Source organism: Neolamprologus brichardi, chromosome 5 (genome assembly GCF_056152115.1).
Source record: "Neolamprologus brichardi isolate AB-2024 chromosome 5, ASM5615211v1, whole genome shotgun sequence".
Lineage (NCBI taxonomy): Eukaryota > Metazoa > Chordata > Actinopteri > Cichliformes > Cichlidae > Neolamprologus > Neolamprologus brichardi.
Window position 1 is genome coordinate 29449930 of NC_142108.1, and position 135107 is coordinate 29585036.

General features: G+C 39.3%; 5 protein-coding genes across 7 annotated transcripts; 2 read left to right on the forward strand and 3 right to left on the reverse strand.

The window, feature by feature from the left end:
- Window positions 1–8925: 8925 nt before the first annotated feature.
- znfx1 (zinc finger, NFX1-type containing 1) lies at window positions 8926–25119 on the reverse strand. The gene is made up of 19 exons (XM_006782769.3): window positions 24900–25119; window positions 24038–24124; window positions 23104–23933; window positions 22434–22668; window positions 21909–22261; window positions 21556–21735; window positions 21312–21418; window positions 20242–20480; window positions 19990–20121; window positions 19590–19738; window positions 19196–19339; window positions 18985–19102; window positions 16966–17192; window positions 15541–15680; window positions 14884–15016; window positions 14163–14330; window positions 12427–12537; window positions 12171–12266; window positions 8926–11962 (listed from the first exon to the last, which is right to left on the reverse strand). The coding sequence occupies exons 2-19, from the start codon at window positions 24081–24083 to the stop codon at window positions 9509–9511; spliced, it is 5862 nt and encodes a 1953-aa protein (XP_006782832.2). The 5' UTR covers window positions 24084–24124; window positions 24900–25119; the 3' UTR covers window positions 8926–9508.
- Window positions 25120–25715: 596 nt separating this feature from the next.
- tbc1d20 (TBC1 domain family, member 20) lies at window positions 25716–30921 on the forward strand. The gene is made up of 8 exons (XM_087840994.1): window positions 25716–26143; window positions 26261–26446; window positions 26569–26649; window positions 28295–28481; window positions 28646–28747; window positions 29377–29518; window positions 30028–30206; window positions 30365–30921. Exons 1-8 carry the CDS (start codon window positions 26092–26094, stop codon window positions 30627–30629), a joined length of 1194 nt encoding a protein of 397 aa, XP_087697120.1. The 5' UTR covers window positions 25716–26091; the 3' UTR covers window positions 30630–30921.
- Window positions 30922–32720: 1799 nt separating this feature from the next.
- rbck1 (RanBP-type and C3HC4-type zinc finger containing 1) lies at window positions 32721–40974 on the reverse strand. The gene is made up of 12 exons (XM_087840995.1): window positions 40695–40974; window positions 40178–40322; window positions 39638–39734; window positions 37931–38129; window positions 37642–37784; window positions 37354–37527; window positions 36718–36878; window positions 35244–35340; window positions 34873–35052; window positions 34683–34781; window positions 33909–34052; window positions 32721–33797 (listed from the first exon to the last, which is right to left on the reverse strand). Exons 1-12 carry the CDS (start codon window positions 40732–40734, stop codon window positions 33717–33719), a joined length of 1560 nt encoding a protein of 519 aa, XP_087697121.1. The 5' UTR covers window positions 40735–40974; the 3' UTR covers window positions 32721–33716.
- Window positions 40975–41634: 660 nt separating this feature from the next.
- necab3 (N-terminal EF-hand calcium binding protein 3) lies at window positions 41635–81758 on the forward strand. Its single transcript, XM_087840996.1, has 13 exons — window positions 41635–41905; window positions 46348–46372; window positions 55338–55446; window positions 57025–57050; window positions 58472–58569; window positions 62108–62244; window positions 65421–65542; window positions 68667–68746; window positions 72705–72758; window positions 75424–75536; window positions 75910–75987; window positions 76513–76604; window positions 80669–81758. The coding sequence occupies exons 1-13, from the start codon at window positions 41783–41785 to the stop codon at window positions 80695–80697; spliced, it is 1086 nt and encodes a 361-aa protein (XP_087697122.1). The 5' UTR covers window positions 41635–41782; the 3' UTR covers window positions 80698–81758.
- A 6661-nt stretch (window positions 81759–88419) lies between these two features.
- cbfa2t2 (CBFA2/RUNX1 partner transcriptional co-repressor 2) lies at window positions 88420–126397 on the reverse strand. 3 transcript variants are annotated; one of them, XM_006782764.3, is made up of 11 exons: window positions 126080–126397; window positions 98555–98713; window positions 98130–98371; window positions 97948–98037; window positions 95629–95813; window positions 95282–95535; window positions 93627–93712; window positions 92651–92843; window positions 91213–91281; window positions 90856–91046; window positions 88420–90299 (listed from the first exon to the last, which is right to left on the reverse strand). In XM_006782764.3, the coding sequence occupies exons 1-11, from the start codon at window positions 126105–126107 to the stop codon at window positions 89958–89960; spliced, it is 1839 nt and encodes a 612-aa protein (XP_006782827.2). In that variant the 5' UTR covers window positions 126108–126397; the 3' UTR covers window positions 88420–89957. The 3 variants fall into 3 exon arrangements, with proteins under 3 accessions (XP_006782827.2, XP_006782829.2, XP_006782828.2); XM_006782766.3 differs by lacking the exon at window positions 126080–126397 and adding an exon at window positions 108729–108857; XM_006782765.3 differs by lacking the exon at window positions 126080–126397 and adding an exon at window positions 108476–108857.
- Window positions 126398–135107: the final 8710 nt, after the last annotated feature.

Genomic DNA, 135107 nt, shown 5'->3' on the forward strand with positions numbered 1-135107 from the left:
CTCACACAAAGCTCAAAGCCTAAAACATTTCTTCTCAGTTTTTTTCTACGACATGGAAAGAAAGACACCATAGAATCGTCAAGGTCTATAGCTGAAGTACCAAACCAGAGCCATGGACTTAAATAATTTACTGCTGTAGGCCTCCAAAACATTAGCCACGCCATTCTTCCACTACAAGGTATGAAAGTAAAGGGAGTTCTGAAACAAATTTTATTCCCCATTTGAGGCTTTGCCTCCATATAAATGTATTCAAATTGAAGCAACCATTTATCGGTTCACAACTCCTTTACTCCAGTTAATGTCTTCCATATTTTAGACAACTACAGTTAAATCCATTTCACCCTGTGTCTCTACAAACTTTTAAAGCAGATCTGAGTCGTGCATATAACAGTGTCTTTCATCACTCTTATATTTCAAAACTGCATATTTCTTTCAAACGTCCTTCGACCTGCAACATTTTCAAAAACTTCAGTTTGGTTCAGATGCCTATAGAGAACGGCTTTTCTACAAGGTTACAAATATGTTCAAAATATGAAAACATCAAAGTTTTCATCAGGATACAGTTTTCAACATTTTTATTACAGAGGTACATATTAGGTAGTTGAAACAATGCAGATGAATGCTTTAAATGACCATGAATAGCTACGGACATTTAACTGGAGGCTTTCGTTAGTTTTCCCAGCTCAGTATCTTGAATTCACAGAGGGTGGGAATGACACCATTGCCACTGTGAATTATTCACGAATGCAACTTTTTTACTTTTGAGCTACAATTTTCGACACATATCTTGTTTAATTAGGTAAAGTTAACCTGTAAATGTTGTGTTACATAGTATCTAACATTTATTACAATAAGCCCCTCACTGAATAAGGATGGCACAGCAGTACAAACACATCAATGAACCCAGCAAAGCATAAAAGTGTGAACAAGATAATTGTGAACCTTCCCTGCTGGGAAAGGAGCAGAGAGACAGACTGACGCTTACTGAACGCTGTCAGAAGTAGTCATGTCTGGATCCAAGGGGTTGTAGTTCACATAAACCCAACAAAACCTGCTCATGAATTAGAACGTGCAAATATAGTCGGAGTTTTTTCTAATGTGTGCTTTATTTGCTTCCTAAGAAGAAGAGCCTGACCTTATTTTTTTAAAGCACGAGGATCATTAAGTAGTGTGAAAATGAATTCAACTGAATCAGAGTTCTTTAAACCTAGTAGATATCCACCTATTATTTATTTATATATTATCTCATACAAGGCTCATTAATTTGCCAATGCAGAGTTCAGTCTGACACTCATTACTTAAACGTATATTACATCTGTATCTGTCATATATTTGACATGTTGCAGTAACAGTTGGTAGACGTACCTAGTTTGCCAAGTACCAAAAGTCTGAATAAAAAATAAAAAGTTTATAATCATAAATTACTCATGAGTTATAAATGAAAGATTAGCTGGGAGGGTGCCACTCCAAAATTAATGTTTCATGTTGAGCTATAGGTATGCCATATAGCTGCAATTGTTTGTTTTTTTTAAAATGGAGAAAAAAAAAACACTGACCACTCTGATTACAGGTTCTTACATCACAAAGGATCATTGACAGAGAACAGACAGTGTGTGCAGAGAGCACATTAACCACACAGCAGACCAGTTTACTACCTGCCTGTTATCCACCCACTCATGGAATTACCTTTAATTAGCACAAGTTGATTTGATCTGCTCCTGGCAATATTTGTCATTTTAAGCAATGAAAGTGGCAGTCCTCACTAGCTAAAGAGGAAAAGCTATTAACCTGAATGTTTGTATGTTGCTCATTTCTAAGGATAATTAAAGTCAAAGCTTTTGCCAGCCTCAGTATTTGAAGTCATTGTGATTCATTGCTGTGTCCAAATAATTTGTAACATTCACACACAGTGTAAGAAAAATCTCACATTGAATTCTGTGAAGACCCAACTCAGAGAAAGAGGAGTCACAGGCATCAGAAAATCCTGATAGCTTTAAACTTTTGAATTAATTAATTAAAATATATTAAATTATTTTTAAGTCTTGATTTTCTAAAGAAATTATTTTGTTACTTTTCATTGAGGACACAGACTTGGCGCCTTGAATTGATGCATCAAAATGTTATATATTCCTACTACTGTTGTTCATGCCATTCGTGATTGATTTATTTCTTTTTTTTCTTGAAGTATCATGTGTTACTAGTGTCTCTGTCGATGACACTCTTTCACGTACAGATTAACATTTGGTTAGTACTAGCCAAGTGAGTCAGCCTACACTGACTTACTTAGCACTTTACTTAGTTCCTCCTACGCCGGGCGGCGCATCGGGCAGCTAGTGATCTCCATCGATGTCGGTCAGCAGCAACTGCTTCAGCTTCGTCCCAGGCAATGTCGACAGTTCTCAGATCGTCCATGAATGTTCGACGCCATGTGGTCTTTGGAAAGCCTTGCTTTCGCTTGCCAGAGCGTGGACGCCATGTCATGGCAATCTTAGCTGGGCGATGAGGGGGTAGGCGTAAAATATGGCCCGCAAAGCGGAAGCGCCTTTCTGCAACAACGTCGGCTAATGGGCGGGTGCCTGCTCTTTGTAGGACCTCCTCATTTGTTATTCGGTCCCGGTAGGAACCGAATAACAATAACTTTGCCATTGCCGGTCCCAAGCCCGGATGAGAAAGGAGGAGGGTTGGGCGTGGGGCTAGCAACCCCACCCTGTAAAAACTCCAACTGCTACAGAAACAGCAGCGTAGACTGAATGAGGCCACAATCCCATGCTATGGTGCTGTAAAATCTTTAGGCTTACTCCGCTTTGTTAATCCATCCATCTAGCTAGCTAGCAGAAACGACTCTTTCCTTCAGCCCCAATACTAAATTACCATGTCATTTAATCTCAGTGAACCAATATTTGCAAGGGCCAAGATTTTTGGTGCTGGCAATTGTTTGTTTTTTATTTTGTAGTCCGGTTGTACTGCACAGGTTTTTCTGCGTGCAAGTAAACCGTTAGTATGGATGGAAAAAGACATTACTGCATTTTTTAAAATGCAATGTTAAAGCCACCAGCGATTATCCAATGATAATTTCAGGTAAAACTTCCAGATTAGCATGCTTTTTCGTGTGTGTGTTCAAAATTGCATGTTACAGGATCATCATTTTGCGAGTCTCAATGGGAGGAGTCAACAATGATACAGTATATGTTTTTCCAGGTGAGACAAAGACAACTTTGAGGAGATAATTACCTTGTTATTGGGCCTAAAATCTTATTATTTATTTATTATCTTATTTTTTCCCACTGTAACCTTTTTACAAGAACACTGTTAAGCATTAATGCATGATCTAAAATCAAATCAAAATTTCCTATGTTTTTAACATGTATTGTGAGGTTTTTATCATTTGGTGTTTATTTAATACAGTAAAACATTGTGAGTTAACTTTACTAAATTTAAGAGAAGCGAACTGAAGAGAAGGGGTTCAACAATTTCATCAGATCCAGAAGTCATTAGCTTAGAACAAGCGTTGAAGAAAAAGAGTGGTTACCTTGGCTTAATGAACAACCTGGGAAATGTCTTCTGGGATCACCAAGCTATCTTGTTTCAGTGTTGTGTTTTCTTAGCAAGGTGCAATAAGGAGCATGTGGTTTGGTCAGGGTTAAGGGGTGAGCAAATCCCTCATTGTGCAGACAGGACTTTTTGATTGCTGCTGGATGCATCCACTAGAATTATGCTGAACATTAACGGCCTTCATTTCCCCATGCTCTACATTGTCTCTCTATTTCCACTGTGATACAGACTTAGTTTGAAATAAGAACCCAAGCGATGCAACACATTTAATTCCATGCGTATGCATAAAATACTATTTGTAGCATTTCTGACATTAACTCAGTGTCAGAAACGCTGACATTGAGTTAATGTCAGCGTTTCTCATCGTCAGCAGGATGGAGCCTACACCAACTTTCATGGGGTGAGAGGCGGAGTACACCCTGGACAGGTCACTAGTCTAACACAGACAGACAGATAATCATCTGCACTCACATTCACACCAATTTAGAATCACCAAATAATCTAACAAGCATATCTTTATATCATAAACGACACGGGACAAATGGCCAGAAACTACACTGCCTGTGTGTTGGAGTGAACGCACATGCTGATGCTATTAGGATGACTACAGTGTTAAAATATGGACGATATGTGCATTCTGGGGTAAAACTAACAGCTATAAGGTTTATTGTTCTGTTAATGTCCATTCAGTTTAATGTTTCATTCATCCTGACATAAAGAGATGTACTGACAACCACGTTAATCCATGACACTAAAAACGAGGAGCTTGCCAACAGTTGTTCTGTACACAAGTGGATCAATGAGATTGGGAGTTCACAAATCATGCAAATACACTTTTCCATTAAGTTCTCAGGCAGATTCAGTCATACCGGGGTGCCGAGGGGGATGTGCATCTTTGCTTAATGTTTTCCCTCGATGGTGCAGAAACATAGTTTGTTTTAGTCCTGTCATGGCCTGTTGGGATTTTGCTGGATGGTGAGATTCCCTAATACATATTGATAATAATACACTGATGGTAATGGTAATAAACCACCTTTGTCACAGCACTCAGGCATAGGAGAGTAGAATGGATTAGCCTGGGTTTTATTTTCACTTTCTTGGCCATATTTCACTGCTGCTCTGTGAAACACTAAGCCAAGCTCATTGCATATTCTGCAAAGCACATATGGTCTTGTATTAAAAATTTTGGAGGTAAATCCGGAGTTATGAAGCAGCTGGAACAACACTTGGAGGCCCAATGCAGCAAAACAACTTAATGTCAGTCGCTAATCTAGTTGCAGGTGTTCAGAAGAGCAGAGCTCAATTAAACCAAATTGGCTTTCATACAGTTATTCAAATTAGTTTAGAATCAAACCCCCACAAACTAAATATGCTTACCTGGGCAGAATTGTCCTCTTCCCTTTAAGTCTCTACTTTCCTCCCATAGCAAGACACTGTCAAGATGGCAGGAGCTGAAATAAAAATAAATTTACATTTAAATCAGCCTGGAAGGTGCACAAAAATGTGATCAGGGTCTGCGCTTTTCCCACTGCCTTAATCAAAGTTTTGATGTAATGACACACACACCCATGTGGAGTAGCCTGCCTAGTATCTCAAGAGAGGACCATGGTAATAACTTATTAATGTACTGCCCACGCTGCAATTAAGCATCAATTAAAACCACAGGTTGTGTTTCTGACACATTACTGGGCTCAAAAGCTTTTAAACCTCTCCCAGACTTCTCATTCAGTTCTGAATCGGAGAAAGTCATTTCGTTTCCTGGTTATGGTGCAGAAAATTGAATGGTAGCCATGCCTAGGATTCAAAAAAACTATTAAATAGTACATACAATGACATATTCAAGGTTAAAAAACAACAAGATTTTAACAGGATAATACAGCTGCTTGGAACATTTTAGCGTTTTACTTGTGTGAAGTGCATTAATCATTTCTTGTAAGATAACAAGTAAACTGGACAAGAATACAGTATTAATATTTGCTGCTGTATTGCCATGCAGCAACACATATTTTGGTATCTGGCAGATTATCACGTTTGTGAATGATACATAAAATTCTGCTGAATTAGACCCACTGCTTTAAGGCTTTCTGCATTTTTTGTTAGCTGACATTCTTCTGGAATAGAAGCAGGTCTTCACTGCAAGTATGATCCTTTTTCTGGTAAGAAAATAATCTGTCTCCTTTGTGGATAACTTTGCAAAATGCTAAGCAAGCCCGTGCATCTCGAAACCCAACATCTGCTTTGTAAATTTTAGTTGCAAGATTTATAATTTTCTCTCAAACTTAATAGAAATTAAGCATGCTGTAGCTCGTTGGTTTAAATGAATCATAATCATAAAGAGCTGCATTTAGATTTGCCGTAACTGATGAGGTGCTTGGGCGGAAATCTGAATTTAAATGACTTGGCTTTTGCAGCTCTGTATATGTTTCCACAATGAAAATGTACTTCCTGATGGTTTTACATTTAAGAGCCTTACGTCAAGACTGGCAAAGTATAAAGATAGCTTGTCAATCTAACGCTAAAACAGAAACATTTATTCATATTTTCTATCCCTTCACCATGTATCCTCGTTTTTTTGGTTCCTTTTGTTTATTTTTTCTATTCCTTTCTGTCTGCCTAAATATCTTTCTCCCAATCACATTCGCTGGACCAGTGGAGTGGAGGATCACTCAGAAATAGTCAGCTTCCTTCTTATCAAATCATGCCTATTCCCCCTCCATATCCCCCCGCTTTCTCTCTCTCTCATTTGTGCTCTCTGTCTTCTTCCCTATATCAGCAGAGTCTCTGGTGGACTGGAAGCAGATCAGTCAATCAGTCCAGTACATCCCCTTCCCATCTAATATCACATTATTCCTTTTGATTTTTATCTTCATCTGTGTTTCTAATGTCTGTATGAATGTTTATGTAACTTAGTTTCTCTCTTTGTGTGGCTTACTCTTTGGACGTAGATGGATATCATTGTTAACAGAGCCAAAAGACTAAGTCTGTCTACCACTGTAAACTAGAGAAAAAAAGGTCTTGTAATCTCTTACTTTTGGTTGCAGACAAATGTTGAAGAAATTGGAGCCAGTGGAAGTGTAGAGGCAAGAAAGGTAAGGCGATATTTAATAAAGTTGTGACTACTGTCCTTTATTTTGCAACAACTTCTAAGGGACGGAGGCCAGATGGACTCTGCGGATTATGACCTTCTGCACAAGTCAGAAATAAATTAAATGGAACGTTATTGGACAGAAATCAAAGTGCAGCACTTTTCAAAAAACAATATACAGTGTTACAGAAAACTGCAATTATTTAAAGAAAATGTCTGAGTAATTCCCCGGCTTTGTAAGATATGTGTAATAATTTCCATGAAGAAATATGTCGCAATTATGCAGTGCATTAGCAAAATTAAAAGACAACTTCTTTGGAGGACAAGCATGTAAACAACCGCTCATTTATTATTTAACACAGAGACATGGTTCACAGCAGATAGAAAAGCTTGGAGGTTAATGCATGACACCAAAGACCAGCATTTTAGTAAATTTGCTTTAGATCTTTAACCAAAGGACTACGTTCGTTGTATACTCTATCTATGACACTTCATCACACTATTTCTGTCTGGTGGGAACTTTGGACCACAACCTGCTTTACTTATGAAATGCCTGCAAGGGAACATTAATGAGCAATTTTCTGATAATACAAACCCATTACCCCTAGCCAGCATAATACCAACAGTTCATTCTGTGAACATAAACCTTGTTGCATTTTCTCAGAAGTAGATTAATACCGAGTTTTTTTTTTTTCCTCTCTGTTTGCATTTTTAATGCAAGGAGGTAAAAACGTATACTCACAAGCCAGCCATTTATTTAAAAATAAATATTTATATTTTGTTGAGTTAAGACAAAGGTTGCATATGGAATACAAATACCAGATTCATTTATTCACTTTCTTTACTCTGTTTTTTTAACCATTTATCCAATTCAGGCTGGTGGGGTTTGGGGAGCTGAAGTCTATCCAAGCTGTCATGAAAAATGTATCATAGAAAATAATCCAACACAGAAAATAAATAAACTAAAATTACTAAATAAATGAAAAATGATTTATTTAAAAAGCTGCCGAATGTTTCATATAACATTAAGACTATACAAATGTAATATTATCTTAGGAGAACTTTTCCTTATTTCTCACATGGACTCTTAATTTTTAACTGCTCTTACAAAGACTTCAGACACTCTTTATCTGTGGCCTTGGGGATTCTTTGAAAACCAATATTTAAAATAGCCTTTCTGTATTGGATTTTTCTTGTCATTCAATATACATTTTTCATTTAGGCTCTTGTTAAAATACACCATGTCAATCACTAACCTTTTACAATGTATTCAACAGTTAATTTTGACCAGATGCTGTGGTCACATCCTTGTCACTGATTTCTTCTGTGTCTAGTTCACATGTTCACAAGTGGCTTTCCAGGTTATTCAGGCATTAAAAAAGATGCTATGTCAGTGCCGTCAATCTTGACCCATTCAAGTGCTCAAATTCAAGGCTTTACATGAACTGACACATTATCATTCGTGGCACCTTTTGTGGCTGCTTTACCAAGTCGTTAAACTCTGCAGTTTTTTTTCTCTTCTCAGTGATCAAACCACAAATTGTATGTTGGAAGGAGTGGTAGGGAACTCGATAGTGTCTATTGCATGGGCAGACTACCTGGAACTCTGACAATAACATATTTTAAGGCCACCTGAAATGATAGATGATGCCGTCCACCCTGTAGGATATTACCATTTTTCTCAGGTGCTGCCTTGCCATCCAGCTCTCTCTCATCCTGATGCTTGAATACTATAAATACGGAAAGAGTGGCAAGCTTTTAAAGTTTGCTCAATTTTAACACTTGTCTTGACAGCAGATTTTTGTTGGTTTTTTCCCCCTGCAGACAGCACAGTTTGCATTGGAGCTGTTTTTGTGACAAGGACGCATTCATCATGTAATAAAGTGATGCAAGCTGTTACAAAACGTCAAATTGAAACTCAGCAACTGTGAGTCTTGTATAGTAGTGAAAAGGAATTGCAGCTATTTCAGGGTTGTTTTTATCACCTTCGCTGCCAATGATGTCCCGTTATAGACGCGAATGTTTAACGCTTGTATGTTTGTTTTAATGATGAGGAGAAACGTTTTGTTGTTTTCCTTTCATGCATCAGTTAGGTAAGAGTTAAATAATATTTTTGCAGGATGGCAACTGAAAGTGACTAAGAACTTTTTTTTTCATATATTTTTATGTGAATGTGTCTTTTTATGTAGCATAACAAGTAGACTTGTTAATCACATTTGCTGAGCTTATTTCTCTGAGCCTATGGAGACCTATATAAAAATAAAGACAACAAGAACACGCTTGCATTTACAGACATTTTAATCTCATATGAACAAGCATTAACCATAATAACTATCAAGTCACTATTCACTGTTATTTTACAGTGTTTTACTGCCACCTGTTGTTAAGCCATAATGCAACTGGTACTTAATGGAGTCCTGAGCAACCAAAGACTCACCAAGTTTAACATTATGAACAATCATCTATTATTTAATCTGTAATTTACAAAGCATTTAAAAATAAACTACTACTCATCATGTTTAGAATAGCAATACTGCATGATATCTGTTCATAACAGAAGGTGGCAAGACGCATGTTGACATACAAGCATAAAATCTACATTTTCAAGAAAAACATTTCAAAAGTACAGTTCATGCAAGAAAAATATGGTCTTATTAAAAGCTCTCTGCCTAATCCATCTCGTAGGCGCCATAAAGTAAAACAGTAAAAAGTAAAGTTATGCTATTTTCCTTTGCCAAGTTATTTACACTGAGTACACTGACTTTTCTTGAGGCCCTTGTTTAAGTAAATCCACAAACTTTTGTCACTCATACATGTTCCAGCTAAGAGTCAAGGGTGGAAAGAAAGCAACAGGCTTTTCTAAAATGGCTTTTAGAAGTCAAGTGGATTAAAGTTGAGAAGGTTATTGGCGTCAGACCAAGCAGGGTGCTGTGCCCCATCCATCTCTGAGGCAACTTGGTTGTCACTTGCAAGTATATGGCTTTGCCCACCAATAGTAGCATTACAATCAGGACAATGTCTGCTCTCCATAGCCCCTCCACACTCTGTGATAAGATAGACATGGCCATTTGGACATTTGTACCAGTGTCCAGGTCGCATTTTCATGGCTGAGACAATCATCTTTCTTTCCTCGTCACTGATCCCCAAGCCACTGAGTGGAAACTTCTCATCTAGTTTCTTCATGGCTTCCTTCACTTTTTGCTCATCTTGCTCAGTGAATTGACCCCACGTTTCCAAAATATCTCTTATTTTTTGTACGTCTGATTGAATTTGATCCGTTTGTCTCCTCTTATTTGCCAAATGGCAACGAACATTCAGTTCAGCCAGGAGATTGAGTCTCTGTAGCTCTCTCTGCAAATCAAAGACCTGCTGGTCTGTGAATTTTTGGTGGTAGCTATTGAGCCAACACACAAACTCTGCAACGTTCCTCAAGAACTTGTCGCGATCCATGTCCAACATGTCTTTCTTCTCAATCTTCAGAAGCTTCTGAACTCTTATTAAGAAATCCATCTTGTTTTCCACTACCCATAGATCATTTGCTGTGAGGTAGGGTTTTTCCAGACTTTCTTCGATAAGCATATATTCCTTTTGGTCATCCATTTCATAGGTTTGAAGGTTTTCACACCACTGAGTTTGAAGTGCTTCCTTCTTTTTTTCAATATCTGACTGCTGTCCATTTATCTTCTCCTTTACCATCTCTATCTCTTCCAGACTGCGGTTGATCTGAGATCCGTAGCGCAGATTATTTCTGATCGGAGTGCGACACTTGGGGCATTCCTTTAGTTTTATGGCCACCTGCTCTACTTCATTTGCCTGGTTGTTATCATCCATACCCATGTATATGTCCATAGCTGTGTACTCAATGATGTGTTTACAATCCTCCAGCTGAATAAAGTAAGCGTCTGGCTCATTTTCAGTGCCAAAGAAAATCTCTGTGACGTCATCGTGGTGACAGATGCGGCATTTACTTGGGCATTTGTCTCCGCACAGTCCAATGCACGGGTGGCCACAATCTAGGGTCTTGTTGCAGGGTTCAGTGCATGGTGGGCGATCACATGGCTCATAGCAAAGCTTATTGCAGCGATGGTGAGCACACTGCCATTCACAGGGCTCTCTACAAGGAGCACATGGCTGCCCACATGGCTTCATGCACTTACTGTGGACACAGCAATTCTCACAAGGTCTCTGACAAGGAGGACAATCACCAGTGCAAGGTTCCTTGCACTGGTGAGAGCAGATGAGGAGACGTTCACATTTGTGAGAACAGGAAAAGTGGAAGCGTCCCTGAAAACATTTGCCGCAGGTACCACGGCAAGCATGTCCACATTTTAGCTGGTGCTCACATGGGGCCTTACATTCAGCCTTATCGATGCAATCTTTGTAAAAGCATGCATCTTCCTGGGTGTGTCCACACCTAAGTTTTAAGATGACCTTCACCTTGCACTTACTGGTGCATGGTAACCCGCAGACTGACTTACATGGATGTTCACAGCTGAGCAACTTCTGGCAAGGCTCCTGGCATGTAAATGTGTTTGGGTCCTGGTGACAAGGAATCATTTGTGTGTGTTGACACTTGGGTATGATCTTCTCAACCTTTACTGGACAGTTCTTTGGGCATTCTTTGTGGCATAGAAGTGTGCATTTGTGTCCCAGATCACATAAAATCTTCTCACACTTTTTGACACACTTATACTTCTTGTGCTCTGGGTCATATGGATGACAGACCCTAGCACAAACGTGGCCACAGTCTAAACGGAACTGGCAAGGCTGGGTGCAGCCTCCCTCGGGTGCTTGTCTGAAATCGTCAGCATTTGATACTTTTACCTCTCGATCTGGATGATTCTGACAGCACAGAGTCAGAGCCTTTCCAACCTGATCCTTCTCTCTCAAGGTGTGGAAGATTTTGCTCCACAGTTTGACTTGGTCCAGCATCACTCTGTTGCCAATACAGTAGAGACCTTTCTTGGCACGTGACAACGCTACACAGACACGATTGGAAATGTTCAAGAAGCCAACTTTAGACTGTCGGTTGCTACGGACAAGTGACAACAATACAATGTCATTCTCTTCTCCCTGGTACTTGTCTACTACATGCACTTTGACACCTGCAAACTCCTTGGCTGGCATATGTTTACGCAGACAGTGGAGTTGGCCAGTATAGGTCGTGAGGATGGTAATTTGCTCTGGTTTGTAGTCTTGATAGAGAAAGTAGCGACAAAGAGCTACAACAAACATTGCCTCATGACGGTTCTGATGGCTTTTTCCATCTCTGATTTCTTCTTCTAGTTCGTTGTGGTCCACAAAGTACAAATTGGTCTTTAGGCCCTGTAAATAAACATTTAATAAACACATTCCACATTATTCTTTTATATTCATCGTATTATATTTTTTATCCTGTATTCTAGATATTGAATGCACAGCCTAAATTAGATTTGAGACTTTAGATGCATTTGAAAGTCTAGAGTAGCAAAGTTTAAAAAAAAAAATCCTTGCATGCAGGAGGCACTGCAGGAGAGCAAACAAAAACATGTACCTTGATGTTTTCGTACTCCAACACAGAAGGATGGTTTTCTAACTCTTTGTAGATGTGTGGGGTCAGAAGACGGGCAATTTCTGGCCTCATACGATGCTTAAGAACAAACAAAAATAAGGACCATAGATGAACAAATCGCATAGAGATACTTAGATATATATCTTACTGTCTTTAACAGCATCATCTAAAGATGTCTACAATTTAATGACTGATCCTGCAAGAAGATGAGAGCGCTAATATATGCAGAAAAACAAACCTGGTAGTTCAGTCTGACAAAAGGCAGTCCCATGTTCACTAATCTCTCAAACATGGACATCTCCAGGTTGAAGTTCTTAGCGAGTTCATATACTGTGGCACTAGGGCGCAGCTAAAGGAGAGGGGGAAAAAAACACTTGTTTATCATATGCTTTGAAAGGTAAGTTAACATTAGAAATCAGATAATGCCCATATTTACATGAAACCTGTTAAATACCTGCTTATTTCAAGGCATTGCTTTCTGTTATTCCAAAAATAACAGTACGACTTCTTTTTCTAGACTTTAAATGCAATGCACAGAGCAACATCATGCAATCTAAGTGAAGAAAAGAGCACTGAGTTTCCTAGCCCTAGGACTAGGAGCATCAGACATAATTACTAATGAACAGCTATTAAATAGTTCCTAGCCATTTGTAAGCACCATAAATACAAATATGGGAAACCATGAATGAGTAAAATAAATATTCTTATATGGGTGTGTATTTGGATGGGAGTATAGAATGCATGCAAATGCACTCTAACTTTCTTTTGCTGTCGTTTTAGTTTTGCTTGTATGTATGTACTTGTGTATGTGTGCGTGCACGTATGTGTGCGCGTGTGCAAACCTAATTTAGCTAGAGGACAGAGCGTGATTGTGCATGTATGTGGGAGTGGTGTGGGGGAGGCAAGACAAATTCTAGTATAAATGTGAAGCATTGTGTTCTGCTCGATTCAACACCAAACCTGCGATTAATGACCAGCACAACAATGCCAGGCCTTATTTTACTTGGACAGTGTGATCCATCTACCTTCTCTAAATGCACAGATTCAAGTTTATGTTCCACAAAAATAATGCTTTAATACTTGCCTCTAGACTAAAAATAACTGCTATCGACTAACACTAATATGTGCCACCAGGATACCTTATCTGGTTTGTTCATTTGTTCTTTTTCACCACTTACTTAAATTGGTAAATTACAATATGAATAAACTAGAAAATATAACTATACTATAACTACACAAATAATTTTATCCATATACTGTAGCACATTAAATACTATTTAATGTGCTACACATGAGGTTCCATACTATTATGTTAATCTGATGTACATGATATAAAGAAGTATAATAATAAGGTGTAAAAACTGCCATTTATTTCCAACTCTGGGTTGCAAGAAGGTCACTCTTTAAGTCAACTTCATTTAAATTCCATTACTAAACTTTTAGCACAACTGCATGGAGCACACGCTTGTTAGTATAGTCAAATGTATACCCTATGTATGCAGATTCATAAATAAACATGAATAAACAGGGACACTAAGCAAATGTTAGTTTTTGATAGTTGTTGCACAGCAAGAATATACCAGAGCTGAATATTGAGATGTGTGATAGAGTTTTGTGTAGCTGTGATCACATGCTGCAGATTGGTAGACAGGCTGCCTAGCCATATGTCCTTGGCAGGCCCCGACAAGTTGTTGTATAATAGCCTCCTGATGTCCAGGATATCACTGTGTACTCTTCTCTATCTCTTGTAATAGCTAGTATTTTTTTCTTTTGCTACCTTCAAGGCAACACACATAAAGATATAGAAAAGCACAGAGCATCTCATAATATGTTGTCTTTAAATTTTCATGTTACAACTGTGCCTTGTTAAAAACACATACAGCGATCCAAAAATAGTCAAGCAGAGTTAATAAACCTTGCAAGTCTCCTAAGTGCTCAGGAAACATCGCCTTGTTTGTCTGTATCAGGTCTTACCTGTTGGTGGTCTCCAATCAGAATAAGATGTTGGCATGCTCTGCTCAATGTGGTGATGGTGTGGGCTTCAAGAACCTCTGCAGCCTCTTCTACAATCACCAGACGTGGACGCACTTCCTGCAGGGTTTGACGAAACTTTGCTGCCCCTGTTGTTGTCATGCCAACAACCTGGTGGACAGGATATTTGTTTTTTTTAAAGACAAGTGGACCTGAATTTGCTATTTATTTTTGTGGACTGTTAGAGCACAAGGTAGATATCAATCCTATACAAATGCGTCTGTTGGATTGACATAAAGACTGGAAACAGTGGGAAGCAGCTTGTCTGTTTCTGTAGTTGTTTAACACTTGGATTCTTTATCGCTTGTAGCCTCAGTCTGTTCATATGGCCACAGGTGCAATTGGGAAAAGTTTTAAAACTTTGTAACAAACCAATAGGTTACATTACTGTAACATTACTGTCACTTCTTGGATTACCAGGAGCAATTCTGCTCTCTTCTACTATTTTTAAATGGAGGCACAGAAGAAAAAACTCTTTTAATTTGGATAATATACAGTTTTTTTCTCTTGCACAAACATGCTCGCCACAAAATCTGGGCAAATGAAACCAAAAATAATCTATCTGTTAATGTTAGTTAAAATAATTTATAATAAATCTGATCAATTCTATATAATTTATGGTTAGGATTTTTAAAAGGAATATGCTAATTAATATATTCTGTACCGTGGCTTTTTTGAGGAGACAGAGACTTTCATGCCGTTTTACATCAGCCAATCTGTCCACTGCATTCTGGTAGGCTTGTTCAGATAGCAGGGCTTTTTCGCGAAGCTCCGTCCTGTAGCGTGACACCCACAGCCTGAAAACACAAAGCCAATATGAAATAGTAAAACACTGAACTGACTGAAAGAGCCATGCAGAAGCCCTAAAATTATTATTGTTTTAATCTGAAATAACATGGAGCAAGAGCAAAAATATATAGTATGATTGACTAATACCTCTTCATTATTAATACACATAAACAATTAAACAATTTAAACAATACATTGTTTTTGTCTTCCCTGTTTGTTTGTTTAAATGAGAAATAAAACCGTGTACACAGTTCTTTCAGTCCTGATTTTACAGTAATAGAAGACTAGATTTACATCTTGGCTTGGCTGCTGTGATAAAATCCTAAGAGATACATTTTCTTAGTGATTACTTGACTTAATTATACACAGTGGGAATATACGAAGGTAGGTCAGGGAATAAAACGAGTGTAGAATAAAAAGGCGAATTAAGAAAGAAGGAAAGAGGACAGAACTGTACAGAGAATGCAACAGAAGGGAAGAGCCAGAAAAAAAAGGTACATAGTAATAAAAGAAAACACAGATGCAGACATACCGATAGAGCTTCCATCTGTCTTGCTGACTAAGGGTCCAAACATCAAACACGTTATCTTCCTCTCTTTCAGTCATAGCTGAGGTCTTCCTAATTTCGTTTCGGATTTTTTTCTTCATCTTTTTCCTCTGGTCTGGTTGGAACTGTATGGATCAGGATGGTAAAAAACATTATAACCTTCTGAACCTCAGTTAACTAAGTGATGAATTCATATTATAAAGTAGATATTGTATTATTTTTTTGTTGTTTTCTTTTTTCTTTTTGTAATAAGTTGTCATAGTGTGCACTAGATACTGGATACTGGAGTTAGAGACATGGTTACATTGACTGACAGATGTTTTGACACAAGCATCTGGAGCTGATTGTTATCTTTTAGACCTCACCTCTTCTAACTACAATCACTGAACTAGATTTCTACACTTAGTTTATGCAGTTGATTGTTCTTGGAGCATTTTAATGCAAGTCTCTGACTAATATAATGGTTTGATGTTGAGCCTCAGTCTGTTCATATGGCCACAGGTGCTATTGGGAAAGGTTTTAAAACTTTGTAACTAACCAATAGGTTACATTACTGTAACATTACTGTCACTTCTTGGATTACTACAATTAGATTTCTACACTTAGTTTATGCAGTTGATTGTTCTTGGAGCATTTTAATGCAAGTCTCTGACTAATATTATGGTTTTTAATGCAAGTCTCTGACTAATATTATAGTTTTTAATGCAAGTCTCTGACTAATATTATAGTTTTTAATGCAAGTCTCTGACTAATATTATGGTTTGATGTTGAGCCTCAGTCTGTTCATATGTTGAGGGCAAACCATCTAAGAAGTTTGTGCTTCAATTTTGGTGAGTGAAATTCTAATGCTTCATTAGTCTGTTGAGCACTAATTAGCTGATGTGCCTGAGCATTGCACATAGGAAATTTAAACTTCCTAGCATTAGGCGATAATTAAGTACTCTACCCTTTCACCTAAACATGGTAACTTCTGCCTCTCCAGAATAACAGCATGCGGGAGACAAAAACACTACCACTGAATCTTGTAAATGCAAGACTGTAAACCAAAAGCCCAAACTGCTGGGTGACTTATAGTAACTATGTCCATCTTTTACAATGCCTGAGAAATCTTTCTCCTCAAGCTTTTGGTTATTACACTTACAGAGTTTTCACAGTAACATGCAAAGTCCTATACTTATCATCAACAAAGGGAAAACTGAAACTGCCATCTACCAAACATGGATGTAAATAACATATTGTATGCTGTGGACTTAAGATGTAAATATACTTCCATTGGTCAGATGTTGATTTAATGTAAGCATATCCTTACATCAGACTCCACTCAGTCTGCGATGGTTCTACATCAATGTGCTCTTAGAGAAATGATAAACTCATTACGATCACTGCACTAAACCCTTCAATTAAATTTACCTTGAATCCTTCTTCACTCTGCTCAGCCTGTATTTTAGCTTTATCCAGGTTCATAGCAAGCATGAGATCCTCGACTTCTCTGACAGCATCCTGCATTTCTTCCTTCTTTCTGGCATCTCTAATGCCTCTGGGACCAAAGTTGTCTTCAATAATCCGCTCTGCCTGGATCAGATCTGCCTCCTCAGCGATTTCAATGAGGTCCTCTTCTTCATCCACCTCCATTGATACTGTTCAGAGCGACAGAATGGGTCAGAATGACAATTCTTTCAAACACCACAACAAATGCACATATTTCTTTTTTTTATTGACACCTCATACAGTGAAATAATTCTACTTTCAGCATGCTCAGCATATGGTATTTATGCTATTCAACATACTGTATGTGTCATGGTCCCCGTGCCTGCCCAGCCAGCCTCACAAGGCTACACTTGTGTTTTTGCTTTCTCTCTCTCTCTCCCTTACCTCTCTGCCTGGGCGGAGCTCACTGCTGGCTCCCACCCTTGGCTCACACACCTGTTGGCGATCAGCTGATTTCCCGACTACTATTTGAGGCTGGGCCACAGATCTTCTCATTGCTGGATGATTGTGCTACTAACGTTAGTCTCTCTTCCCAGCTCCCGTGGTCTTGTACCTTTGCGCCCTACCTTCGTGACTTGTGAGTGATTTTTCCCTTTCATGTTCCAGTTTACCTTCCCGGACCTGTGACCTCCCAGCTGTACGAACGTGTGTGAGTTGGATGTGAGGACGTGAGAGAGCGTGAGAGAGAGAGCCTTCCCCTAATCCCTTGGAACCCTGGATTTTCCCCGTCACTGTATATATTATCGCACTGGTGTGTAAATAAACGGTGCTCTGAGACGTCAACCTGTTCTGCGCTTGAGTCCCTGCTTTCAGATTGTGACAGTATGTGCATGATAAAATGTTTATAGTCTTCACTGACAGCAATTGCTGATCTGAAATGACTGTGACAGCAGTTTTAAGTTTAGATTTAACGCTCATGTTGGTGTTTTGGAACCTTAAGTGTTTACATTAGATGAAAGTCAGTCATTAACCCTTTAAAACCGGTCGGAGCAGACATGCTCCATTTTGCGTAACTATTTTTAAATCCCGGTAGCACTGCAAACACGTAAGCTAGCGCAATAATTTTTTTTGCATATGAAACCTGAGGAGTTGTACTTACATCTTATGCCATCAGCTTGTCCTCGGTCACAGTTTCCTTCCACATATAGCTTTGCAAAAACTGCATAAAAAGCACTTGCAGCAACAAAAACATAATATTCCAGAAACACGATTTGCCGATCCGATCAGCTGTTTGTAACACTTCCTACATTGGATAAGACGTCAGCACAAACTATCGCATGTCCGCCATGACCTGCCCGAAACCGGAAGTGACGTCATTTTCGCGGAAATGTAGTTTTTTACCATCCGGGCCTCAATGAGCCTATACTGGTGTTTTTAAAAGTTATGTTTGACTTTATGACTTTCTGTGTCGTTTCTGGGATGCTTAGGACTCATATTGCACTGCTGGAAATAGTTTATTTTGATTCATATGCTGCTTTTTTGCAAATTTGCATTATAATATTTATTTTTGTTTTTCCTGCAGTATATAAAAATTGTTGTATTTCAAAAATAAAACTATGAAGATACTCAAAATAAATTTCCTGTGGTGGGAAACTATTTTGTGCAACTTTTTTGTATTTACAGTTTTGAGGGATAAGCCTCTTAAATTTCTCTAACTAGAAATATATGTTAAAAAAACAAAACGATTTTCAATTTTTTTGTAGTTTATTGCACTTTTTTGCAATGTATATAAGTACTATGCACTTAATGCAGACATATTATTAAAATTTAGGCTGTAATGGTTGTATTGATGTATAGCAACTTGAAATGCTCCCAAAAATGGCTCCACAGCATGTATTTATATAATATGAGCTCTGGCGGACTTGGTTCTATGGTAGGTCTTAAAGGGTTAAATAATCTTTCACTTGTTCAGTTGAGCACCGCTTAGAGTAAAAGTCTTACCATCATTTCCATTCGCATTCTCTGTCTCCCTCTGGAGGAAGACAGTGGAACCCAAACCCAACCACTCCATCATCAGGTTGGGCTTCTTCTCATTCCAGGTCTGAAATTCATCCATTGCCTACAAATCATTTCAAACTCATGAGTTTGGACTCATTCTGTCAAGCTCATTTCACATGCATAAAATGTGAATTTCTTATTCAGAATGACTCACAGGGGGGCGATGCAGGCTGTCCCAGTGTCGGCGCAAGATGAACTTGTGTAAGAAGCTTTCCCTCAACACACCTTTCAAAGAACATTCCAACATTATACTCTGTTCCTCGATCTCCTTCTCCTCTTCACACAGCTGCCTGTAAACCTGTTAAGCAGGTGAGCAAGCCACACAATGCAAAAAGAATGATTGTGTGATCATTGACAAAAAAAAACGCAATAGAAAACCTATTAGATAAACAAAAGATGTTTAACAGGAAACAAAAGGCATTTATTTAAACCTGTTTCATCTTTTTATATATTCTGAGTCTTTTCTTCATCTTTTCTGTGAACAAAAGGAATACACGAGGAGCATTTTAAAATAAGATTCAAACTGCAGTTCACCTGCAAGAGCTCACCTGATTATATGCATTACGCAGATGACCGGGCAGTGTTCGTCTGAAGTTAGGTGAATGGGTCAGCTCCCTCAGATTGAAACGCTTCAGGATCTCACTGTTGCTGCGACCTCCAACTCTCACTATGCCATCTTTTAAAAATTTATGAATACCTGAGATACAGAGTTAAAATAAATGCATGTCACATCCCAGAACACTGAAAGCTTTTTTTGCATTGTCCATTCCAGGAAACAGACCAGAAGGATAAATAATTAAATATAACCTGAAGTAGAGGTCTGTGGCCTTTTAGTGAATGTAAATACACTTGACACATAAGATTCTTTGTACCTGAAATTGAAACATCCTCTTCCGTGACAAGTGAGCAAACCAAGCGTGTTATTACGAAGCAGCTGTCGGTGCTTACCCTCAAGGAACTGATCCAGGGCGTGGTTGGTGTAACACACAACCAGCATCGGAGCCATGTCAGGTTGATCTCTCCAGAGTTCCTGGTTGGTCAAGAGTGCCTGAGCAATCTTTAGACCAACGTAGGTTTTTCCTGAGGCCAAAAAACATGTTGATTTTTGCTAGAGAAAACTTAACTTTGCACTTCTTAAAATTCTGTCATTCAACAAATAAAAACGAAAAACTCACTAACAATGGTCTTTCAATTTCTTACCTGTGCCTGGAGGTCCTTGTATGATAGACAGTTCTTTTGTGAGGGCCAGCTGGAAGGCTTTCATCTGAGACTCATCCAGACCCAACTCCTCCATCCTTGGCCAGGCCTCTGTCTTCAGACTGTGAAAGGGCCGTATTCTGGCCTTGTAGTCGGGGTCAGCAACAGATGACAAGTCATAATTATCATTTCTTCGAAGATAAGCTGGCGGTTGGACATCTGTCTTGCATTCCACGATGTACCTGAAAGAATTAAAGATCCTTAGTAATATATTCCTTTAAAGAAAATCTCTCCCTAAAGAATAAATCAGTGTTTCAATATCGCAAGGACTTTTGCTTAACTACAGAAACTGTGCTGTTAAAATCAGGTTTCAACGGTCAATGGGAACTTTCAGTTGTCAACGGTAACTTTATTGTCCCCAATGGGAAATTGATTTGCAGTCTGTCCATACACAGAGAGACAAAAATAAACAAAAAACACCCCAAAAAAGCCCAGACAGAACAGCCCAGATTTTATCATCAACAAAGTGCAGTGTGCAATGGCAACAACCCTTATGGTTTAGTGGTATTAACCATGATAATAGCAGCAGCAAAAGACACCCTATGTCTCTTGGTCTTTGCTGCAGGCACTTACATGAGTTTTCCTAGTTTACTTGTCAAACTAGTCAAGTGTGGCCTTGACACCCTTTTTTATGTTGTAGTTCTGAGAGAAAAGGTTTAATGGAGTTTCATTTAGAGATACTGCTAGGCAACAAATATAAAACAATATTTTTCAGTATTTGTTAAGGGTACTGAAGGTGATTGCAATATTTGAAGTATTGAAAAGATCCATATGTAAACGTTTTTGGGGAATTGTGAGATGATATGATAAATTAAAGTGAATGCTGAACTTACTTTGACACTTTTACTCCAAAAAACGCTGTCAAACCCTTCTTGCTACTATTTTCTCACTCAAAACTCTTTTAAAAATATTTGTGGTGTTAATTGTTTTGAAATAACTTTTGGATTTTATTAAAGAAAAACTTGACAGTAAAATCTGAAAGTCCAGGGCAGCACATTGACACACATCCTTACCTTTGAAAGGGCAAATCATCCTCCCTCTGCTCCTGTAAGCCCTCTAGAACATACCGATAAGCCTCAAAGTAGGCAGTGGTCTCGACCATCAGAAACACTCGATCTTTCTGTGATTTAAAAAAAAACACATTTTGTTCTTTGTATTTCTGTTTCAAATGATCACAGATATTTCTTACATTTATGCAAAGAAACTGAATGCATCATGCCCATTTTAACATATGGTGCAAACAATGTATTACTCTACCTCAATCCTTGCCAGCTTTAACCTGCTCTCCTCTGTAAATGTAATCTGGACCAGTCCTTCCTGCAGATGTTCAGGGTCTCGATCTGACACTGTGGCAAACAGGAAGCTCTCGAAGTTATCACTTGACAGGCATACCAGGGAGCCATAAAGCAATCTCTTGGAGTTCTGCCAGCGTACAAACTGTGGGAAAAATGGACAACCTGTTAGTAATATACATGTTTATATATGTCTTTACATTTGCCATTTAAATAGTGAATGACCAGTGTATGTATTAACACATCAGTGACACAGAATATACTTTACTGCATCATTCAAATGCCATTTTACAAAGACATCAACAACCAGAAGCTAACCTTAAGTGGCTGTGCGTCAAACTGGACAATGTAGGCAATGCCAGTGTGTGTGCATTTGGGCACCACTAGCTGTGCGTCAAAATATATTCTGATATCATCAAAGCGCTTTGTCTTTAGTGGGCTGTTGGTCCTTCCGATATCTTTTTGGTTCTGGAGCAATTGCTGAATCCCCTCACGCAGTGGTCGCACAAAGTCCTCTCTGAGCAGCCGGAAGTGTGTATCAAGGTAGAGGTGGGTGTTTGTGTAGCTCTGGGAGGTAATGTTAGGTCTAAGGAAAGGCCTATGCTCCTGTCGGAACTCCTGTGGAGTTGGGTAGATTGGTATGGTCCTGAAATCCTGTTGATCTTCATCATCTAGGTTAGAAATAGTGGAAGTATTAATAACTGTCCGATCTATACTAACATTTCAAAACCTTACAAAAAGATTTTTTTTCTGGCCAACTGCATGGTATTTGCTTCAGGACAATCTATCCAAATATGTAAAAACAAACTGATTTCAGTAGAAATATCTCTAAGAGCCAGTTACCTGGGTTACCACCACCAGAGGGCAGGAATGCATATGTGTCTCTGTCTGAGCGCAGGGTACCCTCTCTTGCTCTATTCTGGAGGTGTGTGATCAGGTCCTGAAGTTGCTCCACACTTTCCTCAATTTGAGGCTGAAAGTCCACACCTGATGCCCTCAGGCTGTTAATGGAGGCTTGGAGCAGTGTCAGTAACAAACTCACTGTATGAACCGAACTAGCAGGGAAGATGTTAAGCACCTAATAAACATAACAAGGAAAAAAGAATTGAGCTACTTTAAAACTGTTAATAAAAAGCACAGGAAATAAAAACAGAAATGCCTAAATAAGGTTTGTTTACATCTATGTAATCTGATTTTCTCAATAACTGTATCTTTCATTATGCCTTTTTCTCTTTGCACACAGGAAAAATAAAAATAAATGTGATTTATATATTACACTATCATTCCCACTGCACTGTATGTACATGTAAAAAAAATCTCACTGGTCTGTATTTTAGTGTATGAAGTACATTACAGTATACACACTGTTTGTACATAGTAGAATTCCCCTTGTACTTTATTGCTTCATCTATTGAGCAATTTCCTCATATGGTTTTCAGATATAAAATCAATTATCCTTCAGCTGAATTTCCTATGTTTTGTCAGGTTTTCTATGTTTCATCAGTTTATTTACCTGTGAGAGAATCACCAGGATATTTTCCAGATGCTGTGGGTATTGTGCTCTGCGAGCAGGTTTGCTATCTGACACCATCCCCACAAGATAGTGGGGTAGAGAGGTGCAGAAGAACCCTGAATCTTTTATAATGCCAGCCAGGTGCTGCTGAGTGCCTCTGTCTGTCCTTGATTTAAAGGCTTTACTCAGCACCAAGCAAATGAGTTCGATAAGATCCTGCCTTATTTTGGTCTCACTGAGGAGATCTTTCACAGAAGGATGTGAGGACATGGTAATGGCCACTACAGATGGGTCTTTTAGAGAGAGTTCTTCCAGGGCTTTAAAGCCCAGTCCTCGGCCCTGTGGTGGCCTAGCTGTGCTGGCAGAATTTGATCTCCTTCCATTTCTATCTTGCCTGTCTCCCTCAACATCTCTTCTCTCACCCCTCCAACCTTCTCTTCTGTCTCCACGTTCTTCTCTCCCTGCCATCCCCATTCTCGCTCCTAGTCTAACAACCGGACCTGCTTCTGGGTTTCTTCCTACTTCTGATCTCCATCTCTCTGCACCTTCCCATTCATTTCTATCTCTTCCAGCACCTCTTTGTCTGCCTCCCCTTTCTGTATTGCGGCCCACCTCTATTGCTCCTCTTCTTCTACCTCTCTCTGCACCTCCTCCTGCTCCACCACCTCTTCCCCTTCCTCTCCCACGGAGCGCTTCACTGTCTCTTTTCCTTTCCTCCCTTTCACCTTGACTACTCCCATGACTTTGTGCTCTTTCTCTGTCTCCTTGTGCTCCCCTTCGTCTTCTCCTTCCACCTCGACGAGCATTCTCACTTTGGACAGTATCAGTATCTAGGGGAAAAATAACATTTATGTAATGAGACTAAAGTAACAAATTTTAGTTGACAGATTTTCTCAGTTTATTATGTGACTGCCATCACATACTGTATAATTACCATTATTAGGTCCGCTTCTCCCAGTCATTAAAATCAAGCTTTCCATGGTTGTGCATGTGGTAGATGATGAACTTAAGACCAGTAACACTGATGATTTAATAGTGAGAGGAAGGAGAAGAACTACATTAAAGCACAATGCAACAATACAATGATTTAGAAATTTCGTCAGGAGTCTATTAAAATAGAAAACACAACACAGCACTGATTGAGGAACAGTGATTACTTTCACTCTCCATCACTGGGTCATAACTTGTAGTGAGTCAGCGTCAGATAGAAAGGATGTTCTCATTGATTACATCAGTAAAATCTGGGGGAATCAAAGCTAATAGAGTTCATGGATGAATGGATATGTGTGTGTGTGTGTGTCTGTGTGTGTCAATGACTATATTTTGACTATATTTCAATGTCCATCGTTGTAGGTTTGTTGGTGGGCGCTATAAACGAAACGTGCCATATTTGTTTTATTCTAATGTTGTCCATTGCACTGAATTCTTATGAAATGCAAAGTCTTCCCTCTGCTGGATATTGCCCGACAGGTTTCCTTTTTCAAGAAATGATTCAGAGGTTTACACCGCAAGTCTTAGTCACGGATGTGCCAATAATAACACTCCACAGGCTGGCTGCCCTCCAAACAAGCTATACCATTCATATTGCCTTTTATGTGTCTGTCTGTCTGTCTGTCTGTCAATGACTTTACATGTCGTGTGCTATATGACTTGCAATTTTAGCTATCAGTTCGCATCACTGTTCTCAGTGTACACGCTATTATTATTTACTAAATAAGAAAATACAATAAGACAAATAACTCTGTATCCTAAACACTTCCTATATGAGCGATAGCCTAAGAAAAGAACGAACTTACCAAGCGTGACATCCGACCAACATGAATATTTTCCTGGTCAAACTTTGTCTAGCCGTCTCTCATTCGGTCTGTGCGCAAGCTCATCGCAGCCTCTTCTCCGGCTGTCGACTTCAGCAACCTGCTATTTAAGTGCTTTGTCATTTTCGTTTTCGTTTCTCCAGAACTAACACCCCACCTAGAAGACAGAATGGATTTGTCCTTTTATCCTTGACTAAAGATAGAGAGAGCATTAAATTAATTGAAAAGCATGACTATCTAGGACCATGTAAAATTTAGGTTTATTTTAATGTGATATTGGGCACACATGTTATTATTTTTAAATAAATGAAACAGGAAGCACTGTATTGCATAACTATGGAAGTCTAGTCTAGTTAATAATAATAACATCCTAAGTAATAAGTAGCAAGAATAGACTGCGGGTTTTTATAGCATTGTATTTTTTTCATCTTTGATCACATTTAATAATTATATTTGTTATAAACGCATTTTTGCTTCCGCTAATTTCCAAATTAGGCCTGCTTAAGTTTATCATTTACTTAAAAAAAGATTTTAGACAGCACCACAATCTCTCAGAATTGTTTATCATTTTTATTATTATCATTATAAATTGTTAAGTCATAATTTTATATCAAGGAAAATACTGTTCCACACAGTTTGCAGACAGTTCTAGTTTATGTATTATATAAACCCGGTAGATAAGTATTGCCTGATGGGTTTTTTTGTTAGTGTTTTCCTGTTTCTAAAGTTTCGTTTCTTTACAGTAAAAATTGGGTCGACCCCTCCTCCTCTTCCTGTTTTTTTTTTCCTGTCACGTCATCACTCCGTACGAGCGGCTAGGCTAACTGTATCAGCTGTATACTTGGTTGCTTCCGCCAATGTAAACATGTAGCCGGTTTTTCGATTTAATCCAAGTGCTGGTAGGCGGTTGTTAACCTGTTTGTCAGTGGTCCCAGCAATGATGGCTGTGTTCCTAAAAATAGCCGTTATGGAACCAGGGCAGTGTAGCACGAGCTTAGTAAATAGCTAACACTGAATAGCTAGTTATCTACCAGGCCGTGTTTTCATGGGGCTAGCATTGCTAATTAAACAGTTTTCATTGACAGCCACGCAAGGCTAAATCGGAGTTAGCAAAAACTAGGGAGAATGGAAAGTAGTGCTATCTAACGAGGACGCATCAAGACGTACAGACACCATGAAGAAGTCTAGAAATGTTGGAGCATCGTCGCCAGTGAATGGAAAGCAAGGTAACGGTCGCTAACTGTGTCATGTCAACTGTTTGAGTACACTTCGGGGCGCTTTGCTAACAAATAAATAAACAAATGTGGGAGCATAGCTTCTAACAGTGAAACGATGTTGTCTAGACTGGGACACCAGACGGAAGAGGAAAATAGCGGATATCACACAGGCACTGAGTGTGAGTCCAGTAGACGTAGCAGCTCTGAGGAGGATGGCTATCAGTGAAGGAGGACTGCTGACCGATGAGATACGGTGCCAGGTCTGGCCTAAGCTCCTCAACGTCCCCCTTGATGTCTTGAATCAAGAGCCAGGTATTATAATTGTTGACGATATGCAGTTGCGCGTCTCGCCTCTTTTTCACCTCCTAATACAAAGGCTAGCAGTCAATGCACCATACACTAATTGCTAGTGGCAACATTTTCATTTTTTTCAGACACTGTAGACCGAGAAAATAACAAAGACTACAACCAGGTGTTGCTGGATGTCCAGCGTTCACTACGGAGGTTCCCACCTGGTGAGTGACCAATCTATGCCAATTGTGTCTACATGCACACACTGTAGACATTATATAGAGTGACTGTGTCATCATTTCTAATACAACTATAAATTCCTCCAGTTTCTTCACTGCTTTTCCAATTCATGGATTGGGGGAGCTGAAGCATATCCCAGATGTTATGGGAAAACTGAACTGGGTTGGCAAATTCTACTTGCAAATCTTGTATATTTTTAACCTTTGCTGACATGGACACAGGGTCACCATCATTCTTTATATATTATTGGCCTTGTAGTGGGTTATGGTGTAATTGGCTAGAAGTTTTGTTGAGAAATGTTTTAATGTTTTGCCCATACATTGTTGACAAAACACTGTTTCTTCCATTGTAACCTTTTAAATTCGATAGTTATTCACCTGAAAAATAATCTGCATTTAATATTGTAATTATCAATGCAATGTGAAAATGGCTTTGCTGCTACTAGCTGATATAGTGGCTTTTGCTGGTAGCCACTTGGCTTCGTTACAGCTATATCTATTACTCTCCACTGCAGGAATCTGTCGTGGTATTTTCTGTAAAAAAAGAATGTCTGCAACATGGTCAGAGTTGTGGTCGAGCTATTTTATTACTGCATGAAGGAGAGCCAACACACATCACAGTTCACAGTCATTCCAGCTCTGACCTTGGGACATCTCAGCTCCTCTTTTATACCCTCACACACAACTCTGTGTATCTTTTAGTTACAGCAGGTTTCTGTCCCATGGGATGTTACTGGGGAGAGGGCAACTCCCACTATCTTTTCCCAGGAAGCTCCTGACACTGGTCAGCTAGGGAGTTTCGTCCTTCTACACCCCAACAGTTAGCAGATAACATAGTGAAACATTGTTAAGCAAAGCAAAGCAGTTTTTCACCATGTCATCCTGACACATATTCATACTTCGGCTAAGCCTACAAAGGCTATACAAAAATCATACAGTGAAATTCTAACCACCTACATCTAAATGTAATAATAATAATAATGGATTGCATTTATATAGCGCTTTTCTAGGCATCCAAAACGCTTTACAATTCCACTATTCATTCACTCTCATTCACACACTGGTGGAGGCTACAGTTGTAGCCACAGCTGCCCTGGGGCAGACTGACAGAAGCAAGGCTGCCATATCGCGCCATCAGCCCCTCTGGTCATCACCAGTAGGCGGTAGGTGAAGTGTCTTGCCCAGGGACACAACGACCGAGACTGTCCGAGCTGGGGCTCGAACCGGCAACCTTCCGATTACAAGACGAACTGCCAACTCTTGAGCCACGATAGCCCCAATAAATGTGAGGATTAACTAGATTTTTCCCATTACAAATCAAATTCTCAAACCAAGACAATTGAGAATTCAGTGAAATTGCTTTTCCATCTTTTTCAGCTAAATAAACTTGAGTTGAAAGAGCTACTATGGTGGTTAGCCCAACTCCAAATTTGAATTACATAGTTATTATTTTTTTTAGTTGTGGAGACATTTTGAATGCCAATGTAAGCTAACAGCTGTATTTTATTTGAAAAATGCTGAACGGGCTGGTCTGTTTCATTTTGAGCACTCAATGCACTTTCGATAACAAGTCTCATCCATCCAATCACACAAACATTCATACAGCGCTATTTTGGCTATGCATGCATAGGTATGCCAGATGAGCAGAGAGAGGGTCTCCAGGAAGAGTTAATCGACATCATCCTCAGAGTTCTGCAACGTAATCCCCAGCTGCACTACTACCAAGGATACCATGACATTGTCGTGACCTTTTTATTAGTTGTGGGAGAGCGTCTTGCAACTGCTCTAGTGGAGAAGCTCTCCACACATCACCTCAGGTACTTATTACAGACACAAATGAATCTACAGCAGGTTATTTTCTCTGCTACTTAATCTTCCACTTTTTTTTGTATGCACAGTCTGTCCTTATTGCTTTGTGCTTCAATAAAAAATCATACGGTGAGGTATTAAAAAATGCTGTCTGTCTTATTCTCTTTCTCAGGGACTTCATGGATCCCACTATGGACAACACAAAACACATTCTTAACTATCTGATGCCCATCATTGAAAGGGTCAACCCTGAGGTGCATGACTTCATGCAACAGTAAGATTCACTACTATTCTAGTGAAAGTAGACCCAATGGCTTTTGTTCTGCATTAGGATACAAGAGGATGTTAAACCTTGCATTTTTATTTTTTAGTGTGTTAAATGACAAGCCTGAGATTAGCTTCTTAAATTTACAGTAAAGAATTGTGCATGCAATAGTAATTTTTTTTGCTTTAGACAGAAAATCTTTTAGCGTCTGTTGTAATGACAGTACTAATGATGATCATTAGTATGACCCTTTACTACTTTGGCATATCTACAGCGGTGTCTCCTTTAAACAGCTAAGGTTAATGTTAAAACAGGTACAACTATAAAATGAAAGCTGTTTTAAGTGAAGGAATGAAGTGTGACTGCTCTTACATCACACTGATCCAATTATGATTGCTCAAGTTTCAGTTGTAAGGCATCCACGTCATTAAGGCTGCAACCAAAGGTTACCATTACAGTTGGCCTTCATGTTTGATTTTCAGTTCCTGATTATATCATAAATATATAAAGTATATAAAGTGCAAGTTGTAGAAATTTCTGGTTGTAGGTGCTATATAGAGTACTTTAAGTGGAACAGTTGGCAAACTAAATAGTTCAGTGTGTCATTGTAAGCTGATCTCATCACTTGTCATTTTAAGGGCTGAGGTGGGTACAGTCTTTGCTCTCAGTTGGCTCATCACATGGTTTGGCCATGTCCTGTCAGACTTCCGCCATGTTGTACGGTTGTATGACTTCTTCCTGGCCTGCCATCCATTGATGCCAATCTACTTTGCTGCTGTGGTGAGTTTCCTGTTTCCTGGTTTGTCTCTAAGAGACACTCACCAAACATCAAGTTACATTAAACACTACATGAATTACATATTCTAAATCAGTGTAAGAATAAACCATTTATATAATCTCCATTTGTGCATATGTAAAGCTCACATTTTTTCACTCTGCAAAGGCCATTGTGACAGCTGAAGATATGGATAATGTTGTATTCATGAGGGTTGTGGAAACCAATTTGGTAATGGTTGAGCATTTATTGACATTATCTGTGGCTAATCAATCAATCCCTTTATTAGTAGTATTATTATTATTATTAGATCAATGCAGTGATGTCAGATCAGTTCTTGTTTTTAAGTTGCCCCTATTTAGTTTAATTTAGTCGGGTGTGTTATTTTAAATGATTACATCTCTAATGGGAATGGCTTCTTATTTCTGTATGAATGTATCATTGTTTTCCTTGACAAATATGCTGTTTACATCTCTATGTTTATATTGGTATGCAAACTGTATTTATGTTGTAGATCGTGCTGTACAGAGAGGAGGAGGTATTGGAGTGTGAATGTGATATGGCCATGGTTCATCACCTGCTATCCCAGATTCCCCAGGATCTACCCTATGAGACGCTCATCAGCCGAGCAGGAGACCTCTTTGTACAGTTTCCCCCCTCTGAACTGGCTAGAGAGGCTGCTTCACATGAAAGGTAAGTTCTTACAGTTATTTTAGTGGTATGAAACTGTCATCACTGATTTTTCTTATATACTAATACTCACATTTTAGTTTCTTCTACTTCAAAAACTGCAGTTACTCACTTTCAATAAAACCTTTTTCTGTCTCTCTACATGTATCTGTCTCTTTAAGCATGGCAAGCTCTACCTTTAAGGACTTTGAACTTGCATCTGCGCAGCAACGACCAGACTCAGTTCTCCGTCGCAGACGCAGACAAAAGCAGGCTGCACTGGAGAGCTCAGGAGTGAGCTCTGTAGTTGCAGTGGCCCGACCTTCAGCAGCACGGCGGTTTGTTCGACTTGCAGTCATGGGTCTCACGGTGGCTTTAGGGGCAGCAGCTCTTGCTGTGGTCAATACTGCTCTTGAGTGGGCCCCCAAGCTAGACTTATTTCCTTGAACTGCTTTTCTTTTACACCAACACTCCATGTATTCTGTCCTCTACTAAATCAAGCTGGTGGGTCTGCTATCAAGAACCCTTTAATGGTTTAAACCACAAACCGCAGAGTCGGCAACACTGTCTGGGTGCACTCTCTAAAGTCAGTCTCTTTCGTCTTCGAGGATGTCTTTCTACTCTGTGTAGGGTTTGTCAGGCCTTTTTGCTTTGTAATTCCCGAATAGGCACCAATGTAAATGCTGCTGTTGTTCTGAAATGAAGAATATAATGAAGAGACTATGTATAAGAACCATTATTGATGGTCATCACGAAAGCTTATTTATATTTAGTATTAGGATAATCTGAAGGCATTATCCTCACAGGGATTTGCAGAAAACTTGGCAGACTCACTACATTTGAAACTGCTGCCAATTACGAGCGCCTGAGTGAATGTGTGTGTAGTTGAGTGTGTGCGCAGTCACAAACCGTTTGTTATCTATTTGATACCTGGACCAAATAGGGAATTCCTGAATTCTCGCTTTGTAAAATTTACTGTTTGTTAATTTTAAGGTAAGTAACTGTATAGAAACATGACACGCAGGCACTTTAAGGGTCACCATTTCATTATTTAGTATTTCATTAGTTATGTTTAACCCTTTCAGTAAGCGTATAAAGGTATCTTCTCTTAAGGACCGAGTATCTTTAACACATCAGCAGCTGTTACCCATGACTTGCTTAAATGAAACTGGTCTTACAGAAGTAAATACATTGTAGCTTACTTGAAGTTTTTGTTTGCCTAAACATATATTTGAGAATATGCCCTCGCAATAGAATATAGCTTTCATCGCCCAGGAAAATAGTATAAGAGTAGCTGAGTGATAACGTTTAAGTTATTTAATGCTTGCACACACACACACCTGAAAATGAGTTTGTGTTTTGTGTACCCAAATAACTAGTTCATGTAAAAAAAAAAAAAATTGTAGAGAAGATTGTCATATCCTAATAGTTCCCACAATATGGTCATTCACCAAATGCCTAGTAACAGTAAATATCAGAGGTGGAATAAGTAAAATGAAGTGGATATTGTTGTCTTCTTATTAGCAGTATAGCAGACCTGGCTTGTACTGACTGCATTAGTTTTGTAAAATCACTTTGATTTGATAGTTGCTTTTATTCAGTTTGTTTGGAAGGGTGCTCCTTTTAGAGAAGTGCCTGGGCCTTCATATTAATTCTGTCTAATATTTTAGATTTATACGTGATTTTTGCTTGATTTGAGCAGATCCTCCTTTGTAAAGTGATTGAGTGTAGAATTAGTCCAGGGTACCAGATTGGTCCAGTCATTGGCATTAAAATCACATCCTTAAATAGGAGATTTTATTTTAATAGGGTTTCGTTTATTGTCAGTCATTTGAAAACCCACAGTTCTTGTTTCAAATATCAGCCTTGAGTTCTTGCCCCCTACCGGGACACAGAACTGGTAGTCCTCTAAAAACTTCTTAATTGGGTGAAACTCATCAAAGTGATTTTATTTGATGCTTTTTTTTTTTCTATGTGAAGCTGAAGGCTTGATGCTCCAGTGCTGTGCTGTGTTTGATTGGTTTATTGGCCTTGTATTGAGCCTCTCATTCAGCTGGTAAGGGATCTGCAAGCTGACTGAAATGAAGGTGACCTGGCACATGTCCGAGGATGCTCTTATGCTCCTACGAGCTTAGTTGTTGAGCATTGTAATGCAGCACGTATCTGCACTCAGCGGTGTTCATTTATTTTCATTGCACTAAATGATTTATCTGCCTTTTATGTTTATTTTTGTTACTATTCGACTGTCTACTAATGTAAAGTTGTACAACAGAATGCTAATAAACTAGAGTGAAAATGTTTTATGCATTTGGATTCAGGCTTACGTTTTTATTCAGAATATTTTTTATGACTATATAGTGTGTTTTTTCAGGATTTCTCAAATTCAGGTTTTAGCTGCCCTGCTAGACCACATTAGCCTCAATTGTCCTTTGTGACTTCAGTTCTTTAGGCTTCTTAACATATTTAGATTAGTGCTATGGTTCTAATAAGAAATAATAATAAAGGATACAGAAGATGACAAAGTTGAACATCGTCAGATGCTTGAGCTGATCTTAAGCTCATTTTTTAATCTGTTTAAATATACAGTTACATCATAATGTCCCTATTTAAAATACATGGTGCTTCATGACTCAAGACAAAGAATGTAAAGCCTAATAACAAGCTTTAATGCAACATCAAATATAATTTATTTGTAGTAATTTAGTTCCTGTAATTCTTTAGGAATTAATACAGGAATTAGTTGCAGAAAAATACATTATACACATGACACTTTATAGCCATTAAGTGCATTAGAGCAATCTGTTTTTCATTATGAGTACATTCATTCAGTGTAAACAAAAATAAGTCTGATTTGTCGACTGAACAATCCCATAACCAGCCATTTATTTTAATAGCATATCAAACAAAAACAGTAACTTTAAAAAGAAAGTGCTGACAATTTGTATTGGGAAGACCGTAATAGTACTTATAACCACAACTGCCCTGGTGTTTGATAGATAAAATTCTTAGTTGTAAAAAAAATGAATGAAAAATATTGCTATTTATCATCAGACTTTACAGACAAAATAAACAAGAAAGCCCTTATCATGCATCGTTATCGTTGGAGTGCTAATATTATATACTGTATAAGCACAAGGTCTTTTGCATCTTTGTTCAGAAAAGTAAAATGTTACCTCAGTATGCGTGCTCTGATAAATTCTGAGTCGAATCCAAACTCAAGTAAACAACATCACAATTGGCTCATTGAACTAGAAGAAAGCAATAGCGAGAGATAAGAAGGTATTGTGGCAAAAAAACCTCCAAGTATAACTGTTTTCCCCCTCACACTGTACTGACAACAGCTTTTAATACACCTGGATGCATTGCAAGCAAGATAGATGATGAGTTTTGCCCATATACCAGTGAAAGAGAGGGTGAAATAAATCAAACTAACATTAAATCAGAGATGTGAGCACGAGATGTGGTTTGAATTTATCCAGACAGTGTAATCGCTTTCACTGGAGCTTCTAATATGAGTTCATTAGTGTTCTTCCCTCAGTGACAGTTTTGGCAGTTAGGATGACAGGACTGATTATTGACTCGACATCTACATCCACCAGTTATGTCACCGTTGCCCTGTAAAAAAGAAAAGAAAGAAATGAGAACCATGTCTCAGACACACAATACAGAAACCTTTCTGAATATGTTTATCTATCTTAATGCATATATATATATATATATATTTACATTTGGGCCCCATCGAGCTTGTTTAGTGACCCAACAGATTTCTGTTCTGCACATCAAGCAGCAGATCCAGTCACATCCATCTTTTTTCTGGACAATGATGTCACACCGTGGGCATTTCATGGCTTCCCCATTCTGCAGCAGGCTCTGTAGTTGAATACAGTGAAACAGTGTGAAGTAGCCATAGAGGAAAATGCCTGAGAGGGTGATTTTAAAAAGTACAGAAAAACATCAACATAATACAATTTATCCACTCGACTCAAAATCTGAATATAATATGATGATCTAACTTTGCTGTATTCCATAAAGTAAAGCCAACGCCTAAATCCTTGCCATAGCCTGCATATAAAAGATGGACCTAGCCACTGCATGCAACTAAACAGAACAGATACATTTACAGCATGTGGTGAATACCACAAGGTTATTAGACAGGTGTTAAGAGGGCAACAGATCACCACAGATGCTGACTGGAAATTTCTACTCTGAATTTCAGCCTCATTAAGCAGCCATTAATGAAAGAACATTTAATTGTAAAAAAAATAAATGACTGATTGTTCTATGATTTATTTTACAGGGTTAAGATTCTACAAAATTGCCTATTTGGTTTATTTCACTCTGGATAAGAGAAAAATTATAGTCCTTGATAAGAGACAATGTATTATTTTGTTTGTAATGTCATTTGTGTTCTGCTTCTTGATCCACATTGCTTTGCTTTGCCAGCATTCATAGATTTTCACTGTTCAGGGTAATTAACAAAGCACTTTAAAGTTGACTTACCTCCAGCATCTGTTTAGTTTTCTGAGCTGCTTCATCATTCTCTGCTCTTACACGCAGGTCATCCTGGTAGTCCTTGCAATTCATGTCTTTGTGGATGGCCTGAAAAAATATACGTCCTTTACATCTGGTGCCCTCTCTATTACACGAAATGAAACTTTGTTCAGTTAAGGTATTAAAGTAACACAGGTACCCTGCAGAGAATGCAGTTGGTTTCGTCGCAGAGTTCACAGTGAAATTCATTGACTTCATCCTCATAGATGCACCACCCACGACAGTTGGGAGTCTGACAGTGGAAGCTGTGCTCTGAGCGGCTCTCTGCAATGCTCAGACGCAACTCCAGAAACCGCTGGTGTTCCTCTTCCGTGAGCAGCTGGACCCAGGATTATACCATAAACAATAACAGAGACATATGAAGAGTAAGAGATTACATGCTGTATGGCTGTCAACATATTTGCTTCTCTTAAAGTTATTGTCTGTCTTATTTTTTGGGAAAGGTGATGTATGACTGTCAAACACAGACCATGTGAAGGTTAAGGTTGTGTCCCCGTGGCTTCCACTCACCTCTTTGATCTCTCGGTCCAGTAATTTGCTGTCACAGTTGTCAGGACAGGACACCTCAGCATCTTGACTGTTTACTATTGTCCCTTTTAGACACTCCCTGAGTAATCACATACACTTCATTATATACATAAAATATTAAGCACAAAGCACATTTTGCATACACTGACTCTTATTATTCAAAACGAGCATACATTTAATCCCATATGAAACACTGCATATGCATAAAGTTGATATACGCAAAAAAAATGACACATATAGTTAAAATTATAGGAGAAGAAGCTGAAGAAGAAGACATGGCTCAAAAAGATGCTTGAGGGGTACGGAATAAATTAGCTAAAGATTTAAATCCCACTGAAATGTTGTGAGTGAGCCAGGCAGTACATGCAAGAAAACTCACCACCTTAGCCCATCTTGCCGAGCTGGCAGCCCATATGAGAAAGACTATCGCAGGGGCCTAGTTTTCCCCCAGACCATTTCCTGCATATTTCCCCTCTGACTCATACTACTAAAATGCCAAATCTTTTCTGTTTTGTTTTTTAAATAAAGGCTCTTTTTCAAAAGTCAGTTGTAAGTCAAGTGTGTCATGTAACTCCACTGTACAGTTAGTAGTAACAGTAGTAAATGCAATGGCTAGTAGGGGTGGGGGAAAAATTGATACTGTGTAGTATCGTGATATTTTGTTTGCTAATAATGTATCGATACAGGGACAGCAGAAATCGATATTTTGTTACAAAAAAGGTTTTTGTGCTCTGACTTCAGAGCATGTTGATCCTTTTTCTGAGCAAGAATCCTGACATTCCTTCACTGTCCAAACTTTTTTTTGGCAGCAATAAACATGACAGTTTACTTATTTTAATTTAAGACATGTTTTATTTTAATTAAGTTTAAAACTTTTTTATTTAATGTAAAATTATATTTTGTTTTAATTTACTTTCAAATTCTTCAGTTGCTGAAGGGGCTGCATAGTTTTCATAAACTGCATAGTTCAGAATAGCTATAATTGTACCAGATGGTTGCGTTCAGTTAAGTTGGACTAGACTGTAATACAAACCGTTCAGTTTGTCAACAATAAAACTGAAATGAGAGAAAGACTGAGTGTGAGACTTTGATATTAGATAAAATGAATATTGATAAAGTTTACCTTTATGTACAGAATCTGAATATTGCAAAATATTTTTAAAAATTGCAATAATATCGTATCATGTGTTAAGTATTGTGATAATATCGTATCGTGGGATGTATGGTGATTCCCACCTCTAATGGCTAGATTTGTACTGTGAATACAGGCATCAAATTGATGATGACATTAGATGCACTTTGGTAAAGGACGTTCTTGCGAAGGTCTAGCAGCAGGGAAGTTGGGATATGGTATGGGTGGTGTAAAGGTCAATGTTAGCTAATCAGAAAGTGACCAAGAAAGCAGACAGAATTTGATCATTTTTCTGTCATATTACAAAGCTATTTTCTGTCATACCTGCAGAAAGTATGGAGACACTCTCTGAGCACGATGCCCTCTCCTGGCTGCAGATTACAGAAGCAAATTGGACAATCTGCCTCGTTGGCATATGGGATAAGGTTCTGTTCTTCTGTTGCCAACAAGTGCAAATAGTTCTCTTCTCGTTCCTGCCGCTGAGCCTTTATCACAGAGTAGCATGCACAGCAGAGGTTCAGATAAACTGCATGACTCATAAACATAGTAATTTAGCTTTTCCCAAAGATAGAAAATGAAAGCTGAGAAGTTTTATTGTGTCCCTAAAGTCAGCTCTCATTATTCTTTATTGGTAATGTGTGGCAAATCATCTAGGAACAATGTGTAGTTTAAAATGTGGAATTTAAACAAAAAGGTGACACAAAAACAAGATTTAATGAGTTAATTAAACTGATGGTTTTTCTCTTTCTTTCTGTCTGTTTCTTTTATAACAAATATACCGATGTTTTAATATAAACATTACATTTTTCTTTAAAACTTGTCAAGCACAAATCTTATTTCCTATAATATTTCAGGTTTTCCCATGACCCCAGGTGATTAGGGTTATTTCACACATAAATGTGAGACCGTGTTAAAAGGATTTAATTTTAGCTGGGGTTTTTTAACAAGCAGCACTTTTACCTGTTCGTACTGCATCATGGCAAGTGTTTCCTGCTGAATCCTCTTAATCTCCTCCTCATCTGGCTGGTAGATGTCAGGCACAGTGTATTCTGCTGGCCGTTCCCCTCCGCACATCTCACAGCCGGGACGTGTTGGCTTGTTCAGATACGTACACACTGAACAGGCCCATCCCAACTGCATGCACAAAGACATACAATATGTTTACACATCTCTAACACATGCACTACTGTATTTAAACAATTATATGTGCAGGCCCATTGCTAAAGCAGGGTCTAGTTGTGTTCTGACCTGAGGTTTAGGAGCCACAGGAGGCTTGGGTACAGTAGCAGTTCGGTCTCTAGGAGGAAGAGGAGGAGGAACTATCTTCTCACCACCACCTCCTTCCAGACCTCTGGGAAGCAGCTGCAGTGATTGCATCGACTCCATGATACCTAATAATAGATTTTAATTGTATAAAACTTCAGTGCTATTAAACATCAATACGGCATACTTTGCTGATAAAAATCTGTCTGTATTTATCATAGCCAAAGCACTTCTTCTTATCGTTCAAAAGGTAAGACAACTGTTTACTACTTACCATCTATACGTTGTTGCTCCTGGTCCAGGTTGTGCTGATGCCGTGTGAGATGAGCAGCATGGGCAGACCTGATAAACAGGAAAGCCTGGTCTCCACTATTTCGAATCCCATGGCTATATAATGTTTCCTGGTCCTGAGCTAGCCGCTTCCCAATCACCCAGCGCTGCAACAGTGGGTGGAACCCAAGATCTTGGCTGATCTTTGAATATAAAAGAAAAGAAAAAGTAACTCTTCCACTGGAATTTCAATGTGGCTTAACAAAATGCAGTGAAAGTTTAAAGACAATAACATAAGCCAGCTGGTGTACTACCACTTCCTAAAGAGTAATAAACACTTTAATGCATAGAAGACATCAATCTGTATGAATCGGTGCACAACTTTGCTACTGTGTGTATGTGGTAAGGTTACTATAGATCACTAACACCAAACTGAAAACTAAAACTAGATGTGAAAAAACTTTTACTTAACTAACATTAAAAAAAAACATACTAGACTTTGGAAAAATAAAACCAACTGAAATGATTTTGTGAACTCGGAACATAAACTCAAATGAAATAAAAAATAGAAAAGAGGAAACATCCTTAGTTTTAGTATTTATTCGTTTAGTAAAAATGTCACGGCCAGGCGGATCAGCTCTCTCTCTCTCGCCGGGGCGGAACTCACTGTGGATTCACGCCCTCGACAGATGAGACACCTGGGTCTCATTAAGACGATCAGCATTTAAACCAGGAGGCGACTGCTGTTCATCGCTGGATCGTTGTCTACCACGCGTTAGTGAAGCCAAGCTACAGCAAGTCTAGTTAAGAGTATTTTCCTTTGTGCGTCGTACTTAACCCCGTCTCCCTGCCTACAGAGCTTCCTGGATTTTTCCCCGTGTGATTCCCGTGTGGCAGTGTCAGAGTGTGAGCCTGTGATCGTGTGTGTGGATGAGTGCGTGCTTCCCCCCTGGACTTCCCTGGAGACCCCTTCTTCCCTCACTCAGCTGTATATAGCCCCCCCACACCTTCTTGTATATACAACTGGTGAATTGTAAATAAATCCTTCTTGTGAGCATTAGAACCGGAGTCCTGCGCTTGAGTCCTCCTCCAAACCGTAACAAAAACTTTGTTATCACAGCTTGGCTGAGGAGACTTTGATGAAGATGTTTATTAAGACTTTGAATATCTACAAGAATGAGTCAACTGTTTGAAAAACGTTTTGTGTTTTTAAGGTAATAGGATACTTACAATCTTTATAATACTTATAATGACTTTCCTAACTTTTGCCTTTAGCGTATACGTGCTAGACAATAAAACAGTAAAACTAACAGTGAAACTTCTAAAAACATGACTAAAACTGAAATGAGCAAACCCACTCTGGACACTAAGTCTGAAACAAATCTGAATTTAAAATAAAAATAGAAAATAGAAAAGACTGCTCGCTGATAAACATTGATATAAACAATACCGAATTGCATTTAGGGGCAAGGCTTTACTGACAAATAGGTCCATGATACGCTCACTGCATTATTATGAGTGGTGCATAAACATTTTTGGTTATAAGAAAACTTCACAAGTAGCCTTTAATAGATCATAGCTCAGCTTCATTTTAGGTTTTATATGTATAATGTATCATAGGTTGGTAAGAAAATAATGAAGTAAAAAATAATAATAATAAAAGAACAGAAGAAAATTGCCTCTTGTGCTGCGTGTGCTTTCACATCAGTACCTTGTCTTTTAATTGTGCGATTGTCATGCCAGTAGCAACGTCAAGAATCACAGGGATATTGTCTTCTGATTGTCCATCCTCCACTCCAACCTTCAACCTGTAGAACAGGAACAGCAGAACATGTCAGCCCTCTACTATTTTCACTTGAACATTCATGTCCATTCATTCGTGTTCTTATTTTGGTATTTCAAGCATGTAACCACAGACAAACAGTCATATATACCAGTGTGTGAAAGTGTGTGTGAATGGGTGGATGACTGAATGTGTAAAGCGCTTTGGGGTCCTTAGGGACTAGTAAAGCGCTATACAAATACAGCCCATTTACCATTTACCATATATGCATATGTTTTATTTTTTTGGCACTTGGCCTTAATTCTTGTTTACATTGCATGCTTCCAAATTAAAACAGACCCCATCTAAAAATAAAAAGGGGAACTCTTCCCCCATAAACAGCAACGTCTGTGGTATTACTGTCATGGAGGCATTTTAATAAACAGAGAAGTACACACAGGCATATCCCCACACACTGCTGTGTCCCACCTTATGGATTCCTGGGGGTAGATCTGACTGCTGATGGTGACTGACACCGGGACGGAGAGCTGAGTCAGCCTCTGGCACAGTTTAGCTGCTTCTTCAGAGTCCCCGCTGCTGAGGGCTTCAGTCAGAGACCGGGCAAGCTCCTCCGCTTCAGCGCGAGCAAAGAAAGAGGGACGTCACGTGACTTATTGTCAGCATAACTCGTTTTTCTTTAATTCTTCGTATTCTCAATTGATTTCTTTCTATCCTCCATGCCAACATACACGTACGTAGCAATGGTAAATGAACATTACGAAATTGATAGTGGCTTGTCTGTTGATTTGACAATATAAAGCGTTGAGTCTTACCAAAACAACAGTAACACTTTCACAATCTCTACACTAAGAAATCGATAGCAAGCAGTGACTCACACAAAACGCTTTCTGTTTTACTAGGACAGCTCTGAGATCGTATAAAACGCAGTTGTCAAGAAGTATTTGGAGTCTTCATAACAAAATCGAAAGTTAATTGAGCTGCTTACCCTCAGTCGGATCGACCCTCGGTGCCACCTCTGAAGCCATTACTACACGGGAGGTAATAAAATTATTAAGCTGCTTGGCAGCTGTAACGAAACAGAGCTGCCTTTAAAACTATTTCAGGCACTACTTCCTCAGTCCTCATCCGACAGAGCCTTTCCAAGTTCGGCTTAAGGTTAAGAAAGGCAGCTATAGGCCCGAGAAGAGGGCCAAAGAGAGCCAAGTAGAAGTCAGAAGTACTACACTAGCGCTCCCGCTGCGTCGCTTTCTCACTTCTCAGTCCCTGTCAAGTAGAACGGAAAGTGAAACTGACTCAAGCCCAGGAAGAGATATTTTTAAAGGATCGCTTTGGAATTTCTTTCGCTCCACCCCTCGTTGACACTTTTTTGTTCCTCTCTAAATCAGTTAAATGCATTATTTTAAAACTAAAAACCACACGAATAAGTCCAAAAATAAATGAAATCTAATTATAAATTCACCCCCTTTAAAAAACAACAACAACAAAAAAAACCCCATCTGAAATAGTGACTTCTCGCATCCAGCAGATGGCAGTGTATGTCAAACGCTGAACTGTTAGGGTGTTTAAAAAAGCTCATTTTAACATTCAGGTTTTACAACTTTGGACCTAATATTTAATTCAGATTAATTACATTCGCTGTATATTTAACTTAAGAACAATGGAAGCCCTTTAAAATAAGCCCTTTTTATCAGTATTAACAACTCTGGCGATGAACGAGCACTCCGAGGGCAAGTTGGAGTCAGCTCTAGTTTTAATACTGTGTCTTTGCGTTCAAACCGAAAAAATAAAAAGATATACAAAGGGTTATGGGAAGATAAGAAGCTTTAGTGATGATCAGTTTAATCCAGATGCTGATAAACGAGCCAATCACAGCGGCTCCAGCAGGAGGGGCTGGAGGGGCTGTTCAGCTGCGCACCACAAAGTTGCAGAGCGTCCCCGAGTCCCCGCCTGCCTGCTTGCACTTGTCATCTCTCGCACCTGGAGCCCTAATCTCGTCCATACCAACATCTTCATTTCACTTTAGCCTCCTAGACTTCAACAGTTTGATTTAGACGTGTTTGGTTGCGGTCGAAGATGCTGGCTTGTACAGAGATGATCACTATGTGCCTGCAGTCGGCCAAACAGAAGCATCTTCGGGCTCAGCAGCAACAGCAGCCGCCGCACAATGCCGGACAGGGGCTTACTATTTTTCATGATGTGAGTGGATCCGCTCTCTTACTCATGTATTAGTGTTAGTGATGCAACACATTGTTGACGCTTTTGCTTTTCATTAATTTTCTTGTATTTCTATATTAACTGTAAATCTAAATATATTCATTGTTCAAATAATATTAGATTGAATGAAAAAAAAGAAAAAAGAAAAGATCTGGTCTCAGCTGATATAGTGCTGCAAATTTAAATGTGTTTTCTCTCTCCCTCTTATTTACTTATTACTTTCTAGAGAATTTAGTGGAAATGAAAACTGCGTCGTTACAGTATTGTTTATCAGATGTTGTGTGGTGTGCGCCTCGCCATGTACGCGCAGGAAAGTAGGAAAAGCTGCAGCTGCAGCTGCTGTCGCTGCATGATAAAATAAGCTCCCAGTCTGACAGGTTTAGGGACTGCTGGGGGTTCTCCTCTTTTTGTTACGCACAGATGCAAACACAGATGGGCTTTCAGAGGCAATACGTGCATAACAGTGAACCCATTCAATATATATGTATTAAACAAACAAACTAACTAAGTGATCAGATAAAACTTAACTCAAAGATGGTGCTAATGATTTATAATGCGCAGCTTGCCCTAAGTTGTGCTCAAAACAGTAACAGCCTTATTAACCTGCAATGCTGCCATAGAAACCACCATCCAGCTTGTCATCTTGTTAGAGGTTAGCAGACCAGTGATGTTTCCAAATCTGAGCTCTCACTAGCTTGAAGCTTTCCATTTCCCTTTGACTACAGCCTTGTGTAGACAAGGACATTACTTTTGCAGAAATGTCTATTTAAAAGTGTGCACTGTCCCTGAATGGGGTATGTGATTGAAGTGCTTCTCATATTCAGTCTTCGGCCTTGAGCTTTTCTGTTGACTGAGCACTAACACACAAAAAAGACCATTCAGCTTGACGGTTCTATGCTCAAAATATAATTATGCTTAAATTGTTTAAAACACTGTGCGTAGGAGACAGTACTGAATACACTAATAATCAGTCTCAGTCAGAAACGGACATGCTGTCTTGAATTTAAGTGCCATGTTGCTCTGTGCATTGCATTTTTCTCCTCGTTCTTTCTTTTTATTGCTTTCCACCTTTATTTGGTGCAGAAGCACCATGTTCCAAGACTGGAAGCATTCGTAGCTGTAGATTGACCAAATATTCCCCTGGGACAGCTGAGAGATTTTAAGAATTTTAATCTTTTGTGTTGGTTTGACATTTCCATTAGTACAGGTTTAAATCTGCATAAAGATTCTGTGTTCCTAAAGTAAAAGCGAGTAATGTGACTCCTTTGTTATTGCAGTGCTACCTACTGATTTTCAAGTGGTTACGAGACGTACACAACAGAATGACAGGGGACTAATGACTAAATGTGATGGGACTGCTAATTGATTCAGAACATTTTGTAATTGTTTGTAACAATTAAACCGATTTATTATAAAAGCACGTTGCTTGGTTTTCCATGCAACGTATAAGCTTTAATTTGCAGACAGATCTGCACATCAGTGCATCAATGGCAGGATACTGAGCCAGTCACTAACGTTAGAGATGCAAAGATTGCAACAAATCAAAGAAAAAGCAATCCTTTAAAAGTGACTGATTGTGCTAGGGTTGTATGAGGCTGTTTCATCATTGTTGGCTACTCTTCTTAACGTCTTTGTTTTGTGAATGCAGCAGGCCTGCTTTTCTTAGGCTTTCTTGATTCCTGGCACTTATTTCTGCTTCTTCTCTTCTTTTGCTGCTGCTGAGAAAGAAACATATAATATTTTGGATTTTCACAGAAAGTAAATCATCTGGCATTTACTAACAACAAAGCATATTTATTAGGTTTTTTTTTTGTGATGTTATGTTTTTTTTTATTAAGTATTGCACCAAGTGGTGTGAAAGCAGAGCCTGAGATAACCCACCGTCTTAATACCCTCCACCATGACATCAGAACAGCAACACAATGGGAAGCAGGTCTGACCTTTCCTGGGCTTGCTGTAAATGATGCATTATCGTCTCCTGACACCGGAGAGTCAAAAGACACAGCCAAACAACAAACACATTTAACGCTATACCTGATCTCCCTGGAATAGAGGAGGAGTGGAAAATGTTGGCTAGATGGGTCACAGTGCCAAAGTGAAGAAGAACAAGCTGCTGACTGAGATTGTGCAGTGACAGAACCCTAAAGCCGGTACAACATCAAATGTGTATTCATGTAAGATAAGTAGAGTGTTCTGATTGTCCTTTCTACGTGCAATCCAAGTGCAATGTTGCTTTTAATAGGATGAGGAATCAAAAATAGAGCAGCCAGTGTTTCGTGAAGTGAGTCGTTATGACCCGGCTCTTGTTATAAGTCAGGATTGAAGCAGTGGAGAGACAGACAGACACACCGAGGGCACAAGTGCAAACCTTGAGCTTGTTGACCTATAACAAATTAAAACGAGGACCAGATTCTGCAGGATTAATAAACTGTAGGTCAAAACCAATGAGCACGGCAGTTGTGCTGCTTAGCACTGGACATAAATGTCTCAGGGAGTGAAAGAGAATCAATAAAAGAGAACAAATTACAAATCTGTTGTTTTCATTGCAGATCTTGCATTCAAACTCGCTTAATGAAGCTATTGTTTTCTGCTCACCTGAATGACAACCAAGCTGCATACAGCTACAAACGCACACATATGTTTGTTTGTGTGGCTGCATTAATATTTGTGAAATTCTTATTATAGTGCACAGATGAAACTGAAATTGGTTTAAAAATCTAACTTTCATGTTCATATTTTCAAGACACACATCTCAGTGCACAGTAGACTTGAGTTTTATTTGATTTTGTATTCAAACGCTTTGAAAAATATATTTAGCCTTCACAATAGTTACTTTAGTCGCTGTGTTGTGGCTGTGATCTTTCTTTAAATCTAGATCTAAGACCCTGTTTTAACGCTGTTATTTATTGATGGTGTGTTGGTATAGCTTTCTGTTTTGCTTCTATTATATGTTGTTTGGTGAAGCCAAACAGTCCACTTTCTATTTCCTGGACAATAATGTTTTCACTGAGCTAAAGAAAAAAAAAAGAAACGAGTAGATTTTTACATGTTGACCAAAAAGCAACTCCTTTTCTTAAAGCAGCCGCACAGACTTTGCAGGATCAACCCTGAGCTTTATCCTGTTGTGTGGACATTTGTCTTTTGCGTGTCAGAAAACAAATGGCTTTCATCAGTTTTAGTGATTTTTCTACCTTTAGTGAATAATCTATACTGTTGATTTTATCTGATGGGTGTTTTTTTCAGCTTGAGAAGTGGGCTTTGTATAAGTTGCCATTACTGGTGGTTCAAAACTCAGCTAAAAACAAGAAGATTCCATCTTTTTTTAAACTCCATAACAATTACAACAGTAACTACTATCAAACACAGACCAGTTATATATATATATATATATATAAAACAAAATCTGTATTTGTTTTGGGTTTTTTTTTGCTGCAGCTGAGTGATGTGGTGTGTGCAGTCATAGTTTTGTCTTCGTATACTCATCATTGGTGTATTAAATAATACAACTGATGTAAGTGCTCCATCCGCTGCTGTTAATTCAAGCCAGTTTTGTACACGAGAGTCCCCCACGGGGAACAGAATGGAGGAAGCCAAATCTATTAAGATTACACAGCATTGTTTATATACAGCGCAGCATCGTTGTGATTAGACTGATAATCCATGAAATGGCTTCAAACGAACATTTTTACCGCGTTATAAAACTGATACGATGGCTATGTTGAAGTAAGCAAAACAGTAAACTAATGCAGGAGCAGAGCTTTGTTTCTGCTTTTCCTGCTGTCAAATGTTCAGATGCTCATAGTGAAAAATGATTTAGTGAAAGGTGGACTTCTGTGTTGTTTGCAGACAAAGCTGCATGCCAGAGAAAATAAGCTGCAACTGAATCAGATAGTATCTTGTGTTTGGAGTCCCCATTATTTGTGACTTACTGTTACTCTTGCATATTATTGCATACTGTATATTTAACAAAATTGTGTATAATACATATAGCAAATGATTATCCTTCTTACTACCTACCATATTGGCCCTCCTAAGAAATTAATGAAAAAGCATCAGTGAGTCAAACAAATAGAAGATAAACATAGTGTGGCGTTACCGTACAATTATCACTTCTGAAGTAAATGACTGTTTACTTTAGAATGATAATCGTTCAACCTATTTTAGAACTGACACTATCAATTTGCTTTCAACCTAACATGACTCACTCATGCAGAGTATAACAGCCTTCGTAAATGTCCTTCTTCTTGTCATCTTTCTAGTCTGTGCAGCAGGATAAACGAACCGCAGGCGTTAAACATCCTATTGTGTTTTTGACAAACTGCCATGTTTCTTAATAATTTACACCTGCTTATTGCAAGAATCCCTTCAGTGATGCTATGCTAGAAATAAAAAACATCCTCTCCCCCCCTCTTTTTGTTTTCCAGATTTTCCGCAGAGCAGACAAAAACGGTAGGTAAACAGTACATAATAAGCTTGGTGATGAATAATTTGTCACAATGCATGCTTGTTATTTCTCCACATCTTTCCACTTGTTATTATGCCCCAAACAATCTGGATGGAGAAAAAAAAAGGGGGGGGGGGGGGGGGGGGGGAATTTGCATGAATGACTCTTCGAGTGAATCTTCTTTCCTCTGCATGCTTGAATAAGTTTTTCCACCCAATTAAAATGATTCTGAGATTCTGGATTGTAGCCCAAACTTGGAAGAACATGCCACACAAAATAAAGCTTCTTCCTGTCAAACTGCATTGTTTGGGTGCTGCGGGTGCTGTTTACAAATCATTATGAGTCATGTTAACACAGCCGCAGCCAAGATATTTTTTCTAGCAACAAATTTATTGCCGAATGCGTACAGGATAGACTTCGTATTTCAAGATGTTCGTCATAGTTGGACATCTGCACACATACATGCTACCTATGTCTGTGTCATAATCAGTTGTTTGTTTTACTCATTTTACCTCATGGTAATGGCACATTATACCAAGGACTGTGCTACTTCACAATGATACTGTAGCTCCATACTCACTGTCGGTTAGCCGGATCAGTTTGGTCTGAATGCACAGTGAATGCCCCTGTAGATGCCTCCTATGTCACACTGTATAGGGCTCTTAAGGGCACCTTGGGTTTGTAAAATTTGGCAGTGAGAAGATATAAGCATTGCAAGCGCTTACTGTAGTTGTTATTTGTGCCAGTAGCCCCGGGAGACTCCAGCATTAATACATCAATATTATTGGTGCGTGATGTTTAATGCATTCAGCTAATTTTAATGGAATTACTTGTTGTTGTACAGACTTCCCCCTCGGATTGGTTCATTATAGTTTACATGAGCAATTTTCAGGAAATTAGATTGAAGTGAAGCTGTAGCTTATGCAGTATTTGCTCTGGGATTATTAATAAATTAAGCAAACAGACAAAGATGACTGCAAAAGCGGCTGCCGTGTCTCTTGTATGTGTGTACGTCTCTTGTATTACACCAGAGACTTGTTTTGTTGAGAAAAAAATATTTTGTGATTTTGCTAAACTGATATGTGTCATTGTTTCAGATGCAATTTTTCTTTTTTTCATTGAGGCACAAAATGATCCATTTTTATTTTGTGATTGCTTTTGACAGTGCAACAGAAGGCACGCATTTCTTAGTGTGCAAAGAGAGAGCGCTTTTAGATTTAAGATTTATTTACAGAAGAAAATACGTAAAAAGACTGGCTCACATCAACATCTACCATACTGGGATGCATATTGGCATGTATTAAGTGCACAATCGATAATTTTAGGAAAGGCAAAGATGGGTCAGCATTTACATTTTTTAGGCCCTAAAAGTGAAAACATAAATGACAATAACAACAACAACAACAACAACAACAACAATAATAATAATAATAATAATAATGATAACTGTCCTCTTTTTTCTGCTCCAACAAAGCTTTATTTATTTTTGTTAAATCATCTTTGTGTTTTTAAATAAACAGAACATTGAGACCAATGGAGTAATCTCAGTAATATATATTTTGTAAATCAGGTCAATCTAGTTATTTTGTAATCCTTTCTTAAGCTACTCCCTGATTATTGCCCAATAATCAGGGAGTAGCTTAGAGTTTGGAGTCCAAGCTCTAAATAAATTTGTCATGGATGTTGAGGTAATTTGATGCAGGACCTCCAACAGTCAGCCTTGGTAGAGAAATTAGATAAATATTAAATGACTAATTTCCAGCTAAAGATTCTCCTCGAGAGTAAGCATGCTGTTAACCACTGTATCTCATTTCTCTTGTGTTATTATGAAAGGACCTTTGGCTTCCTATCTTACTTTAATTTTCATGCTTTGCTTTTCAGTTTTTAAAGAGCTCTTTAAAAATTATCCTGAATTTCTATCTCAATTGTGACTGAAATGCATTTGTTGTAATTTATCTCCTGAAAACCATCTACTTTATGTAGTTTTTTTTACATTTAATTTTTTCAAGGGAGTTACTTATTCAAACATTTTTGTTATCAGAAATATGTCTACTTACTAAATGGTTTTAAACATTAAGGACTGCACATTTAGTCTGACCTATAATCAGGTAATCAAAAAGTAAACTTTTGCTTGTCTGTTAACATCTCATACTTGGTTTTCTTTTTCTTTACCTCAATTCCAAATATCTTCTTCTGTTTTTGAAATGACATCAATTGAATAGTCTTGGGTATATATTCATTTTTATTGAATGTATTTTATTGTTTTCAATATAGTACAGTATAGCATAGGATAGGATAGGCTAGGATAGGATAATTCCATCCATAATGTAAAATAATACCATTCATCTAACAGAATCAAATGCTTTTTGGCATATAGATTGTCACCAGAGCCCTATGATTAAGAAAAAAAAACATGTACAGCAGGTTCAGCACCCTTATATATTTATTTCTAACATCAGATGAAATAACATGCCAAAGCAAATCAAGAAGAAGTGCACATCAGTAGGACATTATTGCGTATACAGGGTCTACCTCCACACAACAATTACTTCTCAACAGCTCTTAACAATCTCCTGTGGCAGGAATTTTACATTATGAATTGTTCTGTTGCTTCCAGCCAAATGTATTCTCTGTTTCGTTATAATGACAGAAAAACACAAAGAAAATATTCTCTCCTACAACTCCTGCTAGTTATTTTTCATTAGTAATTGAAATATAAATCCCACTGGAATTAGGTGGAGAATATAATATGATGACACCATCAGAATGCACTGAATAATAGAAACGTGGTAGTTACGAAGCACGTCCTGTCTTGGTAAAACTTATAAAGTGTTACTATGGTTACAGTAACAATGATGGATAATAAACTTGAGTAAATAGTTATTAGAATGTCTCTGTGTAAATATCTAAAAAATATTAGCAATATTATAATTCATGTTTAGTTTTGTCTTGGATGTATAATAAATGTACAATATTATTCAATAACTTATATATGGTGTCTTGTGTCATAGCTCATATGGGATAACAATTGTATTTCGATCACACCTGCTGATACAACCTTTTATATAGTATATTTTTATATACTATGCGTTATGTATTTGTTTATAGTTGAGGTGTATTTTAACCCACACCATGATCTTTCCTGGACGTTAAAAACTAGTTTCTGTGCATATGAAGTGAATAATAGAAAATGAGAATAAATGGTTAAAAAAAAGCTAAAATGAGACCGAATATTGGGCACGTTTTGGTTAGACAGAAACCAGATTTAATGAAAAACAAAATCCGAAAGTAGCTCAAGCAGTTACACCTAGTTAAACAGTATGCTGTAAAGACTTTGAAGATAGATATATATATATATATATATATATATATATATATATATATATATATATATAAATAAAACGTTCTCTCCATTACTACTCCGGAAAAGAATAATTTATGGACCTTAATTTGGAATAGCTGTCTAATATAAGAGAAAAAAATCTTATATTTTTTAACTTAAGTTAAAATCATGATTCAAAAGTTTTATACTGCAACTACATCCTGCTTTTAATGACTACTCTGAGACCAATGTGCATGAAATCCTAAGAATAATTTAAATAACCCCAACTTTTCTTATGGAAAAATGTTATTCCTCCATATTCAGCAGATCACACTTGCAGTGTTATGACTGAAGATGAAACCTCATCTTTCTTCTAACATCTGCTCTGCGGTGGATAAGACCTGTCAGCGTTATGCTATTATTGAAGTGGAGAATCAATAGGTTGTTTGTTCTAAAAGCAACTTAAGTTGGAATATGGAAAATATAGAGCAGCTTTAGACTTTCTCACAGGTGGCCAGGTGGAACACATCCTAAGTAGAGCATTTGTGCTAAGAATACCACAATCTGTAATGATGCGGGCATTTTAGTGCATAGAAGTTTACCAAAAGGAATCAAGACCCATCTTTCTTCGTCATGCTTGTTGCTATTGAAGTGATGCATTCATGGGGAATTTATAAACCTCTTAGGAGAGTCTGCAATGTGACTAACCTTTGGAAAGATATGAATGTGCCCTACTTTGTGCCCTACTTTACAGGACGTACTCACTTTCATGTTCTTGTTTACTCTTGTCTTGTGAACACTTTGTTATAGTAATCTGACTTTTATAAACTTAAGTAAAGGAGAAAATGTTATATATGATCAGGCCGTGTCCCATTAGCTTTTTTTTTTTTTTAAAAAGCAGCACTTCTTTCTTTGGAAACATGTTTTTTTACATCTTGAAACTCCTAAGTGATTTTTTTTCTAATGAAGAACAATATATGCATATTGCTTTTGCCCCAACCGTCAGCATGATTTAAAGCCGCTTCCTTTTATAATGGAATTTTCTCCACGACGGAGTGCTAAATGGAGGCTTTAGCTATTTAAATTCTGGTTCACTTTAAAGGGTTGTTTTACACGCTCAGCTTAGAATATTCCCCTCCACATCTCTGTTCAACACATTTGTTGTTTTCAAATGAAACAGCTGCACTGACAACTGCTTCAGTGATAAATGGTTAGAGTGTGTGTTCGGGTCGTGTAATGCACATTCTTTTTACGATTCTCCCTCGTCAGCAAGTTGTAATCCTTGCATAGTTTCCGTGTAGTCTTTTTGTCCTTACTTTCTGAACAGAAATGTCTTATTTTAAAAACACCCTGACTACACGAATAAAAAGTTAAAAGTATCATGCCTCATGTAAAATGCATCGAAGGTATTTTGTCTGTTTCAGGCAGCTCGTGTGTTCTTTAAAACCAGGTCAAAAAACACGCAGACAGTGATTCATTTTGCAGACTGTGGTTTCAATTATTCAACATCAAAGTCATTGTTTGTTCTCTCAAAGTTTGTTCTCTGAAAGCGTTTCTGGACTGGCTGCTGTAAAATCGCATTAACTTCACATTATCTGGAAACATGACCATTACAAAGGCTCAGAAGTCGTGTTTTTTAGGAAGGGAGATCTGCTTAGACACCGTATATGCCAGTGGGCCATGCGTGATTTATTAATTTAAGGACATCAGCTGATACTCGGCTTGTGAATGTTTAGTAGCTAGAGACTGTAGCTGATCTAGGAACAACCTCCTTCTAAACGTCAGTAAGACAAAGGAGTTGATAGTGGACTTCAGCACTAAGCAGGAGAGGAACTACCAGACCCCTGTCATCAACGAGTGCCCAGTGGAGAACGTGGACAGCTTCAAATACCTCGGAGTTCACATCACGCAGGACTTGTCATGGTCCTGTCACATCAACACTGTGGGGAAAAAGGCCCGACAGCGTCTCTACCACCTCAGACGCTTGAGAGACTTCCGACTGAACTCCAAGGTGCTCAGGAACTTTTACTTGTGCACCATAGAGAGCATCCTGACGGGAAACATCTCAACCTGGTTTGGGAACAGCACCATGCAGGACAGACGTGCTCTATAGAGGGTTGTGCGATCAGCTGAGCGCACCATCCGCTCCGAGCTCCCTGACCTGCACTCAATCTACAGCAGGCGGTGCTGGACCAAGGCCAGGAAGATCGTGAAGGATGTCAGCCATCCCAACAACGGACTGTTCTCTCTGTTGAGGTCAGGGAAGCGATTCTGCTCCCTGAAGACCAACACAGAGAGACTGAGGAGGAGCTTCTTCCCGCAGGCGATACGGTCTCTCAATCACACCACCACACAGTACTGACCCACACATATGGTTCTTACACACACACTGGACATTCTGGACTTTGTTTACACTAATTCGATTAGATGGGTGGTCATCTAATCGAATCACTTCATCACTAAATCACTTTAAGCATATTTGCACTGCACAAGACACTTACAAATGTGGATAGCACAAAACTGGACATTATATTTCTTCATTTCCATTTAATACTTGTACAGCTGCTCTTATTGTATATATATATTTATATTTCTTCATACATTCTTATATATTTCTATACTGTTTATTTGTGTATTGTGTTTGTTGTACAGTTATTTTATTTTCAACTTTAATTTATATATTTTATCTTATTCTTTCCCAGTTAAATTTACCTTTCATTCTACTTTGTTGTTGTACAGTTATTTCATGTTTAACGTTAATTTTTATATTTTATTTTATTCCTTTCTAGTTAAATTTACCCTTTTTAATTTTCATATTTATCTTATTCATAGCCTTTTCTGTTTTTTCTTTAGGTCACGAGCAGTTGTGTAAGCATTTCACTGCATATCGTACTGTGCATGACTGTGTATGTGACAAATAAAATTTGAATTTAATTTGATTTGATCTAATAGGACTGTAGAGGATGAAAAGAGCAAATGGTCAGTGGCATTTTAGTGCACCCCTTTCTGTTATATAAAACTCAACACTGATTAATGGCTGGAGGACTTCATTCATTTTAGTGGAATGTGAGAAAGATGCTAATTTAAACTAGGTTATACTGTATGTACTCATGTAAAATGCAGTTCACATAGTTTATTCTCCCATGAGGAGGGGAAGAGAAGACATTTCCTTCAATACTTCCTGCTCTTTAAGTGCTCTCAAGGCAAACAATGCAACTGTATAATGTATCATAAAGGATCAACATCATTTTAGAGTAACACTTGACTGTACAAGAATTTCCCATTTTACAAATAAGTGCTCCAGCATCCACTGTTCTCATCTTTACATCCATCAGAGGAGATGGATGTGTCAGATATGAGGATGGAACCAGATGTTTCCTGACGCTTAGACATATTTTTTAATCTTTTGATGTCTTCTGTCAGGATTATTACTGATTTTTTAATTAATTTAATGCTGCAAATATAGCTGTAATCTAAAGATGCAAATCTGCATGTTTTTACAACTTATACTCTCATGTCTCCTAAGACAGGTCAAAAAGTCAAGGTAGTGCTGTGCCCTGGGTCAGGATGTCATTGACGTCAACTCAAAGCCTTTGAAAAATAATGATGTTCAGGCTTGTGTATTTGTCTGGGTTTTTTCTTTTATGATAGAGACATTTAACCCAGAAATGTCAAAATGAACAGAGGAGACTGCTTCTTGCTGTCAATTGGCAATCAAATGGAGAAGTGTTGCTGCTGATCCTTGTTGCTGTGTGTCTTGTTTGGCACTCAATGAAGAGGAATCTTTCCGAGTACAGCACTGTGACATGTGGCAGGATCTACAGTCTCTGAGTCAACATACTAATCACAGACGGCATCAAATTATAAGTAAATTGCATAAAGTATATATAAGTGGAACAGCATATATGTCTATTAAAATCTATTAAAAGAAGGCCGGCTTTTAATATGTCATGCTTTTTTTCTAACCAAGAAAACATCAATCACTGTTTCAACATGCACATCAACTAAAATGTGGTTTTTAATATGAATTAAAAATTGTCCAAGATACTAGTACATGTGTGGTGATCCAAATGATTTATAGTACGTAAGAGTTCTTTGTATTTTGACAGAGAAAACAAAGGCAGTGAAAGAGACTGGAAAAAACAAAAGACACTTTTTGTGTGACAAAGAAGATTGGATTTTGATTTGAAAAAAAAATTTGGGCCAAAGCAGCGAGGGCAGCTTGTTGTCTGGACCAACACATTACACATTCTGGTCAGAGGTAATGTCGAACAGTGTCAGTATGGGTCCACTTGAACAGATGGTCTTCCAGCTTGCCCTTGAATTGCCAGCTTTGCTGAGCCAACCAAGTGGAACTCCATGGCATATTAAACCACTCTCCTTTTGCCTTGTCTTTGCATAGACAGGGTTTGATTACTCAGGGGGTTAGAAGCCAAATTTTAAAAGTGTGAAAGTGTGAGTTTCTTAGCTGCCCTGATTTTGCCCTGATATGACTTATCCATATCCATACTTATTTGTGCATATAACTGTCTTAGCTGTATTTCATCATTCTTTATTGTAATGTTACTCAGTTGCATTGATTAACTACGTCTCCAACTCCTTCGAGTGTACTTTTGCTTCCCTTTTTAGATAAATATGCCCAGTCTGTTTATTCAGCTGCACTTAAAAACATCTAGCAGCTTCTTTCTGGCAGTCTAACTGCTGACTGATCTGTGTAATCTGTGCTTGCAGACTGATTTATAAAAGGCTCACAAAGGAACACTTCTTCACAGATGACAACCAAGCTATTTATCATCTGCTATTGATTTTCCTGTGCATTGTCACAAAACTCAGAATGAGCAGAATGAGAAAAAATTCAATGTGCTCACCATCTGTAGTGCTTTTACATTTCTATTTTGTGGAATACTTATGCATAGTATTAGAATTAAATTTTTATCTGTTAGAACATTCATAGTTGCTTTTTTTCCCGCTTTTTACAGACACGCGTCATATTTACATGTTTAAATAAGTGACAATTGTTTTCAAATATGACTTATTACTTTATCAACAATTCAAACCATAATATATATATCTATATATATATGTATATATATATATATATAGATAGATAGATAGATAGATAGATAGATAGATAGATAGATAGATAGATATTGAAATATTTTGTCAGTTCATTCCAAGAAAATAAGATGTTTTATTACTTTTTAGTCATTCAGTTCATTTTTTTGTTTTCTTTATGCATATTATCATTAATATGAAAGGTTGCAGCTGTGGTAGTTACAAAACAATACTGACTTTCCAGCATTACAGCAGGAAAGGTGGTAAAACAATGGAACAAGCAGAAAAGGGCTACAGAAGCTCTTGAGCCTTTACACTGAGATTAAAAGGGGATTAAATGGAATAGTTTCCAGAACTAAGTACCACATGTGTAATGAGTTATGTAAAAAGTCCAAGCTAAGATAGGTGGTAGTGTCTTATCCAGCATGTAAACACATCCATGGGAAGTACGATGCAATCAGGTGGCTCAATTTTCTCTTTAATGTTAGGCAAGATGTTTCTCCTGAGTTTAGTATTACTGAAACTAAGATTTGGTAGAAGCAAGAGGACAGTCGACTGTCGACCTTGTGCAGTAAACTTTCTTTCTGTTTCAGATGATGGCAAGTTGTCATTTGAAGAGTTTAATACTTACTTTGCTGATGGGATCCTGACTACTGAGGAGCTACAGGAGCTTTTCTATTCCATAGATGGCCAACAGAATAAGTGAGTTTTTGACCTAGTGTTATATTTAATAGATTCTCTCTCGTAAACTTTGTGCTTTTACTGTTTAAAGAGGGCAAAATAAAACCCTGCTTAAAGGCAGTGTTAATGTGTTCTTTTCAAGTCACCAGCCACAGATTAAATGTCTCACAGCTGGAGGGAGGTCCTCGGTAAACTCAACTCAAGCAGAATTGATGTTTACCCCCTCCTTTGGACATAAAATACTGTGGACTAAACCAGCTACTTCAAAACCTAGACTACTTCCCTGAAATTACTATGAAGGAAATCAGCCTCAGGGTAGCTGCTGAAATCACCGCACTGCAGTGAACGCTTAACTCTTTTAGCCACAGAGAAAAAGACCATGTCTCCCCTGTCATGTTGTATTTAATGTATCTAAGTCTGATCCTTACCTAAAGCCAGTGTGTTTTATTGCCTTTGGCAGATCAGGTATTTGTATTCATGAGGCATTTTGCAACTTTTCTTCTGTGCCAACACTGAGGCTTAACACGGTTTCAAAATCTCAGGTGATATAACAAATTAACCATGATTGGTAAATCACTGAAATGCATCAGTAGGCCCAGTCTCACACACAAAAACAGACGGGAATAGATGCATATGTGTTTTTTGGGTTTTTTTTTCCTTTTTTGCATCTAACTAGTTAGAGTGAATACAGTGTTTGGCTACAGTAACCACTCTGTATTTATTTTTGTTGTGGTGCCAGTTCTTCCATCACTGTGTGATAAATTGCTTTTGAACATGCTGCTAGGCTAGTATTGCCGCTGTGATGAGAAACAATAGCCTCGAGACCTCTCTAACCACCCTCCAAGCTTTGAGGCAGTTGGCATGAACTGTGCTTTGATGTCTAATTAAAGGTTTTTCTTATTCTCAATGTAACAATACAGTTAATGGAGTGGTGATAGGAATACCTGTATATGCTTGATAATGCTTAAAGTTATACAGAAAATGCTGGAACTGAAAGCAAAGGGAAAAGAATGATCACATTAGCTATATCTTGATAGCCTAAAAGAGAGATATGTGGGAGCTTATTGTCACCATCCAAATGCAGATTTGTAACAGCGACTGCCAAAAAGATATTTGTTTTTGTTGTCTGCAGGAGCTGTGTGAGCATTATAATAATGCAGCTATTTACCAGCTTCACTTCCAGTTTGATTCAGTCTTTAAAATGTCATTAAAACAACAGGGGAATTTTTCACATAGTAATGGTCTTTATCAAAGAGAATAACTTCTCATTAAATGTAAATCCTTCTGCTACGAAAAGTAAACAAAGACGTATTTATTTCAATGTTTTTGCCACTGTGGGAGAAGTAAAAAAGATAATGGTCTAAGCTTTTAAATAATGATAAAATGCAGAAGACATCATTTCTAAAGAGAATAAACATTTCAGGTTGTTTCATGTGTGATTTATATGGTTTTAATGGTTGTGTGTGTCTATCATATTAACTATATTCACACAAAGTCACACCAAACCCCTCAAGCAGAAATGAAGAGCTACGTAACTTTGAATTTTCCTAATTAACTCTCAGTATTTTCCCTGCTTCTCTCTTATGTTCTGCTCCGCAGCAATCTGGACACTGACAAGCTATCAGGTTGGTTGGAGTGTGCTTAATCTGATTTCTGTATAACTCCTATCATAAAAGTTACTGACAAGTGCTTGTGTTACCCTATCCTTAGATTCTTTTTTTAATTATTATTAGTTTTCATGAGTAACTTCATAGCAACAGTTTAAAAACTCTGGGAAATTTGCATTATCCAATGAAAGCATTGTATAAAGTTAGAGGCAGCAGGTTTTGCTGTGTTTTCTGCGCACGCCAAACAAGCAACACAACTAAATTATATATATCAAAAGCATTTGTGATTTAGTTTGATTTGAATGTGTCGTCGGACATGTTTAGGTACTGCTGAGCAAAATCTGGTAAACAGTCATGTTTCCTTATTAGTAGACCTTCTTGTGTGGAAAGTCAACCAGGTGCTGGTATCCTAAAATTTACAGACATACAGTAAGAGTAATATCGATATTGTTATATAGTACATAGTAGTAGTGATATATATAGTAGTGATCTATTGGCCTATTTTTTAAATCACTTTAAAAATACATGTGTGTCAGATGACCTGAATAAAGTTAAGAACTAGGACAGAGACCGGTAAATACGACTTGTACCCAGAATAAAACTTCTGCATAATTTATTGAATGGGAATGGCATCTTTTGCATCTGACATCAACAGAAGTTGACTGTTTTTCCATAACAGAATGCTTCTTTTATCTCATATGTAGTTCAGTGAACATCTGTCAGCCACCGCTCTATGTTCTTTAGACCAAATTGTTTCTGATTAATGGTTTAAAATCCAGTAATGCAACATAAATGAATGTAACTGAGGGGAATGTAAAGGCTGCCACCAATCCATTCACCTTGGATCACATTGTTAACTGTGTGTCATATCACTCGTACTCTCAGCTAGTGTAAAATCAAGTTTTTAATTAAGAATCAAGAGCTAATTACTATTGAGCTTTTTCTTTGCTTTACTCTTGCTCTATCATATATAATTTGGTGAACCTTCCTCGCGCAGCCTTTTTACCGTGACACTTTAAATACGCCTCGGTATTTAAAGCTTTTGCAGTTACGTGAGCTCATTTGTGACATAAACATTAAAATGTGTAGGAGTTTTGTTATAGCAGCCGGTGCTGTCTGGTATGAAACGAATCTTCACGCTTGCTATCATTAACACTACAGGAGTGAACGAGATATCTTATAACACTGTCTTATTAAAATTAGTAAAGAAAAAAAAACTCAATTTCATGGAATGGGGAGCGCTAAGTGTTGCTGACGTATTGTGCATTCATTATATTCTCACTCCTGTAGTCATCGTCGTCTCTTAATTGGAGTCTGTCATGGCAACATATTAGAGCTTGTCTCCAACTTTTAAACGTTAAAATTAATGTTTGATGACTATTCGTGTTCATATTCCGTGCTGTAATGACACTGACAGTTTTTTTGCTATTCCCTGTTAGACTATTTTTCTCAGCACCTTGGAGAGTATCTTAATGTCCTTTCAGCTCTGGAGAGCCTGAATATTGCCATCTTAAAGGCAATGGATAAAACTAAAGAGGTAAGAATTCACCAAAGCATGTGAAGCTATGTTATGAACCATTTAGTTTTATGTGAATCTGTCTTAATTTTGGCAGACCACATGGCCACCACTCGCTAGCTCTGAATTCAACAGATTATTGAAATGACTGCACTATTCTCACATTGGAAGTTGGGCTTCACACAGACTTTGTACTTAAGAGCTGGCAGGTTGGATGTAGTCTCAAATGTAATACATGCACCATGCAGGTAATAGCAAGAAAAACTCAGGGCTGAAAGCAATTAGTTTTTACCAATTCAGATGATTCACACTGACTTACATTACCTGTGGTCTCGTTATCCTTGGTCCCACTTTGGAAAATACCGCCAAACCCCGAAACACAAAAATGTTGAATGAGTCGGTGAACGGATATTTACCAAATTTTATGTAACAAGGTTAGGACACTTTGACGGGGTTTATTCTATCTCCTATTAAAACCTCAAACTGAGTCTTCACCTTATAATATACTGATTTGCATTAAGGGGACATTTCTTTACCTTAAAGGAGGTGGGCCTACATAACGTGAGTATCCAAACCAATCCCCACCAGTGTAAGTAATACAAGTAGACACAGACACGCTCACCAAGTTAGGTTTTTTTGTGCTATAAATCTCCTGTGTTTAGTTTTGTGCTGATTCTTGTCTATTAGAGGAAGCCCCCGTGTACACAGATGGAGCTACTGCTGCACTAAGTCTCCCAGAAGTGATGAATTAACAAAAGAGGGATAAAAAAAATATTTCAGGCAGGGATGGGCTGGGAAATAAATCAGATGGGGAGTTTGACCCAAGAATAGCTTAATACGTTCTGCACAAAACACAGCAGTGTTGTCTCAATATCCTAACTATAAATGAGTCACAGATATCCTATATAACACAATAATCTACCCGATACTTTGGACACAACTGTGATGCTGTTTCTGTTTATTAACTTTGCATGTCAAAGCTATAGCGTGTACTGCACCAGCATTAACATGTAACTAAAATCGTTGACTTGACTTCCCCTTGTTACTGCTTGCCCTTTTTTTACTCCAGGGAACTTCTTAACATTTCTGTTCCTGTCCAGCAGCACAGCACTTTTGGTCCTTTTTGCTGCAGCAATTACTGCTCCCAATGCTATAGTACTGCTTAAATACTGATTAGTATTTAAGCCAGCAGTCTGCCCACCTATGTTCTGCGGGTCCCATGGGCCTTGATTGTGTTCAGTCCAAGCAGAAGAATCCATCTACATAATCAGTCTTATTTTTAACAATTATAGTATGCTTGATTTTAAGAAAGTAGCTTCCTATAGTCAGTGTTGGGAAGGTTACTTTTAAAATGTATTCCATTACAGATTACAGAATACATGTCCCAAAATGTATTCTGTAACGTATTCCGTTACGTTACTCAATGAGAATAACGTATTCTGAATACTTTGGATTACTTAATATATTATCATGCTGTTTACAACTACATGAATGTACTATTGCTGTGATTTATTACTGTTACTGAAGGTCCGCGGCTCCGAACCGTAGTAAAGGGACCTCTGGCTAATACGTCGGGCTCGTAGCCGAAAAATAGCTTTACTTTGTTGTCTGGGTCAACTTTGCTAGCGAGAGACAGAGAGAGGCGTTGAAAGGCTGCTCCAACGGAACTTATTGTTTTTGGAGGAAAACACGAACACGGTGTACAGTCGAGTCTTATTAGCTTACTTACAACTGGGCTCGTCAGGCACTCTCCTTGGCTGCAGTGGTTATTATTATATTTACATGCTTCCAGCTCCCGTTTTTGCTCGATGACAGCTCGTACTTTTCCTTTTTCTCCCTCCCTCGCTCACAGACACATAACGTGTATGGCAGTCCATTCTCCCTGCAGCACGGACTACGCTGCCTATGATGCTACATTCTTTAGAGCTATACCTGTAGCATTCTGCCTATTAGCTTAGCACAACAACAACAAAAAGGCCTCTCTCACCCAGGAAACACGCAGAGAGAGCGTCACCCTGTAACCATGGCAACCGTAACGCTGCCGCCTGGAACAACAGAACGTAGCTGTCAAACAAAACCCAAACAGTCCTGACTCGCGACAATATGAAACAGGGAAGTACCGCCGTGTAATCCATTTATTTCAACAAAGTAACTGTATTCTGAATACCACCTTTTTAAACGGTAACTGTAACGGAATACAGTTACTCATATTTTGTATTTTAAATACGTAACGGCGGTACATGTATTCCGTTACTCCCCAACACTGCCTATAGTGGGATGCACATTCTCTTCCTGAGCATTAAATGAGGAGACTTATAAATTGTGTGAGTGGTTAATGAGAAACTGCTGCAGGAAGAAGATGTTTTGATGTACCTTAGTGCTTAGACTAGAGCAACAGGAAGAAGGTAGTCTGGTTGTGTGCGATGGTTTTTAGTTTTTTGGTTCTATTAGATTAATAAGAGATAGAGACAGAGATAGAGCAGGAAGGCAATTCTCCATGAAGAGGAAGAAGCACAAGCCATGACTTTACTTGAGAGATTTCGTTGTTTTTGATACTTGGCCTGACTGCAGAGATGTTCTGTGTTTATTAGGTAAAACAACCACACATGCCATAATCAGGATTAATGCACACACCAGTTTCTTGTAGTGTCACCAAGTGACACTACAAAATTATGCAAAAAGAAGCTTTGCAAAGTCCTGAGTAGCACCAATGAACTATCAGTGCAGTGCAATCCCATGACCTTAAGTCTTGTTCAGTCTACAATTTTCAGTCCTAACTGCTACAAATATTCTCTTGATACTCCTGATGTCCCACAGTGTGTGTGTCCCAAAAACCTCATGTAATAATATGTACCGGTTTTGCACAGCCTAGCATTTCTGTACCTGTTTATTATGTTGCTCAACTAGAGCTGACAAAATGTTTTAAAACTGCTTGAGGTAACAGCTATGAGTCAGGGATTTAAAGTTTAATAGGAGTTGTTAAATGAGAAAAAATGTGTTCTGAATAATTATGGAACCTGCCTTAATTAGATCACCTAACTCCTCTATTTGGCCTCTTCTTTAAAGCTGTTGAAGTGGGTAAACCCCCAGACGATTGTGCAGTCACTGGTTAGCAGCTGTGGTCTGTCAGTGCTTTGGACTGCTAATCCCATGATGCTTTTTCAGTAGAGGCTCGTCATCGCAAGTTTTGACAATGAGCTACGCAATGTTACTTCACTCGCACATTGCGTGACTATGTCTCCTTTGAGAATGCGTAATCACATTTGTGTTTGGGGACACGAGCAGCAATTATGTCTCCTATTAAAGTTCTTCCACCTTGGAATTTGAATACGCACTTCTGAATAATGTATGTGTTCTGAGAATTAATTAGCCCATTTAATTGCAGCTGTCACACATTTCACAAGTGCCTGCAGTTGTTTTGGAGAAGTTATCACATGATCGCTCTCTCTCCTTCTCTGTGCGGTGTGTCTTGTCTCAGAGCTGCTTTTCCTTTCTTTGCGCTTTGGTTTGAGCAGTTTGTCCTTTAACCCTTTGTTCTGTTTGTCGCTCTCTTTCTCAGGAGTACCAAGGTGCCAGCGTGTTGGGTCAGTTTGTCACCAGATTCATGCTAAGGGAGACATCCAGTCAGCTGCTTTCTTTACAGAGGTCCCTGCAGTGTGCCATGGAGGCTGTGGAAGAGCAGAGCAGCCCTGCCCCGTTAGTACACTATGTGATACAGTATTTTGTGTTATCCGTTATTTGTTACATTTTTATTCAACACTGTTTCCATACTATTAAAGTCTTAGTCATAATTTAAGTAGAGAACTTATGAGCAACAGCATTTCTGATGACTGGTGCTGTAATGCTAAACTCAGGTATAAGGATTACCTTGGTTTTTTTTGTTTTCATAGATGCTGTTCTAATGAAAATGTAGAATTTTAACTCTTAGAACTTTAAAATTCTGCTGCAACACTGCACAGAAAGGGAGTACAGTCATGCTTTTCTATGCTGCATATATTTTAAATGTAATTTTACTGTTGTATATCTTTAATTTCAGTTAATTAAGGCTTCTGCTTCTACTTTTATACGTAGATTGGAACACGGTCGGTGGTTTAGGTATGACAGAGTTGTCAGAATTAGTCCTAAACTCGGGTCTTTTGTTGCCCACTGGATGGATTTGCAAAGTATGTAGAAACACAGTGCATACTTTTGAGAGTGACACTGTATTTTATTGCAGAGTGGATCACACTATGAGAATTGTTGTCTGAACTGTTAATTACATGTGAGCCAGAAGCCTGAAGCCTCATTAGTTATAAAAGCGTATTACTTTTTTCCTCTCACTTACCACAACACATAGAAGCTGCTTGAGCCGAGGGGACGTGCTGATGCTTCTCTTTGATTTTTCAGAGTTTAGAATTTGTTGAGCTTGCATCATTCTTATGACGTTCCTCGGCTGTTTTTTAAGAATGATTTTTACACTAAAGGAAAGGAGAACATTTAAAGGTTTTTTTTGTTTGTGTTTTTCTTAATGCAGTGGTTAAATAAGTTCAGCCCAACTGAGATGTGCAGCAGACAGTCCAAACTAAAATGAATAAAACACATCTAAGAACTCATTCCAGTCTATACAGTGTAGTAATGATGGATCTAACAGAGGAAATGCTGCATGTATGTTCATACTGCTTAGTGAGGTGTGGTATAAGCCAGCGTGTTTGTTAGCTGAAGGAGAAAAATGACTCATGCTGGAGGGATGATTTCTCTGCTAGACTTTGCATTCTGTCGTAGCATGAAGCTCTGTGTAATTTAATATAATAATCCTATATTTTTATTTACAGTGCACCATAATAACTCTGAATGTTTTTCCCTCTGTAATCATTCAACAATGTTTTACTAATATCTCACTTTATAATCTCTCTTTTAAAAAATATTCAACCACAGCATTTCAAGACTACTACTGCTAATGCAAACTGCTTCAAGAAATACACACACGTGTACTATTTTTAAATTGTGTCAACAGAAAACTTCCATAATTCATTATTAGCACAACCAGGTATGAAAAACAAAACAGTTAGCATTGGTCTAAGCAATACGTTTAAGCAAGAAATTCACTTAATCAATGCTGTATCATGAAGCTTTCTTTCAACACATGCCTTTGAGCAGAAAGCTTTGAATTGACTATATTCTCACAGGCTTTCAAACAGATGCCTCACTAATAGGTAGACTGTTTGAAATTCAGAATTTCTGTCAAAGACCTTAATGCTTTTATTAAATCTAAATGAAGGTCATGGAATAAAAACACAGCTAAACTGCTGTCACCAATTAAGAATTTGGCAAACCACCAGTTACTGGAGTTACCGTACGCATTTTTCAGAAATTTACTATTTAAATATCTAAAGTTCTTAAAAGGTCTCAACAAGGTTGCTGGATATCTTTGATGCAGGAAATGTACCATATAAGATGTTCAGAAACACGATCCATCTACGCATTTAATGAGTAGAAGTCTGTGTCAGCACAGGTCAAGATTATGACTAATGCTTTGGCAACACTAACTGTTCTCATTTAAAAATAATAAGGATACTTTTCTACATTTTTCATGGCTAAATAATTTGGTAGCGCTAATCGCAGCCTGGGTTGTCTCTTTCTTACCATTGGGTACCACGCTGGCATTATTGAAGATAATAGAGTGATTATAGCCAGGGTGAATTATTGAGAGTTGACTGGGGGAGGCAGAGCAAGGGAACAAGGCGAAAGGATGATATTGGTAGCAGTGACATATATAGACAGTAATTCACTAAGAGAGAGAAAGCAAAGCAGAAAAAAGAAGTGGATAGCAGAATGATGCAGAGAGCCTAAGATGAATTGGAGAAAGGAAAGGAGGCCTGTACAAATGAACACAACGCGGAGCTTTTTGGTCAGACACTTTTAATATTGCTCAAGCAGATATAGATTTGGACAGACACAGTGAGTGCGTGAGTGTGTGTGTGAGTGGCAGAATTAGAGACATATTGAGTTAAGCAACAAACAGCTTATTTCTCTCTCCTTTGCTTCACTGCAGTAGATTTATGGTGGTTGCAGTGGCCTTTGGGCTCCAGGCTGTTCTCAGCATGATAACCTCCTAGCAATGCACTCCCTCTGCGCTGTCAGCATGATGCTGCACACACACACACATAGACACAGACACAGACACACGTACTAACGTGCACACATAACAACACAACAAAAGGAGGGAGACACTGGCTCACACTACCAAGTACAAACAAATGCGCAGAAGCATTTAGGCACACAGAGAGCCACACACACATACATAACTAAATCAAAGTCTTCACACAGACACACACACACACACACAGACACGCTATCTCGATTGTCACACCCTCATGACTACAGAGTGCTTAACATCCTGCCCTTGACACTCTGCATTTAGCACAGCAAACGCTTTTCCATCTATAACAGAGATATAGATAGTGTGTGTGTGTGTGTGTGTGTGTGTGTGTGTGTGTGTGTGTGTGTGTGTGTGTGCATATGTGTGATTGAGGAAAGGTGTAAGTGTTTGTCCCCCTTCAATCTTTACCCTGTGGGATAATAAGCTGTTTTCACCTCTATTCTGGATGTCTCTTTGTGTGTCTTCGTGCCATTGACTATGCTGTGTCTCAGTTTCTGATTGGAATCAATTATTAATGTATCATTCTCCACATATTTTTCTTCATCTCTTTGCATTCTCTGGCCCCTCAATCTTCTCTATTCCTTCCAATGTTTTGTTCTCTATATGCTTCATATTTTCCCATGTGACTTCCCCTGTTTGCTATATTCTAAGAGGTTTTTTCCACATTGCTCTGACAGTTGCTGTCTTTCTCTCTGATGTTTGTCTCGCTGGATTTCCACTGCTGTCATGGCAGGAGAGAAGTAAAGGCGCCAGAGCTGACAGCAATACAGAGAAATGGCAGGCGCTGTGGTCGCAGGGTCCATAATAACCTGTGCCTCTCTCCATCAGATCCCTGCACTGGCATCTTGACCATGGGTAAGAGGAATAACAAAGTACAGGGTGGGCCATTTATATGGATACACCGTAATAAAATGGGAATGGTTGGTGATATTAAAGTCCTGTTTGTGGCACATTAGTATATGTGAGGGGGCAAACTCCTCAAGATGGGTGGTGACCACGGTGTTACATTGAAACCAAGCACACCGTTGTTTTTCTTGTGACATTACCAATAAGTTTGATGTGTCACATGGCCCTCTTCCTATTGGAAAAACAAAAGTTGTATCCAAGATGGCCGACTTCTAAATGGCCACCATGGTCACCACCCATCTTGAGGAGTTTGCCCCCTCACATATACTAATGTGCCACAAACAGGACTTTAATATCACCAACCATTCCAATGTTATTACGGTGTATCCATATAAATGGCCCACCCTGTAGACTTAAATTGCTAAAAGTGAAATACGGTCTTTTTAAATTGTTTGTTGTCTGTAGCAAAAGAAGGGAACACCAGACGTCAACTTATCGGCTTCCTTTTTTTCTCAGTCATTTGCCACCAGCGCTTAGGTGCAGTATTTGTAACTTAATAATAATGATAACAATTTCTTATAAAACAAAATCAACAAAGTATTAGGTGATCTTTCAGTGTCAGCTGAAAGATCCGAACAATAATCTCTTGGACATTTATGTCTTCTTAAATAACCAAGAGATGTGGGAATGTAACACAATGTAACCATACTGAAAAAAGGAGACAAAGAGGCAAAATTGGCAACAAAATAAATTATTTTATTAATAATTACACTAAAAGAGACAGACAAGCTTCTTGCACCATCAAAGGAAAGAAAAAATTACAAAACCCAGATGTTGGTAACTAATTAAAGAAGTAAAAAAAGGTTAAATGACCAATAACTCTCCTCTTTACAGAACAGAAGCAAGCAGCAGTAATACACAGCTCACAAGCTGCAAAACAAAAAGGCAGACTGTCACTAGGGCTCTCCTCTCTAGTGCCAGCCTTAAGCACTCTGGCCTAATTGCTGAGTAGAATCAGCTGCACTCAAGGATGGCACCTAAGGCTGGAGAGCAAGGCCCACCCACTGGGGGCAATATTACAGCAGGTCCTGCTGGGGTTGTAACAATATTGCTCTCATTTACTCTGGTTATGTCTGTCAACACAAGACCAATTTGTTTTTACTTAAAACTGAAACTTGTCATGTATTTGTGGAATTGCTTAAAAAATCAAAAGAACAAAAACCTATAAACTATGTAGTTCCTCAAACAACATGAAATAGTTTCTTTTCTGTCTCTTGGGATCTAGAGAAAGCTTACAATAGGGTGCCACAGAGAGGAACTGTGGTAGGCTACTGCATAAGGAAGTCAGGAGTGACAGAGACATTTGTGAGGGTGGTGCCAGGAATGTATGAGAACAGCAGGACGGTGTGCGGTAAGAGTGACAGTTTAGTTCAAGAAGAGTGTGAGATTAGATCAGGGTTCAGCTCTGAACCCTTCTTGTTTGCAGTGGTGATGGACAGGATGACAGATGACTACTGGCAGGAGTTTCCATGTGCTATAATGTTTGTAGATGACATTGTGATCTTTATTGAGATTAGGGAGAAGGTAGAAAAGGACCTGGAGAGATGGAGGTATGAACTGGAAAGTCAGATGAGAGTGTGAATGAGAAGGAAATGTGACAATACAAGGAGTAGAAGTATTGAAGGTGGTCAGAATACACGAGAGGGCAGGCTGGGTGGATGGAGATGTGACAGAACGATAGCAGCAAGAGTGAAAGGCAAAGTTAGGTCATTAGACCTGCCATGATGTATGGTTTGGAAAAGGTGACACTAACAAAAACACAGGTGTCAGAACCAGAGATGGCAGAGCTGAAGATGCTAAGATTTTCAAAATGAATATATCAGAGGGTCAGATCAGGTTGAGTGGTTTGGAAACAAGGCAAAGATAGTTTGAACATGTAGAAGAACAGTAGACACTTTGGATATGGAGCTGCCCGGCAGAAGGAAAAGAGGAAAACTAGAGAGAAGACTCGTGGATATAGTCAAGGAGGAGATGCAGAGGGTTGGTGTTATAGAAGTGGATGCTAGGGAGATGAAGACAAATGATCCGCTGTGACGACCACTAATGGGAGCAGCCCCAAAAAGAAGATAATTTGCTACAGATTGTTTTCTAATAAGCTTGCACAGTAGTTGGAAGTTCTGTATTATGACTGATTCTATATAAAGATTTTTCATCACAATACCAAAACACACAGTGATGCGTGTTAATACTTTTTTCGGGGCGGAGGATGGAATATATTGGCAAACGCTGCAAACGGGGTTTAACTGTAACACATTTGTCATCAGGCAGAATTTATGCATATTCACAGGATTTGGAAAAAACAACATCTTGGAAAATATTGTTGTTTTTTTCTTTAATATCTGCTACATGCTGTAAATACATCAAGGTTATCTTGAAATCTGCTAACTCTGCCAGAGTACAGTAATTTAGCAACAGTATAAATGTTATAGTTTTTACAAAAGTTTAACAATAAAGAGGTGCACTTTGTATCGTTTGTACCTGAGGAACATTGTGCTCTGTGTTGTAGACAAGTATTATCCTCATTACTGCCGTTTGTGTTATGCATAATAAGTGCAGACAGTGAGTATTCCCTCAAGTTTTCACCGACCAAGATAATATTAACAAATTCTAGAGGTAAACGCTTTAGGTTTGCCCTCATTTGTTTCTTATTCACTATTATTGATAGACTAAACTTGTGATTCTGAAAGGACAGAATGAGATTTAAAATAAACAGCAAGCCTTTACTCTGTTTTCAGATACAGTATTTTCAATGTCAGGGGTGTATTATGCCTTCTTTCAAATGTTTTTGCATCCTGAATCCTTCATCCTTTTGAATTTCTATTCAATTTTATTTATGAGGTGCCAAATTTACAACAACCTTGCCTTAATGTGCTTTATTTTTGCTTTGACAAGATGTCTTTCTCCTATAGGAATGAAAGGCTTGAACACAGAAAGAATGTTGAATTCTCTATTCTAACCCAATTTTATAGTACAAAACAGACCATCCAAATCTGTTTTTGATAAATATGTTACTGTATGTAGCTATGCACTTACTCAAAAACCAATCTGATGATTTAGCACTGTGTTTTTCCAGGTGTCAACATGGAAGATGGAGAGAACTGGTGTTCTCAGATCAATAAGCTGCAGCAACTTTTGGATAAACTGGAGTGTCAGGTAGGAGAACTTTCCTTATGTAGGCTATATTTTAGAGTGGACAGCAAAACACTTTTCAAACTTTGAAGTATGTTATTTGCTCCCACAGTGACTAGCTCTAGTTCTTTGCTAAAATCTCAGTAACACAAACTTGAGTTTCCACAATTCTGTGCAACGGATCTTTTGAGCATTTTAATGATTTTCTGCCCTCATGATGCATGTGGGTTCATAGCCAAGCAACAAGCTAGCTTAAACTATAAGTCTGTATAGCCACAGTCATGTCATTTACTTGTTTAATAACTTATTTTAAATCCTCAAATTTGCATTTTCCATTTTAATGAGCTGGATGTGATCACATGGTCAATAAGACTGTAAGGTAACTTGGTTTGCAAGAAAACATTTTAGGAATTCTGTTCATAAAAATGTCTGCACAGCTAACAATAGTTTTATCAGGTTTGATTAAAGCAGCACCAACAACACAGTACAGAGGTCCATTTCAGGAAGTCAGAGAGACCCTGACAACCGCCAGTCACTCGCCTGTGTCAGTGCGCCCCAGGGTGGCTGTGGCTACAATGTAGCTTGCCATCACCAGTGTGTGAATGTGTGTGTGAATGGGTGGATGACTGGATATATAAAGCACTTTGGGGTCCTTAGGGACTAGTGAAGCGCTATACAAATACAGGCCATTTACAAGAAGAACATGTATTCCTTGACCAGTTAGCAAAAGCCTCTTAGTAATTGCTTCATTGCTGCAGTTACTTGTAATTAGCATGAAAGATGCCAATTTGGCTGCAAGCACTCACCAACTTCTCTCCGAGTGGGAGTGGAACTGTTAAAGTGTGACTCAAACCAGAAATGAAAACAGTTTGCCTTTAAAGAACAGTTGCACCTTTTGAAATGTGGTTGGCTAGAACTCTGTGATCTAAGGAGGTCCCAGATATAGAACTGGAAAAAGCTTCTCACATGAGAGGCGAAACATCTTCGTGAAACTTCCAAATCCAATCGCTTTCCTTTCCAAGCTCTTTAGATTACCATGACCTGGATGACTGAGGACCTACACATACCTACAGCTGTGTGCCACAGCTTTTATTTTGAAGGCGAACCTTCTCTGTTTCCGGTCTGCATCACAATTTGCTAGTTTTGCTAATTAGTTAACATGTAAACTACAGATGACCGTGGCAAATTGTAGTCACAAGGAAGTTTTTGGTGCAGCACCTTATATATCACCTAGCAACAGCCACCAACCTCCAGAAACTATTCACCAACTGGTCAATTTTCCCTTGAGGCCAGTGGTTGTATCAAGTCTATTATAAATTTCTCTCAAGCAATCATATCTAACATGGTGGACAATATGCAAATAATGGCACAGAAGAAAGTGCATATATCATACATAAAAATATACCAGTGCTATTGTTTCCCAAGGAACGAGACTGTAAGGCACACAGTGATCTGTACTGGACAACAAAACTGAGGAGAAAAACAAAGAACTGTGATACACAGAGTCTAAACAGCGAAGTGTAGAAGAGGCAGCATGCATGTAGATAATACCACAGTAATAAGTCTTTTACTGTCCAAATCATCTCTATAGTTCTTTATATTCATTACAAAGTCTTTTAACTTGGACAGCAGCTTATAATTGTTTTAAAAATTACTGAACAATAACACTTTGTTAGTTATGACAATATATTGATTCTCTGAAGGTTAAACAAATAAGACTAAAACACCTTCATACTGTGCTATGCTGGTCTTGGTGTTCACCGACAGAAGAAATGAATGCATAACCTTCCTGTGAATACAAATATGGAGCAATCATCATCACTGAATCCATTAACTTTGTTGAACCGGTAATGGAATTAACCAAGAAATAAAATAATATATCGGACAATAAAGCCCTTCCCACTCCTTTTTTCTGAACATGTTTTATACTAAACAACCGGTGATGAATTATGCAGAGAATGTACAAAATAGAAATCCCTAATGCATTCCTTTTTCAAACATGATTTTGCTTCGAGCCACAGAATATTAGCCCTTATAATGAGAAATAAAACGGCTCTTTAGATTTGTGGTTGTCTCTGTAGCATCATCTATAAAATACTCACAGGACTTTAAAGCCAACATGAAAAACATTATCCAGCCAGTGACGTGGAGATCCAGCTTTTTAGATCCAATTAAAATAAAACCACTCAAATAGATCCTCTAGAAAAGAGTAGAATTCTTGAAGCAGAATTTATTGAACAGAATCATATGAACAGCAAAACAGTACATCACAGTATACAGAACAGAACACATAGCAAAGCAAGTAAAGAAAACCACAGAGCACACACAGCAGAGACACACAAAGACTGACAGAATAAGGTGGAGGGAGGCATATCTGACCCTTGTTTTATAGGTGACCATAACCCCTCCTCCTGTTGCTGGGTAACTTTGTCTTTTCACTAATTTGGTTTTAAATTTAAAGTATTTGTATTTTCCCAATTTTACAAACATCAATTTAATATGTTTGTCAGTGTTTTTCAACAATCCATGTCGATCTTACATATATTTGTTCTCTTTTTGATCGTCGGGACTTGTCTTACATAACTTTCTAGGTTTTCTTCCCAGACCTTTATCATCCATCATTTCAATTAGTCCTTTTTGACAGTTTTATGGCCAAAGTCAATTCCAAAAACAACACGTCTAGTGCCAGGTTCAAGGCAGCTGTACACGGTATATAGGTATATACAAGTATAAATGATTTCAGATTATACATGTCATCAAAGAAATCCACGACAACTAGACCATTTAATATTGTTTTTTTTTTTTATCAGTATGCAACCTGGTGCCTACTTTCAAGAAAGATGTGGAAAACCAGTCTAAACATGGAGTATATTTTCAATCAGAAATGTTTCATCTCTGAATTGTTGATTATGATGTTTATTGTACATTTTTATATATTCATTGTGTGTGTGATCAAAAAGAAAATGGTTAGACTTGCAAGATAAAATACTGCTTTTCTAAATGGAAGTCTACAGTCTTTGTCTGTCAAACATCACATCACAAGTCACATTGCTCTCATCATGTGACCCATTCTCACTACATCATCCCAAACCCTTTTTCACGCTCTACTGCCTCATCTTATGCTCCATCTCCTTTCTTCTGTCTGTTCTTTTGTTTATTAACTCCTGTTTTTCACGGTTTCTAATGTTCATCCTTTCACTTGGACCATTTTTCTCTCTCCTGTCCTCAGTTTTGTCAACTCAGAGAGACTCAGAGAGCAATATCAAAGCAATTCATAACCTGCAGGATGTACTGAGTGCAATATCCATCCCCACACCTCAGTGCTGCCAGCATCACACACTTCTTCTGTCCATCTCCCTCATATTCGCTGCTCTCTCAAATGCAGCAGAATGAGTTTGTGCTTCACAGGTCATGTTTTCTGTGTTTGCACATGTGCACACACAAGAACCGTAACCTTTATCACAGAGAGCTTGTTGTTCTTTTTCATTTATTGTATTTTATTATCAATAACGTAATACTCTCATAGACTACATTCATCACTAGGATATGGTTCCAAAAATTGAAAGTGATAGATTTTCTATTCTCTACTTGTTACCTTTATTACCCTGTTTTGGACAAGTAGCTGTTGTGAAAGATTGTGACAAATTACATAAAACCAAAGAAAAATCAGATCGTGCACTGTGGAAAAAAAAAAAAGTATCCTATTTATCAGTTCTTAGACACCTGTGCAAATAAATGTGTAAAAGAGGTTATTCGGTGTATTTTTTATTATTTTATAACTTCTGCATTGTTATATAATTAAGAACTATAACAATATAATTAAAAATGCCAAAGTAACCTTTAGGAATTTATTGTAAATACAATATGGGAGTTTAGCTTTGCTTCAAGTATCACTCTGATTTTCTTTTTTTTTAAAGTTAAACTGATCTTTGATACTGAGAGACATTAACTTCTTCTCTTATCTGTTACCTTCTTCCTTCAGAGTCCCAAGTTGGAGCCACTTAAGGAGGACACACTGGCCAGTACATACAAGTCTGTAAGTCAGCACTGAAGCAGAATTTTTGTATTTTTCTTGTGACCTTCTTATAGGCTGGTACAGGACTTCAAGGTGAAGTTTTATGTTTTTGTCACTAAAAAAACAAACAATAAAAAAAACCCAGTTTGCATACTGTTTTTGGCCACAAATTCTGAAATATGATATTTTTGTGGCTGAAGCCACTGCAGCTTTACGGGACGACTCTGTCTATACTAACAGTATCTTGATTGACCTCTGCTCATTAAAACAGCTCTAGTTGAATAGCAAATATTTTTTCTCGTATGTGCATTACTCAACATAAACACAATACATGGATATACAGAACTGGATCATGTTCTTGTATTTTTTTTTCTCTATCTCATCTCATCAAGTTTATAACACTACAATAACTGCTACCAGTCATTCAAATCAATCGTGTATCGTTTTGTGTATTTGATAAAATGTTATACAGGAAAAATTTTAAAAGGCAAGTTGTGATGCTTTGTTTTCTCAACACTTTCTTATTGAATCAAGAATAAGAGAGAGTCATTTCTAAATTGTCTGATTTGAAAAGGTAACATCTGGACAAAAGAAGGCTGATTCCAGATCCAATTAATAGATAAGAGAAACACGCACAGATGATGAGGTTTTAACCTTTAGTTACAGGTTAGCTGGTGATAGTTATATAAGAATTTTTATAACAATAATAGAAAGGTAAATGTCTGTTGTAAGATGTATAATTGGCAGATTGTCTCCTTTTTGACTTCTTTTAGTGTTGGAGTTTAGATCTTCTGCTTGTAACAAGTTCAAAGAGTCTTAGTCATTAGTCCTAAATCACAAAAGTTTCTCACCTTTTTTAATGTGTTAACTCTTAGAGCTGAATATAATTTTTCACCTGACAATGTAGAGCAATCTTTTGCTCTCTGAACGATGAAAAAACGCAGTAATTGCATTTGGTAGAAAATAATACAATGAAATTACTTTACAAGGATTCTGTATGCGTCATCCGCTTTTAAATATTACGAGCACTGTAACTTATATAATAGGCAATACCATCCGCCTCCATCTGACTCGGGTAGTGACAAAAAAACCTCCATTGACTGGATGCACATTACATTTCAAATTAAGGTATGTCTCAGTGTACATTCGTCCATTTTATTGAGCTGTAGGATGGACTCACTGTAACTTCAAATTGCTGGGAGAGAAAAGTGGAGAGGATGTTGATTCAGTGCGCTGGCAGACCAAATGGTAAACATGGCCTGAGTTCAAGCCCAGAATGATTTGCTGCCATTTGCAGGATTGTTCCCAGGTACATCAATCTCTAAGGAACAAAAATGATTTTTTTTGTCTTTTTTCTCCTCTCTTATTGAAAGTCGATAGACTGCCGTGGAAAGCATTTAAGAAACTTGAGATGTGTTTTCAGAATAAAAAGCCTTCAGCTATTGTTGTCAGTATATAAAGAAAGTGGCAAAGTACTGAGAAAATCAAAACTGAGGAGTCATGGCAACATAGGTATTGTAGCCCAGCTCTAGTATCAGTATTCTGTAATCACTTTCTGGTATTTTCAATTGTGAAATGTCTATGAATTTCATTAAAACCAGGATTTTAGTAACATTCACAATCACAACCAAATCTACTGAAGTGAGAGTAATGCTAAGTGAAATAACACTTATCTATTTGAATTTGTTTGTCATCTGGTGTGATGGATGGTGATATCAGTACATATTTGCGCTGAAAGTATCCATCTTGATGCCATCTATCCTCATGCCTGCATTGACTTTTAATTTTTGTAACCAAATGTATCACATACTGCATAACCTAATAGAGGTGGGAATCACCATACATCCCACGATACGATATTATTGCAATTTTTTTTAAATATTTTGCGATATTCAGATTCTGTACATAAAGGTAAACTTTATCAATATTCGTTTTATCTAATAACAAAGTCTCACACTCAGTCTTTCTCTCATTTCAGTTTTATTGTTGACAAACTGAACGGTTTGTATTACAGTCTAGTCCAACTTAACTGAACGCAACCATCTGGTACAATTATAGCTATTCTGAACTATGCAGTTTATGAAAACTATGCAGCCCCTTCAGCAACTGAAGAATTTGAAAGTAAATTAAAACAAAATATAATTTTACATTAAATAAAAAAGTTTTAAATGTCTTAAATTAAAATAAATAAACTGTCATGTTTATTGCTGCCAAAAAAAAAGTTAAACACATTTGGACAGTGAAGGAATGTCAGGATTCTTGCTCAGAAAAAGGATCAACGTGCTCTGAAGTCAGAGCATGTTCCAGTCCACAAAAACCTTTTTGTAACAAAATATCGATTTCTGCTGTCCCTGTATCGATACATTATTAGCAAACAAAATATCACGATACTACGCAGTATCGATTTTTTCCCCCACCCCTATAACCTAAACCCCATATCCAAATGCTAACCTACCCTTAACCTAATATAAACGTCTGCTCTAACAATCTATTGTGAACCCCAACGCTAAGTCCTAAGCAAAGAGCTGACCACTTTAAACAAATGTCATCATCCTAAACGTGCAAATCTCAAAAAAGGTCCTCACAAGGACAGACATACAAGGGCACAAACACACAGAGTGAGATCTTTGGTCATTTAATCTCTTTTTTTTATCCCTTCCTCTGTCTGATGTCTTATTGCCAACAGAATATCCTGCTGGTTCAGAGGCAGATGTCAGTGACTGATGTCAATCTGGACAATTTCCGGAAAGTTCTAAAGAGCTACCTTGACGCCACCTCAGCTCACTCTGACAACATGCAGTGAGTGTCTTGCTAGTTTCCAGGAAAAGCAATGCATGTTTGATTCAAAGCATGGGACTCTGCTGCTGTGAAAACTGCTGGAGTACTGAGCAATTGCCAGTATACGTGGTCCATAACTGTGAGCAGCATAATACAAGTTACATCTAAAGTAATAACGATTTACTGGTTCAAAAAGTGACTATATCGCTTACATAACTAAAACGAGACTTTGGAACTTGGTTTTGATGTTGTGCTTTTGTCTTGCTTAATTTTAATGACATCCCTCAAAAGATTCAAAGTTTTCATGTACTTTATCCCTGCTGAGTGCAAACTCTGTTTCACTTTGTATCTTCTTCTTGCCCCACTCTACTTTTCGTCTCGATCTTGCTGTCAGTGTGTCCGTTCAGAAGCTCCCAGGAAAGTCGTGTTACATAATGTATGAGTTCTGGCAAGACCGCCTCTCCTGGATGAGGTCAGTATGGTGTGTTTGTGTGTGCATGCGTGTGCGTTTGTGTGTTAGATATTGGCAGACGGTTTGGCACTCTTAACTTTTTGATGGAAATGTTCCCCACCACTGAAGATGAGCAGATGGCCCAGCCCTCAGTTCGCATATTCAAACACAGACACACAGACGCACTAAAACATACACACACACACGAGAAAGCAGCTTAAATGCTTTAAAGGGTATCTGTGCTGCACACATATCAATGAATATATTAATTTATCAGTTGGAACATTTCAAGAAAAAAATCCAAAAGACTTTTGGTAATAAGGGATTTTTTTCTTCGTACGTGCTCATATTTATTCAGTTTTTGAAACCTTTTAAAACATGATGTCGCAGAGAAAATCAATAAACTGTTGTTTTATTTGCTGCTAATATGTAAGATTAAAAATGATATTTTAATTAATATCAAGTCTGCCACGATGTATTTCAACAGAAATCAACAGCTGATTGACACACATGTCTGTTTTGCTCTGTTGTTGTCTGTGTCCACAGCTATCTTCAGTCTAACAGCAGTAAAGACTTCCAACGCTGCATTATTGATATGTTGGAGGATGCTGAAGTAGTGTCCACTATGTTGCTCCCAGGTTTGTATATGTGTGACTGGGAGAGCAGGATTTGTAGTGTATGTGAAACTAAAATGATACTATTCTAGAAAACCTGCAATCTCTGCTTAATGTGCAATCAGTGCATGAAAAATGTGGCCAAACCTCCAAAATTGTGAAAATATTTGTATGAAAGCCACATATATTTATGCTGTCAGTTTAAATCTGATTCATATGTGTGCTTGTCCCTAGAAAAATACCCTGAAGATATTTATAGTCTACATACATCAAGATATGTTTGAGCTGCTTGATGATGATGCCCATTTATGACTCATAAGTCCATTTTTGGCATCTAAGCAGATGCATTTTAGACTTTTTCCAACTGAGAGAGCGCTAGCTGCTCTTGCTTTTCTTTATATCCATTTGCTCACTGGTTCTATGATCTGTCATTCTTCTGATGGCAGATGTTTGGCCAGGTTACTCAAACAGTTTCCCTATTTCCCCCTTTTTTTTTAGTGATTTCTCTAGAAAAATAATCTGCCTGGATATGAGAAGTGTAAATCATATATTGTGCTCCTAGTATCCAGGTTACATTGCATGGCTTTAAAGACTTGGTGTTCATCGTGTCAGCAGTCATTTTGTCTGTAACAAGTGAAACATTCACACCGTTCACCTGGCTCTGCAGTTAGTATACAAGAAATGAATGCACTCAAAGGATCTATCACTCTAGAATAAAATAGTTTGGCAATCACCTTGCAACTAATCGCTGAATTTTTTTTGCATATAGCGACCAATTACAAGTAATTTTGGCGACTAACTGGTTGCTTGGACATTGATTGTGCAACACCATTGATCTCTAGGACACCATTTTCAGGGAGGCAGGACCTAATGGGAGTCTTTAAACAGCTGCAGGCCAGTTTGGACAGACTGCTATCACTTTCAGAGAGATTGGCTTAGAAATAATTTACAATTGCCTCCAGAGTGCACGCTGCAGGCAATTTGTGTTAGTCTGCACCAACAACACATCTAGGATGAGTCTCTTTGCACTTGGGGACTCACCTCAAGTGGTTGTATTCTTGTTATATTCATATATAAAAGCGAGGTTGCTGAGCTTCTATGTCAATTTGCAGTTAAATGGTTGTCCTGCAGCAGCTATGTCAATAGTTAATATTAATAGTTAAGTTTAATGTGAATTTCTGTGTATTTAGAAGGCAACATATATGTGATTTTTTTATCAACCATTTCAAAGGCCAGTGTGATTGGAGCTTAATAGTGTTTGGAGTAATGAAGCATTTTCCCTCAAAACTCAAATAGTTGCTACTGGTGTTGTGTTTATCAGAAGTGAACCTACATTTTATTTATGATTTTCACTGTGCTAGCGCGACTGTTGTGCGCGAACAGACGATGCTAACTAATAGAAATATTTTTTCGAGGTGCACATACTAGATAACTATTCACCCCTGTATCTGGTATCCCTGTAACTAGTACTGTGGTCATTTAACATTAGCTGAAATTAAGCTTAGTTACTGTGTTAATCACTCTAAAGGTGTTTACTAAGTTAATACATTAGGTTTAAATGTGTTAAGGTGCACTAAAGTGTCACCCTATGCATATGTGAGCACATTCATAATTCCATGCAATAATTCATTTACAGTGCAAAATAATGGAAAATAATGGATTTTTATAACTAGCCTCAAGGAGATACAAACACTAGATAACATGTTTGCAAGTCACAGAAATCAGGATAAGGTAAGTGCGAGATATATTGGGGTGACCATGGTTCAGGGGGTTGGGAAGCTCATCTTGTAACCGGAAGATTGCTGGTTCGATCCCCAGCTCTGTCTGTCTTGGTTGTTGTGTCCTTGGGCAAAACACTTCAGCTACCGGTGAAGTGCCGATGGCGCGATATGGCAGCCTCACTTCTGTCAGTCTGCCCCAGGGCAGCTGTGGCTACAACTGTAGCTTATCTCCACCAGTGTGTGAGAGTGAATGAATATATAAATGCAATCCATTATTATCATATGCCTGTTTTCTTTCAGACACATGCATAAATAAATAAAAAAAAAAGTCAATTATGAACACATTTAGAAAAGCGATTTTCTGTGTGACGCACATATTTACTTTGTTCGTCATCACATCGCTGATCGCTTCTCTCGTCTTCACATTTGAATAACTAGCTACAGGAAACAAATAAAAATTCTTCAGAAACCAATGCTGTTAATATTTATTTCTGCCTCTTAGCTCCATTTCAGTGCTGATTTAACTGTGTGGGATGTATGGGTTGTGCTTGTTACTAGGTTACCGTACACAGTTGTTTACATCCACATCTCTGACTGGTATGTCACGTAAGCTTGCTGACTATTAAAGGCTTACGGTACTGATCAAATATCTTGAGCCACCCCTCGTTTCTTTGAATTTTTCTAGGAAAAGGAAAAGTAGGTTCAGCGGTTTATTGAAATGTGCAAATATACATGACATGAGGGGAAAACCGAGGGATTCTAACAAGCTTAAAAGTCAATATTTGGTATAAATTGTGTGAACTCTCTTAGGTAAGCTTTCTGGCAATGTCTTAAAGTAGTCTTAAGGAACAGTTCTCCAGACTTCTAGAAGGACATTCAAAGCTCTTTTTTGCATGTTGGCTGCTTTTTGTTCTGTTCTCTGTCAAGATGATTTCACGCTGCTTCAGTAATGTTGAGGTCCAGGCTCTGGGGAGGTCTGTCAGTGGGTCCTAGCGTTCCATTGTGTGTTTTTCAGGTATTATTTAATTGGATTGTCAGTAAGTTTATGATCATTGTCATGTTAAAAAGTTTCTTAAGGACATGATGTTCAGTAACTGTTCATCTGCTGTAGATATTTTCTCTTTTTTTTAGGCCTGCCACTTTTTCTTCTGCACACCATGTTGAGATATGCCAGCTTTTTGGCTAAAGCTCGCTGGGAATCTCCTATGGGTGCAAAAGTATTATTTTATGCCTCTCAAACTGTGTGATGATTTTTAGGTTAGTGTTAAGAAAAAAAACACTCCTCTGTAAATGGTAAAAGAGCTGGACTGAAAATGAGTGAAAAAAGCAGCCAATGTCCAAAGAAAAACTTTCAACGACCTTCAGAGAGCCTGAAGAACTGTAGCTCAAGACCAGTTTTAAAATGACACTGCTCAGAAGCATGGGTTCGAATTTAAGGTTCACAACAGTAAAGAAACTGTTGTGGCCACTGAGTCAGTTGTCATGGGGAAGGAGGTAGAGTACACATCTACAGGTTGCTAGGGCAACCTGGTGGGTAAGCATCACAGGGGGATTAAGCTCCCCGTAGCTGGTGAATTTGAACCCAGGGCCTTCCTGCTTTGAGGTGACAGTACAAATACTGTGTTATGCCTTGAGGCTAGAGCAGAGGTTTGGAAACAGGCATAATCATTTATACTGAAAATGGTTCAGATGAGTAGAAGTAAGAGGCCATTGGGAAATGTGTCTTCACACGTTAGCAATAAGATTGTATTTAATACGTGTATAACTGCACTTTATTAAACTCTTTTACTTAACTTTTCTTTACTGTTGTTTCATTACTTTTGAGAAAAAAAATGTTTCATATGTAACTCTATGTGAAGAGGTGTGTTTGGGTTAAGAAAAGTATTTTTATTCAAGTAGCTGTTAGCTGCTTCTAAGGTGTGGGTTGCTGGGGGATTCTTGTGAGGGCAGATGGCAATGATAAGAGGAAGAGAGAGGATAGTTTATAAAATGTAAGAAGAGGAGGAAGGGATCGACCTAGGAATCAATAAAGTTAAAAATATATAAAACAAAACAATCTGCTGACCCTAAAAACTGTTTTTTTTCTCTGCACTTTTCCTTCTTCTTGTTTTTCTTAGGTCAGTTGTCTGAAAGTCATAGTTATACTGCCAGACTTTATTGATTTACAACTAGGTATCTATTTACATCTTAAGTAGTTATAGACTTAAAAGCTCACCAGGTGAAACATAAAATCAGTGGACAGTTTGAAACAGCAACACAACAAAAATTGGAGTAGACTGTTTGATTGTTGCACACTGTTGACCTTTTATTGTATATCATTTTGGTGTGAGTTGGCTAAACTTTCTCGATTTATGTGTGTTTCTCCAGCTTCCTGGTGGATTATGACTAACAACTAGCAACTAAATCCAGAATGTCACATCTACTGCCTACACTGTCACACGGACAAAGGCACGCTGGCGCATCAACCCACCCACCCACATGTACTCTTGCACGCATACAAACACACACACACACACACATACAGAACATTTCAAAAGACATCCACGTGTTTGAAATCAACAGGAGACAGAGACAATGGCGTCATCCAGCATTCTCCAGCAGCATCTTTTCATGTTCCTGTCTTGGACTGCTCATTATTGTGCCGCTTTATAAAAAGGGATAGTTGCACACACTAGCTACTATTGACCTGAAAGTAACTGATTCTCTGCAACGCAAAACCCGTTCTATGAATTTTCTCCCCCTTGTCTCAATTGTGGTATGGCCTCCGTTTTTTTTGCAGTGTTTGTCTGATATTATGCCAATGGAAGGAAACCAAAAAGACGCTAATGTAGGCTACTAGAGCACACCCAAATTGGAATGAGATTACAATACCAGTAGGGTTTTGTGTATTTTGATGAGTTGTTTACTGTTGAGTACAATTGATAAGGATGAAAAAGCAGAGAGGATGAGGAGATGAAAGGTTACTGTAGCCTAAACATGCATGTTGATGTGGCCGCATCCTGGCTGTACATGCTGTATTATAGTGTAGCAGTGTATTATTATTTTTTTTCATTTTGCTATCCTACTATTATGTGCACAGAATGCCAAAAATGCTATTAAAACTACCACACCTGCCCTGACATTTCTCTATTGCTAGATACAGTGTACTAGTGGTCTGCTATTAGTTGCAGTGCATCTCTTCAGTCTGAGACACATTATCAGTCTCAAATGTAAAAATATCTTAAAACGTGCATATTTAAAATAAATAATACTTTGTGAGAAGATTTCATTGTATCACTAAGTTATAAAAAGAAAAAAATGTATTTAATGCATCATGTATTTATTTTGATGATGGTGGAGTTTATGCCATCTGTACATATAGAAATTACATATATTGATATTTATGTTGTGCTTTGGTTTGGCAATGTACACAGCTAAATGACTGAAAAGCAACTTTAATAAAAATGAAAGATAACAACTGCTTTTTTTCATTAATTCTCAAATGGCTGGATCATAGATCTGCAGAGGAAAGAGGGGGGGAAATGCACCAGACCAAAAATAAATAAACAAAAACAATATGAAAGGTCTTTAAATTGGCTTAACAGTGGAAATAAGCCTAGATAGGGAATATATTGAAGAAGCTAAAGAGCAGTATGTATATATATCCATCAGGAGTTGATGTTGGCTGAAAGAGTGGAACAAATGAGTGAAAAATAACTACATGAACTTTGATGACATTGATTTCTGATGATGTGGTATTTTAGGTTCACCAGCTTATAGCAGCCAGCAAGATGACAAGAACACAACACACGCTGACAGGTTAGCAAACTTATTGAACACACAAAACTTTGCTCACTTTAAAGAAAAGGTCAGTGGCTTAATTGGCTAAGAAATTCTCTGCGATTGCTTTGTCATAATTTGATTCAGCGATAGATCCAAAAACATCGATTGATGATGCTTTAGCCGGACACCCCACTGTGTCTGAATTGATTGCAGACAACAGATATGTCTGAACATAACTGAGGTGAATTCAAATAACCCATATGGTAATCTAACAAGAAGAGGGGGAAATTGTGAGGCTTACAAATAGGGAGCATCCAAACTTCTCACTCTACCTCTGGCAATAATTTTACTATCAGTGTTCCCTGAACTGTGAACTTCCCGCAGTGATTTGAAATAAGGGCAGAACTTGAAATTTAAACTTACCCGACCCGAGTTCATCCAAACGTGAAACGTTTAAGCTACAAAATTCACTCCAGTGGTTTCCAACTACATGTGGTTGCTTCATCACAGCTTGCATCACACTGAGTTTAATCAAGGTGTGAACAGCAATGCACTTTTACATGTGAAAAATAGTATTTTAAATCTACACAGAAACACACAGAAAGTTTAAAAGAAGTGTAATGTCTATGCTTCCTTTTCCTTTGTAATTAGATTATTATAAGCTCTAAATCAAAATCAAAGTCCAGAACCTTCCTTTCAGCCAGTGTCTGTTTACAACACAAATGTGTAACTGTGGAAAATGTTTGTGCCATACTTGTAAGTGAACAAAAATGCGTTCAAAGGTTCCGTGCATTGATTGCTGGGCTGTAATATTTGATTGCAAGACTGATGCTGGCAAACTGAAGCCCTATCTCATCCCAAGCCTCCTCTCAGGCAGGCTGTCTGCAGTTAAGGCAGAATGAATATGTAGGCTCAGAGGATACGCACTCCCACCCCCCTATTGCACTTCAGCTTTTCAAAATGCCGAGGGGTGAGTGTCACCACTACATCCACTGTTATATGGTAGCGAGCGAAGGGTGCGTTTTAAAAAATTGCTGTTATGACAGAAAACAAAGCACGTTGATGTTTGAAGTGAAACATTTCCATCTTCCCAGTGTCAGCCCAAACAGAATACACTTTTTTTACATATAGTGAAAGATAATCTGCAAATACTATTTTTTCCTTGTTTTAAATTCTCCCGCAAAAACTGCAGCCTCTGTATGCATCTTTAATAGAACTGTTATAAAATGCTGTGCTGTGTCTTTTCTTCAGATGTTAAGAAAATGATATAGCATGGGCAAAGAGTAATTGGAATGACTGAAGTGGTACCAACGTATTTTATATTCATGGACTGCTGGCCTATCAGCTTATTTAACATTCTTTGATTCTGGTATCACTCAGTTCTCAGTAATTTCAAGTAAACTTTTTTCTGTGTCGTATTTATATGATGAAAGTAGTCAGGGTCATTTTTATACTGGTAAAAAATAATTGAAATAAACACACACACACACACACACACACACACACACACACACACAACCCCGTTCAGCTATCTTAGTGAGGACCTTCATTGACATAATGGTTTGCCTAGCCCCTTACCTTAAACCTAACCATAACCTAATTGTAACCCTGACACTAAAACCACATTTTGAGCCTCAAAAAGGCCTTCAAACTTGTGAGGACTGGTGTGTGTGTCCTCACAAGTGACTGTTGGTTCTCACAAGTATAGTAGAATGCAGATTTTGTTCCTCACAAAGATAGCTAGAGAGGGACACACACACACACACACAGATCTTCTTAGCATGTTGTGGGTCTGCTCTGGGGCTTTTTCACCACCTCTTCCCAGGACAAGACACAAGACAGGCTCTCAGGAGGCATCCCGGTCACATACCCAAACCACCTCACTCTGGCTCCTCACCTCATGGCTGAGCGATAACCCAGAGGAAGCTCATTTACTGCTTGTATCAGTAGTCTTACGTTCTCGGCCACTGGCCAGAACTTGTGACCATCACTGAAAGTCAGAATGTAGATTGACATATAAATCGACAGTTTCAGCTCTTTGGTCAACACAGCAGACCATTACAGTGTTCACATTACTGCAAACAGCACCAATCTGTCAATCTCCTGTTCAACTCTCTCCTTATTCATGAACGAGGAAATATTTAAACTCTTCCACTTTGGGCAGCAACTCATCCTTTACCTGGACTGGGCACTCCACCCTTTTCCAGTGAGAACTATTATCTTGGACTTGGAGGAGCTTATTCTCATCTGCACAAAAACCACACACTTAGCTGCAAAACATCCCAGTACAAGCTGAAGGTCATGAATTGATGAAGCTAACTGCATGATCTCCAAAAAGCCGAGATGAAACCACCAAAGCCTCCTTCCTCTACCCAGTGACAGCACATAGAAATTCTATCCATAAAGAGAGAGAAGTTGTGACAAAATGCATCCTCCTCTGCCCAGTTTGACTTACTGCTGCATACAAACCAAGCTCTCACAGTACAAAGACCAGAAATGACCAAAAACAACTAAAGATAACTGGACACAAAAGACAGCTACCAATTTGCCTTGAGCTATGCAAACAGCACCTTCCTGCCTGTTTCAGGAGTAACCTTTGATGAAAGGATATTCCAGCTGAGTACTGGGTAGTCAGCTGGGTGGAGTTTTCCTCACTCCTACAAGGGTCATAGCTGCTCAGATTAGAGCTTGGAACGTAACTCCAATAGCTCTCCTCCATGACCCAGCTATTTCAGGTACAATAGATTCAGCAACATCTCTGTCATTCTCGAATTCCAGTCTGGGAAGTTCCCTATCCAGATGATGAAGGCAGTGATGGTTTCTGGGTTTTTCTTCTTTAACATAACTGAAAAGGTCCCCCTTAGCCCCCTGGATATTCTGTGTTAGTTTAATTGAAGACCCATGGCAAATATTAGATGTAGAAATACTTAACTTATTAATAAAAGTCAATACACTGAATTGGCCAAAATTATCACTATATGCAAGGGGTTTGATTTGTGCATTTTTGAGGTTTATTAAAGATAGTATCCGCATTTCTTCTGCAGTCTTCAACAGAATATACCCAGCTCCTCTTTAACTCCTGCAGCACAAGAGATATGAGTTCTGCTGATTCTTCACTGCACAGACAGTGGATGCAAAAATAGACAATAAATAAGGTAGGTCACCTTATTTATTGTCTATTTTTGAGGTACAGCAGGGATTGTCCCAGCCTATGCCATTTTTACAGACAATTGGGATTCTGTGCAAGCAGACGCAGTGGATGAGCAATGTATATACAGAAACCACAGGGGTGTGTGTTATTCATTCAGAATACAACCCTTGAACATCAGGGGATTTCTCCTTGCAGTCACACTACACATGCCAGCATGATACAGAAATAACATGAGCTGGAGAGTGCTTCTTTCATTTTAATAGGTTTTAGTTTATATATATTTCTGGTTTGAAATATTACTCACTGCAATGGTTTTAATAAACAAAAAGATGGACAGTGAGCTCTAACATATTTATGTACTCTATCATTTCTTTACTAAAGTACTAGTAATTTAATTAAATTCCAGGTTGTGAAACATGTTTCTCTTTGTGTTGAAAGGGACATCAATGAATAGCCAAAGTGAAATTTAAAACCTTGTACTGTTATTTTGAATCCGAATAACGCTGCCGCCGTGCTCATCTCCTTCAGAGCAGCATAGAAAAAGGTTCTTTTTATGCTCTTTCAGGCAGGTGCCCTTGGCTCTGATGTGTGCAAACACAGCTCATCACTTCAAAAAGCCAAGGGCTAGGGCTAAGGTGACCAAACGACATCTGTTGTCCCGTTTCATTGTTCTCTTTTCAGTCCCCCCTCCCCACCTATGTTACGTTCTTTTGCTGAAGGCAACACTCAAAAGGCACCTTAAGTCAAATCCTGAGCCACCTCTCTGTATTTTTCCCTTCTGGTTTATGGTGGATAGCAGAAAAGTTTAAACACTGTCAACGCAAAATAATAAAGGTGTGACTGTCAGAAATTTTAAATATTGTCTGCCAATGTGTCTTCTCTTAGAAACCTGATCTCTAACAAGGACCCCCCCCCCCCCCCCCCCCCAAAAAAAAAAAAGAAATATAAAAATAAACAGACAAAAAAAGCTCTACATAAAAATAAAAGTATTGTCTTCACAGATTTATACATCAATCATTGTACATTTGTTGTGTATGTCTGCCGTCTTGAGCTGTAACCTGCTCAGAAATACCTAGGCTTGGGGCCAAAGTTGAAAATGCAGCAGCTGTTGTCCCATTTCATGCCTCAGTATCTCCATTTCTTTCAAGCTGGAGACTTGATTGTGTGGGAGGTAACGTGTTCAGAGGGCATCTTGCCTCTGAAATACTGAGTCACTTGTCCTCGTTGACGTAAAGACTCATACTCACTTGGGTTCTGCTATGAGTGGAATTTATTAGCCCATGCAGTTAGATTTACATAGATTAAGATATGTAGCTAAATTTCATGCAGCGGCTGATGCAGGTCAAGCACAGCACTAGCAAAGTGCAAAAACGGGTTTCCAAGTAGATTACTGTAAAGCACCGCTGACCTTGAACAATACTAAGTGTTGATAATAGCGTGCTGTCAAAAACCATTAGCAAATTTTGTCAAAGGGCAGACAGACTATGATGGAGGGAATGTGAGTTGTCTCTAAGGAAAGTTCTGAAAAAGATGATGAATCCTAAGTGACTTCTATTAATATGCCTCAAGCAAAAAGTTGGGACAGAAACCAGACACATAATTAAGCCAGTATCTCCCCACAAGCACTACAACAGTGTGGCGAGAGAGCCAAGAAGCAAGCTAACCACAGAGATGCCCCTCTATCCACAACAAAGACTGGCACATGTACACAAACAGTCTGACACTATCACAACTGTGATTGCTTGCTGATTCGACTTTTTCTTCTAGCATACTTGTAGTGCAAGAGCTAGAAACTCATGGAAAATTAGTCCAAAAATAACATTGGATATGCAAAACAGAACAAAAGAATAGTATTTACAGAAGCAGCGGGAACAGTTTCATATCTAAATAGGGAGCGCTCTTACACAGTACACATAAACGTTATACTGGGAATTAATATGCTGAGCATCCTGTTACATGTACAGATGAGGTAATGTTTAATTTTCCTTTCAACTAATGAGCAACAAAATCTCTTTATAATCATACTATTACTACTAATACTAAAAGTCAGTGAGACAAGGCAAACGAACAGAAATCCCTGCTTAGTGGAAGGTCAGCAGTTAAGAAGATTATATTGTGCCTATAATTTAGTTCTTGCAGCTACTTTGACAATAAGGATCATAGCATCAGTCAAGCAATTGCTTTAGGTTTGAAATATATGATTTATATAATGTGGTGGGATTAAAAGTATACTTTTTAAGCTTGCTTGCAGCTACTCTGCTTATTAGCTGCTTTGCAAATAGTGAGTTTAGTTACAAGATGAGAGAGCAGTGATCAACTGACATTTTGTCTTCTAGGCCTTAAATATTATTTCCTAGTAATATGCAATATATCGAACAACATTTTGCATGTTTTTAGTCGTTTTTTTGATACTTTTGTAACAACTACAATTCTGCAATGGACTCATCCACGTACCGAATCTTCTAAACCGAAATCAAGAGGCTTCACTATCAACATAGGATTACACTGCCACCTTGTGGTAATGTGTGTTATTGCATCAATCTCAGTTTTCCTTTTTTTTTAGTTGCATTTCTTTAAACGTGACAATGACAAAACCGTTGAATCTCCCGTGATCACTTTTTTTTCTACAGCATTTGTTCTTCAGTAAAATCACTAGAATATTAATCGAATTCAAAGGTGGAAAACATTATACATAATACATGACAGAACTTTAACTCAACCCACTTTAGAGTAGTCCACTCGCACCAAGAGCTTACTTCATTATTTGTACCTTCAGACTTCAAAGATGTGTCTTGCATTTTTAAACTGGACTCACTGAATGATTCAATAAAGAGACAAAGAGGATGTAAAATTCACTGCCATGCAGCTTTTTGAAAGAAGAACTCCAGTTTAGCACTTTCATTACTGCTATTATTTTCTATTATTTGACTAATTGTAGAAAAATACCTTATTATATCATGACCAAATACATTATGTAGTCATATTTTATACATAGGAGCCGTTTTATTCACTACTACTCTCCAATATCGTACATTAACGTTTGCAGCTGATTGTGATTATGTGAAAAAAGGAGAATTTCTTAATTCAGTGTCAACCGAGTATATATGACACCTGTATTAATCGACACATTTTACTTTATCGCATATTACCAGGAAGACTTTTTTTTGCATATTTCTAAAAATGAGCACAAACATCAGGGAAACGCTTTGAAGTAACTCTACTTCTTTATTTCATACTTCATGTCAAGATATGATTTCCATATGAAGTTATGTCTCATAACAAAAAAAAAACATGTTCAAAGAATGAAGAGGAAAAATCGTGGCTCACAAAATAAAGGCATTCTCTCATAATATTCTTTACAAAGTCATCTTACAACAAATGGAAACAAGCAAGTTTCAGTTGTAACAGCAGAGTACCATAAATCAAATTTCCACACTAAACATCTGACTTTCACCGAACCGTCAAGTTATACAAGGTTTCATTGTTACAAAAGAACAAGAACGGTCTGTACATACGAATACAGTTAAGCTCCTGAGATTCTCTGTGGGACAGAGTCAGCGCTCTGCACCTTCACCACGGCGTTGTCAGCATCAGTGAAACTTTCAGCTGAAGGGAAACGGATTTCGTTTTCATAGCTTAATACCTGTATTTGTTGGAAACGGTGCTGGAAAGCATGCTACTCCTGTCCCCTGATGCAAATACTACAGTGGTGGAGGTGTTCTGAGCAACATCTGACCTGCCGTACACAGCTGGTGATATGAACAAGTGCCAAAGTGAAATTGCAGCCAGAGAAAAGCCCAAACTGAATGTTTCTGTGCTTACTGGATCCACCACCATCACTTTGCCCGTGTTCCTTCTAATGATTGGAAATGGCAAAAAAAAAGTAACTTTTTTTTAAAGTAAATATGACGTGTGGGCGTTAGTGTAGTATTATCTCTTTTTCACAAACACAGTTACGAGCAATTACAATAACTTTCTCTTTAGCGACTTTGGTGATGCAAAGGTCTTGAAATACCCGAACAATATTTCAGTATTGCTTTGACAAAAATAATCATATGCTTTACAATATTCACCGACAGCACGACTCTTTGACACACATTCACACGTATGATAATCTGACAAGAAGTTGGCGAGCAAATATTTATGTATACACCGGAGCTGCGGAGACGGCTCTTCCGTGGTCTACGGTCAGATTTTTTCCTACAGGACGAAGACAGATGTTTTAGCGCTGGTACTATTACACTGTTTACAATTACCGCCACCTCCTCCCACGCTTAGATTTATACACATCAAAGTGAGGATATTGGTACATGGGGGGAAATATCTTTATACCTCATTGTCCTTTAATCTCCTGTGTTTGTTCTCGTATGCCTCCCTTTCATAACTTCCACGCTGCCACCAGAGAACAAACGGAGATCAATCAGTGTTTTTTCCACCCCTCGCACATCCAAGATTTTGGTTTTTGGACGATGAGAAACACGTTTCCATCTGCTAGGGAGATCTGTTCATCCAATTAATGCATTCAAGAGGAGTCCTTCTGTTCTTTGCCAAAGCCAAAGTCCCAGTTGACATATCACTCAAACAGTCATCCATAATCTGTCCTTTTTTATCTGCCAAAGAGTATGTTGAAAAATCTGTTATCCTAACTTAACCCACAAATAGTTCCCTCATGCTGCTGTTTCAGTTCTTCCCGGTTTTTGAAGAGGGGTAGGTGACACATGCACCGCCAAGGTCCTTTGCCTCCTAGTGTCCGTTCGTCTCAGGGGCCGAGGCAGGGGTGGAGGGAGTGGATGAACGCGAAGCGACTGAAGCCTTCTCCCCACCTGGACTGCAGACTGAAGGCACGCTGTCAGGAACTTTGACCCCAGCCAGACCAACAGGAGACACGACGGCGGCGGCCGATGCGGCTGTAGCCACGGCGGCCACTCTGCTTGCAGATACCGGTTTGGGTTGAGCCTGAAGTCCTGGGCTGCAGATGAGGTGATGTCTCTCCCAGTCTTTGTGCTGGCAGAAAGACCCACAGTAGCGAGCGGCGTTGCAGCCGCTGCACGTCTCGCTAGCTTTGCGACCACAGTTCCAGCAACACTAATGAGAAAGGAAAGATATAGTTCATCTCTATCTCTCACTTGTACAAACTGCATTTGTATTCTTTCATTTTTAAATAAACCCCTTACAAAACAAAACTACAGTGATTTTGTTGGACCATTTGGGGGCAGCAGAAGCAAACGCGGCAATGGATTGGAGTAATCGTTGTGAACTTGTGTGCATACAGCTGTCTCAGCAGATTCAGCAACTAAAGCATTCATTTTGAGTAATTTTTCTGCCCTCCCACCGAGTCCCATGTGGACTCTTTACTAAATCATGTGAGGCCCTTCAGCATGTTCAGAAAAATCCATGTGTGGAATCATCACTGTAAACACAGTGCCTTTTTCCACTTTAATCTACTCATTTGCACCACTGTTATTGCTTTATTACACTATTAATCTGTAATTGCTATTAAAAATGCCCAAAAGACTGTAACTCTAAATGATGTATACTTGGACATTTAAGTGCATGCATACATACAAAACACACATATATGTACACACACATATATACACACACATCTTGTTGCTGTAGTTTCTCTGCAGTTCTTGCTCACCTCACTGGAGTCCTCTTGTTCATTAATGACCATGATGGCATCTTCTTGCGCCTTCCGCTTGGCCTCAGCCACAGTCTTTTCCATCTTGGCCCTCTCAGCAGCAATCATCTCAAATGCTTTCTGCTCAGCCTCTGCTACAGCTTTCTGAACCTCTTCCATGGCCTGACGCTTAACTTCATTCACCGCTTCTTCTACAGTTCAGAGAAGACAAGAGATTTAGGTGGGGCTCACCTTGTTTTTCACTGTGCACACTTGCATAAGTAAAGCACACAGCGATCTGCTAAGTGTGTCAAAATATCACTTTGTAAATGCAACAACTGGTTGAGTCTTTATACTAATTTTGTTTCATGTTCTTACCAGCTTTTCTCCAGATTTCATCTGTGACATATGCTGAGCCTGGCCGTGGAGCAAAATCACGCTGAGAGTCTGCAGGGGAGGCAGAAACGGAAGCAATTAGCACCTGCCGGGGCTTTGAAACTTCATATATTTATTTATTTTCATTTATTTATACTGGGGCTGACACTCCTTGAAGGTGATGGGGGCATATAAAAAAAAGGCCTGATAGACAGACAGTAATAGTTTCTTTGTCATCTTGACATTTATTCTGTCACTGGTGCAAACAATTCCGAATATCTAGGCCACACAACCAATGTTATTGTTAGTTATCAGAGTCCTGGACGGATCTGCGATCTGACAGCTTCAGAAAGGAATGTGTTTGGCTTGGAGAGAAATGCAGACCATCAAGCTGTGTCAATACTCTGTTTCTTCCCTCAAATCTGTCTCCCTGAATCGTAATTCATTCCTAACTCACTACTGGGCTCTGCCTCTCTAATACTGCTGCCTATCTTATCTCCTTTTCCCGCTTCTTTCTCCATCACTCACAGCTGATCTCGCCACCTCTTTCTCTCTTTGCCTTCATTTACATCCCTTCTCTTCCACCAAGCCTTTATACACCCCCACTATAGCAGACCAAGCCTAGGCAAGCAGGCAGGCTTTCCGACTGGGAGCCCAGATGGTGCTCTGGCGAGTCAGCTAGCTCTGGGTCTCTGTGCCTGCAGGACGGCAGGACGGCCCTTCTGTGGCCGATATGGCGGAGGCCAATCCTGGCACCTGTCTGTGACTATGGAGCAGCAGGGGGATGGCAAGGCTGGCACGCAGAAAGAACACTGCCAGTACACAGCAGACTGAGGGACTAACTGTGGATGGACTCACTAACACGCTGACGTGTGACTTCGGCGCAGTTCTATTAATGACCACTAGATGATGTAATGACTATGAAACAGAAATGACTCTGGACATTTGCATCGCCTAAATTAATCTCAGGATGTCCAGATCATTATGTGCTATTATTCACAATGCTTGTAGTTTATCTAGCATCATTATCCCAGAGTGAACAACCCATGGATATATTTCTTTAGAAAAGACATTTGCTTACCCATTCTAAAGGTAATTTAATGAACTGATCTCAAAATAAATAACACTTTTAAAAGGAAATGGAAACATCCGTCTTTTAAACTGAATTGAACTGTTAATGCTTAAAGCAGTTTCCAACACCCAAAACATAGTAGATGTTAAGGGATAATTAATTAATTAACCCCCCAAAAAACTGGGCTTCTGCATGTTACTAGCAGGTTAAATGTGAAGTTTAGAGCATGTGCAACATCAAGCATTATATAAATTTGGCTTCTTTCTGAAAATCATGAAACATTTGCTGTAGTAAAGCAGCAAGCGTAAACAATGAAAAGTTATTGGTCCCTGACGAAAGCGAAACCCCAAAAAAAACAGCGGTACCCACCCGACTCAGAAGAGTGAGGGCTGTGCGTCTTGGAGAATGGAGCGGATGCCGGTCCTCCTTTGCGCGGGTCTTCCTGCTCGCTCGAACGTCGTCTCCAGTAGTTAAGCTCCTCGCGATCTGACTCCTGGCATCGTCTGAGAACGCTCACTGACCGCCGTGTCTTTTCTACCATGTCCACAATACAGTTCAACACCTTGATGACGACAAACAACATTTTATTAATTGAGATCGCTTTTAGCTACTTGAGGAATTATTTAAATCTTACATCATTTAATAGCTATGTCTGAAGTTTCAAAAAGTTCTTATATCATCCAATCAAGAACCAGTTTCACAAACCATCTCCTTGACTTGGTAGAATTTCATCCCAGTAAGCAGTTAAACATAAATACCTTGTTTTAATGCCTAAAACACATTGACTTATGTTAATAACTGTAATTTCCCAGCAAACCTTTGTGTCTTTTCTATGTTTCTTCTTCTTGTAAGCTTTTCAATAACCTGACCATTTATCTCCTGGAAAGGTAGTTCAGGATGTCTTAATCACAATCCATTAAGAAACTCATTAACGTCCACATTCACAGACCTATTGCATAACCCTTTCTTGACTTAATATTTATATTTTACTTCAAATTACCTACAAGCCTTTTTTGCCAATAAATAACACAATCATACAGTCTATTATTTCAATAGGTACCTATGGCAAAGTGTCTTGCCTACATCATGGCAAGTCTAAGTTCCCCTTAACAGCTTATTATAATAATAATAATAATAAGTTTAATAATGAACCCCCAATAAAATGTTTGAACCCATACCTAATAAATTAATTGCAGCTTATGTCTTATCAGAATGTTCTGGCCTACCGATTATGTGTGCTTTTAAGCTGTGATAGATTGCTTTAGTGGTAAACCCCAGTAAAACAAATCACATTCTTTCTGTATCAAAAGTCAACAGCACCAGTGGTGCCTGTCCGCAGCCTTACATGGTCCAGATGCCTCCATTCATCAGCCCACTCTCTGTCTGTCAGTCTGTGGTCCACTGGCTCCTCACGGTAGCCCCCATTAGTGCCTGATTGAATCACACACAAGACAAACCACAGGCCATCATGATTAACATTCTTCTTAATGCAAGAGAAGCCACAAGTGACAGTAAGTCAAAAACACCTACGCATGTATATATATGGTAAATAAGTGCTTCTGTTAAAATTACAAAAAACACATTTACATTAAACTTAAAGACAATTTTATCATTTCCCACCACGAGAAACTAAACAAATTTAAAAGTACTAAATCGAGGCTATTGGCTAAAACTTGAACACGCGACAATTAAGGATGACAAAAGGAGCTTTATTTATTTTCTTTTTGTTTATGCCTTGATTGAGGGCAGGTGAACATGCAGAGGCAAGAAGATAAAGGGACAGTGAGAAACAAAGATTGAGCGAAAGTGAAAAAGAGACCCCTGTGATATAAAACAGACTCCCAGCGCCCAGAGCTCCAGAGCTTGCACACATCTGGAAGTCAGCTGTCAACCACACACTCACATACACCCAAAACTTCTCCCTTAGCACCTCCCCTCCTGGAGCTCACAGCATTCCAGTAGGGAGACACTCAGGCTGAGTGGAGTGGCTCCACTTCTAAACACAACCAGCCGTTCTGACACTCATTGTAGACTATTACGGCTACACGCACACACACACACACACACACAAAAACAAAGCTAATCTGATTCAAATCCAGTCATTACACTGTGACATCAGCAATATCCAAATACATTCAACAGTAATCAGCGTTTGCACTCACACAGAGGCTAAAAAACATCCACATGTTCTTGCAAGTAGACCCACGCTGTCTACAAAGATGCAAACCACAATCGCTTAAAAATTTGGTAAGAAAGAGCCAACAAGACCCTGCACACAAGGGTTGTTTAGGCGAGCAATGATACCCTCATGCACACTGCCTTCTCAACATCTTCGCTACTTCTGGTTCTCATCAGTGTCCATCAGTTCAAAGCCACCAGTGTGTGGACTGATGTGTTTATGCGTGAGTGTGTGTGCCTATGAGTTAAGTGGCGGCAGGCGGTCGGGAGGCTGTCAGACAGGGGACTAAGGACTCATAAACACAGCACCTCTACCAGGAACATATCAAGGTGTGTGTCTGTATGTGTGTATGTGTGCTACCGATGTTTCCACTGAGTGCTGACAAGCCCCAAATGAAGGCTAGATATACACCAGAGTACATCCAGCTCTCCCTGCCTGGACAGTATGGCTCTGTTTATATACATACGTGGACTCCTGAGATATATGAGTCTTGCCTACACAAACACACAGACCACCCATTATCACATATAGAATATGATATTTGTGTGCATCTGTCTTCATGCAAGTATGTTCATTTCTAAATACGGTTAGCAGCTACTTGCATTCAAACTACTGTAAAGAGCCAATAAAGTTCTGTTGTACGGATGTTCTACAGAAATGTGCAAACAAGTTTGACACTACACACTTGTATATTTGGTTCACAAGGATGCCTACAACTGAGACTGAATATGCATCACCTTATCACCCACAGTGTAGACGGGAAACAACTTCAGAAAGGAAGTTCATCAGGAATATCCTTACACTGAGTTTGCATCACATACCAGGAAGTCGTGGCCTGTCTTTGAGTTCGCGGATCTCCAAAACACGTTGGCTGTGCTCACGGTGCAGGATGTGAGGTGCTGCGATGTCATCCAGGGCGTAATGCTGCAAGGGTGGAGGGGTCGGGTGAAGCTGGGCGGTCAGTGGCAGTGGGTGAGCAGGGCTGTGTCGGGGAGCTGGGCTGATGGTGCAAATCCGCTTTGCGGCAGGCTCCATAGCTACAGGTGGGCGTTCACGGAAACCGTTCTCTTTAGCCCTGAGGGGGAGACAGGAGGGACTTAATGTAGCTCTCTCACTGTTTACCTATATACTCTATATATTAGAGGTCTTTTTTATGCATTTATCTAACCTGCTTGGGCTGTGTCTCTTGGTTCCAGGCTCTGGAGGCTCCATCAGGAGCTCAGAGGAGTCTGGAGAAGATGCCAGAGTGGTGCTTAGCAGGAGGTGCTCGTGCTGGGACAAGTACTGAGCTGGGGTCTGCTTGGCTGCCCGTGCACAGTGGAGCAGCTCCCTCTGCAGCAAAGGGAGGTTTGCCTGACAAGAAAGAAATGATACTTGTTAAGTTTGATTATGATTTGCAGGTAAAGTTATTTTCATAGAGCACAGATGAACCCATGTATAAGTAGACTTTGGCCACTACTCGCTCCTATATCAATGAGCATTGATTTTACTCATTCAAAGACGAACGCAGACAGAAAGAGAGAAACACCAGAAAACCTGATAGTGACAAACAGGAGGGGAGATCTGGAGCAAACAGACCAGAACTATCCTAGACAGACTACGTTCATGCTGCAACAGAGCCAACAGATACAGTGCAGATCTGCCTCCTGGGGAAGACGCCTGGCTGGAAGAAAATTGGTTTTAAGGGGGGCAGTGACTCCTTGGGGTCTGGCTGTAAGGCTAGATGTGTGTCTGGGTGCTGTTCTGCGGCTGCCTCCAAGGAGGCTGCGGCTTTCCTAATTCAAATGAAAATCAGAGTTTTCTAAGCTGCAACTGATGTTGGTTATGAACCTCTTGCAAGCAGCATGTGTGCAGAGCATAATGTGTTGGTCACAGCAAAGGTATGCGTGATGATACAGAGGCTTAGAAATTTAGAAACATTTCAAAACAAATGATACACAGACTTCTCCCTAATTCCTCATCCCCTCAGTGTTTTTTTTTTTTGTATTTATCTGGGACTGTCTCCATCCAATCTTTCCATCTCTCTTTTGTTCCCTGCATTTCCCTAATTAGGAACAGACTTCAGTGTGTTTGCAATTACACCACTTCCTTGCTCCCTCCTCTCCCTCTTCTTGAGCAACCAACTAAACAACCATCCGTTTTCATTTTGCGACTGACCTCTTATTATTATTTAGTATTTGAAACTACATATAGCATTAGTTAAACATCACTTTACTACTCTGCAAAGACCTAGATCTTTTTGTCCATTGAAACAAACATTCCTCTATGCCTCAGTGAGCTGATCCTTACAGTATCGCTTGTAGTCCCCCTATAGGCGCAGGCACTTCTGCTTTACGATCGCCTCTCTATAATATCCCTGGGCTCTCCTTTTTTTTCTGTTTCCCATGCTCCTCTGCATCCCTTCTTTCCCTGGGGCCCCAGCTAGCGGACACATGTGCTATGTGTCAGTTGAGCATCGGGTTCTCTGGGCTTCAGCAGGGCGGATGCTAGATTGGCGGCGCCTTGGCAGCTGAATGCTCTTTTAAACGGGACAGCGGCTCCATATGGCGCAGTGGAGACTATAAAAAAAGAAGGGAACACTTTATAGGCATGTTTCACACTTCCGAGTTCCCACTTTTCCCTCTCTCCTTCTCATCCACTTCTCTGTCTTTTCTACATTTTCTACAGATCTTGTCCCAATTGCTCCATCTCTCTCTTAAGAGAGACTCCAGCAGTTATTAAATAGTGAGAACGCCACATCATTGCAATAAATCAGTAGAACAACAAAAACAGAGCATTCTTGTCTCAGCCACCAAAAGTCTTGATTCACTTTTTCCCCATTCGCAAGTAAGATATTGTCCGCAAACGTCTGAGAAATGTACATTTTTATCATCACCTATTGAGTGCGATGGTGCATGTAGATGTCCAAATGCCTGCCTGTTTTTCGTGACTGTGCAGACTCGTCCATGTAAAATTTACATCACAATGCACGAACTATGTATGCCCCCCAGGCAGCGGACTTCAAAGAAGTATAAAAGGAATGAATAGCTGTCCACAAGAGAGTATAATCAAGGATTTAGACAGACGGAAGGGCTCCAGAGATAACCAAGAAGTAAGTGTAAAAAAAAGCCGCTTTTTATAGCTTGAAGTCCAGTTATACAAGATTTATGGGATGCTTTACTGCGAGGAGCTACTAAAAGTATACACTTGCAGACTTCCCTGGTTACAGAGGGGCTCAAGAGGCTGTTAACACACAGTCATCTGTTGCTTGTCAAGTCAACACGTAAATCTTGACGGTTACTTTGAACCTGAAATGGCCAATTCAATTAACAAAACTACACTCAGGCAACTATCTGATGGGCAACTTTACACCACAAGGTGTAAAACCATTTAACTCAACGGAGGAAGAATACTAGCGCTGTGAAAAGAAAAGCGAAGTAATTCCATGCAGAACGGCACAAAGCAAATACAGAAAGATGGGAAAAGGAGGGGGTGGAGGCATGTTTACCTTGAGAAAAGGAATAACAAAGGGTCGTAAGGGGAAGTTGGTAGCCTCCTGAAGCCGTGAGTGAAACTCCTCAATGGTAACTGTTGAATTCTAAAAGATAGGAAAAGGGAAGGTTTAATTTAAATGCATTTCTATAAAATGTTGACTTGTTTTTCTCTTCAGTATGCCATCATAGAATTTACCACAAGAGCCAGAACTAGGCTTCGGACGCTGTCTCCAATCTCAGGAGAAATGTCGTTGCCAAACTGCTGCAGTGTGGTCAAGAAACGTTTCAGCTTGCTCAGCTGGCGTGCCCCACAGGTGGCTGGCAGCTGCTGGTTAGCCAGCGATGAGGAAGAGGAAGAGGACGGTCCATTGCTGTAACGCTGTGGCGGAGATGGCACTGCATTCAGTGTTGGTGGGGAATGATGATTCCCATTGGTCACTGGGGAAGGACGGAAAACCAACGTGAAGAGAAATCAAAATAAACCCTGCTGAGTGTGGTTACAACTCCAGCTTCTCTACAACTTTGGTTTGTGAAAAGGAACAAAGACTGAAGTGGAAACAAAAAGACAAAGCTGAAAAATGAGAGAAATTCTTTAAGTGTAGATTTAATTATTACTCTTACATGCTGTGGTGGAAAAAGAGGCCGGTCGTGGGCCGCTGGGGTTGACAGAAGGTAGGGGTGGCATAGTGGAGCTGGCGCTGCTGCTGGGGGCTGATCTGGAATGAGTCTTAGCATCCACAGGAGAACCGGGCATGGCAGGGCTCTTCTTCTCTCTACTGTCTGCAAAGAGGAAAGAAGGCAGGTGAGGTGAGGGCATCAGAAACCAGCAGGTCCATACGAGTGAACCAAAGTTAAATAACTGTAACTTGCTATGACATCCACAAAAATTAAAAAAAAAGAAGCACCACTTTAACTTTACCCCCCATTAGCTCAGTTGTTTAAATCAATTCAAAAGCGCCATGCCTATTGTTACAAAAGACAACAACAATGCCCAGCCCCCTCTCCTCAACCCACTTTGCATGATACAACACACACTGCCAGGGCACCAACCACCCTGCCCCCATCAAAGAGCCAGATGTCTGAAGTTTAGCCCCTCACTCTCACCCATTCAGATCAATAACAGAAGAAATGCTGAAGAAGGCCATTGTGTGGGAGTAGAAAGCCTCCTCATTGAGCTCCCCCAAGAAATAGGAGAGACAGAGAAAAAGGGACGGGCTATTTCACGCTTTACTAACAAGATCGACAAAGCTTTTGAATGTTAAATGCAACTTCTCAATATGCTATTGACGTTGAATGAGACCACCAGATAAGGGCTATGGAGAAAGTGTAATGGGGGGTGTGGTGGTGGGGAGATGTGGATCAGAAGCCGTCTTTGTCTTTTCGAGAACCATGAGTCCCGGATCCCGTCTCCATTTAGAGTGGATCAGACTTTTCTAACAGCTTCAAGAATTGACAATTAATAGACAAGCATGGTCTCACAGGTCATAGGTTAGCAGAAAGCAGCTTTTAAATGTGGGTTCATGGTTTTAGGGCTTTGGACTCAATAGCATCCTTTATTTCTTTTTCACAGCTATGAACTCTGGATGGCCTTCAGCCACGAGGTCCAAGTTTATAAAGGCTTAAGTCAAAAGGTTTAAGCTGTCAGTAGGTAACTCAAAGAAAACTGAAAAGAAGCCCAAGGAATGAATAAAAAATACTGTTGTGAGTGCAAAAAATGTGAAAACATGCAGAATTATTCCAAAAACAAATGAGTCTGAATGCAAAAGTGCAAATTTCCTCAAGTTTTGGCAACAAATCTCTTTTGCATCCTATGCTCGCACTTTCTCAATCTGCCCTGTGCAACTCATCTGTCATGCCTGCAACTCATTATACAGCTTTGACTGTTCTTCCTTCTGTTTTGCAGTCCTCTTAAAACTCTCTCCTTCGTACCATCTCGTTCTTTCTCAGCCCCCGTGGCCTGCCTGCCATCACTCCACCTGTTCGCGAACATAGGGGGCAGGAAGGAGGGATCTACGCAGACATTTGGACTGCCGTACCCACCACACACGCGGTCTGCCAGTGCACTGCAGGAAGCAGCCTGCAGCACGCACACACACCGGCTCCAAAGCTCCGCACACTCCATCCGTATGGCCAGGAAATTAGACTGACATCTCAATAACAGAATCGACGGGGCATATGGCCTCAGTGTCAACACTCTTACCAAGTAAACAACTTCATACGTACACAAAAGCCAGGATTGGAGAATTCAGCTTGAAGTGTATTCCCAAGTTCTTTGACACATTATGAACCATTAACCGCTGCTGTGAACAGTAGTTTGGATCCAAACTGACTGCCATCCTTGTAAGCACCATTTTGGGTTTGAATTTAACGGGCAGGCATGCATAATTCTGCAGAATGTAAACATAGCAACATATTGTATTTATATTCCTTACGGCATGACCTTTGAGCATGCAACAGAAACAAAGCTGCAGCAGGGTTCATGCAATCTTAAGATGTGGCACAGTCTGCTGTTAGCCACGCCAGAGGTAACAGCCAAAGCAGGAGACATCAGGTGTGTGTGCGTGTACTCCTGACAACCCTTAGAGAATTGCCTCTGCTTGTCAATTAGACAGCACACATAGCTAGATGACTTCATCTGGCTTGCGAGCACCTGAGTCCATGGTATAGTCACAGGGCTGTCTCAGGAGGCAGCTGTCACAGCAGCCACAAAACGCATATGCACAGAGCGCACAAAGTGGCCTAATGTTAACTCAGGTGAATATTGGCTTAGAGGAGGATGTGGGGTGTTTGTCTGGTCTAAATGCCACCTGTCATCCTTGCTTTAATGCAACAAAGGGAAGGTACACAAAGCTCCTCACCACACATCAACAGGATTACACGGAAATGCCACAATGAATAGGCAATACTTTTGGAAAAAAGCAGATAGCACTGTTACCAGTGCTTACTAAAATATAAAACTGGGTACTCCATCAACTCATTTCTGGTGGATATAACCAAAAAGGATTACATGTTAAACTCACACCATATTGTGCTGCTGTTTTTCTGTCTCACGTCTTCATGCACAAATAAGATAATCCGTAATTTTACAATCTTGAAAGTTTCCTGACCTTAAGTGTTTGCTTTCTACAACAGTTGTTATCACAGGGATGGAAAATAAAATGCATCTGCAGTGATGGCTGTTGCTAGCCAGGTGTTCCTTGTTTGTTCAGCTTCAGGTGACGCTCATCTGCATTAAAACATTCAGCTGGCTTTAATTGCTGCCTCTGCGAGTGATGATTCGGAACGAGGCTCAGAAAGAGAGGAAAGGGATAGAGAAACGTGACTATTCCTGTTGAGCCACCGCTGTAAAAGCAATCCATTAACTAATGAAATTGCAAATGAAAAGACAAATACACTTCCGAGAACATTTATCGAGCTCCTTACATAAAGACGGGATGGATAAGCTGTAACGAGTCCACAGAAATAAATCACACTTGATGTGGTGTATAAATAAATGGGTTCAGTGTAAGGGTTTATTAAGCTCATGTTTTAACTCTGAAGTCTAAACTCCCTGTGAGAGGCTGGCAGCTGTGAAGCATGTGTGTGTGCGGTGGTGTGTGTACTCGAACCACACTGCTCTCAGTCTTGTCACCGTAGATGAGGTGAGAGAAGATGTAACACAGACCGAACTAATTCATCAGTGAGCACAAAGAAAATTTGTGGCATGTGCAATGATACAAGTATGTAGGGTCAGGACGCACACATGTTAACGCAAACACACGCACATGAAAATAACCCTATGAATTCTTTTTTTCAAGAAATGCTGTCAAATATTTCAAATATTTAGTTTTCTTATCACGAGTCAGACAAGAAGACGTCAACAGGATGTTTTTTGGAGGTTTAGCCCAACTGTGCGTACTATCTATGAGAAAAAAAGTCAAGCTTATTACCCTAGTTTTGCACGACAGTGCCTCACATCTCATCTGACTAAAAAAAGTATAAATATAGCAACTTATAAGTCTCATCAAAATGAGAACCTGACTTTGTGGTGACGGTGAGATCTAACAGATGCAAGAGAACCGGAGTAACTACAACCCTATTTTCCTCTAACTTCAGTGCTTAGCTTCCTTTAACCTTTTCTACATTTTGTCCCAAGCATGGCTAAAAAAATACTACACGAAATGACATTTGTAACTCTTAATTAAACAGCGCACAAGCACAAGTATATCTTCCGAAATGCTGCCGTATTTCTGCAATCCTAATTCTAGTCTACGAAGTCCTGAAGTGAAAGGATAACACATACTTTAAACAACTGACAGAGGCTTAGTATTCAACCAGTGAAACACTTTGAAAAAAAAAAAAAAAAGGAAAGCAATTGATTTGAAAATTAACCAGGTTCCCTCTCCTCCTCCTCCTCCTCCTCCTGTACCATATGGATCTAATCGGCCAAGAGCTGGCCAGCTGGGACCTCCAACAGTCACCTGTGAGAGAAGGGGGGGCAGAAGGGACTGCTGCAAACCCTTCCTTTAAGCCAAGGCAGCCCGGCCCACACACACAAACACACACACACACACATCTCTGCCTTCCCTCCAAGGAGAGGAGGAAGGAGGAGGGGGCACAGAGGGGAGGGGAGGCACGAGGCAGCTGAATGCGAGCGAGTGGACTTAAATGCTAGAGAGACAAAGGCTGCACCTGGTCCCCGTCCATCCGCGCACACAGCCACAATACAGCGCACATCTGTTCCTCTATCCTGCACTCCGTTCTGACCTCCACCCACACAAACACAAGCACACACACACACACGCAGCACAAGGATACATGAAGCGACATACACACCCACACACAGCCACATCCACTTTTAAAACAGATAATAGTCCACGTCCCTCTCACTGCCATACTGTTGCCAAACAACGAGTTACGTGACTTTGCATTTTATAATATCCAGTTTGAGAGATGAAGAAACTCAGGTGACATCGTCTCTGCTTTAATCAACTTCATTTACATTATTACCCTTTTGGGACTGACACCTCCTCCTGTTGCAGCAACACAGATGCCCTGCTTCCATGTAACAAATCGCAGACCCACATGTTACAAATGTATTTTTTTAGACTATTAAAATTTACATCTATAAAAAATTTAATATGTGTTACATTTTCACACAGAGTTTTATAAAGCACAGAGGGAGACAATGAATTAGTCTGCGAATCAGAAGCACCAGAGATAGAAAAGGACAGAACAGAGCGAGGAAAGGAGGTGTAGGATGGGAGGAAAGGAATAACAAGGACAGAAAATACTGTTTTCCTTTGGTTTCATCAGAAGGACAAGCCTGGTTGTTAGACTCAGAGCCAGGCTGTTTTTCTTGGCTTTCATTACCACCTTCCAGCCTCGTAGACTACATATTTGGATAAAACCCAATGTCAACACTCTGCTTCCAACTCTGCTAGGAAGGGGAACGATAGGAAGGTGGCAAGGTTGACAGTACAGGGAAAAAGCAAAGAAAGGAGAAGGAGGAGGTATGACTTTGGACAAAACAGTACTCTCATTCTCACATATGAAGAAGTCAGACATGTCTCCGAAGTGAATTAATCACATGTCCCTATGACAGGCTGATGGTGAGAGAAGCCCTCGCATATCCTCATCACTCAGAGAGATAATTGCAAAAACACCACCGTAATCCAGCGTGCCACATAGTGAAAAAAAGGAACTCTGGGATGGAAATATACTTAGTGGCAAACTGAAAAGGAAAACGAAAAAGAGGGGACAGCAAGGCAGACAGAAGTTGTCTATAAAAACTAAGAATGAGCAGTAAAAAGAGGTACAGTGACGTGATGCTGGAAGCAGAGGCGGTTTGGCAGAGGCTGGATAACAATATGCACAGTGTCCATGTGTATGAGGTCAGACCGCAGGGAGAAGACTGACTGGATGGGATCTGAAGTTGCTGACCTTAAAAACACTTGAAAACACCACATTGCAGTCACTGATTGCTGTTAGATTTTTTTTAAAACATAGCAGTGTATCAGAAAGGCAGAAACTTAATGTGGTGCATATGTCTGTGAAGGTTCTGGTGAATCTGGGACTCTCCGACATTTGACCTTAGAACTGAAGAAGCTTCTCGGGTGAGAGGTGAAACGTCTTCAAGCAACTTAAAGAAGTCCAGACGCTTTTCTTTGCAAGCTCCTTTGACTTAATGTGGTGCAAACACCTTTTACAGAGCAGTATAAGTTATTTTAGAAAACCCAAATATTTAATGCCCAGATATTTCAGACACTGACACTGACTTTCAGACATTGTTATTTTTGCTTTAAGACTCTTGCATGAAGGGTAATACTCGTATATCTGGGAAAGACTCACACCGTTTGAGCTTTGTTCCATAATCAATAGGTTAAATGAATGTGACACACATCTGGGCCAAAGTATAGAGCTCTAAGTGTATTTGTGTCATCCTGTCCGTGCGTTGTGTGTGTGTGTATTAGCCCTGTTCACCAGGTGTTGCCTGCCCAGGGCGCATATAAACATGGCCACACAAATAACAACAGTGGCACTACAAGGACAGTTCAAATCTGTCAATCACACACAGACACACACACACACACACACACAGACACACACACCAGCCAGCCTTCTCTGAGCCCAGTGGATTATCTGCCTATCTGGTTACAACCCTTCTCACCTCTCTGTAACTAATTGGTTAGCTTGCCCATCAATCATCAAGCGACTGATGAGTCTTCAAACTCAAAACCAGCAAGTGGAATATAATCAGCGGCAATATTTATGGAAGCATGACAGTATAAAAATTACGTTTTTCTCCCCCACTGTACATGTTTCATGATGATGATCTCAAATCCATATTAACATACATGCACACACGTGTGCACAATAAAGCACACATTGAACTAGTAAGTTACAGTAATCCATAAAACAAAAATACAAGCTCTAGACACAAGAAAACAAAGCTAACATTAAGGCTGGCCTGTTTTGGACCAGGTGTCAGAGGCTTTATGGCCTCGGCTCAGGTCCAACCAGATGTTACATCACCACATGGCATGCTGAAGTTAAACTGCAGGTTTTGACCGAGACTGGGAGAGCTGGCACAATGGCTTAGTATTGGGGTTCATGTTTAAGTTAATCTTATGGATTTTTTTTTATACATTAATCCTAAAATGCTAAGAAGGAAATGGATCAGCACTGATCTTGCTTTCAAAAACATACTGTTGGCCAAACACATGAAAAGGAAGGAATATGCTTATTCACAAGCAAACCATAAAAAAAACTACAAAACAAATATAAAGCCAGATTAAAACGTCTTAAAGCTTCCAGGAAAAAAATCTGTGGGATTTTGGACCGTTTAGTATCAGTGCACTGATTTCTCAGCTAGTGAATGTGGGACATGTGAGAAAGGACAACTCTGGACCATGTCCCAACCTGACTCTCTTAACATTTTCTGGAGTTCATGCTTGAAAGCAGCACAACTGTAGTAAAAATTGACTTTTTTCTAAACCTTGACTATGAAGATGACTAATCTTTCACACTTGGATTTTGGTGATCCAATCACTCAAAGCTGAGTACCATAAAAAACAACAACACGGAGCTGTGGGCAGGCTTTGCCCAGCTGTATAAAAGACCAGAGCTCAACAGCCGCTGAGAGAGACAGATAAGTCAAACAAAGAGGCCGGCTGTGCTCAAAACAATGTGGAGAATGAGACAATGATAGTAATGGAGGATGGGTAAACGTGTGAGCTGAGGTGTGTTTTGATTGTTGTGTATGAGTACTGTAGGGTTTTAGCAAACATACGGGTAAGAACACAATGTATTCCTTATTATATATCTTGGGAAAATACGCAGCGTGCTGTAGCTGCAACGGAAAATGCTGTGGAAGGAAAATGTAGGTTAAAGTCTCAACCAAATCGCAATAGGCAAAAGACTGTTTTTGTTAGTGAAATGTTCTCATTTACATCCACACTTCTTCAGACTGAGGCAAAGACGGGGGGTGGAAAGCCAGAGGAAGGAGAAAATAATGACTATGACAGACAATTCACGGAGAGAGGCAACGCCACCCATTTCTTGTCCACCCACACACCTAGCAAAACAGCAAATGCATTTCTTCTTCTTTTTCTCTTGAGTATCACTTTTTGACTTTTGGGTTTAGAATTGGAAAATTACACAATCTTTCCATAAAATTTGCACAAGTTAAATGCCCACTTTTCGACCCGATTTCTTTAAGGGCGGGTAGAAAAGTGGTGTCCGTCTGTGTGCCCTCATGGTTAAGTCTTGGAAAACTTGGCATTGAGACTCTATTGCATAATAGCTTAACACTGAAATGACTTAATGCAATGTGAGAAGGAAGGTAATGCTGCTGAACAAAAAACAAGGTCTGCGCCGTACCCTGACCTGGCACCTATTTCAGTCACGTTGAGCCAAGTGATTTAGTCCTCTGCACTACGTACAGACTATTGGTAACATGCCACCTCTTTCATCAACTCTGAAAATACAAGTGTTAATCTTCTATTTTCAAAGTCACTATATATCAACCCAAAACTACTACTAATACTAGCTCTTACGTCATTTTACAGCTTATTAATTATATGTTGATACTTCGTCTCCACATCAGCCCAGTGAATAAAGGTTTTGTCATGGGTCACCGACTGGGTTTCTCAGGTCAGTGAACCACTGGAGGAGAGCTCTTAATAACGCACTTTGCAAGGTGAGCTAAGTTACAATATCACTGGCCTGCAACAGGAAGGACGGCCAGAGTGTGGGTGCCTACTGATGCTAAAATGTCTCTCGATACCCACTAACACTCCGGGTTGTTACTTGTATTGACTGCATAGTCTCGGTTGATTAAATGATGTGACCCTTTCGCGTCCACACACGTAAACATATAAGCAAGAACATTCAAATTCATTCGTAAGCACATGGTCTCACTGAACCCCTGGGGCTAGATATCACAGACCTCGCCACTGGAACTAATAGAGCACTTCCTGCAGCAAACTCTTGAAGCAGCTGCTCTGTTCTGTGTGTATAGACGCATGGTGAAACAGGGGGTATTCTCTGTAGTACGCAAGGGTCACGGTGGTCTGTTTCTCTATGTATTACTTTGCTTCTGGCAGAGAAACTCAGCTGGGTTTGAGGTCAGAAGAAAAAAAGCTGTAAGGCGAGCAACCTTGTAGTTCAGCAGACACAATGTCTGCAAGACACCTGGCACGCACATGGAGACACGTTCACTTCCTTAGAGTCAAAGATACTGTACGCTTGTGTGCGATCGAAAACTTCAAAGCCACATAAATTTAAGACAAAAACTATAACTGCTCAACAGGAATGAATGTAAGTGGGATCAAATTTCTGAATAAAAGAAGCTTGAATGTCCTCTGCAGAAACACATACACTAACTCACAGATACAGCACGGTGCCTGTTGTCAGGAATATGACACAGTCCAGCAGACCAGACAAGGGTCTCTGGTTTGAGTCTGTGCAGCCGACAATTAGTCGCTCCTATCTCCCCGATGAACTGGCCTGGTCTGGTGTGACACTGGCCAGGTCTCTCTGCCTTTTCTCTTTCTCCAGTCAGATCCTCCCCGCGCACAAGAAACATGAACACATCCCCTGCACGGCACAGTAAAAGGCCAACTCGGACAAAATATCCAGCAATGCAACAATGTGACATTTGCACTAGTATCAACGTCTCCGCTGATGTCAGAGTGTAACATGCAGGCGCAGCGTGAAAGACAGACACAGCAGTTTCCCTCCTCTTCCCATATGTCTGGGATACTGTACAGCAGATGCACACGTCTTCTTCACCTAGTTTCTTCTGCTCTGCTTGCCATGTGGAAAAACTGATTACTATCTGAGGAAATGACAGCTGAGAGAGATAAGCCCCTTTCACACACAAAGTCACTCTAATTGCTCCGTTTTTTTAAAAAGAAATCTGGTTGAGGTCGCCGTTTTGGCTGTTCACACATGAATCCCACAGAGGAAAAAAAAAAGTATGCTCCAGATAATCACAGCCAATCCAGCTAGATTAAACTTTGTGGAAGAACACATTTGGCTCCATTGCACCAATTTTGGGGAATGCTGCAACTTTTTTCTCATAGTTGTTATCTTTTTTTTTCCTGCATACTGAGACAAACAACTATAGGACCAATATACATTTTACTAGTAAGGTAAGGAAAGAGAATGGTGAATGTGTAGTTTCTCTAAGAAAAGTCAAACCACACAGTCTTGGTTAAATGTTAAAATATTTCTAAACATAAGTACAAACTAGTATTTTTTAAAAGGCAATTAATATGTTGCCCATATGGCAGGAGACATTTTCTGTGCACAGGTAAAAGAGGCTTCTACCTCACTCAACAAGGATGAAGAGATAAGGATGAGGCACCATCTGTACAGCACAGAGCAGCTCTGGGATTTAGGATGGAACACACACAGAAACACACAAACTAGGCACATAAAGTGGACTATCTGCCACACTCACTCACTCGTGAAAAAAAGGCATTTTTCACACACAAACACAAACACACAAAAATCCTCCCAAAGCACAAACTCATATTGGAACACGCTCAGTCCTACCTCCACTCTAGTGTAGAGTCCACTCAGTCCTTTGAGAAACTCAGCTGCAGTATTGGGGGTTTTGCTTTCTTATCCTTTGCTTTTTGGCCCTTCTTGTGACTCCGCACCTTCATATGTCAGGCATGTGTTTGCATTCCCACATATGTGAGCCCCAGTGTGGTGAAGGCCAGAGCCAAAGACACAGATGGCACCCAGATGGAGACAGATAACCGAGCAGACCAGCGAACACTGCACTACACGCACTCTTACTTACTTTAATTTCGCTCATGTGAAGCTCTCTCTATCGCTCGTACTATCTCTGCTACCGACTCCGCCACGGCTGCTTTACTTAATTCTCCCTCTTTCGCTGACTGAATTTCCGTCCTCTCTCACGCTTGCTCTCTCAAGCTCTGTCTCCCACCCTCTCAATCGCTCTTCTCCAGCTCTAGCTCCTCCCCTATTTTCCCACACACTGTCCCATCCTCTGTTTTCATGGGTCGAGTGTTCCAGCAACGTCACAACCCCCACTCCCCGAACCCCACTCCCCTTCCCCTGTGGATCCTGGCCAATCATCCACTGCTGACTGGCCCCATTCAACCTGCATTCAGTGCAATGGACCTTGCAATTAACATAACTAATTGCTTTGGCACCTAAAGGCTAAACAAGAGGCTGTGCCAAGCAAGACAAAAGTACATGCGTGTGTGTATGTGTAGAAGTGGGGGGGCACACTCTCTCCCACCCCCTCAAGTGAAGTGGGGATCTCCCCTTAAAATGTTTTTATACTAACAACCCTCCCTCCCTTTTTCAACCCTTTCGGTGTAGCCCCCTTTTTTTTTTCTTCAGTTCCTTAATGCAGCCAGCTCAACTCGCCTCGCCAGCAAATGGACTGAGGAGCACTTGATGAGCATGAATGAGTTATTCTTCTCTCCTCTTCTACTCTCTTGTCCTCTGCTCTCCATTTTGACTGAGTTAAACTTAAATCACTGCCTGATTTATGCACGAGTAGCATAAGTAGCAGGTTAAGATATTTGTGCCTAGCTGAGGCTGGGCAGTCCACACACACCCAGAGCAAATATGACCTGGATTCAGTTCATTTTAATGTTTTTTTTCTCACGTGAAATACTATGATCAGAAATACTATGATCAGAAATACTATGATCAGAAATACTATGATCAGTTCAATAAAAGATCAAAAGTTAGTTTGTTTTTGTTTACTTTACTGTACTTTGATTGATTCATATAGCACTCTTCACAGGATGAAAACCACAAAGTGCTTCACAATAATATAAAACCAATAAACATAACACAGCACAATGAAACATACAGCACAAACCCTTTAAGACCTACCATAGAACCAAGTCCGCCAGAGCTTATATTATATTTTTACATGCTGTGGAGCCATTTTTGGGAGCATTTCAAGTTGCTATACATCAATACAACCATTATAGCCCAGATTTTAATAATATGTCTGCATTAAGTGCATAGTAATTACATAAATTGCAAAAAAGTGCAATAAACTACAAAAAAATTTAAAATCGTTTTTGTTTTTTTAACATATATTTCTAGTTAGAGAAATTTAAGAGGCTTATCCCTCAAAACTGTAAATACAAAAAAGGTGCACAAAATAGTTTCCCATCACAGTAAATTTATTTTGAGTGTCTTCATAGTTTTATTTTTGAAATACACCAATTTTTATACACTGCAGGAAAAACGAAAATAAATATTATAATGCAAATTTGCAAAAAAGCAGAAGGTGGATCAAAATAAACTATTTCCAGCAGTGCAGTATGAGTCCTAAGCATCCCAGAAACGACACAGAAAGTCATAAAGTCAAACATAACTTTTAAAAACACCAGTATAGGCTCATTGAGGCCCGGACAGTAAAAAACTACATTTCCGCGAAAATGACGTCACTTCCGGTTTCGGGCAGGTCATGGCGGACATGCGATAGTTCGCGCTGATGGCTAATCCAATGTAAGAAGTGTTATGAACAGCTGATCGGATCGGCAAAGTTTTTGTTGCTGCAAGCGCTTTTTATGCAGTTTTTACAAAGCTATATGTGGAAGGAAACTGTGACCGAGGACAAGCTGATGGCATAAGATGTAAGTACAACTCCTCCGGTTTCATATGCAAAACAAATTATTGCGCTAGCTCACGTGGTTGCAGAGCTACCAGGATTTAAAAATAGTTACGCAAAACAGAGCGTGCCCGCTCCGACCGGTTTTAAAGGGTTAAAAGCTAGTCTAAATAAATGAGTCTTAAGATGATGTTTAAAAGAATAAATACAATCCAGGCAACGTAAAGATGGAGGGAGAGAATCCCACAACCTGGGGGGCATCGCTGTGAAAGATCTATCACCTCTGGTTTTAAAACGTGTTCGGGGGACTACCAACAAGAGGGAGTGTGAGGTTCTAAAAGATCAGAAATATAGAGAGGAGCTTCACAATTCAAAGCTTTAAAAATCAGTACTAAGATTTTCAAATGAATTCTAAAATGTTCTGGAAGCCAGTGTAATGAGCATAAAACTGGTGTAATGTGCTCTCTTAATGTAACTAGATCACTTTAAACCACTTTACGGGTTTTGGATCAATTTGACCAGGCAAAATAATGAGAATGTGCATTTAAACCAGACAGGTGAACATAACGATCCAGCCAAGGATGTTCACACATACACAAAGAAAGGCAATGTGTGTTGAACTCTAATAGAGTTCAACACACATTCCCCAAACGACTTCTAAATATGGAACAATTTGCAATCTACCTGGTCCACAGAAGAGTGAACGGGACCCTAAAGGACAAAATTTAATGTTCTCAGTGAAACATGGTTCAAATGTTAGATTTTTAAGGCTTTTTGATTGAAGTTTTTGTGAAGTTTTCGAATCAAAGAATTGCTACAAACACATAGCAGTCAAAATCAGCCACATTATTACACAGCAATCATCCACAGTTGTTTGTGTTAAGATCAAGTAAACACAGAAAAGAAATGTACCTATAGTAAACTATACAGTCATAAAAGACTTCACTGGGGGCGTTGATGTTGCTGTGGGCTGTCAAAACCTAAATTGTACTGAATATTCTCCCTTAATAACCTCTTTCTCTGCTCCTCTGTTGTAGAAGGCCTGCTCTATTCAGGGTGCATCTGGTCAGTCAGCAGGCTCAGAGGAAAGACCAGGTGGTTGTGAGAAAGGGAGAGAGAGGGGGTGAAAAGGTGGGGAAATTAGGAAGCCCAAGCATATGAAGCTATACTGTTACCAGTACGTGATGGCAGCACATACTGGAGGAGCTAACGCCAGTGATAGATTTAGATGTACAAACATGGTCTTTAGTCTTTTCCACCATTATTGGCTTGAAAGTCCTCATTGAAAGCCCAAATTTAAGCAACGTCAAATCTGACCAACATAAATATTTTCAGAAAAAGGTTATGTTAAGGTTAATACACACAGCCAAAGCTTGGTCAGTGTATGCCATTTGCTTTATAAACATTCTTTTTCTAGGGTTAGCCAAATAAAAGACAGCTCTCTTAAGGCGAGAGTGTTCGTAAAAGGAATAGAGGCGAAATGATTTGTTTCAGTGCAAGAAAAATGATTACTTTGAGCTGTTGTATAATACAAATACAGAGCTGAAAATGAGCATAATAGGACATTTGAAGGATAAATGATTTGCATATAAATACTAAATATACAAGGCTGCATGCTACATTACCCAAAAAGCTATCTATCTATCTATCTATCTATTTAATCTATTATTATCCCCTCATCTGTCTGTCTGCTTCAGCTTATCCATCTGTTTTCCTGCCTTTTGCCCCATTTTTTTTAATCTTTCTCCTTTTTTTGCTCATTTTAAGAACATTTTCAATGACTTTCAGGTGCTTAAAAATAACATAATTCCCAGTTGCTCTGCTCTGCTAGATGAAAATGCCACAATCATCACTCATCTAAAGGACATCTATCTATATAGATGTCCTTAGGATAGGATAGGATATCTATCTATCTATCTATCTATCCATTTTACCTGATCTTAGTTTTATCCTAGTTTTGATTGACTGATATTGTTTCTTTCCATCCTTATCGTCTGCCCCGCCCCTTAGTTTCAGCTGTGCTTGATTGTTTCCACCTCCAGTGCCTAATCACGAATCATCCCTGCGTATGTGTATATGTATATATTCTGTAACCAGCTCCATCTTTGTCTAGTTCTTCTCAAGTACCTCCTTTTGGATTTCTGTTTTACTTTCACTTTTTAGACGTGCTTTATTTTTATTTTGTTGAATCGACCATTGAAAGGTTCACATATAGTATTTATTGTGCCTAAATTTCATTCCTCTCTTCAAAAGGTTTACATAACAGTGTCCAATGCATTGTTACACACTGTGATGGTTCAACTTTTCTTTTTACAACAAACCCTCTGCTGAGATTTTGAGATGCTGGTTGTCACTGACTATATAACAAAAGCACTCACCACACAAAAACTCTTTCCAGAAGGGTCCCAAATAAGGAAAACAATATATTCTATGTTAGCCTGTATTAGTTCTATAAAAACCTATCATGGTGCATGTATATATTTTATGCGTTCTTTTTACTGTAGCTGCTCAAGCCTCTTGCAGCTGTTTGTCATTGTGTGTATGTGTGAGAGATAAAGAGTGAGACTGAGACAGAACCAGAGACTGTGCAGCATCTGTTACTGTTCACACGCTCCCGAGCCAAACTTCTACTTTTAGAAAAAGTAAACAACATTTTTTAGAAAGGCCAGAAAAAAATTAGTGGAAGATGGATGAAAAGGGGAAATATATGGGAATATGGTGATTGGGTAAACAAGACGGAACATTAGGTCCTCTGTGTGTGCGTGTGTGTGTGTGTGTGTGTGTGTGTGTGTACACATTCAGGACCGCTGAATGTTGATGGGAAAGAACAGAAAAAAAGTTGAGCGTATCATGTGTCTATTCCTTCATTTGGATTGCTTTATTATACCCTGCTGAGTACTTGAGACCAATCCGAAATGAATTCCATCCAATCATTTTTAACACAGTTTTACACGGCTGGATCACTGAATGCATGTGTTTCTAATGAAAACTGTTTTCTAATGGGTCATTATTGTGATGACAGATATGTTTATAGCTCTTTGAACAGCATATACAAGTGGCGCAAGTACAGAAAGTAGAATACCGTGTTTTTACACTCACATAGCTGGTCCTCGTACAAAAAACAGGAATGCAGAAATACAACAATAATGGAATCTGCCTGTATGATGCCTCACGTAAAGAAAATAATAATCCGACACATTAACAAAATTGAATGAATCCAAATATACTAGTGGTTCTAGAGGCTACTCACATGTTGATTGTGCATGCAAATAATTTACTGGGTAATGTGGCTCCAGATTTCTGAGTGTTTAAGGAATTTCAACTGAATGTTGAGGCCAGCCAATCATTTTACCTTTGCAAGCGTAGCAGGCGGGTCCAGGTACGTACGTTCTTTTAGAGCAGAGCTACAGATTAAAAATGCCCAAGGCGAAGCGTCAAAGTCTGGCTGTACTTCACAGCAAAAGATGCAAACTCAGCAGCTGCAACAAGTGCTTTAAGGTGATACTGTGCAAAGGAGGTAACACCTCGAATCTGATGAAACACCTGGCGACGCATAGCGTTTTTTTAAAAGCCGAGAAATGCGCCGTATTTGATAGCTTGCTGCGAGACCTCACACCGAGCACATCTACTGCGGGTGTGGTGCCTGTTATCGGTCCCGGAGTTAGCAACATCCCCCAAAAACCTGAAGAGGAGAGTCCTGGCCCCTAGCCCTGTCAGTGTAGCAGAAATGATGAAGATGGCCGCAGCATCATCTTCTCTGCGTGAGTAGCTTAATGTTGTTCGTGTGTAATTTACGTTGAGTAGTTTAACCACGTTATTACATTAATGCATGTAAGGTGAACTAGCAAACACCGTCGTAGTTACATGGAGCTGTCTTCTTCTTGCCTTCTTTGATGGCAGATACTCCCTTCACCCTGGCCAAAAAGGCTAAAATGACCAAAGAAAAAGTGGGAAACAGTTAAACATGAGAGGTTTTTGGACAAAGTTTGTGTTTTTTCCATTGTTTAAGCACTGCTTCCAGCCAAGAGTGATACCATAAATCCCCTATAGCTGCAGAAAAGGCTAACATTGTTATCTTTTTACAAAAAAACAGCTAAACATGAGAGGTTTTTGAACAACGTGTGTGTTCTTCATTCTTTAAGCACTAGTTCGAGTTTCAAAAGTACCGGTTTGGTACTGGTATCGGATAAAACCTAAACGATACCCATCCCTACTCAACACTACAAGATAATAATAATTCTGGTCCTACACCCACTGAATTCCATATTCGTTATGACAACTTTTTATTGAAATCCCACTAAATGTTTAATATTTCCACCATCAGTTTCCTAGCAGATATAGATTTTGTAATTTTTACGTATGTACCTCAGACCTGAACTTTCTTAAACGCTGCTTCAGTGAGGTGTATATGAAAATGCAAAAGCCCGGCACAGTCATATCTTACATTAACCTCCTTTAACCTCTCAGCACTCCAGTCTGTTGTACTTGCTGCATCAACCTCAACCCAGGCAGAAGCCTCACCTAAACCAAATAGATTATTTCTGACAGTGACGTGCCATTTGACCATCTCCTGCTGTGTTCATGTCAGAAACATGAAAAGGGCAGCAATCATGTAACCTAATTCACTAGACATTATCCTAAAATCATGTAAAAACAGTTCCTCTTGGTCTGTGGATCTCGGTTAGTTCGTGTGGGCATACTCAAATGTCTCTTTTTGTAAATCAGGCTAGTCAGGCCAGCAAAGAAAGGAGGTAGTTGCCAGGCTAGCTGATAAGAATTATGGGTAATTTTCCATATTGTTGCTATTTTTCCCGCTAAATCTCATCATTGCTGCCCCTCTTCTCTTTACGCATCTTACCAGCATGGACCAGCCCCCCTCGGTTTCCTTTCCCTCTATACCTCCATCTGATCACTGTTCAGAATCCTGATGTTGGCTAATTTGACACAGCCATAGATTTCCCTGTCTGATCTTGAAAGAATGCATTTTCCATTACATTGTCTACACCACATTTATCTAAGGTCTACTGCTATCTGATGGACCATTTACTGTAATAACAAAAAGAAAAAAATACAGATAGAGGCAAAAAATAGAGATCAAATAAGATGCTTCTCGGTAGTAATCAAGGGTAAAGTGAGGGCTATTTTCTCTCTGTCTTTGGGATCAGATAAACAAAAGGTCATGCAAACAAAAAACAGACAGTGCAAAGCTCCTTTTTACCGTATGTGTTGGTTATTGACAGTGGGAAAGTATTGGAGGATGGTAAGATTCCCAGAATCTTCCAAACACAAACTCTTACTTCTGTTTTAATGTCCTTAATTTTTATGGAAACTGAATAAAACACTGAAGTCCTTATTTTCTTCCATTATTAGTTAAACGGAAGTTCACAATCTAAAAACTGTGTCTTGTAAGCAATGTTGATGAATGATAATTACACACTTTTTCACCGAAAATTAACAACTGATGCCACCCGAAAAGTGCAAAGTACAAAGAGTGCCAGTTTATGTTAAGCTGATCTCTTCCTTGTTTGTCACAGAAAGGTCATTCACACACCAAACTGACTCACCCTGCAGTGAAATGATGTTTTTTGGCTTTCTTGATGTTTTGAGTTTCAAATAACTGAAAATTTCCACAAAATCCCTCAAATCCTTCCCTGTTCAAGTGAATTAGAAGGCTAAAAAAGACTAATTTTTAATGAAAAATGTGTCTTCAATCTGCTAATAAACCCACAATTATCACTTTACAAGCATCATTTTGACACCAGATCATAGGGAAATTTATATTCTTTCAAACAATGCATTCCTCCAAGCTAACACATATACACTCTTTGATTTAGGGGTATTTGAGTAAGAGAACGGCTATCTAAATGCCAAATTGACTCCCATTATGATTCGGTCAAGGAGTTTAGGGGAAAAGCATAAACAAGCTGCTTTTTATTTTTCCATTCTACTTCCCTTACCACATTTTTAAGACTAGGAACACAAAAAACAGCAACTTCTTGTGACTCTTATGGTTTTTTAAATCACGTTGATACAACTCGTGGTTCTGAATTTATAAGCTTTTTCTCGAACAGCAGAGCTGAGAGAAATTTTACACAGACCTCTCTGGTTACACAGACACATGCCATCCCCATAGTAGCCAACTGCTGAGGTGCAAGCTATTGACAGTTGATGAACTGATTCATTTGAATATTACCATATGTCCCTTGTCTCCTTCTCAGAAAATTGGACAAATGGCTAATCTGTACACATTTCCAACCTATCTAAACGTATCTATCCTTCTGTTGGTGTCCCCGACTGTTTGTGAATCAGTTATCTAAGCTTGACCACTTTATTGGGGCCACCTGTGGCCAAGCAACAGTCTGACTGCAATTTGTCCAGAAATTACATAGTCTGATTTGCGCAGCAGTATTGTATGGCCCTTAAACCTCAGAAAAGAAGGTGTAAGTGATGTGTTTCTTTATCATGCTTTAATCACTACCACCTAAAACGTCAAACATGACTTAATAAATACTTTACTACGAGACAGTTTTATAATTCTATTGACTTAAATTTTGTGTAGTGCTAGCAGGAAGTCTTTCCTAACTGTAAATGGTCAAATTTAACACTAAATTGAACTCACTCTTGCAAAAAAAAGCTATGCACACAGATGGCTCAGTTAGACTGAGCTGCAGATGCGTTTGCGTACAGAGCTGTTCCCTTCAAAACTTCCCGAACCAACAGATTTTCACTCCCAACTCATGGCATTACTGAAACTTGCTCAAGAACTCCCTCTCTGTCACATTTCAGCACAAAGGGGAACCCCTTTAGCGAGTTATCTGATGCATCATGTGCAGACATGCAAAGCACAGATACAGTACGTCTGTGTAAGAGGTGTCTGTCCAAGGAGCTTGGAAAGAAAAGCAACTGGACTACTTTAAGTCCAGTCTTAGAGACTTAAATATGTTCAGCAGCTTTTCTTTTCAAGCTCCTTACATCACAGATACAGTTTTACAGATTTTTTTTGCCTGATAAAGAAGGAGAACAACCACAAAATGTGAACTTTTAAAAAATGCTGCATTGTTTAAAGTGGTAAAGAGTGAAATGCTGAGTGCATTTACAGCCTAATATAGGAACAAATCAGTCTGAACATATGAAATATGACATACACATTGTCTGCATTTCAAATGTATTGAGTTTTTAGGGAATTTCCAACGGGATGTATTTGTCGGTCAGTTATGGTCACACAGTTTGGATGAAAGGCAAAAGAGAAATGTTTTAATTATCTGCATTAGTTTGAACAAGGCTATACCGACTCCCTCAAGACTTGTTCAAAGCTCATCCATCAAGACATTAAGAACAAACGGGTGACTGGTCAGGAGGGCTCCCACGTTGCTCTTACACAAAACAACTAGCGACTGGTACTTTACCCCCTCCTGACATCCCACAAGCTCAAACACGCCTCTCCCTTCACCTCTTCCCCCGGTCTACGGACCTGCCCTCACCCCACTCTGTCCTTCCAGTCAAAGACTATTGTGCCCTCCTTTTCAGTCATCCTCATATCACCCATAACAAATGAGCCCCGTATTTTCTTCTTTCCCCTCCTCTTCTCCCCCCGCTTTCTTTTATTTTTTTTCCTTTCTCTAACTCGCTCTCTTTCTCTCCTTCACTCAGTGCCGATGAAAGGCAGGCATTGAGCCGGCAGTGGCATTCCAAAACCTCAGGCCTCGGCTCCACTGTGTCTGGCTATTCAACACTGCTGGGAGCCATTAGTTTAAGTAAGGCCTGACCCGCCTGCTCACCCACGGAAAACCATCACATCTCCTATTACACTCCACGCACGGAGGGGAGACACAAAGCTGCTCTTTGGGTGCGACAAGTGTGTTTAAGAGAGCAAAACAAGATGGAGACGAACGGAGACGAGAAAGTGTAAGAAGTGGGAGATTCACGCATAAGTGTGTGTTTATGAGTGAGAGGGAAAGTAAGCGAGAAAGCGCTTGTGTGTCGGTATGAGGGAGAGCGAGAGAGTGGCTGCATGTGTGCTTGAAATTTATGAGCGGCGGGTCACACGCTCGCTTGGCTGCATCTTCCTAAAGTTTCCACACAGCGAAGCCAAGTGCATAGCCAGACGCCAAACCCTTCTCACCAATAACGCCGCTTAAACGATATTCAACAACCGCACACTTTTCAAAGTCTCTCCAGCTGCTCTCTTGTTTAACTTATGTAGCAGATTCCCTGTCGGGGATATCCATCTATGGCGCTTATAGTTAAATCTTTAAATGCAGCAATTTTGCTAATTGGAAAATGATACCGCAGATCAGAAGTTGCTCGGCGTTGCCAGCCTCACCCAATTGTCGGCACATAAACATGAATAGCTCTCGTAAACAACTCCATGTTTGGGAGACGTTTTGTGTTAAAAGAGTGCGTGCTTGCTAAAACTTGGACAAGCCCACACACAGACGTAACATATACAGTAAGTAACTACATTCTGCACATTCCTTTAAGGACAACAGGATATACTTAAGTGGCAGTTTTGTTTAAAGCAGGGAACAAATAACAGAAAGGTTTTGTTTTTTTCCACATCTGAAATTCATAATTTATATTTGAATTTCAGATAATTATTTCTTTTCTTTTTTTTCATATTTTTATTGAGAGACAAGTCTACATTAGTTTACAATGACAATACAATCTGTTCCCCTCACATATTTTTTCGTTTTTCTTACATGAACAGATACGATAATACACACACACAGGCACACCCCCACACACGCTTAAATAAAATTGAAAAAACAAACAAACAAAACAAAACCTAAGAAGAAACCCAAAACAAACACAAACAACAAACCCCAAACCACACACACACAAAAAAAAAGGGGGGGGGAGATATGATATTAACCCTTTAAGACCTACCATAGAACCAAGTCCGCCAGAGCTTATATTATATTTTTACATGCTGTGGAGCCATTATTGGGAGCATTTCAAGTTGATATACATCAATACAACCATTACAGCCTACATTTTAATAATATGTATGCATTAAGTGCATAGTAATTACATAAATTGCAAAAAAGTGCAATAAACTACCAAAAAATGTAAAATCGCTTTTGTTTTTTTTAACATATATCTCTAGTTAGAGAAATTTAAGAGGCTTATCCCTCAAAACTGTAAATACAAAAAAGTTGCACAAAATAGTTTCCCACCACAGGAAATTTATTTAGAGTGTCTTCATAGTTTTATTTTTGAAATACACCAATTTTTATATACTGCAGAAAAAACAAAAATAAATATTATTGTGCAAATTTGCAAAATAACAGCATATGCATCAAAATAAACTATTTCCAGCAGTGCAATATGAGTCGTAAGCATCCGAGAAACGACACAGAAAGTCATAAAGTCAAACATAACTTCTAAAAACTCCAGGCTCATAAGGCCCTGATGGTAAAAAACTACATTTCCGCAAATGACGTCACTTCCGGTTTCGGGCAGGTCATTGCGGACATGCGATAGTTCGCGCTGATGGACAAAGGAAGTGTTGCAAACAGCTGATCGGATCGGCAAAAGTGTTTCTGGAATATTATGTTTTTGTTGCTGCAAGTGCTTTTTATGCAGTTTTTGCAAAGCTATATGTGGAAGGAAACTGTGACCGAGGACAAGCTGATGACATAAGATGTAAGTACAACTCCTCTGGTTTCATATGCAAAAAAAATTATTGCGCTAGCTTACGTGGTTGCAGAGCTACCGGGATTTAAAAATAGTTACGCAAAACGGAGCATGCCCGCTCTGACCGGCTTTAAAGGGTTAATCAACTGGTAGAGCGTTTAATGACTTGCAATAGTTTACGAAGGGGCCCCAGATACGATAAAATTCTCTGTATTTGCCCTTCGCCACAAGGCCTATCTTTTGCAATTTAAGAAATGACATCACATCTCTAAACCAAAAAGAAACTGAAGGTGGCTTTGAAGATTTTCAAAGGAGTAAGATGCAACGTCTAGCCAAAAGTGATGTAAAGGCTAATATTTTGAAGTGTGTAGGGTCGGTTAGACCAGTGTTGACTGGAAGCCCAAAAACACCTAGAAAAGGATCCAGTACGTAATTATTTCCTTGCAAAGGACGTCACTTCAAGGGGACAAACTTGAACCTCCAAACCGTTCATCTTCTCTGCTCATTAATACACAAAAACCTGTCATAACAGAAGGTTTTCTTTGAATTAAAATGTCCAAAGGTTTAGTTTTAGCAACCTTCTCTCAATTTCACTGAGCTCTAGAAATAGCATGACTATCACTCTGTTTTCAGTCCCACACGTCAGCGCTATCACCGATTCAGTTAAATGCACACTGCCGTGAGCTGAGCTGAACAGTTGTTTTTTTCTATAAGGAATATGATGACAACAACACCTATGATTCAGTGTTACTTTAGACTGTTTTTGTACCTGATGTGTGAAGCTCCCTGCTACCAGCAGGTCATTCTCTATGAACCTTATATCTCTCTTTCCCTCCCCGAGGCTGCAGGAGCAGCTGTGTTGTTCTCTTCCCTGGCGATGGCCACACCTGTGATCTGCAGGTGGTTCATCTGGCAGTGGAGCCGGGAACACCTGGCCTGGCTGAGATAGAGCCTCCAGGCTTTACTTTCAGTGTGTGTTTGTGTGTGCGTAATAGTGTTTGGGATTTCTGAAGGGCTCAATTAAAGCTGAGGGAAGATAACGGCTGGCTTTGCTAACACACACCCACGCACACATTCAGGGGCATGTGTTGGCATTTCCCTAGGTTAAGCCTCAGGGATGTTTGGACTTGTCAATGTTGCAGTTTAATCTTCAAATGTGTCTGCTGAAGACTAATAGAATGACGGTAGTATTTACAGTTTTGCTCGGTGTGATTCTCTTTCTTTTAAAGATATAACAAACAAAGCCAAACCTCCTCCTGCTTTCCCAACCGTCATGCTTAATCTTGTGAGCCAAGTCCCCTAAATATCCCGGCGAACAATAGGGGGACTGTGGCATCACCTGCTTTGCCGTTGCTTTGCATACTCACTGCGGGTATGACATCTCGCTACAGTACTCTGCTGGGACAAACAAGCAAAGACAATAAGCAGAGACACCAGCTGAGGACAAGATAATAAACAGTTGCGCCGAGAACATGTTGAGAGCAAGCACAGTCGGTCTACAATGCAAGCTTGCGTATGTGTCTGCGATTAGCAGGCAAGAAAGAGTGAGGACGCGTGACGTGAACTTGACAAAATTCATAAAATTCGCAGAGGAAAAGAACAGCTTGAGAGTTATATTGACTTTGGCAAAAATCACACATTCAGTGTTGCATTCACTGCATGCGTGTGTGTGCGTCAAATATGAAAAGAATATCGGGCCAAGGCTTTACATCATCTCCATTCAACTATTTGTCATGGGAAGAAGTGATATACTGGGTCAGACACACGCTGTGCTTGTTGCACATGCTCACCATAAACACTACACATGTTACAGCTGACAATTAATGATTATTTTGATGTATTACTTGAATATACAAACAAACAAAACAAGACTTAAGGAATTTATTTATATTAAAAAGAAGTTTCAGAAGTGACAAATTCAACAGGGGGAAAGGAGATTGGTTTTAAAAGCTGCGATATTGCTTTTTCATCTTGTCAGACCCTGCACTGTGTTTTCTCACATGAGTCTTCGATAATAACTCATACACAGCTGGATGTCAGCTTTCTTCTGGCCAGTGACGGGCCAGCTGCAGCTGTGTTTAGCTGGACTCAACACAGTAGACCAGACAGATGAGTGCGGATGGAAAGAGGGGGAAAAAAGGCCAAATAAATAGAGGGAAAGGGGACAGAAACATAGGGAGGGAAGAGAGGGAACAAAGAAAGGATGGATGGAAGGAGAGAGAAACATGAGACAGAAACAGGGGGTGAGAAAGGAGGCGTGGAGAAAAGGGTAACCAATGCTAACTCCTCTTTGTCTGAGCCAAGTGGGAAATGATGGAAGGGGGTGAAAGGCATGAGAAGTGGGAACAGAGAGACAGGCATTAAGAAAGCATAATGTGGTAATCCATTTCTTTCACTTGCTTTTTCTTTTTTTTCTCGGCCAAATTGCTCTGAAGTGACTGGACACTTTTGTGTCCCTCCACTTAAAGTCGACAAACAAATAAATGCCTGCGCACAACCGCAGGACTTGCATTTCTTCCTCAAAAATGAAAAAGGATGCTTGGTTTTTTTGTTGAGTTTTTTTTTTTTTCACACGACAATTTAAAGGAAAGACTGTTAACAGATGAACACACAAAAGAGAAAGAGGCTTTAGTCCCTTTTGGCCGAGTCCTTCAAAAGCCATACGACAAGTATGCAAAACCACTCTCAAATCCCGCGAGCCGCCTTTTTGGAATAGTCAAATGTGTCAAAGCGATGTTTACGCTACCAGTGACACCTGAGTACAGAGGTCATGGCGGTGGCTGGCAGTATAACAAAATGAGAGTATTAACAACACTCAGAAACCAAGCTGAGACCTGCGATCAAGACTGAAAGGCACAGCTGGGTTATCTTTCAAAGGTGGAGAAGTGATGTTTTGTTAAAAGAGTAGACGAGCACGGACGCTCTTAATATCCCTCGTCTCCTGTACGCCTTCTATTTCTGAGGATTGTTATTGCCGGGTGATCCTCAGTGCAAGATCACATCTGGATCCTATTGTCTCAGCCGCTCTGTGCAGTACCGCACAGCAACAAGAAACAGCTGTGCAAAACTGGCTTCAATTAGCCTCACATTCTCCCTGACAGTTAATCTCTTTCTACTCCCATTCTCTCACTGTTTTGTTCCTTTAACTGTTAGGTCACTTCTGTCTTTCCCCCCCCTGTTTTTTTTTTCAAACCTTTGCTTCAGGTTGCCACACTGTCTGAAGTAATAGACATGGGATCACAGAGGATTGAATTGGAAACAGACAATGGGACGGAAAAGCTCAGAGGTCTCACGAAACATAAAACATGACAAATCCCATCTGTTTAAATGGACTGATGATGCAGTTTGCAGCGGTTTAGGCTGCAGAGATGATATATTTTCATTTCCTGTAAGAAGGGAGTAAATTCTGTTTATTACAGTCAGAGTTCATTTCCATCTTTGACTACAATTTTCACTGTAAATGACGATTAGCGCTAGATATATGCCGCTTGCAATTAAAGTCTGTTCAAATTGTCTCTTCAGATTATTACTCAGACAGATGGTGCCAGAATCTTTGCTGTGTATGACACATTTGCCGAATCGGGCTACAAAGTAACCCGATAAATCCAGACTTTAAACATCTCTTTAACCACTAAAACCACACTTAGCAAACACTCCAGTGTGATCCAGCAGTGGAACATGCTGAATAAAATGTTGTCGCTCACAAGTAATTAATCAAACTCAACTAAACTCAAACTTGTTTAATTTCCTACAGTCTTGACTCAGCTGAACTGCAAGCAATCGAGCTCAGAACGGCCCTGTGATAGGAAATGGGAGCCAGATTTAAGGCAATGGAGTCGATCTGATGGGCTTGATGAGCAAATCTGCAAGGTTCTGCAGTCATTGTAGCCTTGGGGCCTGAGTAAAACACTAACAGGTGGTAGTGCTGGTTGAAAAGACCCACGCAGAGACCAGAGGGAGTGAGAAGGATACTGGGCTCACAGCCTGACACACAAAACACACACGCACACCCAACTACATGCATTATATGAAAACACAGCCAACCGCATGCATGACACACACCCTTACAAGCTACAAGCATTTATAACACACCGGGAAAAAAATATTTTCACACATTACAAGATACATAACACATAATGCAGACACAACTGCATGCAAGCTATCAGTCTGCACGAACAAGAAACAGTGCAGGGGTGACTCGAAAGCTCTGCAGGCACCTTTCTCTACCTCCAGGACGGGGAAATTCTCCCACATGGCAAAACACTAAGGGCCCACGTCTGGCAATGCTAACAACCCACTCAAGCCAAAACCAATTAAAAGTCTCTAATTCAAACCTGCAGGGCCTCTTTGTCGTTTATTTCCTTTTTTTAATGTCAGAGGATTGGAATCTGACTCTGTACCCCAGCCCAAAGAGAACAAGAGAAGGAGGAGAATAATCTGAGTTGAAGATTATCCATATGTTTTCAAGTAGAGTTAATTAAATCAAGAGAGAATGGAAATGATCAACTATGGTGTAGCAATGTTGAAACAAATGCTCTTCAGTACATTTTTTCCCCGTGAACTTAGAACATCCATCCTTCCCAGAGGGCTTTTTAGCTTTCTGCAGAGCATCAAATTACTCTAACTAAACAGCAATTACGGTAAAACAGAAGAGTACCCACATTTTATCCTTTCTGATTTAAGAGTGGAACCAAATTTTCCAAAACAATAATCACTTTCAAATCCAGCATCCATCATGTATGTAGTTTTGCGTTACAGTACACACTCTGCTGCTCCCTGGTGGCCGTTGTAACTCTGTCATCATCATTACCACTCTCACCACCAAAACATCAGCATCTTATTAAGCTGATGTGTTTGTCATCTGATTATTTGTTATTCTGTGGTGAGAAAGAGACCAAATGGAGTCCTCACAGGGGGTCACGGAAACACATGTCCAGAGTCGAGCCTTCAGGCTCCGCTGACCCCACTTGCATCATATGCTGGTCACAATTGTTTCAACAGAAGATGCCAGACTCTTTGTTGTGGTTCTCACATTTGGACTACTGAGCAACTAAGTGATGCTATAAATCCAGCGTTTAAACACATCCATTCCCATCAAATCCACACTTGCATGCACAAGTGGGATCCAGTCACACCACAGTCAAGCTGCCTTGCATGGCTGTACTATTGACCCTCAGTGTCAGCAGTACAGCAGGAAGAAACTACAGACAAAGAGGGAAAAAAACTCCTCCTGGCATAAAGCAGGAGTTCCAGCCTGGCTTCACACCGCCTGGTGTTTTTGTCTTGAAAAGCTGTAAACTCCAGATGGTGGAAAGAGAGGAAAAAAACTTAGTCTGGTGGATTAAGGGCTCCAAATCCTCCACTGAAAAGACACATAGACCACAAGCTGCTATTCAATCAAATGGGAGCATAATAGCCGTGTTGTGGGGGATATATACGGGATAATGCATCCAACAGAGTATGTGTTATGCATAGTTTATTCACTCTCTTTAATGGATCGTAATGAGCGTAAGATCTTACCAGACAAAAGGATAACCGAGTTTTTGTTTGCTCATCATAATGATTTGATGTAATGTGAAGTAACACGTTCAAAAGGTGTTTTTCCGAAGACTCAGCCTCCCCTCTGAGAGAAACTCTGATAACAATACTCTTTCCCTCACATATTAAGTAAATAAAGTTCTGCTTTATTTTCATTAGGAGGCAAAGACGTCTCTTTAACTGAGATCCTGGATTCTTAATTATGTAACGCGAGAATAGGACATACCGGCCATTTGTTCAACAGTATTCATAAGAGCGCAGGTGCAAAAAAAATCAGGAACACACCTGTAAATATTCACTATATCCGATAAAAGATGACATAATCACACAGGATGCATTTCAATATGGAATAAATACATTAAAGGTTCACTTACAAGTTAAAGCACTCGGCATTCCGACCATGCCCTTCGTCTTTATGAGTTTTCTCGCTCTTGGCGGAATGTTGGTTGGCGCTTCTTTTCAAGCACTTTCTCTCGCTTATTTTTTGGCAGACCTTCCTCCAAACCAAACACCTTCTAAACACTTAAGAATGATGAAGAAACAATGAAGCACGATCTGCCGGAGACAATCGATCCAGTCCAACGCCAGGCATCAGGTATGTTTTCTCAAACGCGACAGAGACTATCTGAGTGGGCGGTACTAATTGTAAGCATTTAAGCAGAAAGCCAATAACGCTCGTTTGCAGCAGGGAAACAGTAATGATTAACTCCCAGCGGCAACAATAGGACACCAGTTCAGCTCGCATAATCCTCACAGCAGACACACTTCCATTGCCTTGAGCAAAGTCGTTTACGACCTCAACTTGTTGTTGGTGTATTGATTTTGTTTTTCATAGCCTAAATCTATTGCTCGGAAAGCTTTCACAAATTGTCACTGAAACGAGCAAAGACTATGGTGGATATTTACCCTTTAGGGATGAATTAATGTTGAACTTTGAACAATAAACTTGCACGCAAGTTGAATATTTTGTGTGTCATCTGTTGAGTCGAAGCCACAAATTGTTTTGGATTGCATCCAGAGTCTCACGTGTTATTTTTTTCTTTACCAGCATAATATTTGGATGCTGGCTGAGAAGGCTGTCAACTATACCACCCCCGAGACACGCATATACACACCCAGCCACCATCAGCTCTCCATCCACCCCTCCCGCACCCATCCACATATGCCACACGCTCCTGTCCACCCCACACCACCACCTCCTCCTCCGCCTCTTCTCCCTTCCAGCAACCGCGCCCCCTCTTCCCCATCCTCCACTCCTGCCAGGCTGCCACCTGCTCTCTGCAGCATGCTGCACAGCTGCTGTGCTACAATGACAAATTAAGGTCCACCGTGGCAGGCAGGAGTCATTACCTACTACCCCTGCCATGGAAGACTTGAAGAGCTATCAGCTACCGGCGCTGTGTGCTTCCCCCCTTCATGTGCAAAGAAGGGGTAAGGGACACTAATCGTTTTAATGAGAAGCAGGGGATCAGGGGGAGTCACAGTTTGGGGACACATGAGCCAATATGCTGTGTCAGTCAGTGTCTGTGCAAGTCAGGTGTTATTGACTGTGCTGTTCTCACAAGCAACATAACAATGAAAGAATACACATTCGCAACACATTCCTGATTATTTAAGATAAAACTGTTCAGAATCTTCAGATTTTACAAGAGTTGCATTTGCCACTCACTAGAGCACTTACTGTTCACATTCAGACAGCATTTTTCAATAGTTAAGTTACACTTATAGGAGAGTAACACCGTTTTAACTTTCTTTATAATAACATAAGAAGCCTATTATTAGTTCCGGTAAATAGGGTTGGTTTTAGGCCTGATAGGTGTGGAAAACATACAGTTAAAACACAGAACTGAACAATATAAGAAGTATGCAAAAAATAAGCAGGCATGAGCATGCAAAAAATCTATTATTGTACGATCTACTGTACAATATAGAGCGCCTTGAGGTGACTGTTGTTGTGATTTGGCGCTATATAAATAACATTGAATTGAATTCAAATCTATTTATATGAGTCAACTCATTGTTTAACCCTTTAAGACCTACCATAGAACCAAGTCCGCCAGAGCTTATATTATATTTTTACATGCTGTGGAGCCATTTTTGGGAGCATTTCAAGTTGCTATACATCAATACAACCATTACAGCCCAGATTTTAATAATATATCTGCATTAAGTCCATAGTAACCACACTAATTGCAAAAAAGTGCAATAAACTACAAAAGATTTGAAAATCGTTTTTGTTTTTTTTTACATATATTTCTACTTGGAGAAATTTAAGAGGCTTATCCCTCAAAACTGTAAATACAAAAAAGTTGCACAAAATAGTTTCCCACCACAGGAAATTTATTTTGAGTATCTTCATAGTTTTATTTTTGAGATACAACAATTTTTATACACTGCAGGAAAAACGAAAAACAATCCTATGATGCAAATTTGCAAAAAAGCAGCATATGCATCAAAATAAACTATTTCCAGCAGTGCAATATGAGTCCTAAGCATCCCAGAAACGACACAGAAAGTCATAAAGTCAAACATGACTTATAAAAACACCAGTATAGGCTTTCGAGGCCTACAAGTAAAAAACTACATTTTCCGCGAAAATGACGTCACTTCCGGTTTCGGGCAGGAAATGGCGGACATGCGATCGTTCGCTCTGGCGTCTGTTTCAATGTAGGAAGTGTTATGAACAGCTGATCGGATCGGCAAAGCGTGTTTCTGGAATATTATGTTTTTGTTGCTACAAGTTCTTTTTATGCAGTTTTTGCAAAGCTATATGTGGAAGGAAACCGTGACCGAGGACAAGCTGATGGCACAAGATGTAAGTACAACTCCTCCGGTTTCATATGCAAAAAAAATTATTGCGCTAGCTTACGTGGTTGCAGAGCTACCGGGAGTTAAAAATAGTTACGCAAAACAGAGCGTGCCCGCTCCGACCGGCTTTAAAGGGTTAAGTTGTAAACTTAAAATAAACATCCCAAATTGTAAACCACTTGTGCGCACACCTTAACTACTTAGTAGTTACTACTTCAGACAAGCTTCACTGAAATACTGTAATGTCCCTGTATGGTAGTACATCTGTTATTATTTCCGTAGGGAACTCCATCAGTCACTGTGATCTAATCTAGTACTAATTCAGTGAGTCACCCTTTAAATGTATAAGTTTAGACAATATCTTTGACAGGGACAACAATGTCCTAACTCATCTTGTCAACTAGCCCCGTGACAGGTTAACAAAGAAGTGAGTAGTCGGTTGGCGGGAGACTGGAGTCAATGAAGAAACAGGCTTAGATGGTGGCAGGATTTTCAGTGGCCATTGTGGTCCCTCAATGTGACAGCTGGCCATTGCTCCCCCTTGAACCTCTTTCAGCCTCTTTGTCACAGCCTCTTTAATCAAACCAAGACTGTTACACAGCAAATACACTGACCTGAACTATGAGCTGACTGGATGACTAGCCAAATGTGTTTGGAGCTGTTACAAGGTTTTAACAATATGTAAAACCCCCTCCCGGTTAAACTGTAGGACTAATATTACCATTCGACTTAATGCATGAGCATTTTCATTTTTAAGTATAAAGAGAATGGTAAATGGACTGGTTCTTATATAGCGCTTTTCTACTCTCACTGAGCACTCAAAGCGCTTTATACAACTTGTGCATTTACCCAATCGTGCCCATTCACACAAACACTTTATCTAAGGTTTTTAAGGCTTCTAACATTCACTCGCATTCACACTCCGATGGATGCATCGGAGGGCAACATGGGGTTAATATTTTGCTCAAGGATATTTGGCTCTTATCTGATTTTTGTGACATGGTAATGATTAGAGGTTTTTGTGTTTTTCTTCTCAGTGTTGAGCCTTTGGGTACGGCTTCTCCAAACTCTGCGGAGCTCAGTTATAAGCTTTGACCATTACTACACCAGCCCCCATATTTACCTATTCACTCTTCACTGTACAGTGGTTGACCTGACAGATTCTTACATGAGAGATTGCCCTTTTTTCCAATAATGTGCTTTCTCAGCTCACTGTACAAAGTCAAGAGGGGGCAAGTCATTAGCTGGTACTGTTTACCCTACTTTCTCAGCAGTCGTGCCATCTGTGTGAGCACTGTAGGTTGCATAAGGCCTGGCAGATATGACACCTCCGCAAAACCTGTTCCCTTTCATCCATTGTTTTAGTCAGCTCCTCCAAAATTATCTCTTTTTTTTTTGTCTCTTCCCTCAGCTTTCTTTTTACAGATTCGCCCTCCTCAGCTATTTTCTTTTTGCGATTATTTACCTTTTCCAATTTTTCTCTATTATGTACACACCTCCTCTAGTCTCCTCCTGTCATCCCTGACAGCTGACAGGCCAGACCCTGCCTGGTGGTGACACTTCACCCACGCCGACCCAAGCCAGATCACTTGTCCATGCGTAAGCCAGAGCCAGGGCCAAGTCCAGGATTTCTACTGGGGTGTGGAGGGGAGGCTGCAGAGGCAAGCAAGATGGCCCTAGTCATCATAATCATTCATTGCCTGCCGGTCCTTCTGTCCTTGGCCTCCTCCCACTCTTCATGCTTTTTTGTCATCCGCATGTCGGGGCCACAAGGCACGCGTATCAGCTGAGCCCAGGATGGTCAGAGTCAACGGGGTCAGGTGGCAGACGCTTGGTTAATTCCTCTGAGACCACAAAGTGCTTGTATCAACTCATACAGACACTGAAATACACAGATAAAGACAAACAGGCATGCATTTGCATAGACACACATGCACCGCATTCAGTACGCAAAATAAGGCAGGCTCTATATAGACCATGATGTTAGAGAAGCTGATTGGGGGAATGGGGTGGGGGTATCAAACAGATAGATCAGCATTAAGAAGGAGGAGGGGAAAGATTATAAACACACGAGCAGATGGAGAGAGATATATTCCTATTATGTAGATCCGTCTAACCCTCAGTGTGGTCTCCTCTCCTCCGCATGAGTGTCTCATCCATATATACCTTTACATTATTCAGGAGGTTTTAATGAGAGTAACTAAATATTGCGGTGATTGTGGTTGCTGGGTTGTTTAGATGGCAGAAGGTGGGCCACAGGTGTACAAGCCTGAGACTTATTCTTCTCTTTGACCTCTCATTATCACCCCCAAATTCATTCATTGTTATCCTGTGTCCTTGGGTGTTTGGGAAGCAGGGCGGTATGTCTGTCTACTGCTGTCTGTTCACAGCACAGTCTGTCATTCATTTTTAAGAATAAATTATTCCATATTTTTAATCTATTATTATCCCCTCATCTGTCTGTCTGCTTCAGCTTATCCATCTGTTTTCCTGCCTTTTGCCCCATTTTTTTTTTTATCTTTCTCCTTTTTGTTGCTCATTTTAAGAACATTTTCAATGATTTTCAGGTGCATAAAAATAACATAATTCCCAGTTGCTCTGCTAGATGAAAATGCCACAATCATCACTCATCTAAAGGACATCTATCTATATAGATGTCCTTAGGATAGGATATCTATCCATCCATCCATCCATCCAGCAGCCCGTCATGGATGGCTTGATGAGAGGTCTGGTCTGTTGTTACAGAGGAACAGGTGGGGCAGACTAAACAGTCAGCACAGGGTTGAAATGAACACATACACAAAACACACACATGCAAGCTGCAGGGAGGCAGGCTGTCAGCCGCTCAGACACTGGCCCATATGGTAGACCTCTGGAGCTGTTGCCCTTAGCAGAGTAGGGGAGGGAAGCAAAGATGCTTGGAGGATGGCAGGAGAAGGCAGAAGGATGCAGGGGGACGTTGAAACTAATCAGTAGGGCTCCCCAACTGTCCACTGTCTTTGGGGAGTTGAGATATGCATATATGTGACTGACTGAACTAAGGGTGCAGAGATGATAAGTTGGGGGGGGGGTTGTAGTCTGTTTGTCTGCTTGAGTGTGTGTGTACATCCATCCATTCATTTTCTTAACCGTTTATCCAACTGCGGATATGGGAAGGGGGCTGCATTCTGTCCCAGCTGGCGTTGGGTGAGAGGCAGAGTGCCCCCTTTACAGGTTATAAGTTATGTGGAAATAATGCTTTAAGTTCTTAATTTGATTTCATTTATTTAACATAAATACAATACATATGCTAGTGTTTTAAGCAATTGTTAAATTGAAATATATAAAAAAAATATATAAAAATAATGATCTAGTAATTTTCACGTGTTCTGTATATACAAATTGTGTTTGTAGTTTGTTGTCATTATTATTCAAACGTATTGTCTTATTACTTAAACAACAACAAGAGATACAATAGCAGTCTGATGTTGTTGAGAAGTGCTATAGGGTAATGTGAGTGGTCTTCAGCATAGCAGAAAACCAGAAATGACATTTATAGATCATTAACATGTTAAACTTTTATTCAACTTACATTTAGTCATATATATTTATACAATAGTTTGTTTTTGTTTTTTTAAATTCATGTTAGCAAAGATAAAATTAAATACATTGTCAACTACACATACAGCCACCATAGATAAAGTTAATGGAGAATGCTCAAATCCCTGTTCATGCTATTGATTTTTTCCAAGAAATATTGTTTTTGTTTTTTTAATGTATCATATCGTCATTTTAAGCGTTTAAATAAGGTTTTTTTTTAATATTTAAATGAAAATCTTGTGTTTTACATCGTTTATTCGATCATTCTTGATTTTTACATGCAAGCCCAATATAACTGCACTGCTATTAGGTTTATCAGCAATGACATACATTCATGCAACGCACTCTATTAGTGCAAATCATCGTTCACCGTTTTGGTTGTTTTTCCTGTACACTACAGAAAACAGATTTAATTTCAAGTTCTTGACTTCTTGCTGACTTAAGCTCTAGTGTAATTTGACGGTGCTCAGTATTGGTTAAATCCTGCAAGGACAATGGTGAAATATGATGTCATCCTACACTACTGTAAATGCAAGCACACTTGCAAACAAGTCACTACTTTAATGTGCACAATTTCAATACTATATATGACTAGATCCACTCCAAACAATCCAATCAGTCTGTGAGAGATCCTTACAAATCCTGCTCTTCCATTCAGCTAAGCTTTGCAAATATATTAAGCTGTGCTACTGTGAAAGAGGCCGGCCACCTGCCACTCACATCCCAAATAGACCAACAGATGCATAGACTGGAGGTCAGATGGTCAACTACTTGTCATAATGCTAAACATCACCATGTAGACCCACTTCTTAAGTCAAGCACTGTTGTTGAAGTCTCCCATTCATTTTTGCTGTGCTATTTATATGTGTGCTTCTATACATGTGCTAATTAGTACAAGGACGTATCCTTTTCTAAACAAAAGTGTGGACAAAGGAGGATAAGGTTTATGGGTGGAATGAGAAAAGGTGACAATAAACTTCATATAAATCATTTGTTTCATTAATTATGTTAAATGTAGCAAGGGTAACTGAGCCTCAAACCACACTGGCTATGTATAAAAGATGAGTACCCAGCTGTTTGTGGACTATATCATTTACGGACCTTGTTTGCAACAAATGCAAACAAGGAAACAACGCTTTATTTAGACAAGAGCTTAAAGGTGGGTCATTTTTACATAATGCCAGCACCAACTAGTTTGGTTAGGCAGGTGGATCTGTAATTCACTGTGATTTTGAATGGGGTGCTAATTTTAGATGTTGAAAAACAGGTTTAAAATATACTTACTGGAGAAACTGAATAGCCATTTCCTTTAGGCGACACGTTTATTGTTTTTGGGGGTTTTCCGCCTTCTAGAACAGGAAGATTGGTGTGATAATCCTACATACCCTGCACACGTGAGCTGGAACAGAACCAAACCCAGGCCTCTGAGCTGAGGACAGACTTTTCTACATGGGGTACACACTCTGACAGGTGAGCTACAGGTGCTGTTCTTTTGTGCGCTCATAGGTTGAACAAAACAGGACACTGCCGCTTGGCTAAAACAAGCTCCGATACTGAACCTTATTTTATTTTTATTTTTATTTATTTTGCCTGTCCCGTTTGGCTCTTTTGTCATCAGAATTATTGTCTAAAGGCGAAGAAAGATGCCCAACGGATTTACTTTACCAAATTGACCATCCCAGCTTTGCCGTAATGGTCCATTTGATTCACCTTTTATTGTTTATTCTATTTTCACTTGCTGAATACGGGACAGACTTGACTGGGGGAAAGAAAAGGGAGAAAGAGAGAGGGAAAGAAAAACAGCTGAGAAGAGGGACGGGGGAGAAGGGCAAAAAACAAAAAACAACAGAATAAGCAGAAAAAAAAATACATATATTGATCACCTGGATCACCTGTTGAGAAAGAAAAAAGAAAACAAGCAGAAGAAAATGAGAGTAATAGAATAAACAACATCACAATGATATATGGGAATATGACAGTAAATACTAAATATTAAACATTATTGTGCAGCACGTAAGATCGACAGCACACAGTGTGCTTTGAGGTAGGAGCCAAAAAGGGTTTAGTTTGTGTGTGTGATCACCCGTGTGTACACCTGTGAGCATGGACGCGCTTGTTTTTTAAAAGGTTGCTGAACCTTATTTCTACCTCACAAAATCATAGCAACCGGCCAATAAATCCATTCGTTCATTAACCATTAATTACATGCCCCAATGTGTTCACATTGCACACTTGCCATAGAGTGGTTTCATCATAGTTGTGTCTTTTTAAAAAAAAAAACAGTTGCTTGCTGTTGCTGAAAACAACAGGGTTGATGTGATAGCTGAGTTTGTATGACTTATTTGGAAACACAGGAATGATCTGACTTCACTTTAAATTTGAAAATCCACATTTTTAACTGCAAGACTGTGTTCCCCATCACATCTATATAATATTAATGGATACTATGCCAATAAAAACAAGCTCCATCTTGTATGTTCATAAACAGTATAATTGTTGTATCTTTAGTATTTTCAAGTAAACCCTTAAAGTGTCACCCCGGGCAACTGAAATGTCCAAATGATAGTTGTGATTGGGCTGCACAGCTTTGGTCCAATATTTGTTTATATTGTCAAAATGTATTTATTTATTTTGCTCTTTGAGTGCCATGTGGCATTAATTGCCTACAAATCCATGAATACTAATAGACATACGGTTGGATATGAACTAAATAATCAAAGGGTATGTAATCCTGGGACAGGCTGTGGTTGTTTAATATCAGTTAATGACACAGTAATTGCATTTTAACCTTATACATATGGCCTATACTTTATAACTGCAAAATGTGTTTTCTTTAACAAGACTCTAGTAAAGTCTGAAATTGTTTCTCTTAATTCAGCTGTTTTTACTGTTTACTTATTTCTATCACAGTGAAAACCTCATTGCATAACAATCAAAAGCTGTTCCTAGATTTTTTTTTTAAAGTACTCTATAGGACATGTGGGAAATCTTTGTTATTTAAACAGATTAGGTTTC

Coding starts and splice junctions, on each gene's coding strand:
- znfx1 (XM_006782769.3), bottom strand. CDS start 24,083: ATGGAAAGCTTGATTTTAATGACTGGGAGAAGCGGACCTAATAATG. Junction 21,736..21,908: donor TTGACGCACAGCCACTTAAG/GTTAGCTTCTGG, acceptor TTTTTCCCACAG/TTTGTACGCTGGCAGAACTC. Junction 14,331..14,883: donor GTCTCCTCAAAAAAGCCACG/GTACAGAATATA, acceptor CCTGTCCACCAG/GTTGTTGGCATGACAACAAC.
- tbc1d20 (XM_087840994.1), top strand. CDS start 26,092: ATGAAGAAGTCTAGAAATGTTGGAGCATCGTCGCCAGTGAATGGAAAG. Junction 26,144..26,260: donor GCCAGTGAATGGAAAGCAAG/GTAACGGTCGCT, acceptor GATGTTGTCTAG/ACTGGGACACCAGACGGAAG. Junction 29,519..30,027: donor CAATCTACTTTGCTGCTGTG/GTGAGTTTCCTG, acceptor TTTATGTTGTAG/ATCGTGCTGTACAGAGAGGA.
- rbck1 (XM_087840995.1), bottom strand. CDS start 40,734: ATGGCTTCAGAGGTGGCACCGAGGGTCGATCCGACTGAGG. Junction 35,053..35,243: donor TGGACCGAGAGATCAAAGAG/GTGAGTGGAAGC, acceptor TCCTGGGTCCAG/CTGCTCACGGAAGAGGAACA. Junction 33,798..33,908: donor AAGCTCGATGGGGCCCAAAT/GTAAATATATAT, acceptor TCTTTTTTACAG/GGCAACGGTGACATAACTGG.
- necab3 (XM_087840996.1), top strand. CDS start 41,783: ATGCTGGCTTGTACAGAGATGATCACTATGTGCCTGCAGTCGGCCAAA. Junction 55,447..57,024: donor ATAGATGGCCAACAGAATAA/GTGAGTTTTTGA, acceptor TCTGCTCCGCAG/CAATCTGGACACTGACAAGC. Junction 65,543..68,666: donor CACTGGCATCTTGACCATGG/GTAAGAGGAATA, acceptor GTGTTTTTCCAG/GTGTCAACATGGAAGATGGA.
- cbfa2t2 (XM_006782764.3), bottom strand. CDS start 126,107: ATGGTCGGAATGCCGAGTGCTTTAACTT. Junction 98,372..98,554: donor CTCTTTTTCCACCACAGCAT/GTAAGAGTAATA, acceptor GTCCTTCCCCAG/TGACCAATGGGAATCATCAT. Junction 95,814..97,947: donor TTGTTATTCCTTTTCTCAAG/GTAAACATGCCT, acceptor CTTTCTTGTCAG/GCAAACCTCCCTTTGCTGCA.